This window comes from Ceratotherium simum, chromosome 13, assembly GCF_057802395.1.
Source record: "Ceratotherium simum simum isolate JZ-2026a chromosome 13, ASM5780239v1, whole genome shotgun sequence".
Lineage (NCBI taxonomy): Eukaryota > Metazoa > Chordata > Mammalia > Perissodactyla > Rhinocerotidae > Ceratotherium > Ceratotherium simum.
In genome coordinates this window covers 26008019-26152197 of record NC_141912.1, presented here as the reverse complement: position 1 = coordinate 26152197, position 144179 = coordinate 26008019, and the positions used below count along the sequence as shown (strand labels likewise).

Sequence of the window (144179 nt, the reverse complement as noted above, 5' to 3'; positions counted from 1 at the left end):
CTAAAGGATACCTGGCTCTGTCTGCGCTTTACCCTCAGTGCTCCAAGGGGGCGCGCAGTCCTCCAATTCTGGCCTCAGGTGCTGAAAATCAGAAGACTTCAAATTCCACTGGTCCGTTCTCATTGAGCGCAAATGGAACCCAGTAAACTTCTTGGAGGACAGCTCTGTACTCTTGTACCACCAAAGAAATTGCTCAAAATTCCTCATTCAGCTTGTGCTGAGAATCATCGCGCTCCGAGCCAGTTAAAGGCCAGCAGGAGGAGTTTAAGAAGATGCTGCAACAGGATGCTCGCCGACACTCATCACAGAACAGAAATTCGTTTTGTGGATTTTCACAGTGTGGTCTCCTGTGTGTGTGCGAGAAAGTGATGTGCGAGGCGGAGCGGGAATTTTCTCTGAGTCCCTTTGGGAGTCTCCCCGGCTCCTCTTTCCGGCTGGTGAGAGCTGAGTAAGAGGACGGTGGGGTGTCCTCTGTCCTCGCTTCCTCTTCGCCCCCGGAGTTGCGCTCCCAGGGCTTCTGGGATCCTCCTCCAGCCTCTCGTCCAAGCACGTTTATTTCAGTTTTCTCTAATGCCAACGTCTCTCCTCTGACTTCGGTAACATCTTTCCGTAACGCGTCCGCAAAAGTGCCACATAGATAACACACTAGTTAAAGATGATTTTTGAGAAAGATGATAAGACCTGATAACGAAGCAGAGTGAAGGACCTCAGGCCTCTGCCTCAGGTTCCTCACCTGTAAAACAGCGTAATGGTCCCCATCTCACAGGGTGGTTCTGAGACTTAGATGAGGTGACAATAAAAAACACCTGTCACAATAAAACCTGAAACACCATAAGGATGCAGTCTCCTTCAAGGACTTCACTTGTTTTCCAGTGTAGAAATAGGGACCCACGGGAACAAGTTTCCAGAACCACTTGGGAGGTAAGGAGGGGTGGAAGGGTGATTCCTGACACTTGGAAGTCAATGTTCTTCATTAAGACTCTGGTGTAAAAAGGTGTTGGGTGTGGCATGTAAGAGATAAACCGTCCAGCACTTCATCTTAGAGGAGGAAAAGCAGAATGGTGCAGATCACTCTCCAACATAGTGATTTTTTGGCTATATACCTAAAAGTGGAATAGCTGGATCATATGGTAGTTCCTTTTTTAATTTTTTGAGGACCTCTATACTGTTTTCCTTAATGGCTCTACCAATTTACAATCCCACCAACAGTGCACAAGGGTTCCCTTTTCTTCACATCCTCGCCAGCATTTCTCTCTTGTCTTTTTCATGATAGCCTTTCAAAGAGGCATGGGGTGATTTGTACTTCCCTAATGATTAGTGATGTTAAGAACCTTTACGTATACCCATTGGCCACTTGAATATCTTTTTTGGAAAAATGTCTATTGAGGTCCTTTGCCCTTTTTAAAAAATTAGATTATTTGTTTTTCTGTTACTGAGTTGTATGAGTTCTTTATATATTTTGGATATTAACCCCTTATCAGATATACGATTTGCAAATATTTTCTCCCATTCTGTAGGTTGCCATTTCATTTTGTCGATCATTTCTTTTACTGTGCAGCAGATTTTTAGTTTGATGTAGTCCCACTTCTTTATTTTTTGCTGGTCTCATATCCAAAAAATTGTAACCAAGGCCCATGTCAAGGAGCTTTTTTCTGTTTTCTTTCAGGAGGTTAATGGTTTCAGGCCTTACATTTACATCTTTAATCCACTTTGAGCTAATTTTTGTGAGTGGAGTAGGACAGGGACCTAGTTTCATTTTTACATGTGAATATTCAATTTTCCTAGCACAATTTATTGAAGAGATTGTCTTTGTATGATTTTATTTTTATGAAATGTCCACAAAGGGCAAATCTATAGAGACAGAAAGTAGATTACTTCATGGATTGGAAGACTTAATATTGTGAAGATGTCAATACTCTCCAAAGTATGGACAGATTCAATGCAATCCCTATTGAAATTACAATGATTTTTGTTTTTGCAGAAATGGAAAAGCTGGATCCTGAAATTCATATGGAATTGCAAGAGATTTCAAATAGCCAAAAAACATCTTCAAAAAGAATGAAGTGGAAAGACTTATACTTCTCAATTTCCAAACTTACTATAAAGCTACAGTAATCAAAACAATGTTGTATGACATAAGGGCAGATATATAGACCAACGGAATAGAACTGAGAGTTCAAAAATGGATTCATATGTCTAGGGCCAAATGATTTTCAACAATGGTGTCAAGACCATTCAATGGGGAAAAAATAGTCTCTTCAACAAATGGTGCTGAGACAGATGGATATCTACATACAAACATGTTGGGAAAGGGAGTCTATGTGCATAGTCTTTGACCCTTGCTCAGCCACATAAGAATGGGGCTTGGGCCTAGAACAGTTCCGTACCAGGAGAGAAAGAGCCCACACATCCTGTGCTGGGGTTATCACCTTGTGTGGGAATATCTTTTCCTGTTTCAGGTGCAACGTGTATTCCTTTGTTCTGCTTAAGCATGTACATCAGTGGTTCTCAGGCATGGCCCTAGCTTTCAGTATTTCAGAGTCCTTCTACTGCAGCATGAGAGGGGTGCGCATAGGCCAATTGCCCTGTGTTGGCTGCTGGGGGCACCTGCTAGCCGTGGGAGACTGATGTAGACTATTAGATCTGATCTTGCTCTGTCCCTTCTCTGAGAGTATAAGCATTATTCCATGCAGTGCTTGACTGTGTTGTGTTTTCCTTGGTGACACCAATATCAAGATGCAGAGGGCAGATGTGTTTGGACTTCTACTCTTGGTGGCTGGCATCGTGATGATCTTTGCTATCCTCCATGTAGTTAGAGTGTTCCCTTGACATTGGTAACTGGTTCATGTTGTTCTGCTCAACAAAAAGAATCAAGTTGGACCCCTCCTTCACACCATATACAAAAATTAACTCAAAATGTGCCAGCAATCTAAAAATAAGAGCTACAGCCAAAAATTCTTCAAGAAAACAAAGGAGTAAATGTTCATGACCTTGGATTTGGCAATGGATTCTTAGATATGATACCAAAGCAAAGCATAATTGACAAAAGAACAAGTAGATAAATTGGACTCCATCAAAATTAAAACATTTTGAGCACCAAAGTGCTGAAATAAAGTGAAAAAAAAAAACACAGCCTACAGAGTAGGAAAAAAATCTGAAATCATACATCTGATAAGTCTAATATCCAGAATATATAAAGAAGTTTTACAACTCAATAACAAGAGGAACAACCCAATTAAAAAATGGGCAAAGACTTCAATAGACATTTCTCCAAACAAGGTATACAAATGGCTGACTAATACGTGAAAAGATGCTCAAAATCATTAGTAACTAGGGAAATGAAAATCACAACAACTGTGGTATCACTTCACACCCACTAGGATCGCTATAGTAATAATTTTTAAGAAATATAAAACAACAAGTGTTGGAGAGGCTATGGAGAAACTTGCACCCTCAAACATTGCTCCTGGGAGTGTAAAATGGCACAGCTGCTGTGGAAAATAGTTTGGCAGTCCCTCAAAATGTTAAACATTGAATTACCATGTGACCGTGCAATTCTACCCTTAGGTATATAAGCAAAAGAACTGAAAATGGGTATTTAAAGAAATACATGTACACATATGTTTACAGCAGCATTATTCACAGTAGTCAAAGGGTGAAATAAGCCTAAGTGCCCATGGATGGATGGATGGATAAACAAATTCTGGTATACCTATAATGGAATATTATTCAGCTATAGTAGTACATACTACAATGTGGATGAATCTTCAAAACATTATGCTAAGTGAAAGAAGTCAGACACAAGAGATCACATATTGCATGATTCCATTTGTATGAAATATCCAGAATAGATAAATTCATAGAGATGGAATGCAGACTGGGGTTTGCCAAGGGCATAGGGGAGGGAAAGAGGGAGAAACTATTTAATGAGTAAAGAGATTTACTTTGGAGTGCTGGGAATGTCGTGTAACTAGATACAGGTCGTGGTTTCACAGCATTGTAAATGTATTAAATGCCACTAAAGTGTTCACTTTAAAGTGGTTATAAAATTAGAAAACAAACAAACAGAACAGGCATAATTTTTGGAGAAACGGAGATCTCGTAGAAACTTTGGTTTGTTACATGTTGTATTTCTTGTGGTATTTGTTACTCATAATTTTGTTAAGTGTGGGCACACAGGTATTATCAGGAATAACTTAACAAAAATTAATACCACACTTCTTTTTTTAAAAAAAGTAAATTAGTGTTGCCTGGGGCTGAAATGGGAATCTGGATTGACTGCAACTGGGCATGAAAATCTTTTGGGAGGTGACTGGAAATGTTCTAAAACTGGATTGTGATGATAATTGTACAACTCTATAAATTTACTAAAGATCATTGAATTGTACACTTAAAAACGGGTGAATTTTATGGTATGTAAATTATACCTCAATAATGCTGATTAGAAAAAGTATAAATCAAGATTATGAAAGCACACAAAAAAAGCTGTAATTAACGTGATGCCAGATCACTGACAAAGTGATACTTTATGGCATCCTAGGAACCAGTTGAGAAAATATCGGTTGTAAGAAAAATGTATTTCAGGCACAGGGAGACACTTTAGCACGTCCACACCTTGCATAGGTATTGCTCCATTTCACACTCATCTATCCCGAGGCAGTAGACAACACTACACACTATTGTAGTTTCAACAGTGGCATATGAATTCAAGCGGCCCTTTAAAATCAGTCTTGTGGCAAACAACTGTTCTTTGAAATTGTCCACAAAGGCAGCAATCATACCATTTGCCCATTAAGGAAGCATGGAGTAGTTCAAGAAGTGCTCTGAGAAAAATTGTGACCATTAACATTATAAGTCCAAAGATACAATTTCAAAATCAGTGCTTTAGGCTATCATTTCTTAAGTCAGTAAAGAAAAGAGATGAAAAAGTGGATATTTTTACTGTCTTTTTATAATTATCTACTTAATGACCTTTACTGATATTTCTTCATATGGATTTGAATTACCATCTGATGTCACTTCCTTTCAGCCTGAAGTACTTCCTTTATTTCTCATAAGACATGTATGCTACTAGCAAATTATCTCAGTCTTTGCTCATCAGAGAGTACCTTCATTTTTGAAAGATTGTTTTGCTGGATATAGAATTCTTTGTTGATAGTTTTCTTTTTTTCCTGCAGCATTTTAAATACGTCATTCCTCTGTCTGCTGATCTCCATTGTCTCAGATAATAAGTCAGCTATTTTTTCTTATGGTATTTCCCTGGTCTATGACGAGCCATTTTTTTGTTCCTTTTTTCGTGATTTTGTCTTTAGATTACCACACTGAGAGTTTGAAGTATCTAAGTGTCTATCTTTGTGTTTATCCTTCCTGGAGTTTGTTGAGCTTCTTGGATGTGTAGCTTGATGTGTTTAATTAAATGTGGGAAGTTTTTGGTCATTATTTACAATATTTTTTCTGCTTTTTTCTTTTTCTCCTTGTGGTAGTATAGTTATTGGTGTCTCACAGATCTCTGAGGCTCTGTTCTTTTTCTTCATTCTGATTTCTTTCTGTTCTCCACGTTGATAACCTCTATTGATGCATCTTCAAGTACATTGGTTCCTTCTTTTGACAGCTCACATCTACTGTTGCATCCCTCTAGTGAAGTTTTTCTTTCTGGCATTGAATTTTTTTCTTTCCAGCATTGTACTTTTCCACTCCAGATTTTTTGCTTGTGTTTTCAAAAAATAATTTCTATTCCTTTATTGGAACTCTCCATTTTATGAGTCACTGTCTGCATACTTCCTTTAATTCTTTAATACGATTTCCTTTAATTGTTTCAAAATACTTGTAATAGTTGCTTTGAAGTCTTTGTCTTCTAGGTTCAATATCTAATTCCCTCAAAAAGAGTTTCTATTGTCTTCTTTTTCCCATGTGTATGGGTTACACTTTCCTGTTTCATTGCATGTCTCATAAAATATTAGATATTTTAGACAATATATTGTGTCTCCTCTGTGTCTGTGCACAGACTCAGTCAGCCAGGAATGTGTGGGTGAGTTGAGTTCACATCCAACTCTGTGGCACATGCACACATCTTCAGGTCAATGTGGAGATCTGAGCAGGCCCCCAATAGCTGGTTCACCTCCTATTCATAGCCACTTAGTCCTCTGACCTGTTGTTTGCTCCAAACTTATTCAAAACTGAATGCTGGGGGAATCACTGGCCCTCCTTTTTTTTTTTTTTTTTGCCATCGAGATCGCTACTTTAACGAGCAATGTTCTGATCAAGCGAGCACTCTCTAGTAGCAACAGCAAAGTTGCTATCAGGGAGCAGTCCTGGGCAAGAGCCTACCATAGACTTGCACTGTTTTTTCCTAAAGTTCAATTGTTTTCATGAAAAAATCCTCTCAGTTTGCTCTATGCCTTTGCACGTGCTGAAATGGAGGACTGCAGCAAGTGCCCAGTGAGGCTAGGAGAGGTCAGATGCCCTTCTACTCTGTGTCATTCATATTTATAGCTCTGTACCTTATATACACTAATTCCCTTGTCAACTAATTTCTTATGTGATAATAGACTTTTTTTTTGGCCCCATTTCAAGTGATGTGCATCACTGTTCTTTCTCCTCTACAATGTTTGCCCAGAGTAGCTAGAAGTAAGCTACATTTTCATGTTTTCAATTGAAAATTTTCCATGCCATGGCAGATCCCCACAAAGGTACTCAACAGTAAGACTTTCCACCACAAATCAGAAACGTTTTGTTATGTCATCAAAATCCTTTTCACACCAATGAGTATAAACTTGTAGTTCATGTAGTAAGTTTCTTTTGCTGTTAATGTGGATAATTCAATTAATATATTTCCTAGTGTTACTGAGATTTTGGTTGTATCTCTCCACTGACTACATAGGTCCAAACTCAAAAGTGTTTCAATTCTGATTTCCAAAGGCATAGATGGGGATGGCTTTCATATACCCTGGCTACTTATTAGCCATGTGACCGTGATGAGCTGACTTAAACATTAAGTAGTACCTACCCCTCAGGAGTGTGGGTACTACAAAGTAGTGAACATGACAGGTGGTGGATATCTTTTCACTTTTCCGGGAGTGAGTTCTGGTGGTCTAACGGTTTCAGTAATCAGACCAGGGTAGTCTCACTCTTGGGGCACAGGAAGGCCTTGTAAGAGGTGTAAGAGCCCAGGTTGCCTCAGGCTATCAATTTTATAATCATCAATCGCCATGTGGATTTTATCTAAAACTGATCTGAGAACACTCCTGAAGTCAAGGCGTGCAGTTCTCAATGGCTGTTTCTTACATTGCAAAGGAGACATGTTCCTCCTACTCTTCCCAAATCTGACCAAGTTTCATTGCCTCAAAGGGCAACAAGCTCAGTAACTATCCTTTGGCAAGTCAGGAAGTTTTCAATTATTAACTTTTAATAAATTAGGTGAGAATCTAGTCAAGTTATCAAATGTAATAAAATGTGAAAAATAATTATTGATGGTGGATTACTATGTGATCTTTTTGTGAAAATAACTCAGAGAATGTTAAATATTTTGTGATACATTTGCATAACAATGCAAAACCTGGTCTACTTTCATTTTATTTGTATATTAAAATACGTCTCCTCAGTAGTTATAAACTAGGCATAAAATTAATGTGTAAACATGATTTATCCTGGCAATATGTACATTTTTTCATGATTGTATGAATTATTTTTAAAAGTACAGTTACATGATTTAGATAATGGTTTAGCTATTTTTACTTTAATTTTACTGATTGGTTTTCAAATTCATAGTATTTCTGTTATGATTAATTGTGTATAGGTAGCAATTTTTGATAATTCCCACAGGGAAGAATCATAAAAATTAGAGCCTTATGCCCTCCTTAAATAATTGTGATGTGCATATATATTTTTCATTGCAGGAAAGTAGGATTTGGGAAGCTTAAATTAACTTCAAGCATAAAATTATTTTATATTTTGATATATATTTGTGAGAAAGTGAAGTTCAAGTAGAAAACAATGTCATAAGATTAAAGACTGTAAAAGAAGTGACTTGTTCGTGCATTATGCAATCATGCATAAATAATGATTGTATCACATGATGCAGAATTTATCTTCAATATATTCGAGTGATGCAACAGTTTCATTTTTAAATTGTTAATAATTATAACATAAAGAAAAGCAACGGCTTAATCTTATGATAAAAATCAGTTAGTTGTCAAAAAATGTTCCAGGGGTACAAAGTTCTAAAATTTGGGGGAGGGGTATAGGTAACAAAATTTTGAGGGCTAAAGGCTCAACTTCGAAAAGGATAAAACGTCTGAGCTCTGTTTAATTCTTCAGCGTTTATTTATATCTTGTTTTTACTGGAAACAGCCTCCAAACCCAATGTTAAGAGGCGCCACTCAGACCAAATATTCCAGCACATCCTTCCCTCCAGTGCGTGGAGGTCGGCGTAGCTTTTGGGGCTTCTCACAGCAGGGGCCCGGTGGCCAGCTGAGTGTCACTCTTTTAGCCTTCAGAATCGAAATCCGAGAAACTTGAAAGCGGCCCGAAAATCTAGAGCGCCTGCGGGTGCCATTGTCACTCCACAAACGGTTGGGATCCCTCTTTCCGCTCGAAATGGCGTTGGCCTGCGTGGGCACCAAACTCTGAGCGGGACGCTGAGTTGCTGGGAAATCGTCCAGGACCAAGAGCTGCCTGTCCAGGATCTCTGCGAGGGCTCTGGAGCTCAGACTTGTCTCCTCCAACACACACACACACACACACACACACACACACACACACACACATGCATCTGCTAAACCTGGGTTGCATTGCCGTCCTTGTGTGTTTCGTGTGTAAAAAGAATTTCGAGCCAAGCTTGTTGAACTTGAGAACCTTGGGCTGCGGGAGGCTCCTGGAGGGAGACCAGGAGCCCCAGGCGCGGCCGGATATGAAGACACGCGGAAGAAGCCTGGGTGAGAACGCAGACCTTGGAATTCTTCCTGGTGCCAGAGCGACGGGATCTGGGACGGAAAGACGTTTTTGGGCCACGGAGATCTCCGAGCTGTTATTGAAGCCGTTATTTCTCTACTATCTCGCACCCCACCACTACAGTCCACTTCTGAGGAGGTGAATTGATTTCTGTTGAAAATAGCTTTCTGGAAAGAAGAAAAGATGGAAACTCCTGATGACATTTGACTGACACCCGGAGTATCTTCGCGCTCTATTTCGAAGACCAGATCACTAGCAGAAATGGCCTTTCCCCCATTCGCTGAATTACTTCACTGAACACATCCGCTGTGCCGGCACCCGGGTGCCAGAGGAATGAAGACAGCACAGTCCTCGCCCTCAAGGAGAAGAAAGAGAAAACACGAGCGGGTAATGACAGTAAAATGACAAAGGGAAGCAGCAGACATTCACACTGCCGGGCGTTGTCAGGGGAGCACAGAGAGGGAGCATCTCCCCAATCCTTAGGAACCCAGATCAGCCCGAGATTTCCCTCCTTCCGGGATGGAGAGGAATCCCCCTGCCGGGAACCGAGACCAAATCCACCAGCCATTCCGGCTGGAGGGTCAATTGCAGAATCCGCCCATTCGAAAGTGAAGCTCGGGATGCCCAGCTTCTCCTTCCAGATTCTTCCCGGGGTGGGAAGAAGGAAGCCTCTGTTGTGAACGTTTCTCTGTTTTTATTTGGGGCGGAATCGACGAGTTTGAAAGTCTAGTTTTCCACCAGAGAGACCAAGTTCGTTTCTACCTGAGGCCGAGTTTTCGTCTTGTCTTTTTCTTTTCGTGGGAGTGCAGAAAGGGGGAATGGAGGAAATGAAGAGAGACTTGAAGAAACCACGTTACTTGCTCTTGGTTAAAAGAAGTAAACAAAAAAGTCTCTTTTGGAAAGGGGGAAGAAAGATTTCCTTTAATTTTAAACAAACACAAGGATGTTAAGGAAACTTCTTAGTCCTTTAGGTAAAAATAAAAAACTCCCGGCTGGCCAGTTAGCTCAGTTGGTTAGAGCGTGGTGCTAATAACGCCAAGGACGCTGATTCGATCCCCGTACAGACCACGAGGAGTTGTGTGTTATTCCTTAGTTAAACTTAATTTTGCTGTAGTCACCTCACATATTGGAAACAGCCTCGGCAACATAATTGGCATTAAATGTTGACTTCATTTAGTAATTCTCAGCAGTGACACCTACCTTCTTCGTCCCCCTCTTCAAAGGGAGGAAGGGAGAAAAAAAAAAAGAACTTGTTGAAAAAGTGACATAAAACCTACAGACAGAAATTTTAGTATAGAAAATGAGGGTAGGAGAGTAGCGGTGGCACTGGAGGTGAGACGTGTGTCTGATGGTTGCTGACCCTCTGAGATCCAGGATTTCCTTGTCCCTTTCGCAGAGACCAGTCCACCGACTATCCGTGTGGCCGTTAAGAGCTTCATCTACCTGGTTGTCTCCTCGTCCTTTGCGCCGGTTTTTCAAAAGTGTTCAAGTCGCTGTTGCTTACTGTTAAAATAATCAGAATCGGCCACATGGAGTATTTTCCTTTCTCTTCCTTTTCTTTTCTTTTTTCTTTGTGAATTATCGTTGACTTTTACCAGAATTTCTGTCCATGAGGACAGATTATTTTTCTTTCTTCTGCAACTCCAGGGCCAAGAACAGTTCTCAACACAAAGTAGGCATTCGGGAAATATTTGTAGAGTGACTGTAGGAAGCCTCACCATCAGTGTGTTTTCAAACGCTGGGATTTTGTTTGCCGAATCTGATTGATAGACTTATATAAAGGAACCAAAGCCAACCAAAGTCACCGTTTATGACAAAACATCATGATTGTAGAGGCCACATTGCTGTATAGAATACTCAAGAATTTCAGAAACAAAAAATTAATGACAAATATAATCCCAGCAAAAAATGAAATTTAGACACTTTAGATTTGACAAAGGGGCATTTTCAAAGGATGAGGAAACCACTGGTCAATACTTGAGATACAAAGTCAAAGCTCATTTAAGGAGAGAGCTGTGTTGGTAAAGTTCAGACCCTCTGAGAGAGCCAATGGATGATGTTTTGGCGGAGAAGGGGCTTAGGGAAGGGAGGACTTTCAGAGGGTAAGTGGGTTGACATAATCTGTGGAAGCCTGGTTATTTGGGAGAGAGTGCTGTTGTTTGGTTGGCACTCAAAGGTGTGTTTATTGAAGTGAGGCCATCCCTGACTGGCTGACTTTCAGAAGGAAAGGGTTGGCAGTGATTGGTTGTCCTGCAGAAGTATCTTCACAGAATGGTTTTATCATTGAGAGACTGAACTGGTTTAAAATTGGTTCTGGTGGCTACTTGTTAACATGGCTACGGAACAATCAGTCTTTTTCTAAGTTTGTGATTAGTTTATGTTCTCAATATTTTATTTTGACCTAAAAGCAAAATCACATTATTTATTTATTTACTTAAATGTTCAAGTAATGTATAATAAAAACACGGATTTTATCTCTCAGTCTCTCAATCCATCTTAGACACATTTAACTTCCAGTTCAGTGATGGGATGAATAGCGGAGACGGAGTTAAGGACAGGGTGAGGGTCGGGTGAGGCTTAGGGACATTGTAACTGGCAGGATGGGTCATGATCATGGCATGGATAACGATGGAGTTAAGGTAAGAAACCGGAATATGTGGAGTATAACAAAGTAATAATGACTTTTTTAACAGGAGAAAAAAAAAACAATTTTAATTACTTATATATGCATAGGAGTTTCATAGATGATTGAGACATATACCATCCTGGGATACACAAAGGAATAGGGATTTGGGGCTTCTGAGGGGGGAGGTAGATTTTGGGAAGGTGAGGGAGAAAAATATATGGTAAATAAAGATTGCCTTGTTGTGCAGATAAGAGTCTCTCAGGTGATAAGAGTTGTCTCTGAGAATAGTTATCTTCTTGATACACATACCTTTCTTAAGGGAAGTTTCCTTTATCTATTCCAATCAAATTCCAATCAAATTCCAATAAAAGGAAATTTCCTTTACAAAAGAGGAAATTTCTACTACATGTAGGCAATAAAAAGGGAGATAAAGAGCTTTTTCTGCCTCTGCTAGTTCTCCATTGTCTTTAGCTAAAAATAATCCATATGCCAAAGCAGCATGTTTTGCGATGGAATGTTCTAACTTCTTCAATATTTAAATAGTTTCAAAAAGATGATTTTTATTTTGTCCTTTGTGCATCAGCTCAGTCGGAAATAATTAGCTACTTGTGGTGCATTTATTGCCTTAATGATCCCAATTCTTCTCCGTTCCTTTCATCCATGCTGTTTTTCATATGACTTTGTAGTGCCTTCCCACTCTGTCTTGGCTGAGCACTGAGACTTGTTTTGGCCAATGGGATATTAGCAAACTTGACAAAGAAGATTCTTGAATAAGCCCTTTGCTCTTTGTGCTTGCTTTTTTTGGTAGTTGTTTAGCTTTTTAAAATAGGCTTTATTTTTTAGAGCAGTTTTAGATTTACAGCAAAATTGAATGGAACATTCTCACATACCTGGTTCCTCGCCGCACACATTCTCTTCCACTATCAACATCCTAAATCAGAATGGTAGATTTGTTAAAACTGATGAACCTACTTTGACACATCATTATCAACCAAGTCCATAGTTTACATTAGGGTTCACTCTTGGTGTTGTACATTCTATAGGTTTTGATGAATATATAATGCCATATGTCTACCATTGTAGTATCATACAGAATAGTTTCACTGCCCTAAAAATCCTCTGCACTCTGCCTATTTATCCCTCCTTGCCTTCTAACCCCTGGCAACCACTGATCTTTTTACTATCTTCGTAGTTTTGCCTTTTCCAGATGTCACGTGTTGAATTGTACAGTATGTAGCCTTTTCAGATTGGCTTCTTTCACTTAGTAATATACATTTAAGTTTCCTCCATATCTAGTCATGGCTTGATAGCTCATTTCTTTTTAGTGCTGAATAATCTTCATTGTCTACTCAGTTGTCCATTGTCTACTACAGTTTATTTATCTACTCACCTACTGAAGGACATCTTGGTTGCTTACAAATATTGGCAATTATGAATAAAGGGCTATGAACGTCTGTGTGCAGATTATTGTGTGGACATAAGTTTTCAGCTCATTGGGGTAAATACCAAGAAATGCGATTGCTTGATGGTGTGGTTGGTAAGAATGTTTAGTTTTGTGAGAAAGTCAAACTGCATTCCAAAGTGACTGTACCATTTAGCATTCCCACCAGCAGTGCATGAGAGTTTCTATTGTTCCACATCCTTCCCAGCATTTGGTGTGGTCACTGTTTTGGATTTGGGCCATTCTAATAGGTGTGCTGTGGTATCTCATTGTTGTTTTAACTTGCATTTCCATAATGACATATAATGTTGACCATCTTTTCCTGTGCTTATCTGCCATCTGCATGTCTCATTTGATAAGGTGTCTGTCTGGATCTTTTGCCCATTTTAATCATGTTGTTCATATTCTTGACATTGATTTTTAAGAGTTGTTTGTATATTTTGGATAAGAGTCCTCTATCAGCTATGTCTTATGCAAATATTTTCTCTCAGTCTGTGGCATGTCTTCTAATTCTCTTGACAGAGTCTTTGACAGAGTCTTTGGCAGAGCAGAAGTTTTTAATTTTAATGAAGTCCAGTTTATCAATTGTTTCTTTCATAATTTGAGCCATTAGTGTTGTATCTAAAAAGTCATCACCAGATTCAGTGGTCATCTATATTTTCTCCTATGTCATCTTCTAGGAGTTTTATAGTCTTGTGTTTTACATTTATGTCTATGATCCATTTTGAGTTAATTTTTGTGAAGGATGTCAGGTCTGTGTCCAGATATTTTTTTTCATGTGGATGTGCAATTTTCCAGCACTATTTGTTGAAAAGACTGTCCTTTATCCATTGTATTGCTTTTGCTACTTCATCATAGAACAACTGGTTGTATTTGTGTGGATCTATTTCTCGGTTCCTATTCTGTTTAATTGATCTATTTATCTTCTTTTTCCAGTACTAGAGTGTTTTGATTATAGTATTTTTATAATAATTACTGAAGTCAGATAGGATCAGACCTCCAACTTTGCTCTTCTCTTTCAATATTGTTTTGGCTATTCTGGGTCTTTTCCTCTCCATATAAACTTTAGAATCAGTTTGTCAATACCCACAAAATAACTTGCTGAGATTTTGAATGGGATTGTGTCAAATTTGTAGAGAAATTGGGGAAGAACTGAAATATTGTTAATATTGAGTCTTTTTATCCATGAACGTGGAATATCTTTCTATTTGTTTAGTTCTTCGAGTTCTTTGCTCAGAGTTTTGTAATTTCTCTCATATAGATCTTATACAAATGTTAGATTTATACCTAAGTATTTCACTTTAGGGGGTGCTAATGTAATTCACATTGTGTTTTTAATTTCAAATTCCATATTGTACATTGCTGGTATATAGGAAAGTGATTGACTTATGTATATTAAATTTGCATTTATTTGCATACAATCTTGCTATAATCACTAATTTCCAGGAGGTTTTTTTTTTTTTTTCTTTTTTTCCTGGTGGCTTTTGCCGTGAGCTGTTGTCATGAGAACTTGTCTGAGTTTAGCGTGCTCAGGAATAAGATATGAATGGAGATTACTGGTTGTCTGTTGTTCGCCAGACATGTGAGTCAGCCCAGCTGGGACATAAATAAACAGTCTGGTCAATCCAGACCTGTATTAGTGATCCATAGACTAGTGAGCTAACTAGATTCTAATTGTTTTAAGCTACTGAACTTGGATGGTTTGTTGAGCAGTATGTTTGTGGCAATAGATAACTGACATGTACATTAAATATCATTCAATTTACTCTAGCAAAATTAGCCACCTAGCTATTCCTCAAACACACAAGGAAAACTCCACATCAGGGTCTTTGTGGGCACTATATTTCATAGTCTGGAATGACTTTATCCAGATATCCAGATATCCCCATGGCTCATTAATTTTCTTCCTTCAGATTTTTTCTCAAATGTCACCAATAGTCCATTTAAAAATTGAAAATGAAAACTCACCCCCAATGTCCTTCCCTGGTTAATTGTTCTCCTTAGCATTTATTATCACATCATCTAGCATTTTCTTTGCAACTTTACTTTTAAAAAATTTCTGTAACCCTGTCACTAGAGTGGAAAGAGATTTTTGTCTATTTTGTTCACAGCTGTTATCCCAGTGACTAATGCAGTATCTAATACGTAGTATACATTCAATAAATACGTATTGAATGAATGAGTGATTAAGTTTTTTCTCTTCTTTAAATACACTCACTCTGTGGTGATTTCATCTGTTCTCATGGCTGAAATCATGTCTATGTGACTAGAACTCACAAATTCCCAGTTGCAGTCTACACCACTCCATTAAACTCCAGGCTTGTAGATTCGAATCATTCCTTAGCATTACACCTGAGTGTTTTATACTAGGAATCTAAAAGTTAACATGTCTAAAACAGAACTCCCAATGTTTCCCTAATAATGCTGCTACGTTCAGTCTTCCCCATTTCAGTTAATGGCAACTCCATCCTCCCAGGTTTTCAACACAAAACCTCAAAGTTATCATTGATTCTACTTTCTCTCCCTTCTCACATCCATGTTCTCACTAATTTCTCTTGACTCTATCTGTAAAATATATCTAGACTGTGACTACTTCTCACCAACTCGACTGCCACCATCTTGTCCACACCTCAGTTGTTTCCGATACGCAGCATGATCAAAGGGACTTAATAGATCTCCTTGCTTCTATTCTTTTCTCCATGCAAGATATTCTCCACAGTGCTGGCAGAGGGGCCGAATTAAAACACTTAAATCATGTAAAGTTACTTGCCTGCTTAAAATCCAACGTCTCCTCATTTTATCAGAGTAAAGGTCAAAGTCATTAAAGACATAATAAGGCTCCACTTCTTCTGTGCCCTCCATTCTGTGACCTCTCTGCCTACACGAACTACTCTCCACTGGGCTCTTTCTGCTGCGGTTACGGTTGGCTTCTTGATCCTCCTTGCATACATCAACCACGCTCCTTTCTCAGGGCTATTCACTCCCTGCTCCTGCCCCTAAGGGATGGAGACCGCGCATCCTAGGATGGACAGCCACCTCAGCCATGCGCAGTATCTGCTCTAATCCAACGGAACGGATACGACATGATTATTTCTCGAGAGGGTAGAAAACGGAAGTCTGAGCTCTGGACTTGTGATATAATCCTTTTAATTGAAAGTCCAGAGCTGCAAAGAGAGCTCAGAGATTTGAGAGTTGGTGGAAATGTAGAGATTCAGGTAGAACACTTCTGGAGGAAAATTCAGATTTGCAGGAAAAGGTCTTGCCTGTTTCCGCCCGGTTTCGAACCGGGGACCTTTCGCGTGTTAGGCGAACGTGATAACCACTACACTACGGAAACTCACTAGTTTTCTGTCCTCGCATTTATCAATTAGTTACAATGAGCATTAAATTTATTCTTTCCTTGAGATTTTTTCAGATGAGGTGCTATTTTTACCTTTACTCTTTCAGATTCTTAGAATCAACAACATCTAAACTCCGTAACTCATAGCCAGCCAATGCTACTCCCAGAGCCCCATTTACATTACAAGCACCAGGCAGGGAAATCTTAGGCAGGCTCCTGGGAAATTTTATTTCAAGAAATTGCTTGATACGTTCTACGCTGGTTTCTCTGACCGTGTAAGACGCTCTGATGATGACTGAAAATCGTCCTTCAGGAACTAGAACCAACTGGCGGAGCTCGGGGGACTTCCTCGTGGCAACGACGGGAGAGACTGCGGGGCAGAGGGAGGGCGGCGGACTGTGCCCAGCTGTCTGTCAGGCGAGGGCGGTGGGGGTGGCTGGGAAGTTTGTGACAGTGGGAGCTGGCGAGGAGGTCTAGCCGACTTCAAACGAGCTTCTCTCTTCTGTTCTCGTCACTCACGTTTACTGCTCTGCGTGTGTCAGCTCCGTGTGTGATGACCGTTAACGTCTCATAGCCAGAGGGTGACCTTTGTGATTTAACTGACTCTTCTTTGTTATTCACCCCATTTCAACTATCCTAGGTCACCGTCCTTACCCCGGGCACTGGAAGCGATCTGCCCTCTACTAGGTTCTAAGTCTGAGCCCCTGCGAAGGTGCTCAGTAGCAAATAAGTGTTTGTCCCCAAAGTAGTCCTGAGAAACTAGGGACAGGAAAGAGGCTTCATGGCCTTTGGGAAAGGTCACAGCCTGACTCCCTCTTGGGGCAGCTAAAACATGACAGGATGGAAATGTGGGTAGTGGAGGAGAGAGATACATTTCTTATTAACATAATCTCTAGTCTCACCTTTTTTTGCTTTGAGATAAGATCAGCAAGATAAATAGCTATTATAATTAACGCATGTGAGTGTTTGTTTAGCTTTCTCAGCAATTTGTTTTGACATTTATTTTTAAGAAACTATTGAATAGCCCAGTCCCATTCTGCTCACTGGAGGTATCTGATGTCCTAAAGGAACTCACAAACTAGAAGGAGGGAAGGGGGACCTATGATGATCATAATGGTAAATTTGCACACGGTAATTTAGTTACAACAAGAGTGCTGTATGGAGTTACAGCTATAAAAGTCACAGGATTATTTGCTAAGTATAGTTACAATTTTCATCAAAGAAAGGCATATTTAAAGAAAGGCATATTTAATCACCAACTACTCTTTCTTTAGAACTAAAACATAATCTCCACAGTGAAAAAGATGTTTTGTTTGTTGTATTCATTACCTTATTCCAAGATATTTAACAATCTCTGACTTATAACAGGAATTCAATTAATATTCCTTGAACAAATGAAAGGATGGATGGAGGAACTAATGAATAAATGAAAAACGACCAGATAAAAATCAAGAATTCAGTTTTGGACACGTAAACTTACATTTTCCTGGTGTATTCTAACCGACGAGCCTTTCAAACTTGTGCCCAGTGAGATGTCTGTAAGGTTACTCAGCACTTAAAACATTCTCCTTACCTGAGCTTGTGATGAGACTGTTCTTGGACCCGGTAACTGCAGCCAATGTGTTGTTGGCCTCCTGCTGTTTCTAGCACTTGCCCCTGTCCTCCTCAGCTAGGACACTGTGTCTTAGGGTAGTAGTTATCACTTGCGTGTTACGTGCAGAAGGCCCTAGTTTTGCTCCCACTAGATCCAAAATAAACCAAGCACTGATCCCTTTGTCTTCGTTTTATATTTCATAACAGAAAGACCAAGAAAGTTACAATCTTTCCTATCTGGATGACACCTGCTCCAATGGACTGCAGGGTTCTGGGGTCTCACTGACATCCACATTCCCTCATTTCTTTCTGGCTACCGTAAGGAGCCACCTAAAAGCATTTTCAACAAACCTTGAGCATCTATAACTGCCAAATATTCTCAAAACACAGAATTAATGGCTCGTTTTGGGAACTATCCTGGAAGCTCTGGAAATATGGAATGTGCCAGCCTCAGCCAACAAACAGGCGACCAGGGATTGAGATGGCCTGAGCAGGCCTTGAGTCCAGCTCCATGGAGAGAAATTAATGCTCAGGAATAGAAGATAGTCTCATTTGTGGCTCCTAAAAGTGGAGCTCATGTGTGTCCTGTGTAACTGTAGCAGAATAAATAAAGATTTTGATTAAGTAATTAGATGCACCTAACTTAAGTAGAAATGTTCAAAACTAAAATTATTTTTTATTACAAGGCAAAGAGCTCAACACACATTTCTATTCCTAATCTCCTCTCTGCTCTCACCAATTCATGATTGTCACCTCATCCCTGCCCATTACATACATCTTTAAGCCCCATCTCAATCCTCAAACCAACCTTCATTCCATCTCTGGTCCTTATCTCATCCTTGATTTAGAGAATCAGTAAGCAAGCATCCAAAATGTGCAGAGGTTGGGATAAAGAACAGGGATGTCTATTTCACACATTCTTGGAAACAAAACAAAACAAACAAACATCTTGAAAATGTGATGGTTTCTTTATTAAGACAATTCAAAATATCTTCTGGTCAAATCTGCAGCATTGAGATATCATTCCCTCCTGGCATATATTTGTCACTTTATTTTTCTTCTTTGCATTACTGTGTGTATTACATATAATGAGACATATGTTTTTTAGAGTAGTTGATGATCTTGGTTGCATATGATTCCTAGTTTTTTGTAGTTGTATATTTGTTCTTATAGTCTGGATTGGCAAACATACAAAAGTTTAACAACACACCCTTTTGGGGAAGGTTAAAATATTTACTGATTTCTTACGTGGAATCCCACACGGCTCTTAACCGTGTGGCAGGACATCTTAAAAATAAAGAAGCAAGGGGCCAGCCCCGTGGCTTAGCGGTTAAGTGTGCAAAATCCACTACTGGCAGCCCAGGCAGGGATCCCGGGAGCGCACCTACGCACTGCTTCTCCGGCCATGCTGAGGCGGCATCCCACATACAGCAACTATAAGGATGTGCAACTGTGACATACAACTATCTACTGGGGCTTTGGGGGAAAAAAAGGAGGAGGAGGATTGGCAATAGATGTTAGTTCAGAGCCGGTCTTCCTCAGCAAAAAAAGAGGAGGATTAGCATGGATGTTAGCTCAGGGCTGATCTTCCTCACAAAAAAATAAATAAATAAAACTGTTTAAAAAAACAATAAAATAGGGCCGGCCCAGTGGCTTAGTGGTTAAGTGCTCACGTTCCGCTGCTGGCGGCCCAGGTTCGGATCCAGGCGCGCACTGACGCACCACTTCTCCAGCCATGCTGAGGCCACGTCCCACATACAGCAACTAGAAGGATGTGCAGCTATGACATACAACTATCTACTGGGGCTTTGGGGGAAAAATAAATAAATAAAATTAAAAAAAATAAAATAAAATAAAGAAGCAAAAGCAACAAAAATAACCCACGTCCTCACAAAGCATATATCCCGGGGAGGTTGACTAACATAAAAAATAAGTGAGTAACATATGTAACTTGTTCTACAATGATTAATTAAAAACAAAGACATAAGGAATATCAGTTTCAACTGCTGTCCATTAACTTGAGGTGCAGTGGAGGTGAACAAGGAAGGACCAGACATTATGGACTGAACTGTGTCTCCTCAAAAGTCATAGGTTGAATTCTTAACCCCCAGGATCGCAGAATGTGACTTTATATGAACGTAGGGCCTTTAAAAGGCAGTTCACATAAAATGAGGTCAGGTGGGTGGGCCCTGATCCAATATGACTAGTATCCTTCTAAGAAGAGGAGATTAGGACACAGATAACACACAGACAGATGGGGTGACCATGTGAAGACACAGAGAGAAGGTGGCCATCTGCAAGCCAAGGAGAGAGGCCTCAGAAGAAACCAAACCTGCTGACACCTTGATCTTGAACTTCTAGCCTCCAGAACCACGAGAAAGCAAATTTCTGTTGCTTACCAGTCTGTGGTACTTTGTTATGGCAGCCCAACCAAACTAATACACCGGGCGAAGGGGAAGTCCTGCATGGGCACAGGAGACTCAATGTCGGTGGCTGCGCTCTGAGAAGGAGAGAGAATCCATGTGCTTAAGGGAGAGTGGCCACCACACACACACAAACACCAGGCAAAGCCATTCTCAATTCTGCCCCATCCCAAACCCGTTTGTTCTCGCAGTGGGTGTTTTTCTTTTTTTTTCCACTAAAATATGTAAACTAATTTTATGATACTTGTTTTAAAAAGCTAGAGATGATGGGAAATCACTTGCCATAAGATATACTTGATGGGTGTCTAGTTTTAATGAAGCCTAGAGTTAGAACCAAAAACTCTTAGAAGGGCTTTACACAGCTGTTTCCAGCCTGAACTGTATATTCAGTTGCAGAAGTACAGAAAACGCACTCACTTTGACCCTTGACTTTAAGTTGTCAAACCAGGCTCTAATCTAACAACCCCGTCTGCCAGCAATGCTCTCGATACAACTCTTACTTTTTACCATCTATAGACTCGTGTCTACAACATTGTCTCTTCAATGACAATAACAAAATCACACTCTTCTTCTCTTAATCCCTACTTGCCCCTTGTGAGAGGAAAAAGAAAAAGAGAAAAATCTCAATTTCTGCAGTCATGAACCTCACCTTTAACGTGAAATTTACCCAAATTCTCTGGTTACGACCCAAGAAAAAAAGAAATATGTCAAAGGAGGGCTTTCTTCCTCCTTTCCCAGGAAGTCTCAGAGCAAAGTAGAAGCTGTTCAAAACCAGGAAATCAGAGTGAACGTGGGCCAAGGATCCTCCAACAGGGCTTGGAAGACTCAGCCTCCCTCTCAGTGTACAGATTCTTTTCCACTCCTGGAGGACATTCCAGGCTGGCCTACTTCTCATGTCTGCTTTCTTGGTGACCTCAGGAACCAGCAGCTTTAAGGAAGTTGCTCTGTAGGCGTCAAAGTTGTGTCCTTCTCCCTATCCTTTTACTGCTTGAGAGGACAGGGCGAGCAAGTGTTAGGAGCTGCAGCAGTCTCCAAATTCTCTTAATTCTTCCTGCATCTCAGAACCTTCACATACCTGGAACACAGGTGGCGCTCAATGTGTTGTGGGAATGAATCCATAACATGTTCGTTTCTTTATCCAACCACAAGGAAGTTAGTAGAATATGACTCTATCCAATTTTGTGGCCTGATGAATGGCTCACAGGGCTCCCAGTTTTCTCCTAAGTGTTTTCAAAAGTCACAAGTTAGACATTGAGGAAGAGTGTGAATCTTTCCAGATGAGTGCTCCGGAAACTCCAATTATTGAAATGCCTGGAAGTAAAGTTTGTCTCTCTGTTTAAAGAGATGATATAGGCAGCTTTCTTAAAGCAATAAATGGCAATAATAAAAGCTTTCCTGTTGCTCCTGACTCCCATGGTGGGGGAACCCATTCCGATTTGGGGTCAAAGACGTTCAGATCTGGGATCAGGGCCACCATCATGGGTGAGACCAGTGCAACTACACAGAACTTCACTTTCAGAAGGACCCTGTGCTTGGGAGTTAATGCTTTGAGGTTACTGTCTTGAAATTCTTAGTAATTTTGTCTTTGAGTTTGTATTTTGTAAGTGAAGTCTAATGAGACAGTGGAGCATGCACTGGGGGCTTGGACTTTGCATGTGGTCTGCCTTCTGCTGGCTCCCTGCCTCCCTGGGACATGTTCTTAGCCACCTGCTCCTGCTCCCTGGCCCTGGGGAATACCTGGCCTCTCCTTTCCTGCCTAGCACCATGCCTGCTGCCACCCTCCACCTCAGGTGGGACCTGGGCTCTGGGTCCAACACTCCCACCCAGACTGGAACAAGACAACACCACCTCTCCTTAGGTGGGCAGCCAGGTGAGGCTACCTGCACACCCATATCTGTGTAGTGACTGAGTTTCTGCAATGAGGTTGCAGTCCTTGCCATGGATTGGGGCTGCAGCCTGGGGGAAGGGGATATTGACTTCCCCAGCCCCAGATAGAGAACCCCTATTTTTATTTTGGACTAGGCCCAGCAAATTATGAGGCCAGTCCTATCTGAGATAATAATAATCCACACCCCGTGGCAAGCACTTTTCAGAGGGCTTTTTACATAGGAGGATCCAAGGCAGAAAGAGGTTAAACAATTTGCTGAAAACTACAAAGCAAATAAATCCCAGAATTGATATAAAGTATCAGTGAAGTCTGGCTTCAGAGTTAGTGCTGTTAGGTGACATTCCATATTGCCTCTCATCCTCCAAGACCACACTCTCATAAGTATTTTCACCTCCTTTGAACTTTACATAAATTCTCAAGGCGATTTGTGTAAACCTCACTTTAGCTGTTTTAATTTTATAATTTTTAATATATAGTTTTCTATAGATTCTTAGTCAAATATAATTTTTAAAATAAATAAATTTGCTAAATTCTTGGTACCCTTTTTGCTTTTTAGGATTTTGTGCCTTTATCTGTTACATGATTTTATCCTACATATTAACGATGATTTCACCCCTTAATGAGTTATTCTTTTTTGACAGTGTGAAAATGTATTATGATTTATTTAAAAATGTCTTCAATTGCACTCTGGTTATGTTTCTAATGTAAATTTCAAAATAATTCAGATATTAATTACTTATCCACACACACCATTGGTCTCCAGTATAAGTATAGAAAGAAAACAAAATTTAGGTGGAAATGTGAGAAGTTGAACTGACTACAAACTTTCATTAAAAAAAACACACAAGACTGTGAAAACAAAAACACACCCCCCTACAAATGTGAAACTGTTAAGGGAAGCACAATCTTTGCATAATATAGAAAGTATTTGAAAGAGAAAATTTGCTCTTTTTTGTTGTTTTACTAAAAAATTGTAAATGATACAAATTGATCACGAATCTTGCTAGGCTGCTTTCCGGGATATACACAATCCTCTGGGTGCCATTTCCTTCTGTTTCTGTTTTAAGTTTTGGCTGCACAGGCACCCCACAAATTGGAAATCCAGTTTCGTCCTGGAAGGATTTCTGAAGGGCCTCATTTTCCTTCCATGATTCTCCTAGAGTCTTCCTATCTCCCTTGCCCGCGCGTCCAGGGCGGGGTTTGGACGCCATTTAGTCGCCCTGACTTTTCCCCTCAGATTTCCCGGGTGACCTCAAATCCTGCTTGTGCGAATCGCTGGCTTCACGGGCGTCAGAGGAGGTCTCCTTCCGAGCCCCCAGCACTGCTGAGGTTTGGAAATGTGGTTCCAGTCACCATTCCAAAGGCCGCGGGCAAGACCCTGTGGGCCGGGGTCCGCCTTTCAGTCGTCACAGGGTCCTCTTCATGTTATAACGCAGTGACAGACGTGGAAACTGAGCATGCACGTTCCTATCAGCACCGGGCTCTGAGTCCAGTCACAGGAATTCCGACCCTCCCTCCTCATTCCCAGTCCTCACACCGCCTGGCAGGCAGGTGGGCACATCCCCCTCCGCGCCCCTCAGTTCTATCGGTCAAACACTGCCCGGCACAGAATGGGCAGTTTCCAGAGTTCAAGTCCACCGGACCCCGGCTATTTCCTGGGATCATTTTCTGACACCTAAGAGATGTAGATCACAGAACGTTCTGGGTCAGATAAACCAAAATAGGACAAAATCGAGGAATGTTTCTGAAATCTACCATACCCGGAGGCTACGTAAAATTTCCGTCCTGCATTTGGAAAGCGATTCTTCCCCAAGGCGTAGTATTTCCTTGGTTAAACTCTTTGACTCCCGTATTATTGATCTGAATAAATAGAAAAGCGCAGTAACCTTGATAATTTCGTGAAAGAAAAGATCCATTCAATGTCACCGAACCTGGGCTAGCCGGGAAGACTCTTCTGGAAAAAGCAGGTGAGTCGCGTTTCCGTAGTGTAGTGGTTATCACGTTCGCCTCACACACGAAAGGTCCCCGGTTCGAAACCGGGCGGAAACAGCTATACTCTGAAGAGATTGGCTTTTGAAGAAATCTCCTAAACTTCCTCCCTAGACGTATTTGAAATCGAACCAACGCAGGATCTAGGATCCTTCCACTCCGCTCTGAAGATTCTCCTAAACTTCCTAGCGGACGTGGTTAGAACTGCACTACAACACGGGTCCTTCGCGCTCTTGCCTCAGGCTGGAAATGTGACGGTTGTTCTGTCTGGGTCCACCTCCAGCACGTGGTTGCTGGGGTGTGAATAGAATGAGGCCCCTAAGGGGGTGTGGAGGGGCTTATTTCCGCTTTGTTAGGGAGCCAAAGTGCCCCCCTGAGGGTTTTCTGGGTTTCTGAAAGGAAACCGTCCGAAACCGAGACTCGGCGGCCACTCGAGTGGACATTACCAGTCGGCGGCAATGTATTTATTGCCAGACAAATATCAGGTATCACCTGACCTTTGGAGACGAGGGAGAAGAGAAGTATGGGGGCATCGCAGGGAGGGAGATGGATAAGACAAGGTTCTGCAGGGAGATCTCAGGGGAACAGAGCCCACTGCTGACTCTGCCTCTCATGACGACTGCTTCCCGGGGTGCTCCCACCTCCTGGTCCCCATGGAGACCTCAGGAGCTCGGTTCACAGCCAGCTTGGTCAACGCCTTTCCGCTAGGGGGCGTTTCCACTGCGGGGCGCGCTTTAGGGAAACCTGGAGTCGTGCAGAGCCCTGGGGTGGACCGCCCTCTCCAGGGCAAGGCTCGGCTCAGGGCGCTCAGGAGCGCGCCAGGAGTGCCAGGAGGTCACGCGCTAGGCTTCAATGGGATCAACAGGAAGTTCCACTTAGATCCAGGACGCTCCAGGTGGATTTAGATGGGGTTCGGGTGTGTTTCTCTGCATGTCTGTGCCCTGAGATCCTCGCAAGGAACCTGGACGTGCAGATGCTCTTGCTGGACATTTCCCAGGGGCACAGCGCCCAGCTGTTGGAGATCACTGAGCTCTGAGAAAGACCACTCCCATGGGAGGAGGGAGCCGGCATGCTCTAGATAAGTGAGTGGGGCCATTTGCCTGGGGTTTTCGGAGGTGAGGAAGAAGATGGGGAAAGGTTTACCAGTGACTTGGTTGTGTGTGTTTGTCTCATATTTTACTCAAGAACATGAACCATGCAGGACAGTCTCTCTTTTCAAATGAGTGAGTCGTTAACGTGTATCTTTGTGTGGGTTCAAAGCCCACTTAAGTAGATCATATTTGGCTCGTGTTCAACTCACTAAGAAAGTTCCTTTTGCTGGTGCAGAGGCCTGGACTTAGTAAGAATGTGAATCCATTTAAAACACTAGGAAATTTATGCAGACTATTTGTTTATTGTTCTGCTTCTTAGGCCTAAAAACAAGCGTGTCTTTTGTCTTCACGCTTAAAAATAAAGTGCCTCCGTTGGAAGTGTTAAGTAGGTTCTTGAATGACTCTCCCTAAGACGGTTCTATCAGGCGTCCAGCAGTGGAGAAGTATCTCATTCGTGAAGTTGAAAGTCCGGGAATGCAAAGGGAGCGCGGCGTTTTAAGGCTTGGTAGAAACGAAAAGAGATTCAGATACAAAATTTCTGGAAGAAAATTCAGAATTTGAGGGAAAAGCACAAACTGTTTCCGCCCGGTTTCGAACCGGGGACCTTTCGCGTGTTAGGCGAACGTGATAACCACTACACTACGGAAACTCACGCGGTCATGCTCCTTTACATTCCTCAATTAGATAAAAGTAGTCTTAAATTTATCGTTTCTTTCAGGATATTTTCTTAGTTGAGGGGCAATATTTCCCTCTACACTTTCCGATTCTTAAAATCAACAATATCTAAACTCGATAACTCATAGCCAGCCCAGTGCTACTCCCAAAGCCCCAGTTACGTTGCAAGCAGCAGGCGGGGAAACATTAGGCAGTCTCCTGGAAAATTTTATTTCAAGAAATTGTTAGATATGTTCCACGCACACTTCTCTGACCTGGTGGGACCCTCTGATCTTCATCTCTCAATGACTGAAAATTGCCGTTTAGGAACTAGAACCGACTGGCGGAGCTCAGGGAACTTCCTCGGGCAATGGCTGGAGACAGTGAGGGGCAGAGGGAGGGGCGGCGCACTGTGCCCAGCTGTCTGTCAGGCGAGGGCGGTGGGGGTGGCTGGGAAGTTTGTCACAGTGGAAGCTGGCAAGGAAATCTAGCCGACATCAAACGAACCTTTCTCTTCTGTTCTGCGTCATTCCCTGGAACATGTAAACTTGGTGTGTGCTTTCTGCTTATAGCAGGAAGATGATCCTTGTGATCTACCTGACTCTTTGTTATTCACCCCATTTCAATTCTCCCACGTCACTTTCCTTTCTCTGGGTACTGGAGGTGATCTGCCTTCTACTAGGTTCTAAGTCTGAGCCCTTGCAAAGGTGCTCAGTGGCGAAAAAGTCCTGTCCCCAGGGTAGTCATGAGAAACTAATGACAGGACAGAGGCTTCTGGGCCTTTGGGGAAGGTCACAGCCTGGCTCCCTTTTGTGGCAGCTAAAACATGACCTGATGGAAATATTGGGGGTAGTGGAGGAAAGAGGCATGTTTTTCATTAGCAAAATCCTAGTCTCACCTTTTTTTGCTTTGAGATCAGATCAGCAGGATAAACAGCTATTATAATTAACAATATGAGTGTGTTAAGCTTCCTCAGCAATGTGGATTGATGTTTATTTTAAAGAAACTTTCGAATAGCCCAGTCCCATTCTAGTCACTGGAGGTATCGCAACCCTAAAGGAACTGACCAACTGGAAGGAGGGAAGGGGGACCTATGATGATCATAACGGTAAGTTTGCACACAGTAATTTAGTTACAACAAGAGTGCTGCATGGAGTGACGGCTATAAAAGTCACAGGATTATCTCCCATGAGGACAGAAAAGCGCCATCTGCTCCAGTCTTAATGGTCAGGAAATACTTGCTAGGAGAATTGATGTGACTTAGTGTTGGAAAAAAAGTGTGAGGTGGTTGAAGAGCCTTGAATGGAGAGGGGATTCCTGCAGTGGGGTGAATATGGCACAGATTTTGAATGCAGTGTGAGGAGCTCCAATTGTAGGTTTGAATCAGATCGTGCCTTTATTTATTCCTTTTCCTCACGGAAATTCATTCCAGTGAGAGTCTAATAGCATATGCCGGATCAGGGAGATAAAGGAAGACCCTCCACGGTATGGAATTTAGATTTAATCCAAATGTGATGGGTGGGAAAGAACTGACTGTTCCAAGAGGAACAAGACATTTTCCATTTTGACCAAAAGACCTCTTGCCTTTTGTTTAAACTATGAATGCAGAGGGCCCATATTTTATGATAAATGTTTCAAGCATTCATAACATTTGAAAGAACTGTGCAGTGAACACCACATGTATTTTTACTTACTGGATATTGGTCCTCAGCTTTCTTTGCTGAGAAATTCTGCATAAAAGACAATCTTTCCCTGTCAATCTCCCTGGCCCCAGGGATGAATGTATTACTTGGCACTGCGTCCAGAGCAATCTCAGAGAGCCTTCACCTTTGTGAAGAGTTGGGCATCACTGAAACGCCATCTTTCCAGGGCAGGCTGGGCTCACTTTCATTTGAGCCCCTAGGGGATGCAGGTACAAAACATTCTTCTCTGTTGTCTAAGGGGAAAATGGTCTCATAGTCTCTTCTTTATGAAGCTTAATAACCTGAAGAATTAAAATCTTATCAGACAGGACATCAACTTGAGTGTTCTTTTCCTTATGCTGGTAGCCTGTCAGGACCTTGGTAGTGAGATTCATTCAGTCACCCACTTTGAACACTCCTAAATGAGACAGTTTCTTGAGGTTTGAAAACAAGACAGGGGAGTGTTCAGGCAAATGTGTACAGCAGGAAATAAAGAGACTGGGTTTGGTTTTGGGAAGTTTAAAGTCAAGGCAGAAAAATTTATTCATTAAGATCAATTACCAGGGATGAAATATATATATATATGTACACACATGTGTATATACTTTTACCATTCTATGTATTTATTATAGTTTGTTGCCTATATTGCAGCTTCCTCGTGAATAATTATCTCAACTTAGCCTTGTGAACAACATCCAGGGGACCAAACTGCACCAATCCTGAAGAAGGGGAGTTGATAAAAATGTTCTGCTAAGTGTGGTTACAATTTTCATCAAAAAAAGGCATATTTAATCACCAACTACTGTAGGCTCAGAACTAAGACATAAGTTCTATGAGGAAAAGGATATTTTGTCTATTGTGTTCACCACTTTATTCCCAGCTACTTAGTAATCTCTGTCTCATAATAGGAATTCAATTAATATTCCTTGAACAAATGAATGGATGGATGAATGAATTAATGAATGAATAAACAAGGACCAGGTGTAAATCAAGAATTCAGTTTTGGACATTTAGACATTTAAACTTACATTTTCCCAGTGTATTCTAACTGATTATCTTTTCAAACTTGTGACAAGTGAGATGCCTATAAAGTTACTTAGCATTTATAATATCCTCCTTACCTAAGCTTGTGATGAGACTGTCTTTGGACCTGGTAACAGTAGCCAATGTGTTGCTGGCTTCCTGCTGTTTCTCCTGTTTGTCCCTGTCCTCCTCAGCAAGGACACTGTGCCTTAGTGTAGTGGTTATCACTCACACGTTACATGCAGAAGGCCCTAGTTTTGTTCCCACTAGATCCAAAATAAACCAAACATTGATCCCTTTGTCCTAGGTTTTTATTTAATAACAGAGAGAACAAGAAATTGTTTTACAATCTTTCCCATCTGGATGATGCTGGCTCCAGTGGACTGAAGGGTTCTGGGGTCTTCCTGACATCTACGTTCCCTCATTTCTTTCTGGCTACCATAAGGAGCCACCTAAAAGCATTTTCAACAAAGCACAAGTGCCTGTAATTGCCAAATATTCTCAGAGCACAGAATTAATGGCTGATTTGGGAGACTATTGTGGAAGCTAGGGACATATGGAATGTGCCAGCCTCAGCCAACAAACAGGAGGCCAGGGATACAATGGCCTGAGCAGGCCCTGAGTCCAGCACCATGGAGAGAAATTAATGCTCAAGAATAGAGGATAATCTCATTTTTGGCTTCCTAAAAGTGGAGCTCATGTGGGTCCTGTCCCTTAGCTCTATATTCTGAGAAGTTGGAGCAGTAGAGGAGGGAGGATAGTGGTAAGTGAGCCAGCATTTGTCAGAACTTAGGAAGCATGATCAGAAATAGCAACAGCTTGCCAATGAAGTTCTGATCATGTCCTGGATCTGACATTTGTTTCTTCAGCTTAACCTCATTAGATTGACATGGTCAGTGGTGAAATGAGAGATAGTGAAATTCCACATAAAAATTATTTTCTAGCCTCTTTAGTATTTTAATCCCAATATAAATGGTGATTCCCTATCACCACCTACTATTTCACTAATCCTTGGGGTTTCATAGTAATGAAAAATCTCAGTGAGTCAGACAAAGACCTAATAATAATTATGGCAAATTAAGCACAGCATTTGCTTTCTGTCAATCTCAAACTACACTACAGGGGATATTAGGGATGTTTTAAGGTATAAATGCAGAAGGAGAAAAAGATGAGAAAGTGGAAAGCAGCAGCAAGATTTTGAAAACCAGAAAGCAGAATGATTAGTGTAATAAAGGAAAAAAGTTTAGTATCTTAAGTATCTTTTTAAAGAAACTCTCTCCGTACAGTTCACACATGTTACCTGTACAGCTACTCTATCACGTCTCATAGCTGCGTAATATTCAATATTATGCATTAACCACACTTACCTATCTACCGTCCAATGATGGCATCGAGGTTGAATCTGCTTCTGAAAAATCCAAAATAATGCTGCAATTAACCTACACATATGATACAATCTGTGCCCTTGTGACATTTTTGCGTGTGGGGAGAGAAGGGGAATCATACACACCTAGGAGCAGAATATGTGGATCATTGGGTATGAATAATCTTAACTTGAGTAAAAAGTAGTAGACTGCTCTTCAGAATGGCTGCATAAACTTCCATCAGCAGGACAGGAGGGTTATCATACCCTCATTCCTGCAATAATTGACACATTCATCTTTCTAAGTCATTCAACTTAATGTAAGTAAAATAATATATCATTATATGTTGACTTGTCATATATTGCTAATAATATTAAATGTTAAAAAAATGTTTAATCTTTTCAGATGCTTCTTCTCTATCTTGGCTCTGATGAGTATCCTGTCCCTATTCTTTACCCATTTTCTATTGAGCTTTCTGTCTGATTTTGCTGATTTTCCTCACTTCTTACTATATTATATAGATTAGGTTGGCATTTTTAAATGCTTCAACTATTTTTTGCTTTTGTCACAATTTGTCTATTTAATTTTCCATTGTGGCCTACTTGGACATATCTTTGATTTGGATGAAGTAAACTACACCAATGCTTTGCTTTACTGTTTGTGCTTTTAAAGTCTTTGTTTCTTAAGTTCTTTTCTGTCCTCTAGGTGGTAAGATTTTTTTCTACATATATTTTTATTAATTTTTATCTGTTACGTTTATGTATTTACACTCTCTAGATAAGTATATTTTATAAATTCTACAGATGATTCTACTCTATGTGAAGAATCATAATAATAGAATACTACAAATACTCTTGTATATGCCAGTGCATGGGGGCTCCTTTCTCTAATATGCCATTTCTTGCACCCACTACACACTCAGTCCTCCCAATTCAGCTCTGACTCAAGCACTGGCAGGCCTGGATTTCCCTCAATGTGCAAAGGCAAGAATCTCTCATGCCCCCTCTTTGATCGCTGGCACAGAGTGTCTAAAATGCCAGAGACAGAGCTCTGAGCTGGATGGACCAATGAAGTGAGTGACACATTCCTTTCTCAAGGCTTTATCAGGCTTTGGAGGACATATGCTTGTGAACTTAGTAAGCTCTGTGCAGCACCAACAAGGGCTGGACTCCTTCTGCCTCAGTGGTTTTAAGCCTGGGAAGAGTAATCTTTGGACCTTTTATGCTTGTGTGGTACAGCTATCACAACCCTCTCATTTCGCAGTTCTTTCCCCAGTAACCAAAATAACAGAGATGTATCTATTTATTTATTTTGGTGGCTTTCAATAGGTGTTTTATGATGTTTATAAATTAATTCCATTCCAGATCCTACTTCAAGATTTAATTTCATCTCTGGTTCCAGAAGATTTCATAGACTTTCAACACAAACCATTAAATACCACCTGGGACCCGCTTGAATGAGTTCCTAAAAAACCCACAACCCCATTTCTGAAGTGTCTGGCAGTGTCTTACTGACTTGATAGTTTATGTGGCTCAGTTCCTAGCACATAGTAGGTACTCAGGAAACAGGTTTCATTAATAGATAGTTTAGAACTCTTAGTTAAAATACTTTCTTATTAAAACCAATGTCATGTATTCAAACTTCAAACTACATCTATGTTTACCAGAGCTTTCCAAATTTTCTTCAGGGGGAGTTTGTCTCAATATTAACTATCCTCTTTTTCCAGACCTGAATCCCTCACCTGGATAATCCAATTCAATTGGTTTAGAATAGGGGCTTAGATTCAGTGGGCAAAACACTGTTCTCTGACGATGAATAAAAAAGTATAGATTCCACCTTTGTACAGTTATGAGACATGGCTCATGCATCTGCATTCTCCCCACCTCCCCCCACCCCATTACTACACTTGCTTTTCCCTTTGTTTTTTTTTTTTTTTTGCAGATCCACTAAAAGAAGTGTCTTCTTTTGAGCATAAGTGGAGCTAACAAGGCAAGGTATTTTTCATGATTCTGAAAAGTTTTAATCATTATTTCCTGCAGTAGCTCTTCAGAGAATGGGAGACATTTTTGTAGTTTTCTCATTTCACCCTTCCCAATTTATCGGGACTAGAGAAAAAATAAAGAAAAAATTCCACCTTCAGCAGAAATAAACCTCGCTCACTGGGAAATTTTGCCTTTCTCAAACCCTCTATTCTGACCAGAAAAGACCAGAAAGGACACAGAGAAACGTCTTCCAGGAAGGCTTCCTTCCTTTTTCCTCTTTCTCTAAAAAACCTGCAGAAAAGGCAAAGCTGCTCACAGGTTTGAGATCAGAGGAAGCACATCAGGAGCCTCCAAAGGGCTCGGAGGACTCAGCTCCTGCTCATTGTGCAGATCATTTTTCCCTCCTGAGGAAAATTCCAGACAGGTCTGCTTTCTTTCTTCTGGGCTCCAAAAAGCGCACTACTAGTACACCGAACACTGCAAAAAGACTGCTGGAAGAAATTAGGGAAGATCTAAACAAATGCGGGGGCATTCTATATTCATGGATGAGAATATAGTTAAGAAGACAATACTTTCCACATTTATCTATAAATTCGATGTAATTCCTATCCAAATCTCAGCCAAGTGTCTGTTTGTTTTGCATAATTTGAAAAGCCTATCTAAAATTCATATAGAAACGCAATAGACAAAAGAAAGGCAAAATAATCTTGAAAACAAGGAACAAAGGTAAATTATAAATTTACTTTTCTTGGTGTGAAAACTTTCAACAATGCTAGAGTAACCAAGACTGCGGTACTGACAATAAGGATAGACATACGGATGAACAGATCATAACTGAGAGTCTGGAAATAACCCCCTACATGTATTATCAATTGATTTGCAACAAAAGTGCCAAGATAATTCAATGAGCGAAGGAAAGATTTTTCAACAAATGTACAGGGACAATTTGATATTCACACGAAAAAAACACAAATTTACCTCACATCAAATTAACTTAAATTAGCTTTGAGTTAATTTTGTTTAACTTTTGTAAATTAACAAAAATTGACTCAAAATGGATCATAGATGTAAATGTAAGAGGTAAAACTATGAAACTCTTTGAAGAAAACATTAGAATAAATCTCTGTGACCTTGGAATAGGTAAAGATTACTGAAATGCCCCATGAAAAGTATATAAAAGATAAAATTGCAAATTGAACTCCATCAGAATTTAAAGCATTTGCACTGCAGAAAATATCATTTAAAAAGTGAAAAGACAGGCAGCATACTGGGAGAAAATATTGGCAAGTCAAATATTCAATTAAGGACTTGGATCCAGAATATAGAAAGAATCCTTACCACTCAATAAACAGAAAACAAATAATCAAAATTAAGAAGTGGGCAAAGGATTTTTATAGACATGTCACCAGAGAACAGAGATGAATGTCCACGAAGCACATGGAAAGATGCTCAACATCATTAGTCACTAGAGAAATGCAAATTAAAATCACAATGAGATACCACTTCGTACTCACAAGGATGGCCATATTATAAAAGACAGACAATAGCAAGGGTTGATGAGGATGTAGAGAAACTGAAACCTTCATATATTTTTCTGGGAGAGAACACAAAACGGTGCACCTGCTTTGGAAGATAGTTTGACAATTTCTTAAAAGATTAAACATAAATTCACCATATAATCCAGCAATTCCACTCTTAGATATCTACACAAGAGAAATGAAAACATATATCTGCACAAATACTTGTATACAAATGTTCATAGCAGCATTATCCATATTAGCCAAAAAGTGGAAACAACTCAAATGTACATCAGTGGGTGAATGGGAATATAAATTGTGGTATATCCATACAATGGAATACTATTTGGCAATAAAAGGAACAAAATACAGATACAAGCTAAAACATGAATGTACCCAAAAACCTTAGGTCAAATGGAAGAAAGCAAAGCAAAACTCTATATATTGTATGATTCCTCTAATATGAGATGTCCAGAAAAAGCAAATCTTAGAGACAGAAAGTAGATTAGGGGTTGCTTGGGGCTGGGAACAGAATAGGAAGTGACTGCAAAAGGGCATGAAGTTTCTTTTTGGAGTAATGGAAATATTCTAAAATTGGATTATAATAATATTTGCACAGATTTGTAGATTTAAAAAGAAAACTGTTGAATTGTACACTCAAAATGGATCCATGTTATGGTAAATTATACCTATGTATAGCTGTTAAAAAATACCTATGTTAAAAAATACTTTTGGTATGACATTTATTGTTAGATATACACATGCACAGCTCAGAATTGAGTCTCCAAGTTCATAAACAACTTTATGAGTTCACATTTCTGAGTTCTCTTCTGCAATCTCCCACTTTCCATATCCCTGGGGATCCTTTTCCTAGTGCTCTGGCTAGAAGACCGGGATTTAGTTTCCTTGCTCTTTTGTGCACTTAGCTCAGCTGAGTCTTTCTCTGGGGCCACGCGGTGAGAAGATAGCAAGTAAAAGCAATTCAGATTCCCTCCATGCTCTTGGATCAGTTTCTCTCGTCAGCGACAAGGTTTCCCCTCCCTCAGAGTTTTATGCTTGCACAGCTGCTGCTGCCATTGTCACCAGCACAGGGGAGATTGCCTGAGGGCTGGAGCAGGTCTGGGTTTTAGGCTGCCTTTGAGTCTGGTCTGGGAGCTACTGGAGAATAGGAAGTGAGACACTCCCAGCCAGTTTGGTGAGACTTTAATTCTGCTTTTCTTCCCCAACCTGAGTCTACCATTTACTTTTCAGAGTCCTCAGATAGCTGTTCCATGCATTCTGTCCCAGATTGTTAGTTGCGTTTAACGCGAGAGGTGAGTGGAATGTGGTTACTCCATTTCTGACTAGAGCTAATTGTTTTTCAGAGTTCTTCTTACATGTATTAATTTATTGTTTTTGACATGTTAAAATTCCCCTAATGGTCATTATTATTCTAAGTCAAAAATCATTTATGCCATTGACCAAGGAGAGTTATGAGTTACAGGTATAATGCAACTTTATATAGGAAGAATATCTTCCAGAAGATTGTTAGGATTTTGACGCTGACACACCTATGACAAAAAAGGAAGAGAAGTCACTGTTGTCAATAATCAATCAGAAGCTGGGAAGTATTAATCCGAGACAGCTATATTTAATCAGAATGGGGTTAAACCCAGACATTTAGATTTAAACATGAATTTTATTATCTTCATGACTCCAGGAAGATCAATAACTCCTCAGAATTTCATTTTTTGAATATACAAAATTGAACATTGATTTGGTGCATTAATTCAACAAATATTTGTTGAGTTTTCTGTATGTGGCCAGTACTTTTGTAGATAAGAAAATGGCTAAGCAAAAATCCTCAAACAATTCCCTCTCTCTTTATGGAACTTACTTACCAGTGGGGAGAAAACACCATGTATTAAAAAATTAAGCAAATGCTGTAATCTGTTCAACGATGACAAGTGCTATGGAGAAAAATAAAGCAAGAATGTGAAAAGGGAATTCTGGGAGTAATATTCAGATAAAATAACACTGCTGTGGTGGCATTTGAACTAAGACTTGAAGGAAGTGAGGGAGGAAGCCATGTCTATGGGAAAACTGTTCCAGAGGAAGGAATCAGTCAGTGCGAAGGCCCTGGGTCAGGAATGTGTCTTGTGTTCAAGGAGAAGCAAGCAAGTCAATTGTAACTGCAATGGAGTGAGCAAAGGGAGAGACGGTGAAGTGATTAAAGAACTAATGAACTATGCAATAAAATCTTGCACATCATTGTAAAGATTTTGGCTTTTACTTTGTGTGAAGCAAGGGCCATTGTTGGCTTCTCAGTGAGGGAATGGTTTCATTTGACTTAAGGTTAAAAAGAATCTCTACGGTTGCTCCATGGAGAATATTTTAGAGGGGAAAAGGTGAAACAGGAAGACTATTAAGATATTTTGAAGTATATCATGTCCGATATAATGCGGCTTGGGTCAGCATGGTAGCAGTTGAGGTCGTGAAAAATAGATTCTAAACATATTTTAAAGAAATAGCCAGACAGATTAGACATGAGGAGTGAGAGATGAATGGAATTGAAGAAGACTCCAATCCCTTTGGCCTCATGAATTGGAAGCATGAAATTGTCTTTAATTGAGAAGGGGAAGAAAATGAGAGAAGGTATTGGGATGAGGGAGATCAATTGTTTGATGTTGAATATATTAAGTTGGAGATGCCTATTAGAAGACCTGTAACTGGAGATATCAGCTAGGCAGTTTGATATACCAGTCTGGAGTTTAAAGAAGTGGTTCAGACTCAAGATATTAATGAGTGAGTTGCTAACATATAGATAGTATTTAAATGATGAGACTACATGAGATCTGCCAGGGGGTGAGTAAAACTGAGAAGAGAAGCTTGGACTGCCCCAAATCACCTCGGAATTGATTTAGCTAAAGTTTGGTTTTTTAATCAAACTTTGATGGACTACTGATAAAAGCATAGGATTAAAATTCCAGTGAAGTATTCCATACAGTTTCAATAGTGGCTCACAGCTTATCCCCCTATTCCTTATGCCAGACTTGGGCCCTGCTATTTTTTTCATTTGAATCTAAAAGTATCTTAACTCCTTCCCAGCTTTTTCAGTAGCCTTATCAGCACATGGATAAATCAGACATATGCCTGTGTAGGTCCTTTCATTAGTCAGGCATCCTACTTTACTGTAAAGAAAGCAGAATTCACTAACTTATTCATTCATTCATCCAACAAATATTTATCAAATGCTTATACTACGTGTCAAGCACTTGTATTGGTTACTGGCAGTACAGCAATGAACAAAAGAGCCAAAATTATCTATCTAACATTCTAGAGGAAGAGTGACAGACAATAAACAAAATAAACAAGTCAAATAGAGATCTTTATAAGTGAGGTGGATAAATATTAATCAAGGAAGTGATATTGAAAGTCTGGTGTTTGTTTGGAATTTTGAATATGGTTTTAATTGAAATATTCAATGAGCATATGACCTGTAGGAAAGGAAGACCTGAGGAGCGAAGGAAGGAAGAAGAGGAAGAAGGAAGGAAAAATGGAAGGAAGGGAGGGAGGGAGGAAGGAGACATGATATCTGGGGAAGATCTTTCTAGGAAGAAGTTGCAGCAAGTACATAATAAATATTGAGGTAAGACTATGCCTAGTGTATTTAAGGATTAATAAATAGGCCAGTGTAACTGTAGCAGAATAAATAAACACTTTGATGACTAACACAGGGACAATTGGAAAAGTTGGGGAAAGGCTAAGATAAATTGAATTATTCTAATAACTAGGTAACTATGCTTCAGCAAGGCAAGAAATTTCCAATTATTGACTTTTAATAAATTAAGGGAGAATCTAGTCAAGTTATCAAAAGTAATAGAATGTGAAAAATAATTATTTATGGTGGATAACTATGTGATTTTTTTGCAGGTAATGCAGAAAGCGTTAAATAGTTGTGAGACATTTCTATAACAAAACTTGATCTACTTTTATTTTATTTGTATATTAAAATAGATCTCCTCGGTAGTTATAAACTAGGCATAAAATTAATGCTGAAATTTGTGTTATCATGGCAATGTGTACATTTATCCATGATTGTATGAACTAATTTTAAAAACCTAGTTGTATCATTTAGATAAACTTTCAATTATATTTACCTTTAATTTTACTGATTGTTTTTCAAATTCATAGTATTTCTGTTGTTATGATTGTGTATAAGAAGAATTTTCATGATAATTCAGTACAGAGGAACTCAAAAATTAGACCCTTATGCCCTCCCCAAATTAATTGTAATGTGTGTATATATTTTTGTTGCAATAAAGTAGGTTATGAGAAGCTTAAAATAATTTCAAGCATAAAATTATTTTATATTATGAAACATACTTGTGGGAAAGTGATGTTCCAGAAGAAAACAATGACATAAGATTAAAGGCTGTAAAAGAAGTACTTATTCATGCATTTATTTTTTCATAAACAATGATTGTATAAAATTATGCAGAATTTATGTTCAATATATTCGAGTGTTGCAATAGTTTCATTTTTAAATTGTCAACAATTAAAACTCTAAGAAAAATAACTACTTAATCATGATAAAAATCAATTAGTTGTCAAAAACGTGTCAGGGGTACATAGCTTTAAAATTTTGGGGAAGAGTATGGGTAACAAACTTTGGAAGGCTAATGGCTCAACTTGGCTGAGGATAACACACATGCTCTGTTAATTCTTCAGCGTTTGTTTGTATCTTGTTTTTATTGGAAACAGCCTCCAAACCCCATGTTAAGAGGCCCCACTCAGACCGGATATTCCGACAAGTCCTTCCCTCCAGCGCGTGGAGGTCTGCGCAGCTGCTGGGGCTTCTTACAGCAGGGGCCCGGTGGCCAGCTGAGTGTCACTCTTTCAGCCTTCAGAATAGAAATCCGAGAAACTGGAAAGTGGCCCGAAAATCTAGAGCGCCCGCGAGTGCCATTGTCACTTCAGAAACGGTTGGGATCCCTCTTTCCATTCGAAATGGCCTTGACCTGCGTGGGCACCGAACTCGGAGCCGGACGCTGAGTTGCTGGGAGATCGCCCAGGACCAAGAGCTGCCTGTCCAGGATCTCTGCGAGGGCTCTGGAGCTCAGACTTGTCTCCTCCGACACACACACACACAGACACACACACACACACACACACACGCATCTGCTAAACCTGGGTTGCATCGCCGTGCTTGTGTGTTTCGTGTGTAAAAAGAATTTCGAGCCAAGCTTGTTGAACTTGAGAACCTTGGGCTGCGCGAGGCTCCTGGAGGGAGACCACGAGCCCCAGGCGCGGATCGCCGCGGAGAGACGCGGAAGAAGTCTGGCTGAGAAGGAAGACCTTGGAATTCTTTCTGGAGCCAGAGAGGCGGGACCTGGAAGAGAAGCTCCTTTTTGGCCAACGGAGATCTCCGAGCTGTTATTGAAGGGCATCTTTCTCCACCATCTCCGATCCCAACACCACACTCCACCGGGGAGGAGGTGAATTGATTTCTGTTGAAAGTAACATTCTGGAAAGAAGAAAAAATGGAAACTCCTGATGACATATGACTGACCCATAGTATCCTCGCGCTCGATTTCGAAGATCAGATCATTAGCAGAAATGACCTTCCGGACACCTTTCCCCCCTTCGCTGAATGACTTTACTGGACCTACCCGCTGTGCGGGCACCCGGGTACCAGAGGAATGAAGACAGCACAGTCTCGCCCTCAAGGAGAAGAAAGAGGAACACAAGCAGGTAATGATAATAAAATCGCGGAGTGAAGCAGCAGACATTCACACTGCCGGGCGTTGTCAGGGGAGCACAGAGAAGGAGCATCTCCCCAGTCCTTAGGAACCCAGAGCTGCCGCAGATTTCCTTTCCTGCAGGATGGAGAGGAATCCCCCTACCGCGAGCCGGGAGCAAATCCACCAGCCATTCCGGCTGGAGAGTCACTTTCAGAATCTGCCCATTCGGAAGTGAAGCTCGAGACGACCAGCTTCTCTTTCCAGATCCTTTCCGGGCTGGGAAGAAGGAAGCCACTGTTGTGAACGTTTCTCTGTGTTTTCTCGGGGCGGAATCGACGAGTTTGAGAAAGTCTTGTTTTCCACCAGAGAGGCGAAGTTCGTTTCTACCGGAGGCCGAGTTTTCGTCCCATCTTTTTCTTTTCGCGGGAGTGCAGAAAGGGGGAATGGAAAACAGGAAGAGGCTTGAAGAAACAATGTTACTTGATCTTGGTTTAAAGTAGCTAAAAACAAAAGCCGCGTTTGGAAAGGGAGAAGAAAGATTTTCTTTAATTTTATACAAACACAGGAATGTCAACATTCTTTTTATATTATTAATTAAAAATTGGCCGGTTAACTCAGTTGGCTAGAGCGTGGTGCTAATAACGGCAAGGTCCCTGGTTCGATCCCCGTACGGGCCAAGCGAGTATCACTTCTGTTCCTCTCTCTTGAATAAAAGTTAATCTTGCTTAGTCACCTCACACATTGGAAATAACCTCTCCGACATAAAATTGGGATTAAACGCTGACTTTACTTCTTAATCCTCAGCAGTAACACTTTCTTTGTCCCCATCTTCAAAGGCAGGCAAAAGCAAAAGAAAAAACAACTTATGGGAAATGTGGCATAAAGCCTTCAGATAGAAATTTTAGTAAATTAGGATATGAGGGTAGAGGTGGCGTTGGAGATGTGTGGCTGATGGCCGCTAACCCTCTGAGCGCCCGGGTTTCCTTGTCCTTTCCCCAGGGTCCAGTCCACCTGGTCTCCGTGTGACCCTGACCTGCTTCATCTACCTGGTTGTCTCCTCGTCCCTTGCACTGCCTTTTCAATAGCGACTGTTGAAGTCGCTATTGCTTATTGCTGAAATAATCACAATCCGATACCTTGCACATTCCCCCCACACACCCCTACCTTTTTTAACTACTAGTCGACTTTTTACCAGAGGACAGATTTTTTTGCTGTTGTTCTTCTGGATTTCTGGGACCATGAACAGTTCTGAACAGAAAGTAGGCATTTGTTAAATATTTGTGGAGTGAATGTATGAAGCCTTACCATCAGTGTGTTTTCAAAAGTTGGGATTTTGCCGAATTTGGTTAATACACTCATATAAAGGAACCAAAGCCAACCAAAGTCACCATTTATGACAAAACATTGTGGTTGCAGAGGCACATTACTGTATAGAACACAGAAGAATTTCAAAAATGAAAAATTAATGACAAATATAATCCTAGGAAAAGGTTTCAGATTTGACAAAGGGGCATTTTCAAAGGATGAGGAAACCATTGCTCAATACTTGAAATACAAAGTCAAAGCTCATTTCAGGAGAGAGCTGTGTTGGTAAAGCTCAGACCCTCTGAGAGAGCCAATGGATGATGTTTTGGGGGGAAGGGGCTTAAGGAAGCAGACTTTCAGAGGCTAAATGGGTTGACATATCTGTGGAAACCTGGTTATTTGGGAGAGAGTGCTGTTGCTTGGTTGGCACGCAAAGGTGTGTTTATTGAAGTGAGGCCATCCCTGACTGGCTGACTTTCAGAAGGAAAGGGTTGGCAGTGACTGGTTGTCCTGCAAAAGTATGTTCACAGAATGGTTACCGTTGATAGACTGAATTGGTTTAGTATTGGTTCTGGTGGGTACTTGTTATCACGGCTATAGAACAATCAGTCTTTTCTTGTTTGTGCTTAGTTTATGTTCTCAAATTTTACTTTGGCCTAAAAGCAAAACTACTTTCTTCTTTTCTTTCTCTTTCTTTTCTTTTCTTTCCTTCCTTCCTTCCTTGCTTCCTTCCTTCCTCCCTTCCCTCCTTTCCTTTCCTCCCCCTCCCTTCCTTCCTTCCTTTCCTTTTTCTTTTTTTCTTTCTCACTCTCTCTCTCTTTCTTTCTTTCTCTTTGTGTCCAAACAATGAAGAATAAAAACACTGATTTTATCTCTGAGCCTCTCACTCTGTCTTAGACACCCTTAACTTTCAGTTCAGTGATGGGATGAATAGCAGAAATGGAGTTAAGGACAGGGTGAGGGACAAGCGAGGCTTAGTGATGTTGTAATTGGCAGAGGGGTCATGATCATGGCTGGGGTGATGATGGAGTTGGGGTAAGAAACTGGAATATGTGGAGCACACAACCAGGTAATAAAAAAGGTTGATATTTTTCTTGATCTTCCTGCGTCAAATCAACCAGAAATAATTTGTTACCTGTGGTGGGTTTATTGTCTTAATGAACCCAGTTCTTCCCCTTTCCCTCTATCCATGCTGTTTTTCATGTGACTTTGTAGTGCTCCCACTCTCTCTAGGCTGAGCACTGCAACTTACTTTCACCAATGGGATACTAGCAAACTCGACAAAGAAGATTCTTGAATAAGCCCTTTGCTCTTTCTGCTTGTTTTTTTTTTTTTTCTTTAGTTTTTTGTTTGTTTTTTAAAATAGGCTTTACCTTTTAGAGCAGTTTTAGGTTCACATCAAAATTGAGTGGAAAGTTCTCACATACACCCTCCTCCACCACACACGTTCTCTTCCACTATCAACATCCTAAATCAGAATGGTAGATGTGTTACAACTGATGAACCTACTGAGAAATGGCATTATCACCCAAAGTCCATTGCTTACATTAGGGTTCACTCTTGGTGTTATACATTCTACAGGTTTTGACAAGTATATAGTGACATATGTCCACCATTACAGTATCATACAGAATAGTTTCACTGCCATAAAAATCCTCTGTGTTTTGCCTATTTATCCCTCCCTCCCTCTTAACCCCTGGCAACCACTGATCTTTTTACTGTCTTCATAGTTTTGCATTTTCCAGATGTCGTATAGTTGAATCACACAGTATGTAGCCTTTTCAAATTGGCTTCTTTCACTTAGTAACATACATTTAAGTTTCCTCCATATCTTTTCATGGCTTAGTAGGTCATTCCTTTTTATTGCTGAATAATATTCCATAGTCTGAATGTACCACAGTATATTTATCTACTCACCTACTGACAGACATCTTGTTTGCCTCCAAATTTTGGCAATTATGAATAAAAAGGCTATAAACATCTGTGTGCAGGTATTTCTGTGGATATAAGTTTTCACCTCATTGGGTAAATACCAAGGAACTCGACTGCTGAATTATATGGTTGGTAAGAGTGTGTTGAGCTTTGTAAGAAACTGTCAAACTGTCTTCCAGGGACCACCCCAGTGGTGTAGTGGTTAAGTTCGTGTGCTCTGCTTTGGTGGCCCCGGGGGTTCACAGGTTCAAATCCTGGGTGTGGACTTAAGCACTGCTCTTCAAGCCATGTGTGGCAGCGTCCCACATACAAAGTAGAGGAAGATGCCTACAGACATAAGCTCAGGGCTAATCTTCCTCAGCAAAAAGAGGAGGATTGGCAACAGATGTTAGGTCAGAGCCAGTCTTCCTCACCAAAAAACAAGCAAAAAACTGCCTTCCGAAAAGACTGTACCATTTTGCATTCCCACCAGCGATATACGAGAGTTCCAGTTGCTCCACACCCTCCTCAACATTTGGTGTTATCAGTGTTTAACTTCACTGTTGTTTTAATTTGCATTTCCATAATGACATGTAGTGTTGACCATATTTTCGTATGCTTATCTGCCATCTGTATATCTTCTTTGGTAAGGTTTCTGTTCAGATCTTTGGCCCCCTTTTTTAATCAGGTTGTTCATATTCTTGTCATTGAGTTTTAAGAGTTCTTTGTATATTTTGGATAACAGTTCTCTATCAGTTATATCTTACACAAGTATTTTCTACTAGTCTGTAGCTTGTCTTATTCTCTTGACAGTGTCTTTTGCAGAGCAGAAGTTTTTGATTTTAGTAAAGTCCAGCTTATTGGGGTTTTTTTGGCTTGTGCCTTTGGTGTTGTATCTAAAAAGCCATCACCAGACTCAATGGTCATCTAGATTTTTCTCCTATGTCATCTTCTAGGAGTTTTATAGTTTTGTGTTTTAAATTTAGGTCTGTGATCCGTTTTGAGTCAATTTTTGTGAAGGGTGTCAAGTCTGTGTCCAGATTTATTTTTTTTGCATGTAGATGTGCAATTGTTCCAGCACTATTTGTTGAAAGGACTGTCCTTTATCCATTGTATTGCTTTTTCTACTTTTGTCATAGATAAGCTGGTTTATATTTGTGTGGGTCTACTTCTAGGCTCCCTCTTCTGTTCCATTGATCTATGCATCTATTGTTTTGCCGTTACTACAATGTCTTGATTACTGTAGCTTTATAATAAGTATGGAAGTCAAGTAGTGTCAGACCTCTGACTTTGTTCTTCTCTTTCAATATTGTGTTGACTGTTCTGGGTCTTTTGCCTATCCATATAAACTTTAGAATCAGTGTGTCAATATCCACAAAACAACAGGCTGGGATTTCCATTGAGATTGCATTGAATTTGTAGATCAAGTTGAGAAGAACTGACATCTTATCAATATTCAGTTTTTCTATCCATGAACATGGAATATTGCTTTCTTTGTTTAGTTCTTCTTTGATTTTTTTCATCAGAGTTTTGTAATTTCTCTCATATAGATCTTATACAACTTTTGTTAGATTTATACCTAAGTATTTCATTTTGGGTGTGCTAATGTAAATCATATTGTGTTTTTAATTTCAAATTCCACTTGTTCACTGTTGGTATGTAGGAAAGTGATGGACTTTTGTATATTAACCTTGTATCCCACAACCTTGCTATAATTGCTTATATAATCATTCCAAGAGGGGGTTTGTTTTCCCTTGATTGCTTTTGCCCTGAACTGTTGTCATAAGAACTTCCCTGGGTTTAGCATGCTGGAAAATAAGTAATGTGCCAAGATTAGCTGATTGTCTGTTCACAAAACATGTGAGTCAGCCTAGCTGGGACATAAACAGTCCTGGTCAATCCCAACCTATATTAGTAAACCACAGACTAGTGAGCTAAAAACATTCTAATTGTTTTAAGCTACTGAATTTGGATGGTTTATTAAGCAGTATATTTGTGACAATAGATAACTGACATATACATTAAAATGCCGTTCATTTTACTCCAGCAGAATTAGCCTCCTTGCTATTCCTCAAATACACAAGGTACATTCTACATCAAGGTCTTTGTGGTCACTATATCCCATGTATGGAATAACTTTACCTAGATATCCCCATGGCTCATTCATTTTCTTCCTTCAGATTTTTGCTCAAATGTCGCCAAACTCCATTTAGAAATTGAAATTAAAAAAAATTCACCCCTAATGTCCTTCCCTGATTAATTGTTATCCTTAGCATTTATTATCACATTCATCTAGCATTTTATATGCAACTTTACTTTTAAAAAATTTCTGTAACTCTGCCACTGGAAAGAGATTTCTATCTATTTTGTTCAGAGCTGTTATCCTAGTGACTAATGCAGTATCTAACATATAGTACACATCCAATAAATATTTATTGAATGAATGAGTGATTAAGTTCTTCTTTGTCTAAAGCAAGGAGGACACACACTTGAAGAGAAGATGGGGGAGAGGAACAAACATCACCTTAGATATGGCCCTCCAGAGATGTTGGGCCAATAGAGCTGGAAAGGCACATTTCCCTTTTCCAAAAGTTCATAGAAAGACCCACTTGGTGTTAACTTTCTCTGTCTCTATTCTCTTCTTGCCATATCTAGAAGCTAGTTGGAGTGGGAGTTATCCAATGAGGGTTTTAGAAATAAGGTCACCTATACTCTAGCTAGAAAAGTCTCTTAATTTAACAAAACCTATAGAGGGTCTAGATTATCCTGACCCACTCAAGGGCAGTAGTTCATTGATCTATATGTTGGCAATCAGGAATTAATATGAATGAGTAAATTTCTGTGTCATTTTGTCTTTGAATCTATTATGTCTCTTCTGTCTACTGTCTGATTCTCTTTGCTTTTTCCAGTTCCAATTTCCTCCCTAAAAAATCCATGTTGACCACATACCTAAATACTGGAACCAGTTTTGTGGCAGGGATTTTTATTGAGGATCAGGTTATAGGTCTCCTTACAGGTTACTTGCCAGCCCATGGATTGACTGCCTTTGAGAGCTCTGGCCCAATCATATATGGCCAGACATTGGGTGTCAGCATTACATGTTAGAAAATATGACCACACTCAAAAAGCATATAGCACTTTTGTGATTGCAGGCTGATAGTGGAGCAGTGTCTATTAAATGAGACTAATGACATGGCAAACTAGTGGATTGCCAAGTCTGTTACTCCATAGTGGACATCTCATGATTCCTTCCACCATTTTCAATTTTAGCATCCTTCTAGAACCAGTCTTCATGAATCTTTGTCCTGAAAAGAGAAAATAACAGAAAAGAGAAACAAGTAATTAAAATCTATTTGTGACATGTGCTATCATAGAACTTTGGAAAATTCTTTGGTCTTCTCAGGGGAAGAAATATTCTTGTATTCCTATCAGTGTATTACTAGTGACTTAAAGAGAGTTTTATTTGCATTGACTAGAACAATCTTCTCCTGATTATTGGATTAATCTCACGAATCTCATGTTCAAATATACTGTATGACTCCTATCTTAAAAAGACTTCTCTTGCCCCAACATTTTCCTCTAGCTACTGCCCTGTTTCTCAGATGACTTTATACAAAATCTCTAAAGAACTATACAGTTTTACTATCTGCAGTTTCTCTCCTCCCATTCTTCTCCAAACTCACTACATTCAGGGTTTTTGGCACCACCACTTCATGGAAAGTTCTTGTCAAGATTACCAATGACCTCTAAATGTCTAAAGTTAATGACTACTTCCAGGTCTTTGACTTCTCAGGGTCCATAGGCACATTTTCCTTCTTAAAACATTTTCTTCTTTTGACTTCCAAGACACTGCTGTCCTGAATGTCTTTCTAACTCACTGGCTTCTCCTTCTCAATATCCTTTGTTTCCCCTCTTCTCACCCACCCTTTTTAATAATGGAATGTCTCAGGGCTTGGTCCTTGGACTCTTCTTTATATACACTCGCTGCCTGGTGATTTCCTCTGTTCTCAAAGCTTAACTAATGTCTATGTGACTATGACTCACAAATTTGTATCTGAGTCTAGACCACTTCATTAAACACCAGGCTTGTAGGTTCAACTCATTCTTTAGCATTACACTTGATTGCTTTATACTAGGCATGTAAAAGTTAGCACGTCTAAAACAGAATTCCTAATAATACTGCTACATTCAATATTCCCCATTTTAGTTAATGGCAACTCCATCCTTCCAATTTTTCAGCAAAACACCTCAAAGACATCATTGATTCAACTTTCATTCCTCACATCCATTTTGTCAGGAATTTCTCTTGAATCTATCTTTAATATGCATCTAGACTGTGACTACTCACCAACTCGACTGCCACCACCCCGCCCAAGCCACAGTTATTTCTGATATGTAGCATGATGAGAGGGACTTAATAGATCTCCTTGCTTCCATTCTTTTCTGCATACAAAATATTCTCCATAGTGCTGGCAGAGGGGCCGAATTAAAACACTCAAGTCATGTAAAGTTACTTCCCTACTTAAAATCCAACGTCTCCTCATCGTATCAGAGTAAAGGCCAAAGTCCTAAAAGAAATAATAAAGCTCCACTGGGTCTGTCCTCTCCATTCTGTTACCTCTCCGCCTACACGAAGTACTCTCCATTGGGCTCTTTCTGCTGCGGTTACAGTTGGTTTCTTGATCCTCCTTGCATACATCAACCACACTCCTGTCTCAGTGCAATTCACTCACTATTCCTGCCCATAACGGGTGGGGACCGCGCCTCTTTCTGTGGACAGCCACCGCAGCCCAGAGCAGTATCTTCTCTAACCCAACGGACACGACTACTTTTTGAGAGAGCCGAGGAAGCCTTTTTCAGCTTTTATCTTGTTCTATAATTCTTGTAATTGAAAGTCTTGGGCCGCAAAGGGAGCCCGAATGTTTGAGAGTTGGTGGAAATGTAAAGAGATTTAGATAGAAAATTTCTAGAAGTAAATTCAGATTTTTCGTGAAAAGATAAACTTGTTTCCGCCCGGTTTCGAACCGGGGACCTTTCGCGTGTTAGGCGAACGTGATAACCACTACACTACGGAAACCCGCCTGTTTTTTCCCATTTATCTTTTTGAATTAGTTACAAAGACCTTAAAGTTATCGTTTCCTTCAGGGTGTGTTCTTAGTTGTTGCGCTATTTTTCTCTCTACACTTTTCGATTCTTAGAATCAACAACATCTAAACTCCATAACTCATGGCCAGGCCAATGCTACTCCCAGAGCCCCAATTACATTACAAGCACCAGGCAGGGAAATCCTAGGCAGACTCCTGGGAAATTTTATTTCAAGAAATTTCTTGATATGTTCTACGCTGGTTTCTCTGACCTTGTAAGACGCCCTGATCTTCATCTCTCGATGACTGAAAATCATCCTTCAGGAACTAGAACCGACTGGCGGAGCTCAGGGGACTTCCTTGGGCAACGACGGGAGAGAGTGCGGGGCAGAGGGAGGGCGGCGGACTGTGCCCAGCTGTCTGTCAGGCGAGGGCGGTGGGGGTGGCTGGGAAGTTTGTGACAGTGGGAGCTGGCGAGGAGGTCTAGCCGACTTCAAACGAGCTTCTCTCTTCTGTTCTCGTTACTCACGTTTACTGCTCTGACTGTGTCAGCTCGGTGTGTGATGGCCGTTAACGTCTCATAGCAGGAGGGTGACCTTTGTGATTCACCCGACTCTTCTTTGTTATTCACCCCATTTCAACTATCCTAGGTCACCGTCCTTACCCTGGACGCTGGAAGCAATCTGCCTTCTACTAGCTTCTAAGTCTGAGCCCCTGCAGAAGATGCTCAATAGCGAAAGAGTGCTTGTCCCCAAAGGAGTCCTGAGAAACTAGTGACAAGAAAGAGGCTTCCGGGCCTTTGAGAAAAGTCACAGCCTTGGCTCCCTCTTGTGGAAGCTAAAACACGACCCGATGGAAATATTGTGGGTAGTGGAGGAGAGAGGCATGTTTCTCATCAGCACAATCACTAGTCTCACCTTTTTTTGTTTTGAGATTAGATCAGCAGGAAAAATAGCAATTAGGGGCCGGCCCAGTGGCATAGTGGTTAAGCTCCCGGACTCCGCTTCCGTGGCCTGGGATTTGCCGGCCGGATCCCGGTGGAGACCTACACACCACTCTTCAAACCATACTGTGGCAGCGTCCCACGTACAAAATGGAGGAAGACTAGCGCAGATGTTAGCTCGGGGACAATCTTCCTCAAGCGAAAAGAGGAAGATTGGCAACAAACGTTAGCTCAGGGCCAAGCTTCCTCACCAAAAAAAAAAAAAAAAAAAAAAGAAAGAAAAACAGCTATTATATTTAAGGCATATGTGTGTTTGTTAAGATTTCTCAGCAATTTGGTTTGACATTTATTTAAAAAAAAAGACTATTGAATAGCCCTCGTCCCATTCTGGTCACTGGAGGTATCTGAAAAACTAGAAATGACAAACTAGAGCTGACAAACTAGAAGGAGGGAAAGGATCCCTAAGATGATCATAATTTGGTTATACACAGTAATTTAGTTACAACAAGAGTGCTGCATGGAATGACAGCTCTAAAAGTCACAGAGTTATGTCACATGAGCACAGAAAAGGGGCATCCCCTCCAGTCTTAATGGTCAGGAAATACTTGCTAGGGGAAATGATGTGACATTTTTAACAGAAAAAAAAGTGTTAGGTGGTTGAAGAGCTTTGAATGGAGAGGGGATTCCTGCAGTGGGGTGAACATGGCACAGATTGTGAATGCTCTGTGAGGAGCTCCAATTGTAGATTTGAATCAGAGTGTGCCTTTGTTTATTCCTTTTCCTCATGGAAATTGATTACACTGAGAGTAAGTAAAATAACATATGCTGGATCAGGGAGATAAAGTATGACCCTCTACACTATGGAATTTAGATTTAATCCGAATGTGATGGGTGGGAAAGAATTGGCTGTTTAAAGAAGAACATGACATTTTCCATTTTGATCCAAAGACCTCTTGCCTTTTGTGTAAACAATGAATGAAGAGGGCCGATATTTTATGATAAATGTTTCAAGCATTCATAACATTTGAAAGAACTGTACAGAGAACATTACCTGCATTTTTAATTATTGGAGATTGGTCCTCAGCTTTCTTTGCTGAGAACTTCTGCTCTAAAAGATAATCTTTCTCTGACAATGTCCCTTGCTCCTGGAATCAATCTATTATTTGGCATTGTTTCCAGAGCAATCTTTGTGAGCCTTCGCCTTTGTGAAGAGTTAGGTGTCACTGAAAATCCATCTTTCCAGGGCAGGTTGGGCTCACTTTCTTTTGAGCCCCTAGGGGATGCAGGTACCAAACGTTCTTCTCTGTTGTCTGAGGGGCAAATGGTCTCATAGGCTCTTTTCTTTTTGAAGCTGAATGGCCTGAAGAACTAAAATCTTATCAGACAGTGCATGGACTTGAGTGTTCTTTTCCTCAGGCTAGTAGCCTGTCAGGTCCTTGGTAGTGAGATTCATTCAGACACTCACTTTTAATACTCCTGAATGAGACACTTTCTTGAGGTTTGAAAACAAAACACAGGGGCAGTGTTCAAGGAAAGGTGTACAACAAGAATAAAGAGACTGGAAGTGTTTTGGGAGGTCTAAAATCAAGGCAGAAAAAATTTATTCCTTAGCTTTGGAATAAATTACCAGGGAGAAAAAATACATTTGTGTCCACATATATATGTATAAACATTTCCCACACTATGTATTTACTGGAGTTTTACGCATATATTAGCAGCTTCCTCATGCATCAATTTCTCAACTTAGCTTTGTGAACAATATCTAGGGGACCAAATTTTTCCAATCTTGAAGAAGGGGATTTGATAAAAAAAATTCTGTTAAGTATGGTTACAATTTTCACCAAAAAGGGCATATTTAATCAGCAACTACTATTTGCTTGGAACTGAAACATAAGTTCCATGAGGAAACGGATATTTTGTCTGTTGTGTTCACTACTTTATTCCAAGCTACTTAACAATCTCTGGCTTATAATAGGAATTCAATTAATATTCCTTGAGCAAATGAATGGATGGATGGATGGATGGATGAATTAATGAACAAATAAAAAAGGACCAGGTAAAAATCAAGAATTCATTTAAACTTACTTTTTCCCGGTGTATTCTAACTGAGGGGCCTGTCAGACTTGTGCCCTGTGAGATGCCTGTACAGTTACTTAGCACTTAAAATATCTTCCGCACCTGAGCTAGTGATGAGACTGTTCTTGGACCTGTTAACTGTAGTCAACGTGTTGTTGGCTCCCTGCTGTTTCTCGCATTTGCCCCTTCCTCCTCAGCAAGGACACTGTGTCTTAGTGTAGCAGTTATCACTTGCGTGTTACATGCAGAAGACCCTAGTTTTGTTCCCACTAGATCCAAAATAAACCAAGCACTGACCCCTTTGTCCTGGGTTTTTATTTCATAACAGAGAGAACAAGAAGTTGTTTTACAACCTTTCCCATCTGGATGATGCCTGCCTCAGTGGACTGCAGGGTTCTGGGGTCTTCCTGACATCTATATTCCCTCATTTCTTTCTGGCTACCATAAGGAGCCACTAAAATCATTTTCAGCAAAGTTCGGTGCCTATAATCGCCAAATATTCTCAGAACACAGAATTTAATGGCTGATTTGGGGGACTGTAATGGAAGCTAAGAAAACAGGAAATGCTGCCAACTTCAGCCAACAAAGAGGCCAGGGATTCAGATGGCCTGAGCAGGCCTTGAGTCCAGCACCATGGAGAGAAATTAATACTCAGGAATAGGAGATAGTCTCATTGTGGCTCCTAAAAGTGGAGCTCACGTGGGTCCTGTCCCTTAGCTCCATATTCTGAGATGTTGGAGCCGTAGAGGAGGAAGGATAGTGGTAAGGGAGCCAGCATTTGTCAGAACTTAGAAAGTGTGATCAGAAATAGCAACAGCTTGCCAATGAAATTCTGATCATGTCCTGGATGTGACATTTGTTTCTTCAGCTTAGCCTCATTAGATTGACACAGTCAGTGGTGAAACGAGAGACAGTGAAATTCCGCATCAAAATTATTTTCTAGCCTCTTTAGTATTTTGATCCCAATATAAATGGTGATTTCCGATCACCACCTACTATTTTACTAATCCTTGGGGTTTCACAGTAAGTCAGAGGTAGACCTAATCACAATTATGGCAAATAAAGCATAGCATTCGCTTTCTCTCTATCTCAAACTACACTATAGAGACTATTACGGATGTTTTAAGGCATAAATTCAGAGGGACAAAAATATGAGAAAGTGGAGAGCAGCAGCAAGACTTTGAGGACCGGAGAGTAGAGTGATTAGTGTAATGAAGGAAAAATGTTTACTGTGTTAAATATCTTTTTAGAAAAATTTCTTTTTAAAGTTCACATGTGTTGTTACATGTATTTCTACTCTATTACATCTGATAGCTGCATAATATTCGATATTATGCATTTACCACACTTACCTATCTACTGTCCAATTATGGCATCAAATGTGAATCTGATTCTAAAAACCCAAAGTAATGCTTCAATTAGCATACACATATGACACAATCTGTGCCTTTGTGTGATTTTTGTGTGTAGAGGAGAGCTTACACACTCCTAGGAGCAGAATATCTGGATCATTGGGTACGAATAATCTTAACTTGAGTTGAAAGAATTAGATTGCTCTTCAGAATGGCTGCATCAATATAAACTCTCACCAGCAGGACAGGAGGGTCATGACATCTCCATTCCTGCAGTATTTGACACATACAGGTTTCTAATTCTTCCAACTTAATGTAGCTAGAATAACATCTCATTTTATTTTGACTTTTTATACATTACTAATAATATTCAATGTTTAAAGTTTTGTTAATCTTTTAAGATTCTTTGTCTCTATCTTGGCTCTGGTGAGTATCCTGTTCCTAATCTTCATCCATTTTCTACTGAACTTTCTGTCTGATTTTGCTGATTTTCGTGGCTTCTGACCATAGTATATAGGTTAAGTTGTCATTTTTAAATGTTTCAAATATCTCTCACTTTTTCACCTGTGTCTGTTTACTTTTCTATTGTGGCCTTCGTTGAACATGTCTTTGATTTGGATGAAGTAAACTATACCAATGCTTTGCTTTATTGTTTGTTCTTTTAAAGTTTGTTTTTTTTTAATTCTTCTCTGTCCTGTAGGTCATAAAGATATTTTTCTACATATAGTTCTGTTAATTTGTGTCTGTTACATTTAGGTTCTTACACTCTCTAGATAAGTATATTCTATAAACTCTACACATGATTCTACTCTATGTGAAGAATCACAGTAATAGAATAATATAATAATTCTTGTGTCTGCCAGTGCCTGGGGACTCCTTTCTCTGATATGCCCATTCTTGCATCTGCTACTCACTCTTTCCAACTCACCTCGGACCCAAACACTGACAGGCTTTAATTTCCCTCAATCTATAAAGGCAAGAATCTCTCATATCACCTCTTTGCTCATTGGCATAGAGTGTCTAAAAGGCCAGAGATAGCTCTGAGCTGGATGGACCAATGAAGTGAATGACACATTCCTTTCTCATGGCTCTGTCAGGCAATGGAGGACATATGTTTGTGAACTTAGTAAGCTCTGTGCAGCACCAACAAGGGCTGGACTCCTTCTGCCTCAGTGGTTTTAAGCCTGGGGAGAGTTGTCCTTGGACCTTTTATGCTTGTGTGGTACAGCTGACACAACCATCTCATATCACAGTTTTTTCCACTAGTAACCAAAATAACAGAGAGGTATTATTTATTTGTTTTTGTGGCTCTCAATAGATGTTTTATGATGTTTATAAATTATTACTATTCCAACCCTACTTCAGGATTGAATGTCATCTCTGGTTCCAGAAGACTTCACAGACTTTCAGCACAACACCACCCCCCCCCCATACCCATCTGGGATCTGCCTGAATGAGTTCTTATATAACTCACTACCACATCCTTGAAGTGTCTGGCAGTGTCTTACTGACTTGGTAGATTATGTGCAACTGGATCAGTGCCTAGCACATAGTAGGTACTCAGGAAAGAGATCTCATTAGTGTACAGTTAGAACTCTGGGTTAAAATATTTCCTTATTAAAACCAATGTCATGTATTCAAACTCCAAACTACATTTGCGTGCCCTAGGGTTTTCCAAATACTCCAGGCAGTTTGTCTCCTCATTAACTATCCTCTTTTTCCAGACCTGAAGTTCTCACCTGGACAATCAGATTCAGTGGGTTTAGAACAGGGGCTAAGATTCAGCAGTCAAAACAGCATTCTCTGATGAGGAATAACAAGTGTAGATATCCCCTTTGTAGAGTTATGAGACACGGCGCATGCAGCTGCATTCTCTCCATCTCTGTTACTGCACTTTCTTTCCGCCTTGGTTTTCCTTTGCACACCCTCTAAAAGACGTGTCTTCTCTTGAGCATAAGTGGTGACGAAGTGAGTTGGGTCTGGAAAAGTGAGTATTCCTGTAGCATCAATGTGCTTCTTTTGTAACAATATTCCTCATTTTAATGCAAATCCACGACTTGCAGGGATGGCTCCATCTTTCCCTAACACTCAGTATAAATTAGTGATTAGATAACACTTGTTGAAAATAAACTTTTTCCTTAGTTTTTTTCCAAGAAGCATTACAAAGATTTATTTCCTCTTTACACTCTTTTAAGTCTGGTTGCAGATTTCACGGGTATAACATTATTTGTAACCTTCCAAGGACTAGCAACTCTTAACTCTAACCCAGTAATATTTGACATCAAAAACCCTCGCCCGTCACCGGGATGGCCGAGTGGTTAAGGCGTTGGACTTAAGATCCAATGGACGCATGTCCGCGTGGGTTCGAACCCCACTCCCGGTAGGTCTCGTTTTCTAGCCGGTATTATTATTATTATTTTACCTGAAAATAATAAATTCCTGTGCAAAGTTAGGAGTTGGTTCAGCATGTAGTTGGGCCTTAATTTCTTTTATCCAATTTGACGAACTCTGTCTATAATTGGTGGATTTATATAACTTACGTCTAATGTAGTTACTGAGGTATTTGTACTAAAATCTATCCTATTGGTTGTTTCCTATGTGTTCCTTTTGTTCTTTCTTCCTTTCTTTGATCTCTTTCTTCATGTCTTTGAAATATATGAGCATTTTTCATGGTTTACTTTTATTTCCACTACTGCCTTATCATTTATATGTCTTTTAAAACCATCTTTAATGTTTTCCCTAAGGTTTTCTGTACACAGCTACAATTAATCCAAGTCTACCTTCAAATGATGTTATGCTGCTTCCTGTGTATTGTGAGAAGTTTGCAACAGTATACTCCCTCCTATATTTTATGTTATTGTTGTCCTATATTTTGCTTTCACGGATGCTATAACTGTACAATCTGTCGCTATTAGATTTGCTTTACGTAATTATTTTCAGTGTGATTATAATTGGAAAAAATTCTTATTTGTACCTACATGGTAACCATTTCTGTGGTTATTCATTCCTTTGTATCTCTCTGGCCTCATATTCCTTCTTCCTCAACCACCACCATTATCTAATTTCAAAACATTTTCATCACCCCTAAACCCTGTACCCATTCCCGTTTCCCCAGATCCTGGCTTCTCTGTTTGCCTGTTCTGGACATTTCATATAAATGGAATTATACAATATATGGCCTTTTGTGTTTGGCTTCTTTCGCTTAGCATGTTTTCAAGGTTCATCCATGTTGCAGCATGTATCGGAACTTCATTTTTTTTTACGGTCGAATAATATTACTTATTTGATTTTTTAAGTTGTCTTTCCAAAGATCTCTTTCAGCCAACTCCCTTTCTTAGTGTCAGTAAAAGAAACGCGATAAAAAGAAGGAAATTTCAGAAGAGGGGTTTTTTGAGCATCCATTCAGACTTACTGGACAGCCAAGACTGCCTTGCGTGGCAGCACCACGCAGGGTGAAGAGTCAGATCGATGAAGTACCTTTCGAAGGACTTTAAGAATTTGTTTCTGTTATCAATTTGAATAACAGACACAAGAAGACAGTTTTCTAACAAAAAGCAAGTTACCGAGCCAGCCAGGAGTCGAACCTGGAATCTTCTGATCCGTAGTCAGACGCGTTATCCATTGCGCCACTGGCCCACTTGGTCAGGGTTTTCGATTATCCGTTATTCGTTAGCATAGTTGAGAAAATAGTGTTACATGATGCAGACAGAAGTGAATTTATCAAGGAAGATTTGTGGATTCTGCTAAAGTTGACTGATTTGCTTTGTGGTCAATTTGCACAAGGTACATTCCGTTAAAATATTTGTATTTATAAAAGGATTTTCTGCTTTGGAACATCATGTACGTGAGAGAATGACTCATTCACATTTTTTTTTCATTTATGTGTGTGCTGTTGTCTGTTTTTCTACTTGTGAATACTTCATTAACTTATACAGTTGGTTCTTCTGTCCATCCATCAATTTGATTTTTCTTTTTAGATACTGATGCTTCTTGTGGATCAATAATTAGTGATCCACATAATTTTAAATTTTGATATAATAAAAAATAAAATGAAATAAAATACATTCTTAAGGTATTAATCATATTTCCATTTCACTCTCCCAAAGAGCCATAAATCACTTCGGAGAAAACAATTTCAGACTCTGTGCTACAGAAAAGACATTCAGAAACATTGTGTAAGGCCAAAGGGAAGCAAGAATTCAATAAAGGTAAACATTTTAAGAACCAAGTTCTCATAGGACCTTAGAAGCTCGGAGTTTATATAATTATAAAATTAAAGAATACCAGTCATCATTACATAAATTGGCTAGCTATATTTGAGGGCTCAATGTAGGCAAAACAGGCATGTGGAAATACAAAATTATTAATAAGTGAGAGCGGTCCTCTCCTCCAGAACTAGAAGCACAACAGTTTGGGTCCAAGCGCAGCCAGGTGCACAAGGCCTTTATCTGGACTCCTCTCCCTCTAGATTTATTGCCTTTGTCAAGTTGTGTATCTTTTTGCCTCGATCTCCTCAATTCAATGTTTTAAAGAGCGTTTGGCACACACACTGATGGATATTTATGATCTTAGACCTTTATGGTTCCCATCAGCTTGTTTTTTTGTTTGCTTTTGGTTTTTAATACCAGAGAACTCTTTAAGGAAGTTACTGACATTTCTAATATCAGCACCGAGAATTTTATTACAGATTTTTTAAAATAAAATTTCCTGGGTTTTTTTTTTGTTTGTTTTTTGCCATTAGGGTCTGCTGCTGCTTTCAGGCTTAACAATCTCAATACAAAATAAGCTTCTATTCTGAGCGCTAAGTCCTAGGCTTCGTGTGGACTGCGGAGAGGCTGTGGATAGTGCGGCCAAAGGAAGCACCACCCCGCGTTCAGGGATTCACAGATGCCCAGCTTGGAAAAGGACATAAGGGTCAAAATGCACAAAGGGGTACTTAGGGAAAAAGTGGGTAGGACACTACAGATCTAGAGATAGGAGGCTGCCTTCTTACTTGTCAGTTTGCTTGTGGAATAAGGTGAAAGCACAGAATCACAGTTTCTGTGAGAATTAAATTTTGTGACTTAGAAAAAGAAGTGAAATACGCTGTGAGCAGGATTTGAACCTGCGCGGGGAGACCCCATTGGATTTCGAGTCCAACGCCTTAACCACTCGGCCATCACAGCCTGACATGCCCTCCCTATTTGTGTATTAAAAAACGTATTCGTGCAAGGCCCGGATTTATAACCCTATCAACGCTTGTCGCTCTTGTTTATTTGGCAGTATAAAAAGGAAGTCAGCCCCCAAGCCCGTCCATCAGATCTCTCCTCTAAGCGCTTTCCCAGCTTCATCCAGCTTGACCTCAACCTGACAGGCCTCGGGCTGCGAAATCTCACCTCTGAAAGAAGGCAATATCCCAGCATCACAAGAATCCTTGATTTTCAAAAATTTTCTACAATCTTCATGGATTGCCTGATTTTGCTTCATAGGTGGCAGGGAATGAAGTAAGGAGTTGTATTAAGTGTGCCCAGGATCCTATTCAGTTGTGCTCTCCATAGACAAATAAACTACGCTTTGCTGCTGTGGAGGACAATTGGGCAGGATCTACCAATATTTCAAACCCATATACCCTTTGATACAGCATTTCCATAAATGTACAAGATGTACTTGCACACACGAGAGGTTATATTGTGATGAAGCTTATTCTCTGCAGCATTAATTCTAATAGCAAGATTGGGAAAAACCTAGTTACTCAGAATTATTTAATTAGATAAATTACAGCATAACCACACGGCGGAGTGCTATACCTATTGAGAAGAAAGTGGGCGAGCCAGCCTCGGTGGTGTGGCGGTTGAGATTTGGCGCTCTCACCGCGGCGGCCCCGGTTCGTTTCCCGATGGTGGAACCACACCACCTGCCTGTCACTTATCATACTGCAGCGGCGGCTCACATAAAGAACTAAAAAAACCAACAACTAGGATACACAACCATGCACTGAAGCTTTAAAAAAAATAGAAAATGAGAAAGATCATTATGTACATATGCATTTTAAAATAAAAGCAAAGTTTACAGCAATCTGTATAGAATGCTACCATTGGAGATATATTTGTGTTAGATTATATATGCATTTTTTACAAAAATTCTCTCAAGGATAATCAGTAAACTCGCGACAACAGCAACCAGTTGAGGGGCTGGAGACTAAGGAGATGGAATTGTTTGGGAGCAGGAGGGAGAAGGTAATTGCATGTCATCTTAGACTTTGGATGTTACCTATTCAAAAATTAAATAAAAGCTCAAGAAAACACTATAAACGAGGAGGTGGAGGATAAAAATTGTTCTTACTAGGTCTCCTCTGGAATGGTGAAGGGAGCTTCCTTTCTCGAACTCAGCAATACCGAGGGCTCTGAAGGAGACCTCCCCTGGCCCCCTAGAGGGAGCTAATCGCGCAAAATACGATTTGAAGCCACTCGGGGGCCCTGAGGCAAAAAGGCAAGAAAGCTCTGAAACGGCGTCCAAGTCTCGCCCTCGACGCGCAGGGCAAGGGAGACCCGGGAGGCTCTGGGAGAGTCATCAGATCCCCGATCAGACGGTCCTGGAACGTTCTTCAGACACTGAATTGGATCCTCCGTGTGCCAGCACCGTCTGTGCAGCCACGACCAGCTGGTAGCTGAGAGTGTCAGACCCACCATCTGCACATCCTGATTTCAAAGCCCTTTGGAGAGCAATCTTGATTTGGTCTAGGATATTCTGGGGGGAGTGGAAAAAATTCTCCCTCCACAGTGTATTTTCGGTGGACTATTTTGTCCAAATTCGCAGAATTTAAATAGCTTAAACTTCCTCCTCTGGGTCTAGGAGTACAACTTTAAAGACCATTTTTTGTGTGTTTTGTTCTGTTTTGTTTTTGCAGAGAACCGAGCACACCCCTCGTTCTACTCTCTGTCTCGGCGAGAGAGTAGCTCTCCGTCCAGCGGACAGATTCCAGGAGCTGTTTTCACCGGAAATCCTCTCTCGGCTTCAGGGGCAAAGAGCACTGAGTGGAGTGACTACGAATCTCCGGTTCCCAGACCCCTGCTTTGCCATTTAACCAGTTCACAGTTGTGCAACAGACCGGGACCTGCCCAAGGCAGGCCGCGTGGCCGTTTCATTGGTTGAATTCCCAGTGCCTCTGGCAGAACACTTTGGAGACTTAAATAATCTTGGGACGAAGATTGTGAAATGCACCCACAAATTAAAAGGCTCTGTTGAAATGTTTTTGGTTCTTTCTCAGCTAGACCTTGATTTTCCCCCTAGTCCTTCTACTCTACCAAGAAATTAAAGAGTCCCTAAGGAAAAAAAAAAAAAAAAAAAAAACGGAGAGAGGAAGCCGTTTGTTTAAAAGGACGCCATCGCAAAGCAGTCCCTGCTCATCCCTTCCTTCCAGTCTCCTTGAGATTCTTTTCGGTTCTAAACGTTTTCTCAGACTTGGTGCACCGTGAGCCTGCAGCCTTCTTACACACAGCATTACCCCAGGAGATTTTCTTTCTCTTTTCCCCAGGATTAACCCCCGGACTGAGAGCTGTGAAACGGCAAATGAGTGTGGACGCTGCACAATAACAAGAAAGTTGGTGGAGAAAGTACTAGTAGATAATTATCATTTCCTTTAAACCTTCTTTGATTTTAAAATTAGTCCGAGTGTCTCAGTCAACTTTCTTTCTGAATTTCAGGAAGAAAGAAGTGAGAGGTAAAAAGAAATCTTAGAAGATGGCTCCTTTGGTGGCTATGAAGACTCCTGAAGACTCAACTGAGAGCCAAGGCTGCACCGTGGGGCAGCACTTCCCAATGTGAAGAATCAATTCAGGATAACTTCCTTTCAAAACGCTTTAATAATTTGTTTCAGTATCACCTTTACTCTCAAGTTTCAGTATCACTTCTTTGAACAATGTAGGAAGAAAGATGTTTTTCAGAAGAAAAAGAAAGGAAAACTAGACAGCCAGGAGTGGAACTGTGACCCTAATCAGACCTGTGACCCATTTCGCCCCTGGCCTCACTGCACAGGAGGTCAGTGTCAACTAATTATTGACTAAACATAGTTGAAGTCAGAAAAGGAATTGATATGTTGAAACCTAATCCCCAATGTGATAGTATTTGAAGGTGGGGCCTTTGGGAGATGATTAGATCATGAGGGTGAGTCTTCATGAATGGGATTAGGCTCTTATAGAGACCCCGGAGAGCTCTTTCATCCCTTCCTCCATGTCAGGACACAGGGAGAAGACTGCTATTTATGAAGCAGGAAGCCAGACTTGGAATCTACACGCGCCTTGATCTTGGACTTCCCAGCCTCCAGAACTGTGAGAAACAAATGTTTGCCATTTAAGCCACCTAGTCTATAGTATTTTTGTGATAGCAGCCCAAACAGACTAAGACTGGAATAGAGACACGAATGAGGCTCACAAGACTGAGCCAGTTCTGGAAAGATGGACCCGTTCACCTTCTGATCAGTTTGCATTAATATACATTTGCCTCAAATGTCCATATTTAAAACAATAATCAGCTTTCAACTTTAGAGCATATGGTAAGGTGGTAAAGGTCTCTGTAGACTAATTTATAACATGGGATTGGAGAGTTGATATACCCCTGAGGTAAGGTAGATAAGGTGTATTGCTGGCTTAGACAGCTGAAAGCCCACCACTTCTGATGGTCTTTATGATTAAGTAGAGAGAAAAAATCACTAACCTTATCAATAGCTGCATAATAGATGCCAGGGCATGTGCTAATTTTCTCCATTAATGAAACAACATCCAGAATAGCAGATGCAATTGAAATAATCACCTGACTAAGTTTACAATAACTCACTGTCATGCTCCCTAATCCATTTGTCTTCTACAGTTGAATAAGCTAGTTGAATAGAGATATGGTGGGAATCTCCAACCCTGTATCTTTCAAGTCCTTAATGTTGGCACTAATCTTTGCAATCCCTCCAGGAATACCAGTATTGCTTTTGGTTTACCATTTTCATAGTTAGAGGGATTTCTAGTGGCTTCCATTTGGCCTTTTACGCCATAGTAGCCTTCACTCCATCAGTCATAGAAACAATATATTCTATCTAGAATTGCAGAAATAATCACAGGGGCGGTTCAGGGATTCACTGTGCCCACAGTGAAATGGACCAGAGGCAAAACTTCATTGATTGTCTGACCTTCATGAGTCCTTACCTTTCCTGGTGGACAGCAGTAATGTTTTACATCTCTAGAATTAATGCCAGTTCAGGGCCATTGTCTAGTAATCCCTGAAAAGACTACTTCCTTTTTCCTAATGCACTGTCACTTTGGTAAATGGACACAGGTCCCTTCAGGAAAGGCTATGAGGAAAAACAACAGTATAAATTTTTGGCAACATGCCAGTGGTATTTCTCAAGAGAAACTGGACTTCTTTTCCTTCAAACATGGCTTGAGTCTGGGAGATTTTTTCGCTCTTACAGATCAAGTCCAAGATCAAGTTGCCTTCAGGGTTGTTTTCTGGTGAAGCCTCTCTTTGCAGCTTGTAGATGGCCACCTTCTCATTGTGTCCTCACATGGCCTTTCATCTGTGCACATAAGGAAAGATATATTTCTTGTGTGTCCTTCTCTTCTTAAAAGGACACCAGTCCAGCTGGATGAGGGCCCCACCCTATGACCTCATTTAACCTTATTTACCTCCCTAAAGGTCCTGCTTCCAAATACAGTCACATTGGGGATTAGGGCTTAAACATATGAATTTTGAGGGGGCACAACTCAGTTCTTAACAACACCCATCTAGTCTTTGGCAATTAAATGCCAACATTTGGCCCCTGTTACCCTGTGATTCAATCATTTTCATTGTGTTTAGGGATTGCAGTTCAATGGTAGCAGGTCCCACTAAAATTTCTGGCCTACAAGGAAGAGTCACCACAGAGCAACTCAAGGATGCTGGGCTCGTCTCATGAATTTATTTCTCACAACCTTGGTGAAAGTTAGTTCCTCTGAGAAAAAGATAAATCCATTCTAGAATTTTAGTGTCCTTAAGCCCTTAGATACTTTGCCCTACAGAGTACCAAGGAAGTACTGATATTTCAATTTCGTTTTGTTGGGTCGTTCTAACTCTGGGTTCCTATATTAATCATTTACTAATTATAATTTTTAATTAATAAAAAATTAGAGCTGTGCCTAGGCTCTTCAGTTGAAACATCAAACCAGGTATCTCTGCCTAGGAAAACCATATCAATGAATTTGGTCTGATGCAACTTTATATTCTTTCCACCTTGATCCTATACCCTTAAGATCCATTCCCATTCAAATTTGCTAGGTTTCCATCAATATAAATTGGCAAAATCATGCAACTCTCTTGATGTGTATCACAGCTCGTTGTGGGTCACACTTTGTACTTGACCCTCTGGGGTCTCAGAAAAGGGAGAAGTGGTAGTGATAGATCCTGAGGATTATCAGCAGGGCCTAGTAAGACAACCACCTCAGAGAGGTCATTACAAATTCCTCAGGCAAGAGGCACTAACCTTCTCAGGCTAGGGTAGAAGGGCTGCTTCTACCAGTTAGCACTAGGAGTCATAATCTGGAAATGTAGAATAATTTCCCTAAATGTGGTTGAGAGAGGTGATAGCTCTCACCTTCTAAGCTTATTTCATTCCAGAAAAAAATAAAATCTTTAATATTCCTAATTTTTAGCAAACTCTCTGACTAAAATATAGATCACATATCATTAAATTTTTGTGCAGTTTACTCCTTTCTTTTTTTACTATCCTATCCTTACCCATCCCCCAAGATAGGAATTTATATTTTACCCAAGTCGGTTAATTTTTTAGCAAATTTAGAAAGCCCAGTTCTCAGTCTGAGTGTCATCAAGAGCAACTGGGGCCAGTTACATTTTGTTGCCAAATATTGCCATCTTAGTTGGAATATATTCCTTATATTAAAAAAAAATTTGCTTTAATATGATATCTCCAATGCAATTATGATAGAAAGAACATGAGATCCAAGAGTAAGATGACTTATAATCTTGTCTTGATTCTTGTTTGTAGCAGCTGTAAGTTTGGACAATAAAACAATAGAACAAAGTTACCATGAATCTATAAGGAAGACATATTACTAGATTCTGAGTTCCTTGAGAGCAAAGATTATGTCTTTTTGCACTTGCATTCTGTGCCAGAGATGGTATGTTCTCTAAATGTTTCGTCTCCTCCTCTATATTTCTTAGAAGCCTGGTAGTTAGATGGAGCCACAGGGCTACTTCTAGTCAATTTTCTGCAAAGGAAGTGAGGAGGCTGTGGCAGAAAATTCTGATGGCTTCTGATGGTCTCCTGAGCTCAGGCCGCTCAATTCTGGTCCCCAAAGAGTCATTTTCTGTCACCTAGAGATGAACATCTGGGTGCATTGCACGGACAGAGAAACAGGTGCAGACGGCATGGGGAGGTCTTGGAATCAAATTCTCCAGTTGTGGTGATCATGTCACAATACATGTAAGTCAAATCATTATGTTGTACACCTTACACTTATACAATGCTGTACGCCAATTATATCTCAATAGAACTGGAAAAAAGTTTAAAAAAATAAAAACTTATATCATTAATTCACCAAAAAAACCCCAAAAAATCTCCAGGATGCTGCCTTAGCTTTTCATGCCTGGAATTTGTGCAAGAATTGGTGCCCTGGGAGAAGGCTTTGCTTGGTTATGAGGATTTTTTTTCCTTAATAAATAGAAAAAATCGAGAAATGCGCAGCAACAATGGACATTTCCCCAACAAACCTGTAAGTAGGCCTGGGACCTACAGGCAAAATCTCCTCAATTATGTATGTGTGGTGCAGTCAACGTCCACCGGGCGTTTCCGTAGTGTAGCGGTTATCACGTTCGCCTCACACGCGAAAGGTCCCCGGTTCGAAACCGGGCGGAAACACATCTTTTTCCCCCCGAAATGTATTTGATTTTAACTTGCTTATATTTACAAATAACTCACAAATCGTCGCACTCGGCCTCTGTTTGAAAGCAGGAGTTATCCCGAGAGAACGGCGCTACCGCATCTTTTCGCTGTTCACATGGAAACATCTTTTCCCCATCTTTCTCCCCTCTGCTGGGTTCACGCAAGGCCTGTGAGGGTCCCTGGGAAAGCATCAGAGGATGGAGACGAGCCGGCGCAGCGGGACCGGTTGCTCTCTTTGGAATTTGGATTTCTACGAAAGACAGGTTTCACCTTGAAACCGAGTGGCAATTGCTACCCAGTATCCGGCAAGGACATCAGCCGCCAGCCCAGTTTATTTCCTGCCAGATAAATATTTTCAACCCAAATCTACTGACCCCCTGCATCGTGGGAGGAGATGTTGCAATGGGCTGCGGAGACAATGCGAGCGAGGCCCCCGCTCCTAACGCGCGCCATTTCCCGGAGGCTCCCAGGCCGGGCGGGGCCCGGAACGTGGTCCCGGGACAGGGGTGGCGGCGGGTTTCGATCTGAGACTCTGCGTCCCGGAGAGTCTGCCCCCGGGCAGCGCGTGGTCGGAGCTGCCCCCTAGGCCCGCGCGTCCCTGCCTCGGGCGCTGGCTCGTCCAGTCCCGGAGCTCCGCTGGCCGGGCGTATGGGACTCTGTTTGCGCGCACAGCTCTCCCTGGTGGAGGAGCGGGGCGGACCAGGCGTGTGCTGTGTAGAGAACCGGCAGGAGGCCTAAACCGGGCCTTTGAAATAAACTGGCGGTTCTTTCTCCCGGACGTTTCCAGCTATCATTGTCCAGTCCAGCTCGAGGCGGTGCCCGGCGGGCCAGGACAGTCCTGGGTGGGAGGACGGAGCAAGCTCGCTCCAGATCTCTCGGAGCACTTGTATTGTCTAATTTTCAACACTGGGAGTTGTGTGCTAAGAGGACCAGCTTTTTAGAGAGCCAACCCGGGACATAGCCACACCAGGCCGAACTAACAAACAATCATATAATATACAATGAATAATTACCCATATGTATTATTACCTTAACATAAAAATACGAAAAACAGGTGTTTATTTGAAACTATGTTATTCTATTTGCTATTCTGTTACATAAATGCTATTATTTAATCAAAACAATAGGATTAGTTAAAAGCGGCAATTAGTAATTAATAGTGGGACTAATTAAACAAATAATATATGAGAAAAATATAACAACATTTTTATAACATTTCTTTCTGTTCTCTGGTACAGAAATTTTTAAACTTTTTATTGGATATTTAAATTTCCTAGATTATATTATTGTTAATAATACTAAATTTCCTAGACTATATATATTCCTAGACTGTATCATTACATACATGTAACATTTTTAAAAAGGATGACAGATACAATAGGACAAATTAAACAAATTATCTGTATTTAATAAAAAGTAACGATGACATGGTTTTTTTCTGCCCCATGATACAGTAGGATATTTTTGTTCTTTGTTTCCTTTTCCAGTGCTATTTCTCTCAACTGCCTGCAGCTGTTAGAACATTCTTCTCTTCTTCAATGTGTAGTATAACCAAAACCAGTTAAAGGTAAAATTCACTTTGACGTGCAGCTCTGCTGGTATCAAGCCCATATTACATTGTTCTTGGTGTTAATTCAATGGGATGACATCAAACTAAATATCCTCTCAACAAAAATGTTTGAGCATGGAATCCTCAGGATTTTACATAACAGCAACAGCAGGTTCTTAGACTGGTGGGAATTACTTTCTAGCTCTCCAAAAGTGTCCATCTACTTTACCTCTTGTTTGGGTAGACCTGCTGCTTGTCAATCAGGCCCTCTGCCTCTATAAATTCATCATATCATCTCCATGTCAAAAATGTCCATCATTTAAAAATATTCCATATCCCATAGCGTATTGAATACTATTGCAGTCAAACCTCTCTTTCTTGGGGAAAATGGTTTTAAAGCACAGAGGTAATTTGAACTTGTAAAATAAAAGTTGGATTCCAAATAAGTTACTACTTTAGAAAAGAAATGAGGAAGTTCTGTTTAACTTGACTGCCCTTTTCTGGTGATTTTTTAAAAATAGCAGCTGGGGGCAGTGCCTAGTAGACTATTTGGAAATAGTCTTAGTTCCAAAACTTGAGTCATTTTTTTCAGTATATGAATTTTTGTGGCAATTGACACGTAACTGAACAACTCTGGGGTAGTCGGTTCACCCTTTTCTAATCTCCTCATGGCCTCTTCAAAGATCATCAAATAGTTTTGGAAAAGAAGCATATAAATTTCTATTTTACTGTAATTCTTTTCTACATTCTCATCCTCAACATATTCCTAATTTAGAGTAGGGCATTCTTCTTGATCCATAATTTGAAAATATGATTTTACAGCAGGCCAACATTTTAACATCTTTTCTATGGCCAGTAGCAATGATAGATATCCTGTAAGCACATGTTTAAATATGCCATATCCATCTATTTATATGCAGTCAAAAATCTCATTTCTGAATGAGAAATTACCAAATGACTCTGAAAACTGACCAAAGCCTTTAATTATGAAAGCTTCAATCATAGGTGAGTAAACCACACCTCTTCTTAGCATTGTTGTTTACAAGATGTACAGGACATTTAGCAGGCATCATTTTTCATTTTATTTGGTAAGAAATTAGTTGGCTGAATTTGCCAAAATTTACATTTGTGCTGTCAGCTGAATATGCAGATAGATGGACAAAGTCTAGTTTTTATTTGGGCACAAGATCATAAGATTAAAAGTGATGTAGGCCATTCTGACTAGTAAATCAGATAACTGATGACTTTTAATAGGATCTAAAGGATGAGAAAAAAAACTACTGAGACCAGAAGGGAAAAATAGTATTTCATTCAGGGAGAAACACTCTAGCGCAGATATACATCTTTGAATGTCTTGGCCTTGTCTAGAAATTATTCGGTAGGATAAATATATTTACCAGTTGTGATGGTTAATTTTATGTGTCAACTTGGATGGGCCATGGTGCCCAGATTGGTCAAACATTATTCTAGTTGTTTCTTCCAGGGTGTTTTTGGATGAGATTTACATTTAAATTGGTGGACTCTGAGTAAAGCAGATTACTTTCCATAATGTGGGTGGGCCTCATACAATCAGTTAAAGGCTCGAATAGGAAAAAGGCTGATCTCCACTGAATAAGAAGGAATTCTGACACCACACTGCCTTCAGACTTTGCAACAGCAGTTCTTCCTAGTTCACCAGCATACTGCCTTTGGACTCAAACTGCAACTTTTTCCAGTAACCAGTCTGCCAGCCTCCCCCATCAGATTTTGGATTCTCCAAGCCTCCACAATTGCATGAGCCAACTTGTTAAAATAAATCTCTTTCTGTATATATAAACATCCTATTGGTTCTGTTTCTCTGGAGAACCCTGACTAATACTCCGGTTATTATTTTAAAGTATTTAACTCTTCAAGAGTTAGTAAATAGCACCTACTACAGTTTCAACAGTAACATTCTAATCCAAGTAGTCTTTTAAAAAGCAATCTTGGTGCATTTGTACATGCAGATAAGGGACATCCTTGGCAGCACACGACAGTTAACAATTAAGGGCACCAATCACTGAGCAACAGCACCTCCGGTGTTGGGTGGTGGCAGCAACTTTTATCACCCAGTCTGGGAGTTGGGAGTGCTTGTTCTTGAGCTGGTGGCCTTTGTAGAAAGTAGCTTGGGAAAGTGTCTATGGAATATTCACATTCTCAAAGGGATCTAAGACCCAGAAAATCTAAGACACACTGATGTAAATCAGGAAAAGACTAAGGGGCTTTGCTGTTAGTAATAATAACTCTAATCTTTGCTTTAGAAACCTCATGTTTGCTTTCATGGGATATATACAAAGAAATATAAGTAAATATACAATAAAATAAACATAATATATTTCTAATAAATATTATATTGATATTTATTTATATTATAAATATATAATTTATATAAATACCCTTATTATAGTCTATTAACATAAATAATATAAACAATAAATGTAATATAATAAATACAGATTTAAAAACTTATCAGAGTTTCTGGGAAGACGGAGTAGATGTACTTACCCCTATGCCCTCTCTAAGTGCAACTAAAACTCCTGGACATCACATATGAAACAAACATAAGAAGAATCTGAAAAGTGGAGAAAAGAAGGCAGACTGGCTAGGAAGCTTGGGACCAGACGAATGACATGGTGGCAAGTTACCTAGGTTTTCTTTTTGCCTCTTCTATCCTTGAGTTGGAGCTAAATAAGCTCAAAAAGTGAAATGCCAATGGGGGAATACACAAAAATCCCTAAGAAAAGCCACTCTCTACCAAAAGACCATCAAAGGGACAGCCTAGCAAGACAGAAATCTTTTAGACAATAACTGCTCTCCTCCAACCAGACACCGCAGAAAAACTATAGTCCCATCTCTACCCAGGCCAGCAAAGTCCAAGTGGGGGGCCTAGGCTTCCACCTTTAGGGGCTGTAACAACCAGGAGACCTAACACCCCTGTCTGGGAGGGGTCACAGAAGGCCAAGTAGGAAGCCAGGACTTGTACCCCCATCCAGCAGTTCCTCTCCCTCTCTCTCTCCCTGCTGGGGTGGTGTTAGAGGAGGCTTAGAGAAGAATAAGGACTTTTGCCATTGCCTAGTGGTGACTAGGTCCTGCCTCCACCCATCTTTGGGTCAGTGGAGACCACATGGGAGCCAGAGTTCTCACCACCTTTCAGCAGTAATAAGGAGCCTCCCACCTCTAGTGTCAATGGAGGCTGAGTGGAGGATCCTGGACTTCTAACTCTACCTGGAAATAATGAGGAGATGCTTCCACTCCCCTGTTAGAGAAGGCCAGCTAAAACAAGAGGGTGTAAATAAGAGCCAGATTCTCATAACACAAAACACATAACGTCCAGGTTTTGAATGAAAATCACTTGTCAAATCAAAACCAGGAAAATCTCAAACTGAATTAAAAAAAAAAAAATTCAACAGAGCCCAAAATCAAGGTGAAAGAGATGGTAGGATTATCTGATAAAGATTTTGAAGCAGCCATCATAAAAATGTTTTAGTGAACAATTATGAATATGCTCAAAACAAACAAAAAATAGAAAGCTTCAGCAAAGAAATAGAAAGCAACAGAAAAAAAAGAAAGAAAATATAAAAGAGAACAAAATGAAAATTTAGAATTGAAAAATTCAATAACCAAAATAAAAATCTCAGGGCATGGGCTCAAAAACAGAATGGAGGGATAGAGGAAAGAATCAGTGAACCAGAAGATGGAATAATAGAATTACCCTTATGGAAGCCCTAGCAAACTAGTATACTCATACATTGCTGGTGGGAATGTGGTATAGCCACTCTGGAAAACAGTTTGGCATTTCCTTAAAAAATTAAACATGAAATCACCATGCAACCAGGAATTGCTCTCCTTGGCATTTATCCCAGAGAAAGGAAGTCTTATGTTCACACAAATAACTGTATAGAGGAGGAAAAATAATTTTCCTCTACCCTTCTAGGTTCTTGGCTGAGGCCCCCCTGTAATGAAAAGACAGATTAATAAAAGACAGATTAGCAAGAGAATAATAATAAAAGACAGATTATCAAGAGGAAAAAAAGAGAATTTTAATAACATGTATACCTCCTGTACACATGGGAGATACCCGGGAAAATTGAGTAACTCCCATGTATACAGGAGTTACACAAACAAAAGTTTAATAACATGTATACCTCCTACATACGTAGGAGTTACTGGGTTTTCCTGGGTACCTCCCACATATCTCCCTGGATTTTGTTTCAGATCTCAAAAAAATGTTTATACAGTATTGTTGTTTCAATTGCTCTCAGCCTCTTATTGTGTTTTTTTCTCCTGTGTGTCTGTTTGGTGTTGCCAAATGATCCGTATTCCTTCAAGATGTCATCTGGCTACTCCCTGTGCAAAACTTTCACAATAACCAGAATCTAATATGCAGAAGTTTTCACAAATGCTCACATCTGATTCCATCTTTACTCTTTGATATCCTCTTTTGCACTAGAATTTCTTCTGCACTAGAATGGGGTAAGGTGGAACCTGGGCTGCTCTATCTTCATTCACAGTCAGCCTATTAGTCTTCTTTCCCTCTTTCTTTCAAAGTCACTACACTTTGTAGTGTTAAGGGAACCACATCTTATTACCGATGACACTTTTCATGTCTAGGTACCAGGATCTACTACCAAGTAACAGAACATGAGTACTCATTTGCTGTCCTGAATGGTCATTTTAGATTCAGAGTTCTTTGACCTACTGTACAAAATGCCTTTACCTAATTTTTATCTGAGCTTTGGATGAGTGAGGGGAAGCAGCACGACACTTTCAACTTTTGTCAAAAATGAGTCAGGCTTTCCCTGCACCTGTGGCTTCAGAGAATTTACTTCACAGGAGAGAATCATCACAGGAGTAGTCAATTTATCTAAATTATACCAGATGGTCACTTTTCTTATTTTTTTCATGTTCTTTGGAAGTTAATGCTTAAATCTGTGGGAATTTAAGCTAAGCCATCTGAAACTGTGTAAAGGCACACTAGAAACCCTGTATAAAATCAATGTGAGTACATGTTATTCTTTCTTACTTGAGATTGAAAGAACAAACTGGCTATTCGTTGTTCCCTTTTCAAAAATTGGTTAAATGTCAACTTACGGTAGGTATGGTGAATGTTCTGGTGGTGCTAAGACAAAACAAGAGAGTCAAGGAGATAACACAACCAATCCAGGGAACTTTATATTTTAGCTGCCAAAAGCCAGGACTGGAGAGCTGGAAGAAATCTCTCCAAGGCTTTCTGGTTGGAGAGAGATCTCCCAGCCAGAAATAGCCTGGGGAAAACAGGAGAGCAAAGAGAATGCCCAGTGACCCAAACAGCTGACATCCTGGCTGTTAGGCAGACAGAGATCGCTCAGGGTTTATAAAACCGGAGAAGTGGCAGTAAAGTACAAAGAGAAGAGAAGGAACTACAGAGAGCAAGCACTGTAGTTAAAAAAAAAAATCTGGTTTTTCCATTCACCTTGCACCGAATTTTTACTAGAGGACAAAGTAAATGAAGACCACTACTAGTTCATATGGTGGGTGCAGATACAAAGTTAAAGAAATGTGCTAAAGATAGGTACATAAGTAAAATAAGTAAATGAATAGTTAACCTGCCTCATCAAAAGATATAACTCTCCTTTCTTAAAAAGAAAAAGTGTCTATCATGCCATATATATACACATCAATTAACTTAAGGTGCAACAAAGAGTAGAAAAGTAGAAGAGAAATGGGAGGGTTGTGGGGTCCAAGAGAGAAAAGAGAGCAAGCAGAGGGTGACTGAGGAATTAGCCCCTCTACAGGCCCCGGCCAGGATGGACACTTGCCTGCAGGTGGATCAGGCCGGGGCAGGGAGGGGCGCACCTCCAAGAGGCAAGGGTGTCCCGCCTCCTTCCTCTCAGTTGCCCGACCTGGGCCTCTGCTCCTCTGCTCCTCTCAGATCCCGGCTTTTCTCCCTGGTCCAGATAAAGGCCCTGACTGTGGGCTCGCCCTGGTCTCGACTTCCCTTGACATTGATTTGGGGGGTCTTGGTTCTTTTAGGATGGGGAGGGTACAGACAGGAAGGGTCTCGAGAGGGGCAGTCCCCACAGTCCTTTTGTCTCCGCAGACCTTCCTCCCCGCACTCGGGTGCCACCAAGTGTTCGATGACCGGCACTGCACCTCCAGAGCCATAACTTTCCTGCGCGCGCAGCCGGAGGCTCCGGACGCACAGCCACAGATTCAGGGTCGCGGTGACTGCGGAGCCACCTCAAGGCAAGGCGGCGAGAGCCTGCAAGTTCCTGGGTCCTGCGGCCTCAAGGAAGAGCTGACCTCCCCGGAATGGTCTCCGGGAGCGGAGAATCCTCACCCCTCGCGCGGAAGCCCAGTCCTCCGAGCCCTGCACTGTGGGAGTTCCGTGATCAGTTCCTTGATCCGCCCGCCTCCATGTCAGGCTTGGAGCAGCTTCGCGTTTGCTCCGGGCCTTCTCGGAGTATTTGGAAGAAAATCCCTCTCGGGGACATTTATCTGAGTCTTCTCCAGCCAGCTTGAGAAAGACTAGTTTTCCCGGGAAGAAACACGGTTCATCCGAGCCGGGAGCCGGGATTTCTCTTTTCCCTTTCTTTATAGAAAAAAGGAACATTTCGTAAACTTATGCAAGGGAGAACGCCGGACTTCAGTTGGATATGACTTTAAAATAGGTAAGTAAGGAGCCGTTTTGCAGGGTGGCCGGTTAGCTCAGTTGGTTAGAGCGTGGTGCTAATAACGCCAAGGTCGCGGGTTCGATCCCCGTACGGGCCACTAGGAGGTTCATTCTTTTTCCCCCCCACCCATTTCTATCCAACACATCACCCGTGGAAACTGCCGTCTTCTATCCAATTACAGATAGTCCTTAGATCACACCGCTGAGCGATTTGATTTGTGAGTTTCTTTTTCTTTAAAAGAAATAACGCACGAGAGTTAGGATGGAGAGCTTTTAAGAAAACTGAATGAGATAGGGCAGGTCCAGTTAGGGAAGGTGAAATAGGGAGAAGTAGAGACTTTCTTGCATCATCCTGGAAAAAACTTGAAGCAATACTGTTTTGGTATAGTTTAAGCTTTCGAAAGAGAACTCTTTACTCTTCGTCATGGTAAATTGCTCATTTGGTTAGGGCTTTGTTTTTATAGTGTGAAGATCGTAAGTTCCATACACCTGCAGTATACTCAAGGCGGTATTTAGTTTTTCTTTTTCTCGCTATGAGACTATCTCAGGCTCACAGTGTTGCCTCTCGCCAAGCTCCAGACCGGCAACCGCGAATGCTCTGCGGTAAAACCGAGCAGTGGTCGGCCTTTGGGTTATATTTGACCGTTACCTCAGCGCTGCCACTTGCCAACCCATTTACAACTTGTCTAAATCTTTTTTGAGCTTGTATCATAAAAGCGGTGGATTTGAGATTTGAATGACGAAAGCGGGGTGCGCGGTGGGGGATAGGAGGGCAAGAGCCTCGGGGGCCGCTGTCAATCTAACCACCTCGCTCTCCCTGTCCTGTTCTTTCCTTCAAGTCCGGCCACTGGGTCTCCGTGTGCCTAGCACGAGCCTCCTTTACCTGTTTCTCTCCTCGCCCCTTGCACTGTCCCTCAGGCTCACAACATATGTTTACTCTTTCTCTTGTTTGCAAGTACTGTATTGGGTTATGTGAAAATAACAGTAACGATATTGATTAAATAATGTAAGTAATGTCTCAAGCACAGCGCCAGGGACATAGTGGATGCTCCATAAATCCAAGAAGGCAGGGCCTTCCTCCGTTTTGATCAGTGCTGCCCCCTTCATGTCAAGAACAGTGACTGGATCAGTCAGCACCTAAAAAATTTTGTCTTAATTAATAAGGGTTATCTACTACTCCATTATATATTAAATAATATACTTACAGATTTGAAGTACAAGGACTCCACAGGCCATGAAGGGGGCCACCAGCCGGGAAATGCTGACATACACTAGAAACTGGGAATGACTTCTAGCTGACGGCCTGCAAGGAAACGGAGACCTCAGTCCTACAACTGCGTGGAACGGAATCCTGTCCACAACCTGAACAAGTTTGGAAGCGAATTCTCTCCTAGAGCCTCCAGTAAGGAACCTGGCCCTGCGACACCTTCTTGTTGGTCTGATGAGACTGTTGGTTTGTTTTTTCTTGGATAAGGTAATACATTCACATGGTCAGAAACCAAATGGATACTCAGTGAAGATTTTCCCTCTCCTTCTATCTGTCCAGTTTTCAGCACTGCCTCCTCTACTGCCAATTCTCAGCACTATCTCCCATATATAATTACTATTCTTAGTTTCATATATATTCTCCCTGGTTTTCTTTATGTATATAGATGTAAATATGAATATAAATTTTCTTTTTTATTTCTAGTTACAGGAAATTTCACATTGTACACACTGTTTTGTATCCTGCTTTTTTCGCTTGCTGTATCTTGGAGATATCTAGTTTATCAGCACTTACAGAGTTTTCAAACAGCATATTTAATATTATATACTATACAGAAACAGAGCCTATTTTCAATTGAGTTGGTCCAGCTAGCCAGAAGTTGAATCTGAACTTTTAAATCCATCCTATCACTGAAGACAGGAAGTATGCAAGTAGGGCTGGAGAGAAGGTGGGAAGATGGCACCTTTGATTTTCTGTTATAATGTGAATAAAACACTTTAATATGTTTTATTCAAATATGATATCATAAACCATATGATATTTCAAATAGTCCTAAGAAGGGGCTCCAAAGTGCACTTTTCATCAAAGGAAATTATGTGTAGATTTATTCAAAGGCAATTGTCAGAAAAAGGTAAAACCATGACTCACATGCAAATATAAAAATGAGCACATTGTTAGACAGTAAGATATTTACAAATATTTCGTTTCAGTGTACAAATCAAAGTCTACTAAATTGTTATGAGTAGTCGTATAACATAGATCACTTAAGAAGAGAAAGAGCTTCCTTATAGATCCAGAAAATAGAACACTAAAACAACATCAACAATATTCCAAACAAAAACTGCAATTATCCCTCGACAATTCATTTAGTCCTACATAATTAATTCTTGTTCCACTAGACCTTGAGTTAACAGTTTTAAGGGTAAATGAAAATAATTTTCTCTATTAATATAAAGAAAAGTGCCCATCCCCTCCCCCCTTTTCTGTAGAGTGTTTCCTTGGAGACATAGTGAATCTGAGGCTTTACTCAAATCTTCAGAATAGAGATAAATATTTCTAGGGATTAAGTTCAGTCTTCAGTTTTTACAATGTAGAGTATTTCTAAGGTCGTGGACCAAATAACCCCCAAAGATGGGAAAATGTACCTCCAGAATTAGCTCAGGAGTCTCTCATGAGAAGTATGGGAGGCTGTCATAAAGTACAGCCCTTTGCTTCTCAAGGAAATAAGAGAAGTTAATGTTCTTTCTTCAGCTTTGCTATAAAAAGTGAGATTTTGTCATAATTTTGTCATTGTTTTTGTGCTCTGTTATATACATGTAAATCTGTTAGTTCTTACTTAATAAAGTGTGTTCTTCTCTCTCTTCTATTGATAAGGAAGTGCCTTTTTGATGGCAGAATTTTTTTTCCCCAACACAGTCTCCTGAACCCATGTGCTTCTTGATCAGAGTTCTGGAAATCCTGACTCAACTGAATGCTATGGTCTGAAGTTCCTTAAGCCATGCCATCAGAAGCGTGTACTCAAGAGGACCTGCTATGAAAAGTACCTGCTTTTTCTATGAAGCTTTGAGACAGTCCTTCTTTGTTGAAGATAAGGCACTCTGGCCCGTAGCTGATTGCACGTGCTTTCAGGGAAGCATCAAAGTAAAACAAAATAACTATATATAGATGACAAAAGATTTAAAATAGCTGTGGGTAATTTATTACTATAATTTTCAAAAGTGAAGATCTGCTCAGAGTTCATAACAAGAATAATGCCACTAACAGAATTTTGGCTGTTTCTGTAGCATGCAAAACAAGATAACAAAGACAATCCAAAATAAGTTTTAGACAAAATAGCTATAGACATAATGATTAACCACATTTTCAAAGGAGACAGTGAACACTGCATCTAATTTATGAAAGTGGATGAACATAATTTTTACAGAGAAAAAGTTTTGAGATTGATGGGGTTTAGGGCAGGCTGCTCCAAGATGTACTACTCTGGTATGTGGATTATTTTGAGCTGAAGACAATAAAGGCTCAGAAGAATCATGAAGGACATTTGACCTTCCCCTAAACTGCCTAAAAGAATTTAAGATAAGAGGCCTGTCCCCAGGACAGGCCATAACCATAGATAACTCTGGGTATGGATAGACTGGGAGAGTCCTTGCTGAGCCCATTCTTATCAAAGTTCTGTTTACCAAACATTTACATTTGTAAGGGAAATCTCCATTTGTAAAGGTATCTCCCTCTGGGTACTGGGAAGAGGAGGGGATGACCTCATCTCTAGAAACTTATCAATGTGGAAGGTGAGGCCTTAAATCTACGTAATAACCTTATTCTTGTTTACTGTACTTTTCTGATAATTTCCCATAACTGACTCCCCCACCTCCAACATCCTCCTTTGTCTTTAGCTGAAGATAGTATTTAAGATGAGAACCTCTGCCATTTTGTCAAGTTACCCAGTTTTTCCGGGTCTCTCTCATGTATACATGTTATAAAGCTTTGTTTGATTTTCTCCTGCTATTCGGTCTCATGTCAATTTAATTTGTAGCCCAGCCAGAAAGGACCCAGAGTGGGTAGAAGATAGTCTTCCTGCCCTTCAAGACATAACATATAATAATCCTGAGACATAATATGCCACAAATATACAAACCACATAGTAAGAATATATCAAGAATATATTAATATGAAGCAGAGAGATTCAGTAAGTCTGGAGTAGATCCTATATGTTTATATATTAATGAGACTCCGTAGGTAAGTGATGTAAATCTCTAATTGAAATTCAGTGGCCCAGAAAATGCTAGCTTCAAATTAGAGAAGTAAAGTTGTGACCAAGTTATCATTTAAAAAAAAATCACTGAAATTATGACTGATTACACTCTACTGCTGTTTTCTAATATCGGGCAAAACAACACCAGGACTCTGATAAATAGAAACATATCATGGACAGTAAGAGCTTTGATAAATCTCTAGGATTTTCCCATTCAGTATACAATTCCTGAAATATTTATATTAATAACATTTTGCCCATGCAAATTTGATCTAGAGAAGACTAAGCTTTTCTCCTCTTCTCCCTACTCCCTCTCCTTCCCCTTCCTTCTCTCTCTTCTTCCTCTCTTTTCCCTCCTCCTCTTCTTCCTTCTTCTTCTGGTATCCCTTCTGATTTGACAACTCTTCCTATGCCGCTCATCAACAGTAACATATCAAATAACCCTGATTCTTTCCAACATCTCTCTTTTTGCAACGTGAAAGAACAAATCTTGATGATTTCCAGGGGCCTTCTGGGAAGTCTGAAGGACAGTTTTAGGTGCAAAAGATATCCTGAAAGTTTTATTTTACATTTAGGATTTGATTTGGGGAAGGCAAAAATTAAAAGTTGTCAGAACATTTGAACACTTAGGATAGGAATCAGATCATGGTTGCTTGGGACAACACTTGGCTACCTGTTTCAAAGTGAAAATAAAGCATTTAAAAATAAACGTAGAAGTAACATGATTGTAAAGAATTTTAGCTCATTCCTAGGTGAGAAACCTTAGTTTTTTCCAATAATTAAAGACAATAAAGTCAGCATAAACTATAAAAGGTTGTTCTGCTCAAATACAGAATCCAAGCAGATTACATAGGGGGAAAAAGCCCTGTCATACTGTAGGTGAAGACCATTAGCAGTAAACCAAGGAAACAAGCCCATCAAAATTAAGCAAACTTTCCTAGATTTTAATACAGTTCATGGCTTTTCAAATTCATGTATTATAAATGAGGACAAATAAAATTCATTTCCAAATTTTGTCTTTTATTATGCCCATCTGCATTCTGGAACAATCTGACACTTTATTTTAGGACTGATCTCAGGAGTCCACAAGGTCAGAACTAATTTAGTAGTATTATTAAGATGTTATTAACATGCAATGTGTTCAACTTTGTTGTCTTCAAATGAATTAATAAGTAAGCATTTTAAAAATTTGTGTTGGAATTGTTTGTAATGGTACAAGCATTCCAAATTTGCATTTTTAGATACTTAACTCTTCAAGACACAGTCTAATCAGTTGTTTATAATGTTTCTCAATATCAGCATTCCAATTCAAAGGGCCCTTTGAATACACTGGTCTTCTGACAAATGACTGCGCTCCCAAGTGAATTGACCGGCCCAATGGAGAATTAAAACACTGGAGAATTAAAACCAGGAACAGGAGGATCTTGAGATGTAATCCTGTTTCAGAAATGTTCTGCCAGTCCCAAAATGTAAATAAATAGATAAATAAATAAGTACATCATTAAAAATCGTATTTCAGGATCTGATTTATAAATCCGTCTCTTTAAAAAACCAAGGCAACTGCCAGTAAACTGTCAGATATTTTTATTTTCAAGTGTTGTTCCTTTTGCTTGAAGCATTTTTGTGTATTTATTTTTGTCTGTCTGTCTTGCTTTCTTGAATTTGTTTTAATCATTATCTTTCTAAGAAGATTTCATGTCACTCCTCTATAAAAAATCTTCACTAAATCTGTTATCTTGCAAAACTCTAAGTGATGTTGGCACCGTATGTTCTGTCTCATCTTCTATCATTCCTCCTAACTTCCTTCCTCCTTCTTTCCTAAATATAACAGCAAAAAAGGACAGAGGGTTTAACTTCTTTATCCTTCAACCAGGCCGTGAGGGTAATCTGGCGATGTATTAACGGAGGAAACCTTCCTTCAATGTGTAGGCTGAGTTTGAAGTAACTGACAGGTGTTAGGTAGTTAGAGTTTGACTCTTGATTTATGTGTTCCACTTAATATTTCAGACAAAGATTGTTTGGGCCCCCAGGGTCTTCTGGGAAGGGTGTGGGGGAAGGGCTCCAGGTACCTACAGTGTCTCTCTGCCTCTGATGGTGTTTCCAGTACTCTGGTTGTTGTAAACTATCATTTTTTGTATAAGCAAAATTGTCTTTACTAAACAGAGTTAATAGTTAAGTTTAGGGTTAGGGTATTGACAGGTACATGAGAACGTATTTGTCCCTCCCTGACTGAGCCTTTGGTAAGTATAGTGCAGAAATAACAGCACTTTAATATATGATACATAGGTCTAAAGGTATTTTCAACCTGCACTGGATTTAGTTTGCAAGGAGAGAATACTGCAGCATTAAATTTATATGAAGCTTGTGATTGCAGAAGAGGAAAAATACTTTTCCCTCTACTTTCTGAGTTTTTAGCTGATATCCCTGTAATAAAAGACAGATTAACAAGAGAAAAACAAACATAAGTTTATCAACATGTATACCTCATGTATGCACAGGAGATACCCAGGGAAAAACAACTAACTCTCGGAGGTGGCTTAGAATTCCAGCTTGTATAGATAGCATCGTCAATAAAGAACAATATATTTATGGAGAAATGACAGGACAAAGGAAAGCAGTTTTAGGTCTCCAAGGGCAGAGATAAAGGCTAGTTAGCAAACTTTGTTATTTAGATTCCAGGCTGATAGGGTCTAAAGCTGTTTCTGGGGATTAACTTTTGTCTTTCCTGGTAGAGAGAGAAGAAGGGATCTCTTTGTAAATTTATGTCCTGCTTTTAGGCAGATGGGGAAAGCCAGAGAGCTTTTTTTGTATCTGCTTCTTCTCATTTGCCTTCAGTTCCCAATTACCTTTATCCCCAAGTGGCATATTTTGCTCACATCCCTTTGGAAGTAGATGGAGTAGAACGGCTATGAATAAAACGAGGAAGATGAAATCAAGTTTACTGTGAAATATAAACAGGGTTTCAGGCATAGTGCAGGACTACTTTTACTAAAGCGAAAAGACAATGACTCTTACAGAATTCCAGTCATTATCTTTGAAATCTCCTTAGACAAAATGGAAAAGTCCAACGTGTAGGCCAGTGCTACACAGAGTACATTTTAGTTTATAGCTACAGTGTCACTTAAGATTCAAGGAAGTGATAATCTATTTGTGATTTATTTCCTCAAATGTCATTGAGCTCCAATTTTTCCCCTTGCACTCAGTAGGTTCTACTGATGCACAGATGTGACAGACAGGTCTTAGGCTTGTACATACAAAGCCAAAATGGTGAGTCTAGTTTTTGCCAGTGCTCTCTTACTTCTTCTCAAAAGTAAAAATGAGTCTAACTCCAAACCAGATGCCGTGGCTTATTAATTCTTTGCTTGACACTGACAACCCAAATCCATTATTTAGCTGAAAATGTTGGCTGTCACAGGTTAAGAGATCCAAGACTAAACTTTCAAGAAAATTTGAAATGTTACTCTCTGTCACCTACTGCAAGAAAGTTTCTGCTCAATTCATATCCTAGTCTTACCAATCATCAGCAAACCCATCGCTTTCTATGAACTACAGAAAACTTATTCATTTTTCCCTTCATTCCAATCCCTCAGATTGTGATGCAATTATCTGAAGAGAAACTACAATTGGCGTAACAATTCAATACAGGTTTTACCCGCTATATAAACATCTCAATGCATCTCCAACTTATTTAGTGACAACTACACTATTGAAAATACAAAATCAAACAGAGAAGAGAAGGCCCCGCTGGGATTCGAACCCAGGATCTCCTGTTTACTAGACAGGTGCTTTGACCAGCTAAGCCACAGGGCCCACTTCTGGGCCACTATTCATTTATATCATATTCGTAACATTTTCTGTGAAATGTAGCAATTTGCCAGAAACTTACTTGATTTTATGACAAAGAGAACACTTCTGTGTTTCTGAACTCCTACTAAAACACAAACTTCTACATTTAAAAAATGCAGTCTTCAATGCAAGCTTTAAAAAAATGATTTCAAATTGATTGAATTAGATTCCTATTTCATGGTGACTATCGCCCTCTAGAGGAAATATTGGACATTGCAACACATTTTAAATTTGTTTCTCCGTTAATTCATTCATTTTGTCAAAAATTGTTCAGTCATTATTGTATTTCAGGTACTTTTCTAGGTATTGGAGATAGAAAAGTGAACAAAACCGACAAAAATTTCTTCCCTTATAGAATTTGTACTCTAGAGGGAGGTAAAAAAAGCAAGTTTTAAAAATTTGCCCCCAAAGAAACGACGAGGGATGTAAGACTTAATCTGGCTACTGACAGGTTACAAAGCCCACGGTGTTAGCTTCAGAGCTAATTCACTGCACTTGAACAAGACTATCATGCTTCCTTCTATTTTATCTAAGCTGTCACAAGAAAGCAAGCAAAGATGAGGACACACTGATGCAGAGGAGATTCGCAGCCATCCTGCTTCCAAGTTGCCCAAACCAGGCACTGTCAGGCCCTCTCTTACAAAGTTTGTGCCTCAATAGGTTTGCTGCTTCGCACGGCGTTCTGCAGGAGTAAACTTTGCTTCTGGCATAGTCTTGTTCTGCTCATTGACCCTCTGGGTTAAAACTGACTTGATTTATGTCTTCACTGATTGTAAAACTAAGTGGAGAATACCGAGAAGTAAAGAGAAAATTAGGGTGAAATGTGATAACCCCCACAGGATGCTGTGGGAGCCTCTAATGGCGTGGGGCAGGGAGTGTCTTAGCAGAGTAACACGCCTTCTCATCTGACAGGTTACACGTCAGGTTGACAATGTACAAGGGGTTGTAACTTGTTTGGCCTGAATACAGCTTAGCATGGGGGAAAAACTGATGAGCCCATCATCCTGAAATGTTTAAATAATCATCTTGTGTTTTATGGGGAAGGATGAGGGCATATGTATTCACAGAGCACCCACAAAGTGCAAGACCCTGGAGAGGTGATAAGTCACTTAGGAGATCTCCTTGTGACAGATCCTCTGTATACCTGATTTCTTCTGGGCATCCTCCAGCTCTTCCCTGCCAGTCTAGCCTGTACCTAATCTATTTGCCCCTTCTTACAACACTTCAAGATTTATTTATTCCCTTTGTCCCCATGTTCTGCTGCCTTTCCTCTCCTTATGTAATTTTCCTCTCCTTAAGCAACTTTTTCCAATTTGTTTATTGTGTATCATTTTGATCATACGTATTTTTTGCAAAATTGACATTTTTGTTTTGTGCACATATATTATAAATTTACATAAATGGCATATTATATATTTTATGCCTTTTAAAAAAACATCATCACTTTAAGGTCGACCAAAGTTGCCCTGTGTACATGTAAGTCATTTCTTCTAACTGTTATATAAAATCTCATGGTGGGCATTCATGATGTATTTCCTATCTTCTGTCCCAGTGGTGGACTCACAGGTTGCCTCTACTGTCCCACCACTCCAAATAACACCTCCTCCTCATCCATCCCCCTTTATGCACTTGTGTGAGCATTTCATGGGGATATACATGGGGAAGCAGAATTAATAACTAATCCTAGTTTATTCTCCAGTCAGCCTACACTCCCACCAGCATTGTATCTTTGCCCATGCTCAACATTATCCAGCTTTCTACTTTGTAACCTAATATGTGTAGAGTGATAAATCCTCTTATTGTTTTTTTAAATTTGCATTTATGTTTTCTAAAGATTTTGAGCATCTGTTTACATGTTTGTGAGCCATTTGAATCCATCTTATATACATTGACTCTTTTCTTATTATTTGCCCATGTTCTTATTGAGATTGATGTATTTTTCATGTTGATGTACAGGGGGTATATTGTATATCGCAGTTATTAGTCTATTGTAGAATTTAGACCTTGCAATATTGTCTACCATTATGTTACCTGTCTATTGACTTTGTCAGCTGAGGAACTTAATGACAGATCCTTGATTTTGTTAAAGATTTATCCTTTTTTTTTTCCCCTTACGGTTTGTACTTTTGAGGTTATGCTTAAAGGGTCTTTCTCTGCTACTAGGTTAAAAAAATGTATTATTCTCTAAAAATAAAATTGTATAGATTTTCTTTTTCACATTTGAGATGTTGATCCCTCTAGATTTCTTTATACGTGTGTTGGTTTTTTATATGATAATCTGTTGTAGTTGTGTCTTCTAGTGCCCAAAGTTTTGGTTTAGTAAGGGTCTTCAGGCTGTGTGGGTGCTCATGCAGCATCTTACAGTTCCTTTATCTTAGCCTCCTCACATTGTCATGTATTTAATAAAGTTATGTTTTTCCTGTTAGAATATATGCCCTCCAGGTCAGGAAGAGTCTAGTTATCCCCTAACACCCAGCACAAGTCATAGCATGTAAACAACATATTTTAAGAAATTAACTTTTTGAATTAAATTTTATGAATTTCCCATCAAGGAACAAATCAAATCAAAAGATTTGTTTTTTGTTTATTTTCTTGTGAGTCAGCACTGATGTTTCAAGGACCTATGAAGTTAATCCTAGGCTCCTCAAACTTAAACAATTATTTTGGTTCTTACAAGTAAAAGATATAAGAACAAGGATTCTATGTTGCTGCAATGAATGAGTGGGCAAGGTTTTGAAATTAAAGTTTACAAGTTGCTCATCTGCGTGGGTTCAATCCTTGCTTCCGGTACATGATCTTATCTTCTAATTTGTCCTTTTCAATAGGAACTGGAAACCCTTCTTGTTGGTTTCAGAAAACCTCTGAGTTTCTGTTTTGTACTTGGGCTATTTGATTATTTTTCTCTCTTCTATAATCCTGCATCTTACCTTCAGAGCCTGGAAAAAAAAAAAAATCCTAGTGGGCAGTGTTTAATGGGTACACAGTTGAGTCTTTCTATCATGGTCCCAGCCCACCATAGATTTGGTATAACCACCCCAAGACCATCAGTTTCTAAGTCTACTGTAATTTGATTCTAAGGAGAAATAAAAACTGATAAGACCTGCAACAACACAAAGGAACAACTAGGATTATGGGGCCCTCAAACAACCCCCTTTGCCTGGTGGCTTCAGCACCTTTTGAAAGTCTTCCAACTCTTTACTAAGGCTCTGGAGAGCAGATCCAGTTTGAAGGAGACTTGTTAGACCAATATTGTGTCATAGGGAGGAAGGGAGGGGAGAGAGAGATTGTGTAGGGGAGGTAAAATTTCTTCTCTACCCTCTTAAGGTCTCTGGCTGGGCCTAAGAACTAAACTGATGTAAAACAGATTAATAGGAGAAAAACATACAAATTTTATTAAGTAATTTTTACATGTACATGGGAGCACTCACAAGAGAAATGAAGACAAAGAAGCAGTTAGAGCCCAATGCTTACACACTCGGTTGGACAAACATTGTGAAAACGTGACAGGACAAAGGGGTTTGGGCTAGGGCAGTTAATTGTGGAAAAGAGACTAGGAAGATAAGGGTTAGTTTAACAAGATGTTTTTATACAGATCTCTCAGCCTCGACTCCCCGTCTCTGGCAATAAGAAGGCTTGCTTCCTCCTGGCACAGGGAGGGCACCTTTCACAGGAGAATTATATCTCCTGCCTTCGGGAAGAAAAAAGGAAGGTAAGAGTGCCCTTCTTGCATCTGCTGTTTACTTGAAAGAAGGCACTTGAAGGCTTTAACTTAAAATAATCAATATACCAGAGAGGCATATTTTGGGGTGGCGTGCTCTGAGCCCCTACAATTGAAAACATTTTTTTGCCTCCCATCATAATGCACAAATATCCTAAGCTTAACTTACTGAGCAGTCCTCAACTGGCCAGATCTGACCCAGTTCCAAATAAAAGGGAGGTCTTGAGAGTGCTGCAGATTTCGTTCACAGTTCCCTTGAAATGAAGATACATTTATTCAGCACCTGTTATTTGCTAGGAATTACAGCGTAAGAAGCATACACGCAGGGGTTTTAATTGTTGCACTGCTCTATCCGCAGCACCTCCACAAGTGCTTGGCACGTGGTAGACGCTCAAAATAAATAATCATTGAATGAATGGATGAATATAGATTAGTCTAGAAGTGTTCAAAGGGACACAAATCAAGAATGTGGTTTTAGATTTTTTCTCGTGTGTTCACAGATGATTCTACTTGAGGATATTTCAGGCTTCTGCGCAAGTGAAATGCACTGGAAACGCAATTTAGCACCAAAGTTACCTGTGTCTAAACAGTTATCTATTTTTGAATCAAATAATTATAAACATTTTCCCATGTATTCGTCCAGAAACTTTTGTATTTGGAGACATGAGAGGCCCTCTTAGCTGGCGGTTCCATAGTGTAGTGGTTATCACGTCTGCTTTACACGCAGAAGGTCCTGGGTTCGATCCCCAGTGGAACCAGTTACCAACGGTCTGTTTTTCTTTTTTTTTTCCCCTTCCCCTGCTCGAAGGCAGACAAAGCGTTTTGTTCTTTTCTTTTTTTCTTTCTTTTTAAAAATTATTATTAGTAGTATTTTTAGTTTAGGCTTCTGAGAGTGCTAATGGAGAAACAATTGCTGATTCTCTCTCAGCTTTTCTTTGGGAGATCCACTTTCATACACTGCTTAGCTCTGGAGTGCAGCGCAGCATCACGTTGTCACAAAAAATAGTCTTGTTATTTCTGCCACCTCTAGCCAACATGAGAGTTAGGAAGAAATAGGTTTCAACGAAGCCCGAGTGCTCGAGCCACTAGATATTTTCTCGCTTCCAGAGTGCGAGAGGCTAATCCGAGGGAATTCCTAAAATTGTAAAAGTGGGCGGAGAGGAGAGGATACGACTTTAGGTCAAAAGGGAGGAGCCCTGGGCCTCAGATTAGGAACAACGCCAAAGAAATGTGTGGGCAGGTCTGACCAGAGGCTTGCCCTCCAGCAGTCTCCCACTTCTTCGGAGGACTCACGTTCTTTCCCAGAAAATCAAGCTCTCCTAGCTCCCGCCTGAAAGTTCTCAGGAAGAAGACTCCAGGTTTATTCTCCTAAGGGGATAAAACAGAAGTCTCTGGCCTGGGAGTCGTTTGACGCATTTGATGGTTGTGGTTCCGAGAGAAATATATGAAATCTTAACCTTAAACAGTGAACCTTCTCAGCCTTCTTCAATCTCACTTCCACTTACAATAAACAAGTGCCATCCAAGGGGTCAGAGCTTCCAATCAACTTTCCAGTATCCTGCTCTTAACTATGAATAGAAAATCATCACATGTCTGAAGAGTATATTAAAGAAAGGTAACAAAAAACAGAAACAAAAAGCAACTTGAGGGACAAAGGCTACTAGGTAGAATAATGCTAAGAATAAACCAGTATTAACATACTCAGAGAGATGGGAGACAACACTGAATACTGAGATAAAGAAAAGTGTATTTACACAAGGAAAAAGGCTTTTGTAAAGTAAAATATGTTATTAGAAATGAAAAATTCAATAAGTAGATCATAAAGTATAATAATAACCTATAATAACAAGCAAAAAAATAGTGATGGAGAGAAAAAATAAGTATATTAGAGGAAAAATCTAGGCTGTGCAATATCTAAGTAACATCACTTCCAGAAATAAAGAGTAAGGAAAATGCGAGGAAGATAAACATCAAAAAATCAGATACATATCACAACACTAAAAAGAAAAAAAAAGAAAGAAAAAAAATTCTAGTTAGGCAGGGATCACTGAGTGTTAAGTAAAAAGGATAAAAACATTCTAATACCTGACTACTGAGGAAACAGAGAAGAACATAAAATATTTTAGAGAGCAGAAAAAACAAGTCACAAAAAGGATCAGTTAACGGAATGGCTGCTTTTTCAAGATTGACACCAAAAGTTAGAAGACGATGAAACAATAGCTTCAAACCTGAAAGAAGATGAAATCCACCCTAGATTTCTATATGAAACCCAAGTATCCATCGAGTGAAAAGAGAGACATTTTCAAATATACCTTGCCTCATAAAATTTACCTTCCATGCTTTCTTTCTCAGGATCTATTGGAGAATATGTTCCATCAAAATGAAAACATAAGTTAAGCAATGGGAAGACTTGGGATACAGAAAGCATGATATGCAAATACAACATAAGAGATAAGTGGAGAGATAGTCCAGGATGATGGGAATATCATATATATGAAGTGGTAAGGGGAGCTAGACCAGATTGCAACAATTCAGAAATGTCAGGGGAAGAATTCTTCAAGGAGATGAAGTTGAGAGAAACCTGGATGTGGATACACACCCTGCAAAGAGATTTAAATAACTGGTGGGCAAATCTGGGGTTGAAATAAGAAGACCTCTTGAAAATTGTACAAATAAAAGTAAGATTACTTATCCCATGTGAGAGAAGCAATCTTAGTTTGTTAGGATGGTTTAAAATTAGAAAATAGCTATAAGGATTGAAAAGGAATAAATAAGGAATCATTATTTGAAGATGATATGATACCTAAAGAGACAATTGGAGAATCAACAAATGTTTAAAATCAATAAATGAGTTTAGCACATTTGCTAGATACTGTTTGTAATTTTAATTCAGAAACACACAGAAAGTAGGGTTTTAAAAATTATACCTAAGAATTAATCTGACAAATTATGTACAATGCTTACACAGGGAGAGATATAAAATATTATGGAAAAATATTTTAAAAACTACTTAAATAAATGCAGAGATACACCATATTAATGAGAACAAAAGCTTTATATAAAATAAAAATCCAAAGTTTCTTTAAAATAATATATATATTGAATTATATTTCTATCAAAATTCCAACAGATTCTAATACTTGGAAGAACTAGGGAGCTTTAAATCATTTTAAAACAGAAGAAAAAGATGGTAGTACTGGTTTCTCTTCTAAACATTACATGTACTCTAAAGGTCAGGAATTAACGCATCTGGTATTTTTGCAGAGATAGATAAACAAATCAATTGAATAGAATGGATAGCACAATATAGACCAAAGCAATTACTGATACATCGTATCTGACATATAGCTGGCAGGACAGATCAGAAGGGAAATACAGACTATTAATTAAGTATTGCTGACTCAATTATACATGTTAGAAAAAAATCCATACTTTAAAATATACATAAAAATAAATTATAGGTGGATTACAGGCTAAAATGTGAAAAGCAAAATTTTTAGACATTTCAGCTAAGGCAGTGGAGGAGAATTGCTAAAAACTCTTTCTCAGCCAAGGGTCTACTGAAAGCCATGCGGCAGAATCAACATGAATCACCATTTTTCTCTCTTCTTACTGAGATTGCTTTTACCTGTTCCATTCAGATTAGAGTTTACTATTGCACATCTCCTTTTCCAGCCTCTGTCCATAGGAGTCTGTCTTCCCCTGGGCCTCACACTTGGAGGAAAGACTAAGAAGACTGAAAGATATGCAGCAATGAGAATGCCTTTGAGGCCTGTTGAGGATTGAAGTCAAGATTTATTCCTTAACCAAGAGTGCAGTTGCCTCTGATTTATCTTGACGTGGACCACGAGCTTCTACTCACCACCTAGCTTATCACAGGCCAGAACCTACACGTTTTTTCTGCTTTCTTGACTGAAGTTCTTTATGAGGTCTAGCTATTCCCTGACTTCTGCATCTCACCGACAGGGAAGTGCTTTCCTAAGTCTTGCTAAAGCCTACCTAAGGACCTGGAGAAAAAGCCCTTTGTTTCTCCCTTTGGAAAGCTTTCCAAAATATGAGCAGCTATTTTAACATAAAGGAAACGCTAGGTTGGTACAGATACAGGCAGGCTGCTGCACCTTGAGAGAAATTAACACTCCTAAACCCCTGCCTAGTGTGCTCCCTCTGGATTTCTGCCAGTTTTAGAAGAAAGTTTCTTTGGTGTAAATCTTTCCTTTTCCTGATTCCCTGACTTTTGTGGCCATTCTTCTTGTGATCTACCTTTCTCCAAGACTTCTCTGTCTTCCGCAAATTTATGGCCCACTATGGCAAACATTTTGGCCATCATTGGCTTTATAAATAGCCCAGCTGAAATCTTGAAATAAATCTCAATCCTGAGGACAGACAAAACTCTTCCTGCCATGGTGGGAATTAGCTTATCACTATCAAAATAGCAGAGAGCTGCAATCAGTTTAAATGGATGCGTGTTCGGCACCAGTGTTTGCAACATCACTACTGCACAAAGGCCTTCTTCCATGTAAGTAGCAATGCTACTTATTTATTTAACAATAACAACAATGGCTTATTTTATCATATTTTTGGTTTGTACCTCACTGAGCTAGTGCCATCATGCATATTATACACTTAAATCTTTAGAACAATTGAATTATTTAAATCCAGGGTTATTGTGGCAATCTTTCCTTGCACGCAAAGGACTGATAATGAATCATGCATTTCTAAGTATCCTGGCTGGTCCAGTGCTGAGAAATTTAAAAACCAGGCCATGAGTGTCATTCATAGAAGAGGGCAGTTTTCTCTCTGCAAATGTGGTTAGCAGGGTGTGTAGGATGCTCCCAGACCAATATTCATGCATCCATAAAAGGACACCCAGAAAATGCGAACTTTTAATCTAATTCCCCTGCTCAGCTTATCCCAGATCTGCTAGTGATGCTCACTCAAAGCTACACAATATAATTGGGATCCAGAGAACCTGACACATCTAATATAAACATGTGCTTGGCACCAAGTACCATATGGTGCATGCCAAGCAAGTTCTCTAGTTTTTGAGCAAATCACAGGGTGTAGGTCTTCTTTATCCCCATCAGTAGGGGCACTACAAGTTAATTCTGTGCCAGATTTAGGACCCTAACCTTCTTAATAAGGGGTAGCCTCTGGGCTATAGTCCATGGATTTCTGCTACTCAGGCCATTAAGAGCTGGAGAAAATGTGTTCTAGAGAATTGCAAGATCAGGATGTTTGTCTCTGTTCTAAATCCAAGTTTCTTCATTCACTGGTGGCAAAAGAATTGACAGGAGCTAGTCCTTCTGGATCAATACACTTGGTCCCTGTCCACACTCATGTAAAACTCAGTAGAAATAATATACACAAAAGAGAAAATTGAGGTAGATGTGATACAAGTGAACATGGATGATGGCTGTGAATGCTGTTAGACTATTGGGGAGCAGTCTCAAACCTGAGCTGCTGGAGGAATGACATCCAAAGTACAAGACATTTCAGCTTAGTTACAATATATCTGAAGCTTTGCTGGTGCGAGTTTCAGAATCCATGTCAGGTAGACAGTTGGGAAAGGAATGGGGGCTATTTTAGCCCTAAGAAGGGAAGGTTTTAGGAAATCAAAGAAGACATGTGTATGTTGAAACTTCTAATAAGCTGTTAAAAATATGAGAAAGAAGACTATTTTTTGAGCACTCACAATCCACATAGTTCAGGGGAGATGAGGTACCATTTTTGTGTTCTCAGAGTGCTGTGCTATGGGAGAAGTAGGCTCATGGAAGCGCCTCTGGGGATCTGCTTGTCTCCAGTCACCCCTCTGTGGTCCCCAGGTAGCATCAACTGCTTCTCCCTTCCAGCCACCTCCCCATCTCAGATCAACTCTCCTCCACTCCCACCTTACCCAGTCCGCTTGCCCCTTTCTAACTCCAGAAACTGAAGAGGCTAGAGATAGGGGCTATTCTTCTGAGCCATGATCCCCCCCCCCCAATAGTTCCCCCAGTTTTCTCCAGATTGTCAAAGTTTACAGTTTCTCAGCACTGGACCAGCCAGGATACTTAGAAATGCATGATTCATTATCAGTCCTTTGCGTGCAAGGAAAGATTGCCACAATAACCCTGGATCTGCATTTAAATAGTCATTTCCTCGTGTTTAAAAGAAAAAGTTTTCTATTTTTATTTTTACTACCTCAATTTCTTCTTTGGGACTTCCAGCAAATGTCAACAGGACTGTTGGACTTGGGTATGGCTGGGAAGAGAAGCACTGGGGAGAGAAAAAAGAAAAACAAAAGCCATAGACACTTTCTGTTTGGCTGGCTGGTGGGGGCAGGGTGACGAATATTTGTCGTTTTTGGTTCCGATTAGATTACGAGTCCCTTCAATTTTGCATGGGTTTTTCAGAGTCTGTCTCCACTGTAGTGTTGAAGAAAATGGGAAAGGTGCGTGTAAGACCTCAGCCTTCTGCCGTGACTCGGATTCGAACCGAGGTTGCTGCGGCCACAACGCAGAGTACTAACCACTATACGATCACGGCAAGCCACCAGAAACCACCTCCTGTGGTGTCCTACCTCTGCTCATTTCTCAGGAACAGCTGTTTTCGTCATCTGAAGAAACCTGCCTTTGTCTTCCGTCCTTATTCAGAATTGTCTACCCAGTTTACTACCTTCTTCTCTTCCTCCCCTCTCCAATATTTTGCTTCTGGTAATTAAACGCAAGGGGACAAAAAATGTTTCACTACATGGAATTTTCCGAACCTGGGGGCTCATGTCCGGGGTTGGTAACACTTGAGAACCCACAACTCTCACTTCCTCTCCCAAACCACGCGTGTTTCTTGCTTAGTTTTAAAGAGCGTGGTCCTCAGATCTCTGGCAGCAGAACGGAGAAGGTGCTGCTTCAAAGGGTCCCATTTTTAGCCAAACTGGTCAGAATCTCCGGGTGGTTGGCGTGGAATCTGGCATCTTATCAGGTGCCAGAAGTCAGCCTCTGGTCCCGGGAACATATGCGGCTTGGTCCTGACCCATATATCTGTGAGGAGCCAGTAAGGCGCGCCCGGGACTCAGCACGCCCACTCGAAACTGTCAGAAAATGCTCGGTGTCCTGGGGGGCTCAGACTGCACTGAAACTTCTTCCTCCCGGTCTATCTAGATTGCCCTGAGAGGCAGAGGAGAATTGCTTCTTTCTTGTGTGGCCCGGAAGCGTTACGGGACACCGCCTTCCCTCACAGGCTGAGCTGCTAACGTGCCTTCTAGAGTCCGGATCCTGCACGTGCGCTTTCCCTGGTACGAAATGGTTTCCTTTCTTCTCTTTACCTGGTGAAATCTGAATCATGCTTCTGCTCTCCACTTTAGCTTCAATTCATCCGTGAAGCTTTGCCTGACCTCCCCTCTCCACACAACACATTCCTCCCGTCTGGGTCAAATTTTATTTTCTCTGTTCCGTGATCCTTTTTAACTTTTCCTTCAGTGTACGTATATCGGTTTCTTAGGATGTGTTAGTTCCTGGAATTATTTTTAATTAATGTCAGTCTCCTCTGCCTCTCCCGCACTGTGCTCCTAGAGGAGTTAACTGTTTTGTTCAATAGTCTGTCACCAGGCCTCCACATTTAGTAGGTTCTTTATGAATATTGTTTGACCACAGAATGAATGAGTGGGCAGAGATTCCAGTTCAGTGCTTTATGAAAGCAACTTCTCCTAACAGCATGTGGCCAGGCACTGCAGGCATGGCTTTATTATATGTGGTGGATGATGTTCAGATTAGGGCCATTTTGGGAAAGTGTCAATAGAAAATTAAAGCAAAGAAGTTCAGAATTATCTCAGTAATTGTCCATATAAAGCTTCTCAGCAGAACCAAAATGATGTGTTTAATTTTCTGAGATTTTTTCTTTCTCCTTTCTTTTACATTACACAAAGCCATCCTAATTACAGGCAGGTTTGCTGAAGAATTACCTGCTTCCCAATATTAATTTTTTGATCAGGAAAGAGAGCTAGAGATTTTCCCAGTCTCAAGGACATGAGCTCAGTTAAGTTGAAGGAAAGGAAATACTGCCGGTACAGGGGATGCAGGCTGCCTCTGTGTCAGGCCTCTGAGTTGGACCTTTCCTTCCCTCAAGGACTTCCTCTTCCTATTTAGAAAGCTGCTGTGGACACAAGTGCTTTTTGGCATTTTCTGCTGGGATGTTTTTGGCAATTGGATTGATCCGCATGTGCTTCACTGTAAGGAGAGAGAAAGGCTAATCTTGCATGTCAGTCTTTGGTGTGGCATGGGCCTAGAAAATGGCCTCTTTTCTTATGCTTTTTATTTTTGAAGGCCTTTCTGAGGATTTTGTCTGACAGGTTCACTACAGAGATTCTGAGTAGGATAAGAGACAGGCTGGCATCGTCCAACTACCAGCTCTACATTTACCATGCTAGCGACTGTTCTGCTACTGATTTTCCTAAATTTTGTATAAGAAATAAGATAAAAACCCTCTCTCCTACTCAAGAGTGTATTTCCAGCAAGTCTTTCCTCTCTCTCTCCTACATTATTAAAAAAAAAGATCTCTCTATAGGATCTTTCATATCAGCATTCACAGATGCTTTCATTTCTTTCATCTGAAAGAAATGTTCGCTTGCTCCCACTTACTCTTCCAGCCGACATCACTGTACTTCAGTTTACAGCCATATTTCCCCAAAGCGTCATCAAACTCATATCTTATTTCTTTCATCTCATTGCTTTTATTTAATATTTTTCAACTTGTCTTTGCCTCCAACACTCCATTTAAACTTATCTTTTAAATTTCACTCAGTGAAATTGTTCTATCTAGTGGTTGATTGCTAGCCTTCATCTTACTTGACTTGGTAGCAACATGTGATACAGTTGATCACTAGCTTCTCCTGGAAACATTTCTTCATTTGGATTCTCAGACACCACCCTCCAGATTTTTCTCCCATTTCATTAGCCCCTACTTCTCAGTTTCATTTACTGGGTCCTTCTTAGCTCCTCAAGTCCTCAAGGCTCAGTCCCTCTTCTCTATCTTCTCTCACTTCCTTGGAGATTATACTTGGGTGCACCTCTACTCTGAGATTTCAGCCAAGACCTCTACTCCAAACTTCAAACATGATAATCAGCTTCTCAGTTGATATCTCCTTTGGATGTTGAATAGACATTTCAAATTTAATGTTTGAAACTGAATTCTTGATCTTTTCCTCAAACATAAACTACTCTTTTCTACTTGGTACAAAAGTCAGCTGGGTAATAGAGACCGAGAGTAGATTACTGCAAACTTAATCAGATATTGAAACCAAATGACACTGCATATGTGATTCATTGGTGGAGGATGGGGGAAGTCAGCTCATCATGACTTCTAGTACCTGGTAAACACTAAGAAATATTTTCCTTAATCTCAATTAGTAAATAAAACCAGACACTGTTTTGCTTTTAGACTGGATATATATATACTTTTACTGTTTGCCAAAGGGCTCTGAAAATTGTTTTATCATAATGTATTCCAGAGGAACGTTGTCCATCTTAGTGCCCTATGGAATATCATGCCGGCACACTGCAATGCCAACAATATGCCACCTGGTCCTGGTGAGAAGAAAATAGCAAATATACTAGTATCTTAGTAAGAGATGTAAATATCAGAGTTTGTAAAGAATCCAGCCAAGGTGCTGACAGAGGTTGTTACCAGCGCCTTGGGATAATGAGGAATGAGTTTTTAGAAGAAGGAAACTATGATTACTAACTTAAGCCTCATGACCAGCTGTAGAAGCAGTGTCCATGGCAGCTTTGTATTATGTTAATTGATTATTTCTCACTTTTTACCCCAGTACCTTCTAGGATGGTGATGACTAACATTTTAGGTTTAAGGTGGGACTATGAACAAACTGAAATTGCCCCATGAATTGGTTATAATTTCACATGTCTCATTTTAGAAATGCAAATTTTTCACCTGGGAAAAGGATAAGAGTAAATGCCAAAGGACAAAAGGAGTGGATGGGGCCAGATGTGCATTTACTTTTGGCAGTTCAGATTCACTCTCCCTCTCCTTCATCCTGTGTCCCCAGGAGGCTGGCCTATATAGGAATTCAGTCCTTACCTTCTGGCTTCTGGTTGGACTTGACCAGTGGAAAGTAAAAGCAGATCAGAGAGAGGAACGAGCTCTTTCTGTCTCTAGATTCCCTTTCCTCCCATTGCCCTTTTGGGCCTAGGTGTGGTAGCTGCTTGTGTATGATAGCATCAGGGCTGTCAAAGGATAAAACTAAAACAATTTAGTAACACATTTTCCCTTTATTCAAGGGGAAACAATCCGTGGTTTGGCGGAATGCAGTGCCTCACAGCAGTGGAGTGCTTTTCCCTAGGGATTTTGGGCAAGAGCGAGGTTTATAGAGCATTAGAAGAGGCAACAGGGAAATAGGGCGTGATTGGCTAGGAGGTGGGGGATTTCCTTACAAGGCTGGCAGGTCCTATTTCTGGGATAAGGTGAGCTAGCTAAAGCTGAGTTGGAGAATTGTGATTGGTGCTAGTTTTCCTGACAGGCGTTTCCAGTGAGTGTAGCTGACTTAGATTTAGATTTGTGACATGGGCTGGGTCACTGGGGTGGCCTCCATTTTGTGGGTCCCAATATATGTATTAACTTTATCAGGGCACCTCACTATCCCTTGTGGCTTCCTAACGCATTGCTCATTGCCTTACAAACAGCCTATTAAACACTCTTCAAAGTACTAAATTTGAGTGAATATCCATTTTCTGATGGACACTGGCCGACATACTGGCCTCTTCTAGCTTACGTGCTAGTGGAGTTGGCAGGCATTAAACAAAAATACAAATAAGATATTTGTTCTCAAAATATGATAGTTGACAGAGAATTTAAGAACCTTGTCTAATAACAGTGAGACCAGGCTGTCAGAAGGCATAATGTGGATTAGGATTCAGGGAATAACTCACTGAAGAGGTGCCTTACTAGGAAAACTGAAGAATGAATAGGAGTTATTCAAGGAAAGACTGGTTCGACAAACATTCTGGGCCTTGAAAATAGCAAATGCAAAGCTACTGAGGCAGGAAGAAGTATCATATGTTCTAGAAACAACAATCTCTTGTGATTGGAGTATAATGAAAGTAGTAGCAAAACAGAAAAGTTGTAGAGGTAAAGAAGATCAGGCATATGGTGAACCTTTTGCTTTTTTGGTATGTGTCTATTGTTTCTCTTTCCCAACATCATGCTTCCTTTTGTATCTTGAAGGGTAGAAGACTATAAATCACATTTCCTTGGTTCCTTTGCCAGCCACATTCTGGTTAGTTTCAGCCACTGGGAGGCAATGGAAGAGAAGTGAGAAGCCAGGAGGAAAGGAGAATCTATTTGCTTCTGGCAATAATGGTGGTAAGTCCTTGAGTGTGGCACTGGGAGAGATGGTCACTATAACACAGTACTTCTTCCCCATGGGGAAGGGATAAAATAACTCCAATATTATCTCTTTATGTCATGTAATCCACTGAAAGGACATTTTGGAGACTGACAGGCCTAGTATGTTCAGGGGAGGCTTCTAATTTATTTAGCAGGAGTACCAGATCAAATTAGATAGGCCAGTCCGTGAATACACTTTCTAATTCTAGTCTGATAATTTTATCAATTCATAAAGTTTTCAAGCAAAGTATGGACTGCACTGATATTTCTTCAAAAATATCAATTAGTTTAGCACTTTTGCTATGAATATATGTTAGCTTTTGGTAGGTCAAACAGTATTAATTTACACCAGCAATTTTACCTATGAAATTCTTTTGATATTTTTCTTTATATTATCCCAAGAACTATCCGGGATCTTCATTTACTGATTGCCAATTGTGAGTCTAGATATCAGTCAGTCAGCCTTGTAAACACTCAGAACTCTTATCAGTGCTGAAACTAGCACACACAGAATCTAGATTCCCTGATATGTGAAGCCGTGCCAACTAAGTCAGCCTGATAGAAAATTATATTATTTTGTCCTTAGTCAAGCACCCTCATTATCCATTACCACACATATTTCTGAGATTTTATCATTATTAATTATCTAAATCATTTACTTTTTTTGGTTGTAAACCTTTACATATTAGATTTGGCTTTATAATTGTTCCCTACAACTAATGCATGACAATAACTCCATTTAGAAATGGGTATGGCGATGAGGGGGTAAAGGGTGGAACACGAGAAAAAGTGTGTATTTTTAAGTGTGATCCCCATTTTCAGGAATCTTTCATTATTCACTTTAAACTATTGTAAACACTTTTTGAGTAATTAAGTCTACATAGTTTTATTCTTTCTCATTTGGTATCTGTTAATACAAATCTGATCATGAAACTATCCTGCTAAAATCTTTCAAAATCTGCCTTTAACATTCCCACCCAAGTTTTTACACAACTTAGACCAAAGTATATAAGAACTACTTCTTATTAAGAGAAGACAGTTATGTGTGGGTTCTGTGTGGAGGTAAATAATATCCTGATTTATTACTTTATCTCCTATACATTGAGAATCTGATTGAGTAAATAACATCACATTTTCTTGTCTTATTCGGCTTGGGTTGCTATAACAAATACCATAGGCTGGGTGGCTTAAACAACAAACCTTTATTTCTCACATTTCTGGAGTCTGGGTAGTCCATGACCAAGGTGTTCGTAGATTCAGTGTCTGGTGAAGGCCTGCTTTCTGGTTTCTAGGGGCAGCCATCTTGCTGTGTGTTCACGTGATTTCTTCTTTGTGGGATCAAGGAGGGGGGGGGTGGCTCTGGTATGTTCCTCTTATAAGATCACTAATCCCATCATGAGGATTCTACCCTCATGACCTCACTTAAACCCACTAAACCCAACCCCCTTTACCTCCCAAAGGCCCCACCTCCAAATACCATCACATTGGGGGTTGTTAGGATTTCAGCATATAAATTTGAGGGGGACACAAATGTTCAGTCCATAGCATTTCTTTTCTAAATTGGAATTAGAACAATACCTACCTCAAAGGGTTGTAAGAATTAAATAAATGCATTCATGTTACACATGTAGCCCATAAGTGGTCGGTACTGAACATCTCTTCCATCTTTTCTTTAAAGGCTCACTCTCCTCTCCTTTGAGCCTCAACTATTCATTTTGAAGCTTTCATGTTATGATGCAAAGTGAGATTATTTCCCAGTATTGGATGAGTGAAGCAATTTGCTGGATCTGGAGGAGGGAGAGAAGGCCAGCGGAAAATCCTCTCATATTCCTTATAATTGTTTTATATCACCTTCCATCTGCCATGATTGAGGCATCTAAAACGCTTAGAGGAGTATATGAAATTAGTAAAGACTTTTAGAAGTCTGTACATTTTCTCATTTCTGTAAAAGGAAAACACATCCCCTTTGAATTCCCTGATGAAAGTAAAGAAGCAATACCAGCATATTACATACATATATACATACATACATACATGATAAAGTCAGTCTTACAAATACTGTCATAGACATTACTCAACATTGATATTTACGTTTATGTTAACATATGCCACAGACATGGAAATGCAGTGCCCAGATCCCCCGTTAAGGAAAGACTTGCTGCCCAGCTGCAGAGAGCAGTTAGCAGATAGACAGCAGCTGTCACCTCCTTCAGTATATGCTTGAGTTACCGAGCTTCATCTCACTCAAGGGCACGCCCTTCCTCAGGGCAGTCCACATCCAGTGACCCAGCAAGTGGTGACAGATTGGCCCAGGGACATTTTGGCCCAATGTGGGGCAACTCTGAGCGACAATTCCGGGCTCCAGGGCTCCCCATGTGTTTGGTCTGTTTCACAGTTTGACATTCTCCTCTGTCCAATCCTAGTTCCTCCCTTTCCCTTCACAGATGTTGGTCCCTAATAAACATCTTGCACCCAAACTCCATCTCAGCATCTCTGTCCAGAGAACCCAACCTGTAACACTTTATCACCATAAATTTTTTTTCCTGGGCCTCTTGCATGTTCTTCTCATTTTATTCAGCAGGGCTCTGCAAACAAAGACTAGGAGTAGCAAATAAAACTGTGTGTATTGCATTATAAACTATGTCCTCTAAAGCTTTGCTTGTGAACCACATGATAAAGTTACTACTATTTTTATGGTGCCTTTTTTAAAAAAAAGTGGGCTGTATTCCATAGCTTTCTCTATCTAGTAATTTGTGTTTTAAAATTTATTATTTCAGAGATCAGCATTGCTATATTTTGATTACTTGGGCATATTAATTTACACATCCTACAAAGTCCTATATTGAGGGTCTGTCACCCTTCTCCCTTCCCACTACCTGCTTTTATTTCATAGCCTCCTGGGCCTTCTGACTGTTCCCAAGAAATGCCAAACACATTGTCTGTCTTAGGGCCTTTGCATTTTCAGTTATCTCTACTCGGAATACTCCTCCCCTAACATCTGCCTGTCTCATTTCTTTTTTCAATTTATGTAGGCCTCTGATCAGGTAACACCTTTAAAGAGGTCATCTCCACTTACCCGCTGTCTAAAACAGTAATTCCCATCATGCTCTATAGCCTATCTTTCCTCTATTCTTAGAATATGTATGATCTGACATCACACGTTTGCATGTTTATTTTGTCTCCCCCACCTAGTAGTAATTTCCATGGCAGCAGATTTTTTAGGTGGCATTCACTTATACGTTGAGCTACTAGTAGGGTGCATTAAATTAACATGTGTTCCAAAGAAATAGGACCAAGGATTTATCAATATGGAAGTCCATAAATTCTGCATATTTTTAATCAAATCAAATCCTAATTCCCATTGGAATTAAATCCTAACTTGAAAATGGAAATGACTGCCAAGTAGAATTTTAAGACTTTCATCATCTGGTTATTATTCTCCAGGGTGAGATCAATTAAAAATCAGGCTGTTCCCTTCAAGGACTCTTCCGGTAGACCTTCAGGGACAACCCTTCAGAATTGCTAAATTTGTTTTCGAAAAGCAACCAGAGCATTCTGTACTTCAGCTGTTTGAGAACACTAATTCATAACACGGTTAGACCACAATTTCCAAATTGTCCTTTGAATAGGTCACACTATATTTGGCATTACTGTTACAGTTGCTGCACCCTCTCCCAAGAGGATACTAGCACTTTGCACTTGGTAATGTTGTCATCAAAAAACGAAAATATAATGGTGTGCACCAGCTTTCTCTCTGACAGGGTAGGTGGCTCTGAAAAGAGCCTTTGTTTTCCATCGTTCCTAACCTTATTTGGCCTTGTGATGGCTCTCGGTCTTCTTGGGCAGCAGCACGGCCTGGATGTTGGGCAGGACGCCGCCCTGCGCGATGGTGACTTTGCCCAGGAGCTTGTTGAGCTCCTCGTCGTTGCGGATGGCCAGCTGCAGGTGGCGCGGGATGATGCGCGTCTTCTTGTTGTCGCGGGCCGCGTTGCCCGCCAGCTCCAGGATCTCGGCCGTCAGGTACTCCAGCACCGCCGCCAGGTACACCGGCGCGCCGGCCCCCACCCGCTCGGCATAGTTGCCCTTGCGGAGCAGGCGGTGCACTCGGCCCACGGGGAACTGCAGCCCGGCCCGCGAAGAGCGGGTCTTGGCCTTGGCGCGAGCCTTGCCGCCCTGCTTGCCTCGTCCAGACATAACGGCTTCACAGACTTCAGCACAAGTAGCCACCAAAATGAAAGTGCAGGGGCGGCACTTTTTATAACCCTTATTGGGCGCGAAAAAGAAGATACGTCATTGGTTACGATTGTAACTCCACCTTAACCAATGAAAATGCAACTTTGGGATTCTTACATTCTGATTGGGCAGAACTAACTAATAACGTTTCCATGAATAGCCACCAATCAGACACAGGACTTTAACGCATCACTTTTTGCATAAGAAGTTCTATATAAAAAGGCCACTTGACGATCAGCTTACACTCTTCCTCCGTTTTTTTCAAGCAAGTTGTGTCTTCTTTCTACTATGCCTGAACCGGCGAAGTCTGCTCCGGCCCCGAAGAAGGGCTCCAAGAAGGCGGTGACCAAGGCGCAGAAGAAGGACGGCAAGAAGCGCAAGCGCAGCCGCAAGGAGAGCTACTCCGTGTACGTGTACAAGGTGCTGAAGCAGGTCCACCCCGACACCGGCATCTCGTCCAAGGCCATGGGCATCATGAACTCGTTCGTCAACGACATCTTCGAGCGCATCGCGGGCGAGGCGTCGCGCCTGGCGCATTACAACAAGCGCTCGACCATCACGTCCAGGGAGATCCAGACGGCCGTGCGCCTGCTGCTGCCCGGGGAGCTGGCCAAGCACGCCGTGTCCGAGGGCACCAAGGCCGTCACCAAGTACACCAGTGCCAAGTAAATTTGCCGAGTAAGCATATTTTAAACCTATCCCCAAAGGCTCTTTTAAGAGCCACTAAGTTGTCAATATTAGAGCTGCAAATACATATTCTGAATCTAGGCTTGAGTTCAGGCGATTACTTTGAGGTGGTTGTGAGGATCCCATTATACTAAGTAAAAAATATGTATTGGTAACCGTCTCCGGCTGGAATGAAATCGGGTATGCTAACAAGTGTCTATTATATATGATAAAGGAAACGGCAAGACCAGAGATGTTAACACGTTGAACTTGTGCTTGTGTGAACACAAAATGATTCCTGGCTTTGCCGCGAAAATAGGTCCTTAAGTTGTGTGCAAGTAGAGTGGCTTCCTGTTCAAATCCTATTAGCCTATTGTGTCAGTGTCCTTTTTCCCTCTACCATCGGAGTTTTAATCTGCGTTTATATATTATTAAATTTGGTCTCAATGACCTCCTAAAATGCAGCCTTTTAACTCAGCAGTTACTTCATGTTCTAGGCGATACGGTGTGATTAAAAAGATGTAGAATGGCGGGAGGGGCCTTAAAATGTCAGAACAGCGCCTTTCGCTCAGTTCTCATTTAAATTTTGCCCTCCAGCTCATTTGGGGTCGGGAAAATGGCAGACCACCAGGAGGGATAAAGTATGCAAGGCAAAGATGGGAAGCACAGCTTTTCTTCTGAGTAAAGAAATGAAACAGCAGGAGGGTTCACAAAACAGATCTTGTATGACCAATTTACTAGTTAAGTCAAATATATATGGCTAGGGGAAATAAGTGACAAAGAGATACATGGTATAAAGGAAAAAAAGGACATATTAATAAGAATTGGGATCTTGTTCTGCCTCTAATTTGAGCAAATTAAAGTCTGTGCATGTTTTCCTATTTGTAAAAGAATATTGATCTGAACTTTGTGATTCCTTTCAGCTGTTAAATTCTGAGCCCTCTGGAGAAGCAATGAGATCTGAGTGAAGGGAGGGAAAGGATAAGCAACTTTCTCAGACCCACAACCAAACCAATTGTAGAACAGATTGGAATAATCAAATCACATCGGAATAGCCACAGGCAGATCTTGTACCTGGCCTGACACATTTCCCCAAATTCTCCATTGTAGGACCAGGACCTCTACCTACTCTTTTCTGATGGCTTCTGTATCTAGCGAGAGAGCGATTAAGAATATTACACGTTTGGGTTATAGAATATAACATATTTGTGACTTTGTTGTTTGACTTGGCTATCAGTGCCTCTTTTGCCATTTTAAAATGAGGATAATAAATCCTATCTCACAAGAATATTACATGAGATAATCCATGTAAGCCATTTAGAACAAATTTGAATAAACTTTCAGTATATTTTAGGCATTATTTCTCTCTCCTCTTTCATTCTTTTGTCTCTCACAAACCCTGCAAACTTTAGGCATTCAGTTAATCATTGCTTATTAAGAGAATAGAAAGATCAATCTCTTATCAGCTCTTTCAGAAAAGCCTTACTCTGAATTCAAGCCAAATAATGAGATAGGCAGCCTAAATTTTTTTGTCTATTGATGACTGAAGTTCTTTGGGGAATTGAGGGAGAGGGAAATAACTCCTATATGAAAAGGTAACATTCACAATAGCCATCAAAAATATAAATCTAACATTATTAAAATTAATTTTTTGTGTATATAAAGATAGCATTAGCATTTAAAAACAAACCAACCCACAAGGTGACAGGATATATTTGCCACATGCTGACAAAAGATTAAAAACCAAAATATATAAAGAATACTTAAAAAACCATAAATTCCAGGAAATAAAAAAATGCACAAAGAATATGGACAGGTAGTTTCCCAGAAGGGGAGGAAAACTTCAAAATAGCCAAAAATCCCATTCAAAAGCAACTTTGTTATAATCAGAAAAGTGCAACTTTATAAATACGCAATGAGATACTGTTTAGCAAATCTTTAGATTGGGAAACATGTTAGCAAATATTGAAGATGTGGAGTTAACAAGAACTCTCAAAGACTCCTGGGGGAATATGAGAATGTAAACTAAAAATACAACCTTGGAAAGCAAATTGTTCATTACTTTTCATGTTAAATATGCACATATCATATTACCAAGCAATTCCACTCTTAGGTATGAAAATGCACAGCTGTGTACAATGCCCATTGCAGTGCTATTTGTAATGAGGGGAAAATAAAGCAATTTAAATTTCCAACAGAGAAATGAATATATAAATTATGTACTATTGACACACTACAAAACTTAACGGAGAGAATAAAATAGAATTCACTTTTCAACATGGATATATTTCAAAAGCCAATGTAGGAAAACATGTTTCATAAAGATCTGTACAAAAATATTTTTTAAAGTTTTTAAAAGGTGCAAAATGATGCTATATATTGTTTAGGGGTATGTGCATCTCCAGTTAAAAAATAAAAAGCATGGGAATAAACAGCAAAATCAGGATACTGGTTAATTCCAGCTTAGGGGGTTAATTCCCGGATAGGGAAAACAGAGCCATACCATTGATCAAGGACATACGGAAGGATTCAACTGTTTTTGAACTAAATTAAGTGGTAACATTTAAGTGGTGTGTTCATTAGCGTCTTCTGTATACCTGATATATTTACCCTCAGTTTTCGGCCACAACTCTCCTTCTTAAGGCAACACAAAACTTGATTCCTACTCTGACTGGAACCTATTGCTTTCTTCAGTCCCCTCACCCTCTGACATTAAGGAATATATTTAAAGGACGGGAGGGAGGTTAGTGTTGCGTGAGGTCCTCCAGATATCCGGCCTCGACTTTTGATTAGGCTTATAACCCACCATTAATCAGGCTCTAGGCAATTCCAACCCGCAACCAGAGAAGCGGTTGGCCAGCAGAGGCTCCGCGCCCGCCTCGGAGAAACTTGGCTCAGGATCACTTAATACTAACTTCTGCCCACGTTTAACACCCCACCCAGGGTTAACCTTGTAAAACTGCTCTTATCAATGGCTCTTAAGACACTTGTTTGCCGACAATCGCTACAGCTCTTTCGCTGAGAACTTGGGGGCCCTAAAAAGGGCCTTGTTAGTAAGTTAGGGAGTTCCAGGTTGTTTAGCCGCCGAAGCCGTAGAGGGTGCGGCCCTGGCGCTTGAGCGCGTAGACCACGTCCATGGCAGTGACCGTCTTGCGCTTGGCGTGCTCGGTGTAGGTGACGGCGTCCCGGATCACGTTCTCCAGGAAGACCTTGAGCACCCCGCGGGTCTCCTCGTAGATGAGGCCGGAGATGCGCTTGACTCCGCCACGTCTGGCCAGGCGCCGGATCGCAGGCTTGGTAATACCTTGGATGTTGTCACGGAGCACCTTACGGTGGCGCTTGGCACCCCCTTTCCCCAACCCCTTTCCGCCCTTGCCACGTCCAGACATTTTCAGAAAGCCAGAGAACAGAAAAATGCAGTCATACTTCGCAGCTCCCTTTTATAGGTAACCTCTGCGGACCAGAATGAAAACCGAAAGAGCTGTGGCGGGAAATGCCTCTGGGTTGGGGGAGGGGACCTAAAAGGGAACATGCCTGCTTATGCCACTTCCTTTCGTTCTCTTTCAGTTAGTTCTTTTGAATCCTCAAGACCTAAGCTATTTTTCTCCCTCTTGTCTCATTTAATGTGTTTCGCGCCACATCCTCATTAAATAAAACTTTCACATTGTAGAGCGTACATAAAAAAGCAAAGAGAATAAAATGTTCCGTTTTTGCCTCTACATACATACATATATTTTCTTTCTCTAACAGCATTTCCATAAGACTATACCATTTTCTAAAGTTTTTCTCCTTAGTACTATACGGGGGAAATATACTCCATATACTAACTTCCTAGACATAGAACAAGATGGGCTACTAAAATAGAGAACTTTAAGATCTTCCAGGTGTATTGCTAAATTCTCTTCCACCAAAGGTGTACCAATTTTCATGTCCAACAGCAGGTCCTATTATATCTTACTAATGATGGACAGAAGTATTTAAAAAATTTACTCTATAATAATCCAGACAGTTTCTTGTATAGACAGTTAACTTGAAAAAATTAATTAGCTGGCTAATCAGTATAACATAATTAATACTTTCCCCACTGATTTGAGGAACGTAATTGATCATATATTGAATATTTCACTTAAAATTATTTCGTGAGTTTTTATTGTTCTGCTGATCAGTCTATGTGTAATGCTGAAGTGTTACAATTATTTGTAAGGTTGAAAAATATTTTACTATTTAGCAGTGAATTCCTAACTCATAATTATCTTTTCAAAAATTTTTCACTCTTATCACCATTCATTCTTTTTGAAATTACAAATCATTTTATTTAGTTGTAACAAAGAAATTCTTTTAGTACTCAACTCAAAACTGTTAAATCTACATTTATTAGCATAAATTTGAAACACTATGTCCTCCTGGTGTGACAAATATTAAATTTCTCCATCAATCCAGTTTTTTAAGTGTATCTCCGTAGAGTTTTTTCTAGATAATACATAATTTTAAAAATTAAAATAAAACTTTCATTAATTACAAGAGCAATTAATCGGTCATTAATGAACAAATAGAAAATTCAAATACAATGAAAACAAAGTATACTTTTGTCTTTCTAAGAAAACTTTTAAAAGAATGATTATTTACAAATATTCTTGGTTGTATAAACCTAACAAAAAATATATAGACAATTTTACTATTGCTTAAATTCTGAGATTCAATGATTTTCTTGCATTCCTTTATTTCAATGAAAGTTACTTTTAGCAATGCTGTATTACAGTATTTTCAAGCTGTTTCACTTAAATCTCTTAAAATAAATAAAAATGATAATATAAAGATAGATTTTTCATTAAAATATTTACTTTTTTTTCTGTACTTATGTTGCAATAAAAGAAAACTTGCCAAACACCTTTGAAAAAACAAAACTGATTCAACCAGCAGGAGTAGAATTCAGTATATTTTTACAGATGGATAGAACATAGGTTAATTCAACAAGTTAATTTGAAAACCAATTGAAAATAAGAGGCTTAATTCTCCCTGAGGGTCCCTCTCCTTTTCTTTCACTCCTTCAGAATTTCTTTCTCTGTCCTTTTCACATGTTTGTAAATCCTTTTAATGGCTAAATAAGCCTTTGCCAGCCTCAACTCAGGAATGTTTCCTTGAGGACCTTAGAGCCCTTTCTTTAAAATGTAATCATCAAGGAAAATAGTGCTCTATTTCCCAGTTTCCTGAGAAGGAGTTGGACCTGACTTCAGCGCTGACTCCAAATTGCAAAACCTATCTAATGTAATGAGTGGTATCCACTTAGCTATAAAATAGAGTGAGATTTCTTTCTGTCTTAGTAATCTGGTTAGGAGATTGCCTGTGATGAGCATATTCTTGGTTAATGCTTATTCAACAATAAAATTGTTTTCTTTTTCTTCTTTGTTTTTAAATTATATTTCCCCAACATTAGTTAACTGGAATACATTTTACAGATTCTTCTTTACTTTAAAAATCAGTAAAATTCCCACCAAACAGTGGCCTCCCTCTCGATCTAATTTCATGAGTTTTTTGCATAGCAAGTTGTGTTAATAAGGTTAGCAAGCGATGGATATCTGAAAAATTTGTCAGGCTCTTTATACTTTCTGAAATTGATAGCCAAATGAGTTTATTTTTCTATAACCATACAATACATTATTTTATAAAAATGCAATGTTATTTGGGCTGTTTTTTTTTTAACATACTAATTGACATAATGTATCAAGATAAACTTAGTACAAATCAAGATATTTTCCTTGTAACTTTACATTCTTTCACAGTGGAAGGGTAGCTGAATATGCCACCCCAAACAATGCCTCTTTGTCATAAGGATTGTATTGAACTTATTATTTTTGAGAAACAGCACACAAAGGTGAATCTCTGAAAACAGCAGAAGTTACCTTTTTGTAAGAGGCATTTACATTGCTAAAGGAAATCTCCAGTTATAAGTGTCTCCCTGTTTGTACCAGGAAGAGAAGGATGACTAAATCACAAGAGAATCTTCATGGAGAAGGCACCTACTTTAATCTGCATAACAAACCTTACCCTTGTTTACTGTGCTTTTCCTGGTAACCTCTCCTAACTCCCCTCCCCTCAAACACACACACCTTTCTTTCTTTTGTCTTTAGCTGAAGATGGTATATAAGGTGGTGGTTTGGGCCATTTTGGGGAGTTTACTCATTTTTCCTGAGTATCTCTCATTTATAGATGTGGTATACATGTTAATAAAATTTTGGTTGTTTTTCTCTTGTTAATCTTTTATTATAGAAAATCTCAGCTGAGAACTCAGAACGGTAGAGGGAAAATTATTTTTCCTCCCCTACACAGTACACATCATATCCAGCAGCAAACTTTATTAGTTACACTTGCAAAATACATACTATACTTAACCATTGTCTGATGCTTCCAGTGTAGGCCAAACAACTATTATCTCTCAAAAAGACTTCTGCAATAGTTTCTTAATGTATATTCTTACTTTTAAACTTTGTATTCACCATACGGTTGCCTTAGTGAACTTTCAGAGGAATGCAAATCAGGTTATGCCAGTCTTCTGTTCATAACTCTCAGAATAGTCATTTAGAAGGATTTGCAAAACTCATAGCATAGCATATAAAACCCTCCATGATCATAAAGCCCTATATGCCCTGACCTCTGCCTATCTCTGTGAACTTACTTTCTATCCTTGCTCCCTCTGCTTTTGATCTTCCTTAAACATTTTTGATCTTAAACTTGATCTTTAACTTTCTTAAACTTTTTGATCTTGCTTAAATATTCCATGTATATTACTGCTTTGGGTATTTGCATTATCTGCTTTCCTTAGAATGCTTTGCCCCAAAGAGCAACGTAATTTACAACCTGGTTTTATTCACATCTCTGTTCAAATACCATCTATTTAGAATTCTTCCAGGATCTTGTAGTGGGTTGAATAGTGTCCCCCCAAATTTATGTCTACCTGGATCCTCAGAATGTCACCTTATTTAGAAATAGGGTCTTTGCAGATGTAATCATTAAGGATCTTGAGATGAAATCATTCTGTGTTTAGGATGGGCCCCAAACCTTATGACTGCTCTCCTTATAAGAAGAGGAGAAGACACAGGCACACAGGGAAGAAGGCTATGTGAAGATGGAGGTTGAGATTGGAGATATGCTGCCACAAACCAAGGAATGCCACGGATTGCCAGCAACCACCAGAAGCTAGAAGATAGGCACAGAATGATTTCTCCCTCAAAGCGCCTTGAAGGAACCAGCCCTGGTATCTCCTTGATCTTGGACTTCTAGCCTCCAGAACGGTGAGAGAATAAATTTGTGATGTTTAAAGCCATCCAGGGCCGGCCCCGTGGCTTAGCGGTTAAATGCGTGCTCTCCACTACTGGCGGCCTGGGTTCGGATCCCGGGCGCGCACAGACGCACCGCTTCTCCGGCCATTCTGAGGCCGCGTCCCACATACAGCAACTAGAAGGATGTGCAACTATGACATACAACTATCTACTGGGGCTTTGGGGAAAAAACAAAGGGGGAGGATTGGCAATAGATGTTAGCTCAGAGCCAGTCTTCCGCAGCAAAAAGAGGAGGATTAGCATGGATGTTAGCTCAGGGCTGATCTTCCACACACACACACACACACACACACACACACACACACACACACAATAAATGAAGCCATCCAGTTTGTGGTCAATAGTTACAAGCAGCCCCGGGAAATTAATATAATCACCCAAAAGAGCACACTCACAGCTGCCCCTGTCTTTCTGTACCCTATGAACCTGATTTAGTTTTCCAGCACTCATCACAACCTAAAAATTTAATATTTTTTATTTTTAAGTTTATTTTGTTTCTCGCTGGAATGTATATGCTATGAAGGCAAGGAAATTGTCTTATTCAGTTTGTATGCACGATGTCCACTTCAGTATGTCCCAGTACTTTTGTTGACGGGATGAGTGATTCATCTTAAATAGGTACTATTTTTCCATTTTATGGGGAATTCTGTAATTTGTTTATTACCCTCCTCATTGAAATTCATTTGTTTTCAAATTGAAGCCACTATATTTTTTAAGTCTGAAATGCATATTTGTACACACATCTCAAATACAAATGTGTCTTAAAATTGATGGCACGTTACAAATATAGTTAATCTTTCCTTTTATGTGTGTGTTTGTTTATTGGCACATAATGGTCTATCTTACAATAGCAGGTGTTTTAGATTTCATGAAATTCTGTACTAAAACAATGTTGCAATTACCTCTGACACATGTCTTTGTGCATTTGACCAAATAGTTCTTTGGAATAATTCCTAGAGGTCCATCTTAATCCATTTTTTTTTTTTTTGGAGTGGAAGATTCTCCCTGAGCTAACATCTGTGCCACCCTTCCCTATTTTGTATGTGAGTTGCCTCGCACAGCATGGCTTCCAACAGTGGTGTAGGTCCATGCCCAGAGAACGGAACCCAGGCCGCTGAAGCGGAGCATGCTGGACTTAACCCTTAACCCAGCCCTGGGGCTGGTCCTATCTTAATCCAATTTTGTGTGTGTGTGTGAGGAAGATCAGCCCTGAGATAATATCCATGCCAATCTTCCTCTTTTTGCTGAGGATGACTGGCCCTGGGCTGACATCCACGCCCATCTTCCTCCACTGTATGTGGGACACCACCTCAGCATGGCCTGACAAGTGGTGCATCTGGCTGTACCTGGGATCCCAACCCAGGCACCAGCAGCGGAGCATGCACACTTAACTGCTATGCCACTGGCCGGACCTATTAATCCAATTTTTGATGGAGAATTTGGTCTTCTCAATCCGTACCAGATGGAAGTTAAGCAGATTAGTGATTGCACTACTGGAACAAAGTGACAATACAAATTTTCGGTATTTATTTTGCATATTATTTCTAAAAACTGTCGTTGTGGTCAGTGTCTTCCACATTTTGCCCTCAGATGTTGTTCCACATGAGAGAAATCCAGGCCTCATATTTCCCTTTGATTTGGGTGGCAGTCCACAAATAAGTTGATTAGGGACCATAATCACTTTACTGGTGGGGCAAGTTTAGGCCCTCAGGGAGATAAACTGGCCCTGGAGGAGAAAAGGGAAGGGAGCAGAATCTAGCCAAGACATAGGAGAGGTAATCAGGCTAAAGGAAGGGCTGATAATTGACCTTCCCTTCTCTTTCCTCCTCCCCTTTTCCTCCTAATCTGTCTACCACATCCACCTGTTTTTCTTAATGTCTCTGCCCACCATCATGAAATGTTCTCATCAAGCCTACCTACCTCAAAATGAATAGATGCCCAAACAGTCTATAATGGTTATATAAATGCAAATCTGTCTTTTATTACAGAGGTCTCAGCCAAAAACTCAGAAGAGTAGAGGAAAAAATATTTTTCTTTTCCTACCATCAGAAGATATAAAGACAGAACAATTGAATAATGAATAAAATCATTTGGGTTTTAAGCCTATCAAAAAGTCAAGTATTTTACTATTTTGGTGGGGCCATTTGAGTGCTTATCATTGTTAGATATTGTTGTCTGCATTTGTTTTTATTCCAAGAAGTCATATTTATACTGGGACTGGAAGTAGTTATATTTTAAGCACAAGAAATAGAAAAAACAAAAGAGTGTAAATATTAATATGAGATATTAATAGACTACAAACGCTTAAGCAATTCCACACAGGAAGATGCAGTTTCAGGGAAAAATTATAATTAAGTTGAAAAGGAATGGGGTAGGTCGGCCCAATTTTAGAGCAAGTGTTTTCAACCTGGGGTCCATATATTGCCACAATACCTCCAAAGATAGAAATTGGAGAGGGGGTGGCGGTGGTGGTGGTAAGTCCACGAGCTTGGCTGGGAAAAAATATATTTTAATTACCTTTGACTGAACTTGAACACTTTATTATGAATTTAGGCCACAGACCTCAGTACCTGCTACTTTGTTATTCAACGGAAATCACAAATGTTTTATGTGTCATAACAATGAGTTATCTTCAACCATCATTAATACTCATTTAATTACTGATGGCAGTTACTAGGCTCACCAAAAGACTGTATTATGTAATGTGCTAACTACATAAGCACATGTAATTCTATCAAATTTATTTTTAAAAATACTTTGATAACTGTAATGTCATAATTTTTTTTGCAATTTTTCCATTTTATACACTTAAAACAGTCTGAGAAGGGTTTCCATAAATGTCACCAGATAGCCAAAGGTGTCTATGATATTCAAGAAAAAAAAGTTAACACATTTTTTTTTTTGAGATGACATCAGTTAAAAGTGTTCATCCAGCAGACAGTAGGAGGCAAGATCCTTCCACCCAGGCAGTAAAAACCATTGGCAGGGATATTCCTTATTTAGTTACAAAAACAACAAAAGTTACTTGTAATGTCACATTAAATCACCCTTTTCCATATATAACTATATTAGCTTTACTGAGAGGTCTCGGTTTCTGACAGGAGCCTGCAACACACTACATTTCTCCAACACTCATAAACAGCCCCTTTGCGGAACCATACCATAATCCTCATTTATATTTTCCTTACCCCACACACACTTTTAAGTCTGTGAGGCAGCAGTTTAACAGTCTGTGTGATTAGCAACTTTATATTTCAATGGCAATGGTTATGGGAAATATTTCCTCAAACATCTTGATTAGTTCAAGGTTTGTTAGAAATAACTACCTTGCCAAACTCTCCTTAGGCAACAGCACTTCAGATTTTAGGTGCATCCCAAACATGAGAAACCTTTCTCATGCTCCAGAATGGTGTCATATCTACAGATGTAAACCCAATATTTCATTCATTTTATTTAGCAACACTGAAGGTGGTGGTGAGCAGAGTGGCTCACAGCATAAGTACTGTTTGGAAAAATGTACGTGGCCCTGAAAGACAGCTTTCGACGGGGAGAGACTATGGCGTCATTAAGTTCTCCGTTGATCTGCAGGGGAACTGGATATCCTTGGACATGATGGTGATGCGCTGGGCGTGGATGGCGCACAGGTTGGTGTCCTCGAAGAGCCCTACCAGGTAGGCCTCGCACGCCTCCTGCAGCGCCATCACGACCGAGCTCTGGAAGCGCAGGTCGGTCTTGAAGTCCTGCGCGATCTCGCGCACCAGGCGCTGGAAGGGCAGCTTGCGGATCAGCAGCTCGGTGGACTTCTGGTAGCGGCGGATCTCGCGCAGCGCCACCGTGCCGGGCCGGTAGCGGTGGGGCTGCTTCACGCCGCCGGTGGCCGGCGCGCTCTTGCGGGCCGCCTTGGTGGTCAGTTGCTTGCCGCATCGTCTGCTAAATCCGAACCAGGGCAATAACTTTTGTACCAAAGTATTTCAGAAACTGACGAAACTAATGGCTCCCTGTGGACACACATTTATTAGTTAAGAAATTAAGCGATAGCGATCTAATGTCTGTTCATATAAACTGCAAAGAAGCTTTAAAGAGATAAAAGCTTTCTATCGTCCTTGCAGTTTTACTTTTCATCAATGGTGTTTTGTTTTCAACAAGATGGAGGATGAGTAGCTGCGACTCAGTTTTTCCGATTAAACCTCACTTTCTTCTTTTCTCACCCAGTATAAAACAAATGTTAAGTTCTTTTCCAGAATAGATGGGTGGCTCTTAAAAGAGCCTTTGGTTTGGATTCGATTTATTCGAATTGCTGTAAGCTAATCGAGGTCCCTACTTGCCCTTGGCCTTGTGATGGCTCTCGGTCTTCTTGGGCAGCAGCACGGCCTGGATGTTGGGCAGGACGCCGCCCTGCGCGATGGTGACTTTGCCCAGGAGCTTGTTGAGCTCCTCGTCGTTGCGGATGGCCAGCTGCAGGTGGCGCGGGATGATGCGCGTCTTCTTGTTGTCGCGGGCCGCGTTGCCCGCCAGCTCCAGGATCTCGGCCGTCAGGTACTCCAGCACCGCCGCCAGGTACACCGGCGCGCCGGCCCCCACCCGCTCGGCATAGTTGCCCTTGCGGAGCAGGCGGTGCACTCGGCCCACGGGGAACTGCAGCCCGGCCCGCGAAGAGCGGGTCTTGGCCTTGGCGCGAGCCTTGCCGCCCTGCTTGCCTCGTCCAGACATAACGGCTTCACAGACTTCAGCACAAGTAGCCACCAAAATGAAAGTGCAGGGGCGGCACTTTTTATAACCCTTATTGGGCGCGAAAAAGAAGATACGTCATTGGTTACGATTGCAGCTTCATTTTAACCAATGGAAATGCGAATTTGGGATTCTTGCATTCTGATTGGGCAGAACTAACTTTTGACGGTTTCCTGAACGGCTACCAATCACACACAGGACTTTAACTTACCTTATTTGCATGAGAGGTTCTATTTAAAGAGGACACATTGTGTCTTCCTCATATTATTTCTCTTTTTGTTGAAGAATCTTGAGCTGTTCCCTATTATGCCTGAGCCAGCCAAGTCCGCTCCGGCCCCCAAAAAGGGGTCCAAGAAGGCAGTGACTAAGGCTCAGAAGAAAGATGGCAAGAAGCGCAAGCGCAGCCGCAAGGAGAGCTACTCCATCTACGTGTACAAGGTGCTGAAGCAGGTCCACCCCGACACCGGCATCTCGTCCAAGGCCATGGGCATCATGAACTCGTTCGTCAACGACATCTTCGAGCGCATCGCGGGCGAGGCGTCGCGCCTGGCGCATTACAACAAGCGCTCGACCATCACGTCCAGGGAGATCCAGACGGCCGTGCGCCTGCTGCTGCCCGGGGAGCTGGCCAAGCACGCCGTGTCCGAGGGCACCAAGGCCGTCACCAAGTACACCAGCGCCAAGTAAACAGTGAGTTCACTGCAAACTCAAACCTAACGGCTCTTTTAAGAGCCACCCATATTCTCAAAGACAGAGCTGGTGCTTGTTTTCCTTCTGTGCTGGGCCGTTTTGTAACTCCTTACTATATTTAGTCTGCGAAGTAGAGTAATTACTGAACAATCTTTTAGGGACCTTGCTGTCACAGTAAGCTCGATATCCACTAATGACAAAAACAACGTTGCTGACCCTGACAAAGCTCGAACTATAAACTAACATAACGCCAGGAGCTTTTTATTGTCATTAGGAACTTCGTACATTTAAAAGGGCTCTGCCAACAGTTGTGATAACTATTAGATTACGTAACGATGGAACAGAAAGTTTTAAGTTCGAAGCAAATTCAAACACTCCCCGGCCATCTGTGAGGGACAGAGTTGGATTCATGCCCGGGTGCAGAGGTTGCGCGGGCAGTTTGAATTTGCCCGGGGAGCCGCCCGCCTTTCCTCTCCGCGTCCTGATTGGTTGCCGGCATCCGGGGCGCAATCGCGGGTTGGGTGCGCGGGAGGAATCCACTTCCCCCCTCCCCCAGCCCAGCGCACACAAGCTCTTTGAGTAAATACTGTTGGGTAATCCATTCTACTTTTCATCTTTTTCCTTTTCTTGAGCGTTTTATCCCTTTCGGGAATGAGATTTATCATTTCTTGAAATTTTCCTTGGAGAGAAAGGAATTTGAAGGATGTAGTTTTCAATCTGAGAAACACCAGTGCTTAGTTTCTAATTAGGATACTGCTTTCCTTTTGCCGTATAACCATGTAATAGAAAATATAAGACGAAACAGGACTATTTGTGGTCCCATGAAGGCAGAGAAGCTTGAGTGCATTTATCCCAGACTCTCTTCTGAAACAAAAAGTCAGTTTTCTATTTTTAAGTTCCTTTGGTTAGTATTTTAAATCCTATTTTTGACTTTGCCTGGACCCAGTGAGGAGAAACAAATCTGGCGTTATTCAAGTTGTCATAAATGAGAACCAGTCACCCAACGAACAATAATTTTCTGTAGATTATAACTATTCGAAATTCCGTCTTTTTTAGGTAAAAAGCCTTGATGGATAAAGCATTCGGAAGCTTCCACTATGGCTGGTTTTGGTTTAGGGAGTAATTTTAAATGAATTTAATTTAAATAAGTAAATTACTACCTAGGATAGCTAAAACATCTAAATTTAGCACCGTGATATCTAAAACAATATTTTGTTAAATCCAGTGTCCAATACACTCTTGTCCATTGTTGACTCAAATCCTGTCCATGTTTCAATGTCCACTTCAATCTTACCTGCTTTCTGAAATTTCTTCCCTTTTTTGACCTTCTTCCAACAGCTTGTCCAGCATTTGGAAACGGCCTCCATATTCTTTCTCATATGTATCAACTTGAGTTGCTACTAACTGCTTTGTTGTATGTTTCCACATAAGAGAATGTACACTCATCATGACATGAAAAATAAAGAAGGGAAGGAAGAAAGAAAAAAGTTCTTTTCCTTTACCATATCTATCCCACAGTAATGATAACCGCATCCTGTAAACAAACAGAACATAAATGACTTTTGTCATTTCTTATGTTATGTATTACATGAGCCCCCAATTCTTTCTATTAATCCACATAATCAGATGATAATTTCTAAGTTAAATAGTTGTTTTGTTGTTTCTTCGTCTTATAGGATGTAGAAATCAAATAAAAAACCAGAATTTGTGGCAAACGGAGAGGGATTGGGACAGAAGAGTCATAGGCAATAGTCCATCCCCAGATGAAAATTTGTAAAGACTACAGTTTTGAAAACTACAAAGTTGAAAAGGTCCCAGCCAATTCTCCTATTACTCAGAAAATTAAACTGCCTAAGAGATAAATAAATCAGGTAAATAAATTAAATTTTCTTCTTTTGGGTTATTTGCACCTTGATGGAGTCCCTTTACGAATAAGACAAGGGTTTAATCGTTTGCTTAAAACCAAATGCCATCAATTTAACCCATTGCTGGTCAGCTTCAGAAGAATTGATTCAAAGCTAAACTAACACAGTATGTCACTTAAAAAAAATGTACATTGTGATACAGCTTATTACAAAATAAATAGATAGTTGTTGCTCAAAATACTTATAACTAATTGTCAGGTCTTCCCCAGAGATCACGATCTGAAATGATGCCTTGGACATAGCCTTAGATGAACCAGCTGTGGGGTCTGCCGGGTGACATAGTAGTTAGGTTCGTGTGTTGTGCTTCAGCAGCCCAGGGTTTGCAGGCCCCATCTGGGTGCAGACCTATGCACCACTTATCAAGCCATGCTGTGGCAGGCATCTCGCATATAAAGTAGAGGAAGATGGACACAGATGTTAGTCCACTGCCAATCTTCCTGAGCTAAAAGAAGAGGATTGGCAACGGAGGTTAGCTCAGGGCTAATCTTCCTCAGCAGAAAAAAATAAAAGAGAGAGGAAAAAAAGAGATGAACCAGCTGTTTGTCAAGGACCTTTTTTCAAGCTATATCTAATGACTATATTTCCTTCTACTGTACACGTATTTCTTTTTAATCTACCATGGTTGCTGAAATCAAGGCACCCATTCCTTGAGGAGTTAATAGAGACACTGACAAAGTCTGTCGAAAGATTAGTGGTTCTATATCCAGATTCTATGCAGATATCTATTCTTCAATTACAACATTATCTTTGATATGTTAATTTAATCATAACATAAATTTTTGTTAATTTTATTTTCAATTTTTGATGATATATAGAAAATATCAAATTAGTAATAACTATATTTGCACACTACCCATTGATGACTTATTTTAAACTTTGATTTCAAAGTGTCACTTTTCCTGATAATGTCCCCAAATTTTGGATATGCAACTCTGTTTAGAGTTTGCATTGCATATTCTAAAGCATATTTGCATTCTGCACATAAATGTAAAGGGGAATTTTTGAATTTTAACTAAAAACTACGGATTCCTAAAGAACTTGTTTCATACATTATTAATATTTTCCCTGGTGTTTGCAAATATATCTGTGCTCATTCACTATGAAAACTGTACTATACACTTGACGTTGGGAAACCATTTTTTGTGTTCCTTATTATGACTTGCACGTTATCAGATCTACAAATCTGAAGTATACATCAGCACTTGATTATCTTGTGGAAGTGATATAAGACCTAGCTTAAGTACTGAAGGAAGAAAATAATTGCTAGAGCAAGTAGCTCACACTCCAATTATTTCTAGTTCTGAAGCACAGTTATGCTTTTTATTTTTTAATAACATTTTATTTTTATTAACATTTATTTTTTAATGATATGTTATAAACAATAATATTATTTTTAATAACATTTTTCCTATAAATTGTTGATTGAGAAAGACTCTCTAGGTTTGAAGCCTGGCCCTGCCACTTAAAATTTGTGTTGGCAAATTACTTTAATTTCTCTGGCTTTTTTTCTCATTTTAAAACGAGAATATAATAATGCTTCTCATGAATTAACACTTTTTACATGCTTAGAACAATGCTCTGCATATAGTAAGCATTCAACATATGTGAGCTAATACTACTACTGACACCAATCATTACAGCAGTAATTAGAAACAGTAATAATAATGTACCACTCAGAAGTATCCATGAAAGACGATAGGGAAGAGAGAAAAGTTACTGCCACTGGGAAGAATTGGATGCATTGCATCTCATTGTTTACTTTTTCTGGAAGGAGAAATGATCTAAGATATTGATCTAAACTGATTCATGTTCATGGCTAATGACTTGTCTGGACAGGCACAGATTTGAAGGGGACAAAACTGGAGGTTTGTGAACAAGAGGTTTTGTGGAACAGTGATGTGGATGCACTTCTCAGAATGATCCCTAAGTATAAAAAATTGGTGTTCCACGTGAATGCTAACCAAAAGGCCCACTCTTCAGAGGAACTATCAATAATCAGGCATACAACACCAACCATGAGGATGTCGCTAAGTCTTTCTTGCCAACACCTTTCTAACTGCCCAAGCAATTTGTCAACAAGGTGGCCAGGGTGGCAGTGGTAGAGGTCACACGTGAGTACAGACTTAGCTCACCAAGGCTGACCTGGATACTGACGCTGCTAAGTGTCCCATATGCTGGGACAAGTATTCTTGGATCCATTTTGTCACACATGAGGCAGGGATTTGTCTTCACTGAGATAGACGCTTCTACATTTAGACGTGCTTCACTTTCTCTCGTGCTTTACTAGCAAGACTATCTATGGACTTATAGAATACTTTATACCTCATATTTCACAACATCGTTTTTTACCCATTTCAATACATTTTAGAGAAAAGGTAAGGCAATGCACAGATAACCATGGGACTCACTAGCCTTAATGTGGACCACATCCTTCATAAGCTGCAGCCTCAGCAATTATTGGAAAACTCAATTAAAGTGGCATCTAGGAGTTTGGCAAGTTATTGGAGTTCTGTTCAACTGAATATTGTGTATGTGCTGAATAGTGACGAAGAATAGGCATAATTTCTCCCACTGCAAAAATTCATTGGTTAAAGAACTAAGAGACAGACATGGAGTGATACCTCTGCTATTACGCTTAATAATCAACTCAAAAAAGTTTCACTTTCCATCCTTGCATCTCAGGGCTCACTCTCTTGTGTTTATTGTGTGTGTGTGTTTTTAGAAGTTTTGGTATCCAAAGGAGGACTACTTCTGCCAGTGGATACTGAGATGACTCTGGTAAATTTTATTGATTTACCAAAAATGGTTCATTTAATTAAATCAATTTTACTTAGATTCACTAGCTGGCTTAAGAGAGCTGTGTGAGGTCTTGATTTAAGAGATTTGGGCTTTTGCATTCCTCTGTTTCTCAGATTTTTATGTTTTTGTTTTTCTTCTCCCCCTCACATTCTCTGTTTTGAGGGACATGGGCAGGCAGCTGGAATAGAGACAGTTTGAGTGTTCTTTAAAATGCTTTCATAAAAAATATACAATGAGGGGCCAGCCTGGTGGCATAGTCGTTAAGTTTACTCACTCCGCTTTGGCGACCTGAGGTTGACAGGTTCGAATCCTGGGCATGGACATACATACCACTCATCAAACCATACAAAATAGAGGAAAATGAGCACAGATGTTAGCTCAGGGCCAATCTTCATTATCAAAAAAAAAAAAAAATATATATATATATATATACACAATGAAAGCTGGTCAACTTAACAGTATCAGAAATCTTCGAATACAAGTTAAACTATACTAATGTAAGTTACTGTAAAATTTATAAATGCACAAAAAAATTTTAATCTTAGGAGTTGGTCACTTGGTGAAATAGTTTTTAGATAACAAAGTTTTGTCCCGTCTACTCATATTTCTTCCTTTGATATTTCATGTATATATTTGGCTATTTAGCCTAATCACTATTTTTTCTTTCCTTCTCCTTCAGCATTTTATTTAGGATGTCTTAGTGCCACATAACTCTACAAGTTACAGAATATATAGATGGCCTCATAATAGAACTAGAAGAGAAGTAGATTCTGGATTAGGAGCTATTTTCTATAACTGAAAAGACTTTGCATGCTCCTTTTGAGTATGACTGAGACATGCATTATATTAGGCGAGAAAATTATCATCATCAACATCATGGAGAGGCGATATGTGGAAAAGAGTATATTTTGTTTTTTGGCCATTGTTTATGGCCTCCAATGGCAATTTCTCAATTACAAAAAATAATTGAATTTCTATATAACACAACCTTTTTAAAAGTTTTTAAATATATATAATATAGTCACATAATAGCTACAGTAAATATAATGGATCAAGAAGAAATCTAATGATATAAGATTCTTATTCAAAGATATTAAATGAAAATGAAAAATGGAGGAAAGAAGAAGTGAAAAGTAATATGTTCATAGAAAAATACTTAATAGTATAAAGATATCAGCTCTTCTAAAATTGGTGTAATTATTCAAGGTGATTCCAGTCAAAATCCTAACTTTAGTCTTGGAATTTGGAAGTTAATTCTAACATTTATTTGAAGATCAAAGTGGTAAAAAAGAAGTCCAAGAAATTCCTGATGAAGTAGAACATGATTTAGTGATAAAAAAGGACTCGTGTAGCTATAATACTGTGTGGTATTGCACAGAGATTAACAAATTTACCAGCTGAATTAGACAGAAAGGCAAGGAGCACATCTAATTTTTTGCTGAACCATTAAAGTAAGAGAGGTGAGATATCAGGTTAGTGAGGAAAAGATAGGCTGTACAAAAATTGATCAGGGCATTTGGTTATCCACAAGGGCAAGAAAAAAAAAAAATCCCTAAACGTAAAAGGAAAACAGGTAAGCCCTTTTAGAAGATAAGATAGGAAAATAAGACCTCACCATAGGGAAGGATTCATAAGCAGCAGCCTTATCTGTGTCATTGTAAAAAAATATTTGAGACAATTGAGGAGTTTTTTTTTAAAGTAATAGATATTGGATGATGTTACAAGTCATTCTAAAATTTTCTTAGGTGTGAAATCTTGTATTTTGTTTGACTCTATCTGTTAGGATGTTTGTGAAAATATTCGTAATTGAAATAACATGTTTATGATTTCTTTACACTGTCCCCTTCCTTTGCAATGTAGACATGGATAGTGAAACAACATGGGCAAGACGTTGGTACTTGTTGAAGCACGCGTGATGGACACTTGCAGGTGTGTTATTCTCTTCTGTGTACTTTTGCATATGCTTCAATATGTCCATAATCCCTTCTCTGCCTCCCTCTCTCTCCACTCACCAAAAAAGTTTTTAAAAAAAGCCAGCCCAATTAACGAATGTATTTCTCTTTTGGGCAACAAAGGGTGACACTGAGAGGAATCAAGTGTTGGCAGAGAGAAATTCCAACACCGAACTAAGGGAACAAGAAGAGATGCCACGTGCACAAGGGAGGAGCTCACAGCAGCAGTCCCCTCCTTCCATCCCTCAGGCTGCAGAGTTAAGATACACTGTCGCCATCTTGTGGCCCTTTAGGATAATGTAGCTAAAACTTGGTTTCGTTTTATGGTTTCTATGAGGCAGTCCTTTACTAGGGTTTAATAACTGTACATAGAGAATACAGTAAACAAAAAACAATCCTGCCTCCAACACAGTTCAACTGCCGAGTTCCCCCATCAATAACGAAGAAACACGTTTATTAGTTTCCTGTGTACCTTCTGGAATTTCTTTATACAAATACAAATATATACATGTGGATTCTCTTTACCCCACTTTAACTCAAATGGCCAATGATGATGTTCCTCTCACGGTTCTGCCCTTTGCTTTTCTTATTATCTAGCTCGTAACTCTTTCCTATTAGTAAATATAGTGGCTGAAACTTCTCAGCAGGTGCACCCAAGCTAGTGACCTGAGGAGAGTAACCTGAGGCCAAACCTGTTCCTACACTGGGAACCCCACAATGGCTGCATCTTCCCTGAAAGTAAGCCTGATGATCATCTTTGAGAGGAATGGCCCCAGTGGGCCTCTTTGAGGAGCTGCCAGGGGCTGAGCCAGGTCAGGACAACTGTGGGGTGGCTGAATTCCTGTTCCCTTCCTAGGATGGACCTCCATGCTTTGTCCAAGGACGGATATTGAGGTCTTAACACGAAGTGCTGGTTTTGTCAGTGTGGCCTTCTTTGATTGTCATCTTTTTAATTGAGCTACCTCATATGAATTTCCTATTCCTACTTACTGCCCTATATTTCTTCATAATATGTATCAAGGTCTGGCATGTTGTATATTTTACTTACTATTTTGCTTATTCTCTTCATGCCACTAGAATGTAAGTCCCTTGAGAGGTGTATTTTTCTGTTTTGGTCTATTTTGATCACTACTGTATTTCTGAGCTTCTAGAACAGTGCCTGGCACAGAACATATCTCTAAATAAATGAAGTAATATTCCTTGACTCCACTGTTGCCAAAAGGGAGATCCTCAAAGAATTTTCCTTACTTCCTTCATTGGATAATCCAGAAGATCAAAGACAAGTTAGCATCCCTTCCCACCATTCCCTGAGCGCTTCTTCAGGTTGAATCCCCAGTTTTCTCTCCCCCACAAAAACCTTCGGTTTTGTTAAAACTCTCATTGCTTCTTTTTTCTGAATGTTTTTCATTAATGATTATTGTCACATACATCATTTAATTTTATTTTTATATAGCAAATACAGCAATTGGCATATTGTGTCACTTCATGTTATTCTGTTCTCTCTGAGTCAGGACCCTTCCATTAGGGAAGGCACAGAGCCTAGTCAGCTTCAGGGGTTATGGCTTACAGGAAATTACAAGTACACTTTCTCTGAGAGTGCTGCTTTCTGGATTTCTCTTCCTCCTGGAAGAGAAACACTGGCATGTAAAGACTTTTCCACACGAGCCAACAAGGCTTGCGTTTCACCCCTGTGCTTTGAAGGACCAACACTCAAGAGCAGTGCTGTCGATGTCATTCCCAGCTCATCCAGCAGTAGGACCTGGTGAGCTTCTGAGTGGGGACACTTGTATTTGCCTTTGGCTTGTCTTTTTTATGCTGTTTTGATTATGTCAAACTTCCAGCCCTTCAAAATAACAATTGCTGTTTCACTGTCCACAGTCTCCTCTCTGGCCATAGTACGGAGTAGGCCATCTAGTCCCACCGATGAAGGGACGAATGACGGCCAAACCTGTCTCCAGCCTAAACTTCTCCTCCTTAACTTTAAATCTGTACTTGTTACAACCATATGGCCTGAGATACTCTTCAAAATACCACCAAAAGGACCTCATAGTAATAATCACCACTGTCTATTCAAGGTTGTGTATCAGAGAATGATAAAAAGTGAATTACTCACGTTGTCTTATTTAATCCAATTTAATTTTTTCACAAACATGTATCATTATCCTCATTTTAGAGATGAAGCTGAGGCTTAGGGGAATATGATTTAGTGATAAAAAGACTCATATAGCTGTAATACTGGGTGGTATCGCACAGAGATGGACACATTCATCAATTAAATTAGATAGAGAGCCAAGGATCACATCTAATTTTTTGTTACACCATTAGAAATGAGAGAGGTGAGATATCATGTTAGGGAGGAAAAGATAGGCATTTCAAAAATTTATCAGAGCAATTGGTTATCCACAGGAAAAAAAAAAGACCCCTAAATGTAAAAGGAAAACCACTAAGTCTGCTGGCAAGACTGGATCATATACAACTTGATATAATCACAGAAATGATCTCATCATCTTTGCCATGTTCTACTGGCTAGGAGCAAGTGACAGGTCGAAATCATACTCAAGGGAGGGTCTAGACAAAGGCCGGAACACTGGGATGTGGGGCTCATGGGGGTCTGTCTACCACACACGCGACAGGGATAAATCTCAAAATAATTATGCTGAGTCAAAGGAGCCAATCAAAATAGAGAACACACTGAATTCTATTTCTACAAAACTTTAGAAAATACAAACTAATATATAGTGACAAAACGCAGATCAGTGGTCCTCTGGGGATGGAGGACAGAGAGTGCAGGAGAAAAGTCTTACAAAAGGGGACCGGGAGACTTTAGGAGTGATGGATTACTTCACTATCTTAATTGGGGTAATGTTTTCATGTGTATACACGTGTCAAAACTCATTTAAATGTGCACTTTAAATATATGCAGTTTATAATATGCCAATTATATTTTAATAAAGTTGTTTTTTTAAGTAAAAGTAAAAATTTAATTCTTCAATCATGTTAAAAATATAATAGGATAAAACAAATTTACAAGATACCTTTTTATTTTTATTTATTTATTTATTTATTTATTTATTTATTTATTTATTTATTTATTTTGTAAGATTATCCCTGAGCTAACATCTGTTGCCAATCCTCCTCTTTTTGCTGAGGAAGATTGGCCCTGGGCTAACAGCTAACAGAAATTAAACTGTAAATGCTAGGTACTAAAACAGGGGAAGGCTCAAACACTGTAGCAAATGTACTAGTCTCTCATTTCCAAAATCCCTTCTCTAGTTCCAAATTCCCAATCTGGAGTGGGGGTTGATTTGTGAAGAGTGTGATGTTGATAATCTTAGCTGCATCAAGATTAAGCTACAATTGGACTCCCATTTTTGGGTGACCAACTTCTTCTTATGCAGAGAAATGTGATGAGCTACAATTCCATGTATCATCTGAGGCAGCAATAAATACATTGTGGCAGTCTCAAATATTTTCAAATATTTTTCCTGTAGCTTCTCTAAAAACTTACACAGCCTTTTAAGTTTGAACAATGATCCCTCCCTTCCTAGGCAAAAATAATGGAAGTTCCTCATTCCCTTTTAGGGGGCTGGGATGGGGCACTTACATCCAGCATCCAGCAGAACATGCTCAGCATGGGCATCATCACTTAGATCTCAGTCACCAGCCTCCCCAGAGCCAAATTGGTCTGGATGCTTTGGATATGACTGATGTCAGGACATTGAGGACAAGTGAAAAAGCCATCCTGGTTCTCCCTCTCCAAATGCCCGAGATACATGACACAGAAGTGTGTGTTTAGAACATAAAAAAGGGATTTTGAAGTAGTTCAGGTGAATGTCAATTCTCTTCTGAGTTTTCTCACCATGGTAACTGTGGGAAAAAGAAGGAAAAGTTTATAATTGGGGTAAGCGATAAGAAATGACACTGTTCCTGTTTCCAAATGATGCTATTTTATTATGCATAAAATACATACATAACTCTAGAGAGAATATGAGAATTAATAAATTTAGAAAGAAAATTTATTTACAAAATAAATTACAAATATCAATTATTTCTTTAATATGAATATTTAGAAATTTAAATGAAATTCCTATCATTTGGAATAGATAGAAAATAATTGATAATTAGGGAAATGTCTAATAATGGTGGCCAAGATCTTTTCACAGAAAACACTAAAATAGTACAATGAAAAATCTAAAATACTTGAAAAAAATAAAGGTAAGTATTATGGCTGAAGATTGAAAGGCAATATTTTAATGAGGTCATTTCTCCTCAATTTAATCAATGGAATCAATTGTATGCCTATCAAAATACAAGCACTTTCTTTTTTTGGCAACTGAGTAGAATAATGTGAAACTGATGTGGAAAAGGAAACTGTCCAGAAACCTCAAGATCAACCCAAAATGCAGACAAGCTTAAGGAATTGCACTAAAAATATCACATTTTATATAAAGCTATTCTATTTATAGCCACCTGGAACTGTCCAAAATACACACAATAAATCAATGAAAAACAAAATTTCAAAAACGAGGGAAACTTATAAAGAAACTTAATGAAAGACACAGTTGGCACTGCAGAGCAGTGGGGGAAGGACAGCCTTTTCAGTAAAGAATGCTGAGTTAATTGTATATGAATAGAGAAAAAATTTGAAAATGACTCCTCTATTATGTCACCTTAAAAATTTCACTTCAAAATGAAATGTACATTGAATGTGAAATGAGAAACAGGGAACCTTCTATAAGATATCCCAGGTGAAAACTGGAGGCTTTTATGGAGGGGAGGACTTTTAAAGGGGGCGGAATGCAATCACCGTGATGCGGAAGACTGAAAAGTGGCTTATATTAAAATTATACTAAAAAATGAAATCACTGACAGAGTGAAAATGAAAAATACAAAGTGTCAAGGAGCTCATTTTCAAAAAAAAAAAAGCAAAAAAAACCTTCCTAACCAAATAAGGAAAGATAAAGAACTCTTTTTTTTAAAAAATAGTCAAGACTTGTCACTTTCAACAAAAGTCTCTTTCAAGTCTTTCAAAGAGAATTTCCAAATGGACGATGAATACATAAAAAAGGTGCTCAAAGTCAGTTGGCAATAAGTGTATTCAAGTAAAAATCACAGTTTGATAACACTACACACCAACCACACTAACCATAAAGAGACAGGAAACACCAAGTGATGGAAAGGAAGTAAAACAGCAGGGATTCTAATGCACTGAGGGTGTGGGAAAATTGGAACAACCACATTGAAAACCTGTTCATCAGCATCTATTAAAACTGAACATATTTATGGTCTATAACTCAACAGTTCAAATAACTGCATGTACATTGCCTCCAAAAGGACACAAATGCTGATAGCAGCAGCATTTGTATAATAGCTTCAAACATGCAAAGGTCACTGTGAAAACCTGTTTGTTGGTATCCAGTAAAAATGCTCATATGCATACACTAACACCCCAGCAATTCCATAACTTAACTCATGCACATGTCACAAAAAGTCAGATACAAGAATGTATAGAGCAGCATTATCCATAATAACGTCAAATAGTAAACAACTCAAGTGTCCATCAACAGTGGAAGGGTAATTAAATGGAGGTATATTTTAACAGAATTTTATAGAGCAAAGAAAATGCATGAAATAATTCTACATGCAACAGGATGGATAAATATCACAAATAAACAGTTTAGCAAAAGAAATAAAATTCAATATAATTCTTGAAGTATAATTCCAAGTGTATAAAATTGAAAAAAATGCAAAACTAATGCATGGTGATAGCAGTCAGGATAGCGATTACATCTGGGGATGAGGAAGGGAAAGTGGATAGAGGAGGGCAGGACCAAAGATTTCTGACAAAATGTAATGCTCTAAGTCTTATTAAAGGTAATTTACAGAGGTGGTACCACTTTGTCATGACTCATCCATCAGTAAAATTATGATAGTCTAATATTCTTTACAAAAACTACACATCAATAAAAATGGGTATAAAGACCCTTTTCAATAGTGAATATAATATCTTTCAGCTCCCTCAAGCCCAGAGACCTGGTCTGTCTTGTTTGCTTCTATATTGCAAATGCCTAGCCCACAGATTCCCAAAAAAAGAATTGGTTGATTAAATAAGCTAGAATTTGGCATCTTTTCTGTGTGAAAATTAGTAATTGATATATAGCATTGTGGACATGGTAAGTTATAAATAGTCATTCCAATTTGTGCACATTTCTTTCTGCTCTAAATCTGGGTTCTATTGTTTGCCAAATAAAGCTGATTGAATTAGAAGATGGCCTCTAATAACATGAGTTCTTTTTTAACTCTACATTTAATAATTCCAATTACTACGAGCTGAAGTATAACATGCCATGTTTTTCACTAATTTGGTAAAAGATCACCAATAATAAATACCAACAAGTACTGGGGCCCCTCACTAGGACAGGCACAATTTGGACATTTGTGTTTGCCACTGTGATGTAAGACCAGTGTTAATACAACAATTGTAGTGGATGAGGGCACCACATTTTACAAAAACTGTCACCTGCAAAGATAGCCAGAGAACAGAATTAAGAATCAGAGCTGGATTTGAACGTTGGTCAATTTGGATTGAAATCCCGTACTCTAGACCTGCACTATGTAATACTGTACTCACAAGTGGATATGGATTCCTTGGCTCAAACTGAGATGTGAGTAAGTATAAAATGTACAACCAATTTCAAAGATTTAAAAAGATTAAAAGGATGCAATCAATAATTTAAAAATGGGTTATCTGCTGAAATTACAATATTTTGGATATATTGGGTTAAGTCAAATATATTATTAAATCAACCACATTTGTGTTTTCTTTTTTTTTTTTTTTTTTAATTTTTTGTTTATTGCAGTAACATTGGTTTATAACATTGTAAAAATTTCAGGTGTACATCATTGTACTTCTATTTCTGCATGGACTACATCATGTTCACCACCAAAATACTAATTACAACCCATCACCACACACATGTACCGAATTATCCCTTTCACCCTCCTCCCTCCCCCCTTCCCCTCTGGTAACCACCAATCCAATCTCTGTCCCTATGTGTTTGTTTATTGTTGTTATTATCTACTACTTAATGAAGGAAATCATACGGTATTTGACCTTCTCCCTCTGACTTATTTCACTTTGCATTATACCCTCAATGTCCATCCATGTTGTCACAAATGGCTGGATTTCGTCATTTCTTATGGCTGAGTAGTATTCCATTGTGTATATATACCACAGCTTCTTTATCCATTCGTCCCTTGATGGGCACTTAGGTTGCTTCCAAGTCTTGGCTATCGTGAATAAGGCTGCAATGAACACAGGGGTGCATTTACCTTTGCAAATTGGTGTTTTCAAGTTCTTTGGATAAATACCCAACAGTGGAATAGCTGGATCATATGGTAGTTCTATCGTTGATTTTTTGAGGAATCTCCATACTGTTTTCCATAGTGGCTGCACCAGTTTGCACTCCCACCAGCAGTGTATGAGAGTTCCCTTCTCTCCACAACCTCTCCAACACATGTTGTTTCCTGTCTTGTTAATTATAGCCATTCTGACAGGCGTGAGGTGATATCTCATTGTAGTTTTGATTTGCATTTCCCTGATAGTTAGTGATTTTGAACATCTTTTCATGTGTCTGTTGGCCATCTGTATATCTTCTTTGGAGAAATGTCTGTTGAGGTCTTTTGCCCATTTTTTAATTGGGTTGGTAGTTTTTGTTGTTGAGATGCATGAGTTCTTTATATATTTTGGAGATTAAGCCCTTATCAGATGTATGGTTTGCAAATATCTTCTCCCAATTGTTAGGTTGTCTTTTCGTTTTGTTGATGGTTTCCTTTGCTGTGCAGAAGCTTTTTAGTTTGATGTAGTCCCATTTGTTTATTTTTTCTATTGTTTCTCTTGCCTGGTCAGATGTGGTGTTTGAAAAGATGTTGCTAAGACTGATGTGGAAGAGCGTACTGCCTATGTTTTCTTCTAGAAGTTTCACAGTTTCAGGTCTTACATTCAAGTCTTTAATCCATTTGGAGTTAATTTTTGTGTATGGTGTAAGGTAAGGGTCTACTTTCATTTTTGCATGTGGCTATCCAGTTTTCCCAACACCATTTGTTGAAGAGACTTTCTTTTCCCCATTGTATGTTCTTGGCTCCTTTGTCGAAGATTAGCTGTCCATAGATGTGTGGGTTTATTTCTGGGCTTTCGATTCTATTCCATTGATCTGTGTGTCTGTTTTTGTGCCAGTACCATGCTGTTTTGGTTACTATAGCTTTGTAGTATATTTTGAAATCAGGGAGTGTGATACCTCCAGCTTTGTTCTTTTTCTCAGGATTCCTTTAGCTATTCGGGTCTTTTGTTGTTCCATATAAATTTTAGGATTCTTTGTTCTATTTCTGTGAAAAATGTTGTTGGAACTTTGATAGGGATTGCATTGAATCTATAGATGGCTTTAGGAAGTATGGACATCTTAACTATGTTAATTCTTCCAATCCAAGAGCATGGAATATCTTTCCATTTCTTTGTGTCCTCTTCAATTTCTTTCAGCAATGTTTTATAGTTTTCGGTGTACAGATCTTTCACCTCTTTGGTTAAGTTTATTCCTAGGTATTTTATTCTTTTTGTTGCAATTGTAAATGGGATTTATTCCAGGTATGCAGGGATGGTTTAACATTCGCAAATCAATCAACGTAATACACCACATTAATAAAATGAAGAATAAAAATCACATGATCATCTCAATAGATGCAGAGAAAGCATTTGACAAGATCCAGCATCCATTTATGATAAAAACTCTGAATAAAATGGGTATAGAAGGAAAATACCTCAACATAATAAAGACCATATATGAGAAACCCACAGCTAATATCATCCTCAATGGTGAAAAACTGAAAGCTATCCCTCTAAGAACAGGAACCAGACAAGGATGCCCACTGTCACCACTCCTATTTAACATAGTATTGGAAGTCCTAGCCAGAGCAATCAGGCAAGAGAAAGAAATAAAAGGGATCCAAATTGGAAAGGAAGAAGTGAAACTGTCACTATTTGCAGATGACATGATTTTATATATAGAAAACCCTAAAGAATCCACCAGAAAACTTTTAGAAGTAATAAACGAATATGGTAAAGTTGCAGGATACAAAATCAACATACAAAAATCAGTTGCATTTCTGTACACTAACAACGAAGTAGCACATTTGTGTTTTCTTTACGTAAAATGGCTATTAGAAAATTTAAAATTACGTATGTGGCTTGCATTATATTTGAATTGGACAGCGCTGCTCAGAGCACCTTGCTAGTTAGGAGTTCTCAGTGTAAGGGATTTAAAAAAATTACAATGATTTTATAACCTCAGAACAAGATGTTGCTTCGCACTTGATGGAATTTCCCAGAACAATCAGTGGGTATATGTTCTGGGTTTCATGGCAACAGGCAAGATAGATCCTCGTAAGCCAGGACAGCAGGGTAAGATGTGGATGGGAGTGGGTGGGAGGTCGGTCTACTCACCATAGAAGTGCACTTTCCTAGTGTGAATTCGCAGGCCCATGTTCAGCACTGGCTCCAGCTCTCTGATGAGACCGACTAAATTGCCCAGTGCCAGAATTTCCCGGATTTCCTTCTTCCAGGACAACTTGAAGCACTCCAGGCGGTTGACAAGCCTTCTGTCAGTCTCTAACACCAAGGAGGCAGGACACCTGGGACAGACACTGTGTTCACACATCACAGAGTGGAGCTCCTCAAAGTAGTCCCTGAAATAGAGACAAGTCAGTGCTTTTCGGATTTCAGCCATGGTTGCTGGGAAAGGAGATGCACACAGCAGTGAGGGGTATGTCATTGAAAAAGACTGAGCGTCCCATTATTATTTATGATTCTTTCATTCCTTTGTGGATGGTTAGTGCCCATTATGTGGCAGGACAGGATCTCAGTGCTTAGACCACAGTTTAGGAGTTGAAAAAGCTAACTGGAGGTTGCAAGTGAAATATGATTCATACTCATTGAGAGAAGGCAGGATATATCTTCCATTAAAAAAAAAAAAACTGCTTTGACATCTTGGCAGTTTTTTTTTTAATGGAAGATATATCCTGCCTTCTCTCAACGAGTATGAAATACATGGATAAAGAGAACAGATTAGTGGTTACCAGAAAGGGAAAGGGGTTGGGGGATAGGTGAAAGGGGTAAAGGGGCACATATGTAGGGTGACAGACAAAATTTAGACTACTGGTGGTGAGCATGATGAAGTCTATTCAGAAATTGATAAATAATAATGTACACCCGCAATTACACAATTTTATAAACCATTATGAGCTCAATAAAATTACTGGGAAAAAAAACTGCTTTGAAAAAGGGTCAATTTTGTTTTTATTTTAATTAAATATTTACCTCTATTTGTAATTATGTATTATTTAGTATCCTTTTTGCTTAATATCTCACTGCCTCATAAGATTTTAAGCTCCATGAAATATGGTCCATATTTCTATGACTTTGCATTTTAGCCCATGTCCAACAAATAATACTTGACATAATTTAAAATAATTCCATGATGTGGCAGAGCCCTTTATATTTTTAGGGAGGACTCCTCTAGAGTCCTCATTAATGTTTTCTCTAAAATTTTCTCAAGGTTGAAGAGGTAGAGGAATTCTATTAAAAAAATAATGGTGTGAGACAATTCCTATACCTTGCAGACTATCTACTTATTGCATTTCTTTATTTTTAAAAAATAAATGCCCCCAATAGTAAACACATATCTCTCATCACAGTGATTTCTAACAAGTTATGGAAAGAATTCAAGAATTAAAATTCACTTCTTACATTGAGGAGCTCTCCTCAGGAAGTCAGCTCTGAAGACCGCCCCTTCACTGCAGATGAAGAGCTCTGATTTGATGCTGCCCCTTTATTAGGACAAGTGAGATCACATAAATCTTAAAGAGGAATAAAGGGTCAAGACTTATTACCAAGCTATAGTAAATAAGACAGTGGAGTATTGTTGTAAAGTTAGATAAATCGACAATTGAAGAGAATAGATACCTGAAAAGCACCACAATATATGGGCATTTGATGTATATGATAAAGGTGATTTTTCAGAGCAAAGGGGGAAAAGATGTTCCTTTCAACAAACGGTGTTTGATAATTCGAATCCCAAAATGAATATATTTTTCTGTAGATAGATGATAGATAGATCAATAAATAGATATTTTGATTGATTTTTCCTCCCATTATAAATAAATATTAGCTCTAGTGCATTGCAGATCTAAATATAAAAGGCAGAACAAATATAGCCTCCAAATGTTAATAAAGAAAAATATCTTTATGATTTCTAGGGAGCAGAAGATTTTTAAAAGAAAGCACAAAAAATACTACTAACACATACATACATATTTAATATCTATGATGCAAAAATGTAATAAATATACATAATTTGGAATCATTAAAATTAAAATATTTTGTTCATCAAGCTACCATTAAAAAAGAAAGATTATAGACTAGGGGCATGTGTTTGTAACATGTAATCAGCAAAGAGCTTGTATATAAAATATATAAGGGATTACCACAAATCAATAAGAAAAAGACAGAGAAGCAAAAAATGGTCAAGTGATTTGAAGAGGCACTTCACAAAATGGAATATCTAATAGTGATGATAATATAAAAAAGCACTTAACTGCATTAGTAATCAGGTAATTACAGAATACATAGGTAATCCGAGCCCATTAACACCCACGGAAATAAAAAAATTATAAAGCCTGACCATATCAAATTTTAGAAAGAATGTAAAGCAACAAGAACTGTATATATGCTGCAGGTGTGCTGATACTATCTCTACAGAAATTTTTTCAAATTATCTAATACAGTTGAGCATATGCATAACCTGGGGCTCAACATTTCACTTCTGCATATATATTCTGTGCCAATATGTACTAAAATATATGTAAAAAAAATCTCTAACAAAGTATTTTATAATAGCCGAGACATGAAAAAAAGTCAATCAACAGTGGAATAGATAAATAAATTGTAGATATCCAAACCATGGAACACAATACCACAATGAAAATGAACTATGATAATATGGATCCATTTCACCAACATAATATTGTACAAAAGCTCAGCACATGAAATACTTACTGTAAGAAACACTTCTGTAAAATTCAATTATAGAAAAAACCAATATGACGCTGGAAATCAGAATAAATGTTCCATTTGTGGAAGAGTGAGGTATTAATGATTGGAAGGGGATACACAGCAGCTTTTGGGGTACAAAGAGTGGTCTAATTTTTACAGGTTAAACAGGTATAATGATACAATTCATTGAGCTGTACTCTTATAATTTATTCAAATTTTTGTACATATGTTATACCAGAAAAGAACAATAACTACGATACACTACAATATATAAAATGTTTAAAAAGTCGTAAGTTTATAATGCTACTAAAAAAACCCTTAAAGGTCTCTTTTGCTAGGACACCAAATTATTCTGAAAATTGGCAAATAAATAGTAAAAATCAAGCATTCATCTTGCCTCCTCTATACAAAATATATTTCAGAGTAATATGATATTTGATGAAAGAAAATTATTCTTCATAGAAGATTTCCAAGTACTATGTGCAGAAGGAATTTGAAATTCATCATGTTGCAATTTTTGATGCATAAATAATCTAGACAAAGATTGAAATTACCCATGGATGACATGACACAAACATGACAAGTTGCCCCAGAACTTTATAATGGATAGATTAGGTTATAAATGTGTGAACTGGGACATCCATACTTTGTGTGCCTCCTAATGGATGCACCTGGAGGCACAAAATTCCATTTGGAGAGAAAGAAAGTGCTCTAAGTTAAAAGCATTTGATTTAATTACTAGTTTTCAGAAAGCAATGAGATTGATAAACATGATCAATGACATCATAAGGATTCCCACACCTTGACTACAGCAACCAGCCAAATCCAGAATGTGGAAAATCCTACAGGACAAATTACCCAGTTGTCTCAACAAATAAATGTCATGAGGACAAAAATTAAAGGAGAGTGGTTTTTTTTTTTTAATTAAACAGATCTGAGACATATAATCAGTTATAATGCATGGACCTTATTGGGGCACTAATTTGAACAAACTACCCTGTAAAAAGGATTTTAAGTGGAAAATTTGAACTAGTCTTGATATTAGATAATATTGAAGAATTATTGCTAATTGTGTTAGATATAATCATATACAATATCTTTATGCATTAGAGATACAAGGCAAATATTTTCTTTTTTCTGGGGGGAGGATATTTTTGTGGTTCTTGGTGTGGTGGTGGTAGGGTGGGTTTGGGGGGGTGTGATGGAGGGGACAAATATTTTCAAGAATAATACCATGTCAGGGTTTTCTTTCTTGGCAAAATATTGAAAACTATTTGAAGGCGGGTGATTGGCATATAGGACTCAGGGGTTCTTTACATTATTCTTTCTATCTTTGTATATACTGGACATTACTTCATAGAAATTTAAACAAACACAACGATATACCACCACATGACCACCAAACAACTAACGTTACAAAGAACGACAATACAATGTGGAGGTGAAGATGAGGGCCAATAGGAAAGCTCCTTTGCTGCCAGTGGGATGTAAACCAATGTAAACACTTTAGAAAAACGTGTTATCATTTTATTAAATTAAACATATCCATAATTTATGACTCAGAAATGTCTTCACATGTGCATGACAAGACATGTACCAGAATGGTCTTAGGAGTATAATTTATAATAATGAAAAATGGAAACACAAATATTCATCAACATTATAAACGGTGTGGTAGGTAACTTCTAAGATGACCCCCAATGATTCCCAGGTCATGTTATTCGTGCCTTTGTGTAATCTCATCCCCTTGAGTGTGATTGGGAACTACTGAATCACTTTCAGTGAACAGAATATAGCAAAAGTGATGGGATATCATTTCCAAAATCAGGTTATAAAAGATGGCAAGCTCTGTCTTGCTCATACTCTCCCTGGCCCTTGTCATTTGCTCTGATGAAGCAGGCCACCCTGTTGTGAGATGTGCTGTGGAGAATCCAAATGGCAAGAAACTGAGAGTCGCCTTCAGACAAGAGCTGGCAAAGATTTAGGTCTTCAATCTAACAGCCTAGGGGAAAATGAATCCTGCCAACAACCATGTAGCTTGAGATGAGTGAAGCCCCTTCCCACACCTTTGACGGCAGCCCTGTGAGACACCCTGAGCCAGAGGACCCAGCTAAGCCCCTCCTAGAATCCTGAGCTACAGAAATTGGAAGATGATAAATGTTTTTTTGATTTTTGGTGAGGAAGACTGGCCCTGAACTAATATCTGTTGCCAATCTTCCTCGTTTTTTTCTGTTCTTGAGGAAGATGAGCCCTGAGCTAACATCTGTGCCAAACATCCTCTATTTTGTATGTGGGACACTGCCACAGCACGGCTTGATGAGTGGTGTGTAGGTCCCCGCCCAGGATCCAAACCTGCGCACCCTGGGCAGCCAAAGCCAAGTGCACGAACTTAACCACTACACCACCGGGCCAGCCCTAAATGTTGTTGCTTTATGCAACTAAGTTTTGGGGTACTTTGTTACACAGCCATAGATAACGAATACAAATGATAAATAAGGTGTGGCATATTCATACTATGACATACTATACAGAAATGGAAATAGATAAAATACGTCTATGGCAACAATAATGAAACTTACGGAATATTACTAATGCAAAAAGTAGAAAAGTAAATATATATGATTCTAGTTATGTAGGTAAACAATAGTGTTTAAGAATGCAAAAATTGGTGATAAAATAATGAAGAAAATGCAAGAACATGATAAAAGTAAAAGTCAGGTTGGTAGTTACCTTGGGGAGGGAAGAGGAGGGATAGTGATTGGGAGAGGGCATAAGTGGCACTGACTAGATGCTTGCCATGTTCTACTTCTTGATCTATGTCACAGTTACACAGGTGTTTGCTTTATAATTGTTTAAGTCGGTATGTATATTTTATGTACTTTTCTGCATGTGATAAGTTTTACAATAAAAAGTTTAAATATTAAAAAATACTATTAAATTTTTTTTCAAAATGTGATAAAAATGGAAACTCTAAGATGGGTACATGGCTATTTTTATACTAATATAAATTTCTCTAATTTTTAGTGTATTTTAAAAACTTTTTTGACTAAATTATTTAAAAAATCTATTTAAAAAGTAACAGGAAAAATGTTCGCAGGAAATAATTCTAAGGACTGATAGGTTTATAGAAGATAAAAACATAATTAGAGAACAAAATTTGGAAAAACTGACCATTTTACTTGGTATATCTAAAGTATATATGAATATATAAAATATTCTATTCTATGTAAATATAAAGTATATAAATAATAATTCCAGCTTGTCAAGTGTCTGTGGGGAAACTAGGTCTATCTTGTATTGGTGATTGCATTATAAAGAGAAACAACATAAACTGAAACAGAATTGGCTAATTATTAAGATTAGACATAAGATGTTCAAAGTCTTTGACCTATTTCTGAAACAAACAATTCTTTGCACCACTAATTCTCTTAAAAGAAAATAAATGATGAAGAAATGGAACAAAGAAGAATGCCTAAAGTAGATTATAGTATGTCAACTCCTTCGAGTATAATGAAGCTATTAAAATGATCATGAAGACCGCTGAGTTTAAAAGAAAAATGCGTGTGATGTTCTTAATCAGAAAAGGTGAATTTTTATTTCTGTGTTGTTGTTAGGAGGCCATGTAAAGGATACATAAATATAGCCAAGATCTGGAAAAGAGGATCTAACCATTGTAAGCGTAAATTTTTTGGTTTGTGTGGTTGTCACTTGAAACTAACTTACTTCGGAATTTCTTAATTTTTTAAAAACTCTTATGGTCGTCTCTTCAGTGCTATACATTTCTTCAATTTCGGTCGGTAGGTTTGTTCTTGAAAATCTAAATAATTGAAATAGTGCTTTAGTGTATTTGTCCTGTTGTTTTTTTCTGCTGACCTTATATTTTTGATGAATTTATGTTACTGCTCATAGGAGTGATAATTTCCAAAAGGAAGAATTGGAATGACCACACTCCAGTTTCCGCCCTCTTCTTGCCAGCTTCACTAGTCTTTCATTTTCTTTCGCAAGCACCTGGAAGGAAGCCTACCAGAAGGAACTTTATTGATCACATGAAGCACCCCACTTAGATAATATTGACAATCAATACCCAATCAACCATAAAGGGGAAAACCCATGTATACCATAGTAATAGTTTGGGAGGAAGGAAGGGAGGGCAGCAGCTTTCTCTTAGAGAGGAGGATTCCAAGTTAACATCTATCTGGGCGTATCGCGTGAAGTTGAATACATTCCTCTTTTTTTCTACCCTCGAGCCGCCCTCTATTAAAATACCTCGCCGACGAGGGTGGGATTCGAACCCACGCGTGCAGAGCACAATGGATTAGCAGTCCATCGCCTTAACCACTCGGCCACCTCGTCACGATGAACACCAGCTTCTAAGCACTTCATTTTAGAGGTTGTACTTGGGACCTCACCGGCCGTCCTGGATAGAAAGACGCTTAGGCGATGGCTTGGAGACATCTGGGAGACGTGGAGACGGCCAGCTTCCACACGAATGGACAAGGAAGTGGAGTGGGAAAACTGCGATGGGGAAAAAAACCGGGCTTAGCTTTCACAGGAGTCGTAAGAGTGGTTGGGACGTGATAGAAACATATCTGCCTCTGTCTTTTCCTTTCTCGGGCTGCCTGGTTCCGGGCTGGAGGCGCGTCAGCGTCAAGTCTGGGCAGGCGGTGGGCGTGGCCTGGCCCACCAGGGGCGAACAGGAGTTTGCAGTCCTCCTCCCGCTTCGGGAGAGCCTGGTCTAGGGCCTCTGTAGGATCCCCGTGGCCTGAGAGCGCGTCCCGGAGCCCGCAGGAAGGCAGAGGTTCCCACTGGAGTCGCCCTCAGGGCCACTGGCAAATCTAGTTTAATAGGTTTGGTTAATAAAACAGTCTGAAAAATTGGATGATGAATCTGGGTAGGGCAATGCTCCATTTCCATTTAGTGTTATTGCCTCTTCTTCAATAGGGTGAAATCTCACAAAGAAGAATCCTTATCTTGTGGGGCTCTCATCCCGGGGTCATCCGCATCAGAGGAGTCATGAATTCTGATTTCCCCTCAAATACCTGCGCGTTTCTTGGGTGGTTTTTTAGGGGAGAGGTTGCCTAACCTTCATTCGATTTTCCAAGGGATGCGGTGCTAAAAATGTAGAGAAACTCACCCCTAGCGAGAAAACAATTTAGGAAAAGGTGAAAAAAGCTATTTCAGCTCCCTTTTTGGTTTATGATTGGTTTCTTTGTTTCATGGAATGAATAAAATGCACAAGAATGAACACCAGTAGGGATTAATTCTGACTAATGAGAATGAATCATAAATGCCTGGGAAAAGAAGGTAATACTGAAGGTGAGTCTTGAAGAGCAGGTTGTCTACAGGTAGCAGAGAGAGAGGGCATCCCAGACTGAAGAAAGGGCCTGAGCAAAGGCCAGGAGGCCAGCAGTATCTAAAAAAGTGTGGAGAAATCACTATGGCTGGAGCGCTGAAGTATGTGAGCGGCTGATTAGGGAAAATCCATAAATCTGAGAATGGAAGGTGGTTATGAAGATTTTTCTTCCGAAGTCTAAGCAAATCAATCATAGGATGAACAACAGGGAACATGGGGGAAATCCTGAAGGAATGGGATCTCTGCTGCATTCTCACACTCTTAGTATATGTACACTTTGCCTTAGGTTGCACTAACATCTTGAGTGAAGATCCTCCCTTGTTTGTCACAAAGAATCATTTTCTCTTCTTACTTGGAAAAGTCCTTGTAATTTAGTTTGCCCTATTGACCTGCCTGGATCTTCAACCTCAACTTAATCCACTTCCCTCCATCTTGTTTTGCACGCCCAGTCCAATTTGTGATTTTGTATCAAGAAGGATCTATTTCCCCCATCTCCCAACAAGTCATTTCCCCTCATGGAGTGCTCTGGCCCTTTCTCATTTAAACCTGGGTTAATTTTTTTATCCATACCTTGGTTCTCAGTTTAAAGCTTATTTTTCTAAGTAAAAATTTTTTGATCAAAATTAACCACACATGATTAAAAATCTCAAGTACTTAAAAAATATGCGTATGTAAAAGAGTGGTCCTCTTCCTCCTATCTTATTCCCCCTTGATAAAGGCACAGATTTTCAGCTATTTGGCTTTTTGTTTGTGTTGTTGTTTTTATTTTTACCAGCATATCTCCAAATATCATGCTATGGCAAAGATGCCTAGTTGTCCATCAATGTTTGCTCTTTTCTTTCAAGAAATGGAAATTTAGCAGAGCTCATAGCCACTCATGAGAAGACTACCATGCACAACCTTCCTTGATGCTAAGCATGGTCATGTGACCAATTTCTAAATCAGGGCATTAGAGAGAAAGTATATGTAAAGCTTCCAGGTTACGCCCAAAAGAGAAAGGAAACACCTTCCACTTCTCTCTTTCCACTGTATCTGCTTGCTGGAAAAGGCAACACCATAGGAATGAAGGAGTCTTGAAATAGAAAGAGATTGGACCCGGCAACACCACAGGAAGAAGGGAGCCATGAGACAGAAGACTGGAACCAACACCATGGAGCCAAAGCATCACCGTGGAATTGATTACACCTTCAGACCATTAGTGACAGATCAGTAAATGTCTACTTCCTTTAAGTTACAGTTTGTTTGGATCTTTGTTAACAAAGAAAAAATTGTATTCTAACTAATACATAAGCTTTTATTTCTACTTATTGATTTTTTTGTTTAGTATTTTCTATTGATTACCCATTATACAAAAATAAGATTCATCTGTCTTACATCACCTTAAACACCACCATATATAGACACCTTTCCTAACAATCTTTCTTCCAAATATGGTTATATCATAATCGTGTTGAATCAGTATTCACTGTTTATATGATTGGCAAATTTTATTCACTGATCTCTCATGATATATTGTTTCCTGAACATTAGAATTGTTTTTTTTTTTTTCAAGTTACCACAAATAACAAAGTTTGCCAAAAAAAGAAATTGGGTGATTTCTATACATTTTGTGCAGTTTTCATCCTGATGTCTTCCTTCACCATCATCCTGTACATTTCCCAAGTCCTTTTATATCTTAATTTGCCTTCTCCTTTTGGTGGAGCACATTATAGAGTAGCTTCTGGAGAAAGAGTTCATTGGAGATAACATTTTTGAATACTTGGGTGTTGGAGAATATTGTTTATGTTTCTCTAACACTTGATCGAGTGTTTGGTTGGGTATGGAATGCTAGACTGGGGAATATTTTCTTTCAGAATTTTGAAAGAGTTCTCTATTTTCTTCTAGCTGCCAGTATTGCTTTTGAGAATTACGAAGTCATTCTAATTACTGATGTTTCATGTGTAATTAGCTTTTCTCTCTTTCAGGATGATTTTTTTTTGTCCTCAGTGTTCTAAAATGTCTGTAAGATATGCCTTGGTGTGTTTCTATTTTCATTCACTGTTCTGGGATCTCTGTTACATCATTAAACTAGCAAAATCATGTCTTTCAGTTCAGAAATTAGCTTGAATTTTCTGTTGGTGATTTTCTCACTTATTCTCCATTCTCTCTCCTTTTTTTTCCCCTAGAATTTCTTATACTTGAATTTTAAACCTCAAGGATGTTTCCTCTACTTTTCTTTTTTATATTTACTACTTTCTATTTGCATTCTGTTTGTATTTTTTAATAGGCTTTATTCTTTTAGGCAGTTTTAGATTTACATAAAAATTGATAGGAAAGTACCGAGTTCCCACATACCTCTCTCCTCCCCCACAGCTTCTCCTGTTATTTACATTTTATATTATTATGGTACATTTGTTACAACTGATGAACCAATATTAATATATTATTATTAACTAAAATTCATAATTTACATTAGGGCTCACTCTTTCTGTTGTACATTCTATGGGTTTTGACAAATGTTTAATGACACGTATCACACAGAATAGTTTTACTGCCCTGTGCTCGACATCTTTGTCCCTACATCCCCTGACTTCCAAGCTACTGATGTTTTAACTGTTCTATAGTTTTACCTTTTCCAGAATGGCATATGGTTGGAATCATACAATATGCAGCCTTTTCAAATTGGCTTTTCTCATTTAGCAATATTTTTAAGGTTCTTCATGTATTTTTGTGGTTTGATAGCTCATTTCTTTTTATTACTGAATAATATTCCATTGTATGAATGTACCACATTTTATTTATTTATTGAAGGGCATTTTGGTTGCTTTCAAGTTTTGGCAATTGTGAATAAAGCTGCTATAAACATTCTTGTGAAGGTTTTTGTGCAGACATAGGTTTTCAGCTGATTTTGGTATATACCAAAGGGTATGACTGCTAGAATTTCCCTTTATATTTTTACTCCACATTCTGGAATATGTCCTTCATATTTTATTCCAAGTACTCCATTAAGTTTTTCATTTCTTTTCTCACAATTTCAATTTTAAGAGACTTTTGTACTTGAGTTACTCTTTTGTACAGCATTCTCTTTTTTTTTTTTAAAGATTTTATTTATTTATTTATTTTCTCCCCAAAGCCCCCGTAGATAGTTGTATGTCATAGGTGCACATCCTTCTAGTTGCTGTATGTGGGACGCGGCCTCTGCATGGCTGGAGAGGCGGTGCGTCGGTGCGCACCCCGGTTCGAACCTGGGCTGCCAGGAGCGGAGAGCGCGCACTTAACCGCCAAGCCACGGGGCCGGCCCTCGCTTTTTTTTAAAGAATAGATGTAATAATATCTTGAGTTTTCTTCTCTCTCCATAATATTTTCCACTATTTTTTTCTAGTTCACTTTTATCTCTGTCTTTGATATTAGACACTTACTCTGGATGTCTAGTGATCTTTGGTTGCTGATCTATAGTTATAATTAGGCCCTAAAAAATAACTGGAAATTGAGATTATGAGTCCAGTTTATTGACTGTGGGCTTCATTGTAAAGTGATCTGCCTGCACCATCTATACTATCAGACAATATCTTTAACTCATTCCTCTTAGGATAGTAAAATCCCTTGAAGAAGGATCATTCAATTTCCTGCTTAGATGACATAAAACTGACTTCCTGAATTCTGAGAAAATGCTTAAAGGACAGAGGTTGGAGGAAGTTCCTTTTGAATTTCAAACTTAATGAATGACTCCATCTACTCCAAATTATAAAAGTATATTGAACCACAAATAAATTATAAATTTATATTTCATGTATAAAAAGAGAAAATATATTGCACACCACCTCTGAATAAGGACCTGCATCTTCATACTTAATGGGCCCCCATAATTGATCAGAACAAGGAAAGGTAAAAAGATCCATGCTCTTTCAGAGTACCAAGATGAGCAGGGCCAGTGGAGCTTTGGTGGTGCCATAAAGCAAGGAAAAAATTGTGGTGGTGGTGTGTGTGTGTGTCCACTTTCAGTCTTGGCCACAAAACAACATGGTTATTCTGAGGAAAAATCTTAATATAGCTATCGTGTGCAAAGTAACTGGATTAATACCTTCCTCTCCATATTTTTTTTTTTCGTCTTTCAAATTTCAGTATTAATCAATTCACCTGGGCGGTTTGAACAATTCATAAGTGAGAGTATTTCCTGGGGCAGAGGAGAAAGGACTGGTAAGTTTTCTAGCACGCGATGGGCAAGACCTTGAACTTCTAGGGTTAACGATTTCTCCTTGTGATTTTTCTCTCCAGGTGGACAAACTTTGGCCGGCAATATTCCCTGGAGTCTACGATCGGCCCTGGTGCTACATGCTTTTACGGGAATTCTGTATTTCCTCATAGGACGCATAATTGTAAATATCTACTTACTTGTGATATTAAATTCCACAGAAACAAAACCTTTTTTATTCCTTGTCCACTACCGCATCCCTGGCATCCAGCAGAGGCTGACAGGCAGGATTCACTGAATATTCATTCGTTGAATGAATAAATGAATGAACTCTAACCAGAGAAGGCAAGTTTACCGCGCAGCGCAGGAAAAGAAAGACGCAGGAGTCTCAAATCCTCGAGTCGACCAGGGCAGAGGCGGCGGCAGCAGCAGCTGGCGTGACTTCTACTTGAGTCATTGTGGTAGGAGTAGTAACTGCTGCGAGTCAGAGAATGATCACCGAAGTTGGAGTCAACAGTGAAAGTTAAAATTTAGGACGCTAGGAGAGGAAGGAAGATACGGGTTGACCATAATTCACGCTTCCCGCCCTCCCCTCCCCTCTCCTCCCCTCCCCTCCCCTCCCCTCCCCAGCAGTCGCTCAAGCAGGAACATGCACGTACGCACGCACGTACGTATGCACGCACATATTTGATGCCCAAGGCCTTGCTTGGCGTTTGAGAACGGATCCGTAGAACTGGAATTTAGGGGGCGCCCGAGCCACCCCCATCATCAACACTCCTGACAGCTTCCCACCTCTGAGATCCGGAATTAAGTACTCAGCAGCTCCGAAGACAGTCGCATTTTTATTGTGATGAAAACCCATCTCTTGGACAAGAATATTTGAGAAAACACTTGTTTTTGATTCTCTTAATCCAATTGGTTGAAAAGGGAGCGGGTGGGCTCGTCCGGGATTTGAACCCGGGACCTCTCGCACCCGAAGCGAGAATCATACCCCTAGACCAACGAGCCACCCATGTAGTGTTGGTCCCCACATTTAATATAAGAATTAGAATCAAATTATCATTTTTATTCTGTTTATTTTACAAATAACTTGTTCGCTGATAAGATTTAATTCCCCATGAATCATTTACATAAACAAAACGGTTGGAAGAGATATTTCTGTGCATGGTCTGTTGGTAGCTTAAATCAGCATGGTATCACATAGTTGTAAGACTGGTCACTTGTACCAAATTTTGACATTTTATTTCTCCTTTGTTCTACTTTGTTAAACTACTCTATGTAATTTAACTCATTTTCATTTAGCTTTTAATTAAATCTGTTGGAAAAATTAGTGCTGTGGAATTTTCCTCTTCTTGCTGCTATCCTTTTTGAAAGTTGGGTATTACTATTACTGAGGGGGTCCTAGATTATTTGTTATAACAAGGAATATTTTCGGCTACCAGAAGTTCCTCAGAATGAATATTCCTAATCTCAGCAAAGTTCCATTGATTCAAGTTAGATTTCTTAACATTAATTTTTCAGGGGCACTCAGAGGTTAGTATTTGGTGGGTTTACTAAGTTACCCAAACTTCTGGCTAAAGTCAAATGGGCCATTGGCTGATATATCTAAACTACATTTTAAATCCATGTAAACATGTATGCCTTGAATTAATACATGTTTTCAATTTCATTTTGCTGTGCTGAATTCGATGCCTTTCAAAATTAAAAAAAAAATAGTTCCTTTCATTCGGTTTATTCTTTCACTTATTCTATTGAAGTAATATTGCTTGCTTTGTACCTTGAAAGTTTAAAAAATCTTGACTGGCTTCTCTGAAACATCTGCCTAGTAGTAATAATTCCTAACTGCCCTCAAACTCAAACCGTGTGCCTGTGGTTCAGACTCAGCATTCCACTTCTGTGAAAACATATTCTTCTCTAAGAAATAGCATGTTATGTTCATGTACAGATGTGTCCCCTGACATAAGACTATAATGAGACTTTAAATCAAAGATTAAATACTTCATTGTGGAAAAGAATTATTCAACCTGACCTCAAATATTTCCCAAAGAAGCAATTCCTTGATACATAATTTAGAGCACTTCCCTTCATCTTGAAATCAACTGAATAGATGTTTACTAATTTCTGAACTCAACATAATGGTTTTGAGGTCACACACTTCACAGAGCAACCTGCACTCTCAACCCCAAACACTTGTTCTCTCTTCATTTCCGTAGTATAATATACTTTTCCCTTTCTCAATCCAACTTTCCTGGGGATGATAAATAATACTTTTACTTTTACACCAGTGAGCACTCAGACTCCAAGCAAAGGTCATTATTTAAAGATTACTAAAAAGCAGCATCATTACACATGGTGAGGGACTCTCATGTAATTTATATTCCAGTCATTATGCTGAGATGTCTATTGCCCTTGTGTAGGCCATGTAGACCATGTGTAATAAGATACTTAGTTATGTTGGCAAACATGATTATATTCGTAATTAAACTCAAGTTTCTTGAGTTTAGAAAACAGAAGGCATGGCATAAAGTGATAGTTACAGAAGTCAACTTAGAACAACGGATATAAAATTTTCCAACAAATGAAAACAAGAATCATTCACCAAATTTCTATTTTATAATTACCCATTGTCAGATCTGTGTTAGGCCCCAGATTATCAAAGACAAATAAGAGTTCCTGTCCTTGGAGAGACTCACTCTAACTGTTGTCTGGGTAGCTATCACTGTCACTTTTCTAAATGTTCTCAGTTGAGATTTCATTCCATGTTCTCTCATATCTCTCATCAAAAAGTCAACTTCCTAATATTACTTTCTTATTTTTGGACTACTTAAGGTGGCAAGATTTGGGTACAACTGCCACAGAACTTCCTCAGGGATAGCTGATGGATGCTGTCTCATTTGTTGTAATGGCAGCCCATTGCAATCTTTATATCCATCACTTAATACCATTATCTTTGGAAATATTACTGAATCACTA

General features: G+C 39.5%; 6 protein-coding genes, 2 long non-coding RNA genes and 14 other non-coding genes across 25 annotated transcripts; 9 read left to right on the top strand and 13 right to left on the bottom strand.

The window, feature by feature from the left end:
* Positions 1 to 16280: 16280 nt before the first annotated feature.
* TRNAV-AAC (transfer RNA valine (anticodon AAC)) lies at positions 16281 to 16353 on the bottom strand. The gene has a single exon. It is a non-coding gene; the product is annotated as a tRNA-Val (tRNA).
* A 7883-nt stretch (positions 16354 to 24236) lies between these two features.
* TRNAV-CAC (transfer RNA valine (anticodon CAC)) lies at positions 24237 to 24309 on the top strand. The gene has a single exon. It is a non-coding gene; the product is annotated as a tRNA-Val (tRNA).
* A 1607-nt stretch (positions 24310 to 25916) lies between these two features.
* TRNAV-AAC (transfer RNA valine (anticodon AAC)) lies at positions 25917 to 25989 on the bottom strand. Its single transcript has one exon. It is a non-coding gene; the product is annotated as a tRNA-Val (tRNA).
* A 21516-nt stretch (positions 25990 to 47505) lies between these two features.
* TRNAV-AAC (transfer RNA valine (anticodon AAC)) lies at positions 47506 to 47578 on the bottom strand. The gene has a single exon. It is a non-coding gene; the product is annotated as a tRNA-Val (tRNA).
* Positions 47579 to 54256: 6678 nt separating this feature from the next.
* TRNAL-UAA (transfer RNA leucine (anticodon UAA)) lies at positions 54257 to 54339 on the top strand. Its single transcript has one exon. It is a non-coding gene; the product is annotated as a tRNA-Leu (tRNA).
* Positions 54340 to 55519: 1180 nt separating this feature from the next.
* TRNAR-ACG (transfer RNA arginine (anticodon ACG)) lies at positions 55520 to 55592 on the bottom strand. Its single transcript has one exon. It is a non-coding gene; the product is annotated as a tRNA-Arg (tRNA).
* A 1447-nt stretch (positions 55593 to 57039) lies between these two features.
* On the bottom strand, positions 57040 to 57121 carry TRNAS-CGA (transfer RNA serine (anticodon CGA)). The gene has a single exon. It is a non-coding gene; the product is annotated as a tRNA-Ser (tRNA).
* A 6640-nt stretch (positions 57122 to 63761) lies between these two features.
* On the top strand, positions 63762 to 63834 carry TRNAV-CAC (transfer RNA valine (anticodon CAC)). The gene has a single exon. It is a non-coding gene; the product is annotated as a tRNA-Val (tRNA).
* Positions 63835 to 71316: 7482 nt separating this feature from the next.
* On the top strand, positions 71317 to 80116 carry LOC147915474 (uncharacterized). 3 transcript variants are annotated; one of them, XR_015554023.1, is made up of 4 exons: positions 71317 to 72075; positions 73285 to 73551; positions 74938 to 75851; positions 77615 to 80116. It is a non-coding gene; the product is annotated as an uncharacterized LOC147915474 (long non-coding RNA). The 3 variants fall into 3 exon arrangements; XR_015554022.1 differs by lacking the exon at positions 77615 to 80116 and having other exon boundaries at positions 71341 to 72075; positions 74980 to 76068; XR_015554021.1 differs by lacking the exon at positions 77615 to 80116 and having other exon boundaries at positions 71343 to 72075; positions 74938 to 76068.
* TRNAI-AAU (transfer RNA isoleucine (anticodon AAU)) lies at positions 72102 to 72175 on the top strand. The gene has a single exon. It is a non-coding gene; the product is annotated as a tRNA-Ile (tRNA).
* On the bottom strand, positions 80052 to 80125 carry TRNAT-AGU (transfer RNA threonine (anticodon AGU)). The gene has a single exon. It is a non-coding gene; the product is annotated as a tRNA-Thr (tRNA).
* Positions 80126 to 84564: 4439 nt separating this feature from the next.
* Positions 84565 to 84637, top strand: TRNAV-UAC (transfer RNA valine (anticodon UAC)). Its single transcript has one exon. It is a non-coding gene; the product is annotated as a tRNA-Val (tRNA).
* Positions 84638 to 90329: 5692 nt separating this feature from the next.
* TRNAH-GUG (transfer RNA histidin (anticodon GUG)) lies at positions 90330 to 90401 on the bottom strand. The gene has a single exon. It is a non-coding gene; the product is annotated as a tRNA-His (tRNA).
* Positions 90402 to 99009: 8608 nt separating this feature from the next.
* LOC101401203 (histone H2A type 1-H) lies at positions 99010 to 99472 on the bottom strand. Its single transcript, XM_004443203.3, has one exon. The coding sequence runs from the start codon at positions 99441 to 99443 to the stop codon at positions 99057 to 99059; it is 387 nt and encodes a 128-aa protein (XP_004443260.2). The 5' UTR covers positions 99444 to 99472; the 3' UTR covers positions 99010 to 99056.
* A 277-nt stretch (positions 99473 to 99749) lies between these two features.
* On the top strand, positions 99750 to 100207 carry LOC101399707 (histone H2B type 1-K). The gene has a single exon (XM_004443197.3). It carries the CDS (start codon positions 99771 to 99773, stop codon positions 100149 to 100151), a length of 381 nt encoding a protein of 126 aa, XP_004443254.2. The 5' UTR covers positions 99750 to 99770; the 3' UTR covers positions 100152 to 100207.
* A 2957-nt stretch (positions 100208 to 103164) lies between these two features.
* LOC101399965 (histone H4) lies at positions 103165 to 103552 on the bottom strand. The gene has a single exon (XM_014797420.2). It carries the CDS (start codon positions 103535 to 103537, stop codon positions 103226 to 103228), a length of 312 nt encoding a protein of 103 aa, XP_014652906.1. The 5' UTR covers positions 103538 to 103552; the 3' UTR covers positions 103165 to 103225.
* Positions 103553 to 106991: 3439 nt separating this feature from the next.
* LOC147915469 (uncharacterized) lies at positions 106992 to 122614 on the top strand. 2 transcript variants are annotated; one of them, XR_015554025.1, is made up of 4 exons: positions 106992 to 107437; positions 114580 to 114774; positions 119488 to 119556; positions 119703 to 122614. It is a non-coding gene; the product is annotated as an uncharacterized LOC147915469 (long non-coding RNA). The 2 variants fall into 2 exon arrangements; XR_015554024.1 differs by having other exon boundaries at positions 106994 to 107437; positions 119488 to 122614.
* On the bottom strand, positions 109438 to 111453 carry LOC101401463 (histone H3.1-like; the record flags this gene model as incomplete). The annotated part of the gene is made up of 1 exon (XM_087438199.1): positions 109438 to 111453. A coding segment is annotated over one exon (414 nt), but the record flags the coding sequence as incomplete, so codon positions are not given.
* LOC106804029 (histone H2A type 1) lies at positions 111741 to 112224 on the bottom strand. Its single transcript, XM_014797408.2, has one exon. It carries the CDS (start codon positions 112193 to 112195, stop codon positions 111803 to 111805), a length of 393 nt encoding a protein of 130 aa, XP_014652894.2. The 5' UTR covers positions 112196 to 112224; the 3' UTR covers positions 111741 to 111802.
* Positions 112505 to 112950, top strand: LOC147915470 (histone H2B type 1-J). Its single transcript, XM_087438193.1, has one exon. The coding sequence runs from the start codon at positions 112520 to 112522 to the stop codon at positions 112898 to 112900; it is 381 nt and encodes a 126-aa protein (XP_087294319.1). The 5' UTR covers positions 112505 to 112519; the 3' UTR covers positions 112901 to 112950.
* A 13339-nt stretch (positions 122615 to 135953) lies between the features above and the next one.
* TRNAS-GCU (transfer RNA serine (anticodon GCU)) lies at positions 135954 to 136035 on the bottom strand. Its single transcript has one exon. It is a non-coding gene; the product is annotated as a tRNA-Ser (tRNA).
* Positions 136036 to 142142: 6107 nt separating this feature from the next.
* Positions 142143 to 142214, bottom strand: TRNAP-CGG (transfer RNA proline (anticodon CGG)). Its single transcript has one exon. It is a non-coding gene; the product is annotated as a tRNA-Pro (tRNA).
* Positions 142215 to 144179: the final 1965 nt, after the last annotated feature.

Coding starts and splice junctions, on each gene's coding strand:
- LOC147915470 (XM_087438193.1), top strand. CDS start 112,520: ATGCCTGAGCCAGCCAAGTCCGCTCCGGCCCCCAAAAAGGGGTCCAAG.
- LOC101401203 (XM_004443203.3), bottom strand. CDS start 99,443: ATGTCTGGACGAGGCAAGCAGGGCGGCAAGGCTCGCGCCAAGGCCAAG.
- LOC106804029 (XM_014797408.2), bottom strand. CDS start 112,195: ATGTCTGGACGAGGCAAGCAGGGCGGCAAGGCTCGCGCCAAGGCCAAG.
- LOC101399707 (XM_004443197.3), top strand. CDS start 99,771: ATGCCTGAACCGGCGAAGTCTGCTCCGGCCCCGAAGAAGGGCTCCAAG.
- LOC101399965 (XM_014797420.2), bottom strand. CDS start 103,537: ATGTCTGGACGTGGCAAGGGCGGAAAGGGGTTGGGGAAAGGGGGTGCC.